General features: G+C 37.9%; 1 protein-coding gene and 1 long non-coding RNA gene across 3 annotated transcripts; both read right to left on the bottom strand.

The window, feature by feature from the left end:
• Positions 1-826: 826 nt before the first annotated feature.
• On the bottom strand, positions 827-20,059 carry LOC106828366 (uncharacterized). Its single transcript, XR_001397382.3, has 3 exons — positions 19,932-20,059; positions 18,818-18,896; positions 827-960 (listed from the first exon to the last, which is right to left on the bottom strand). It is a non-coding gene; the product is annotated as an uncharacterized lncRNA (long non-coding RNA).
• A 15,065-nt stretch (positions 20,060-35,124) lies between these two features.
• PELI1 (pellino E3 ubiquitin protein ligase 1) lies at positions 35,125-90,635 on the bottom strand. 2 transcript variants are annotated; one of them, XM_044772561.2, is made up of 7 exons: positions 90,287-90,635; positions 48,770-48,909; positions 45,887-46,016; positions 42,801-42,902; positions 38,404-38,601; positions 38,119-38,307; positions 35,125-37,554 (listed from the first exon to the last, which is right to left on the bottom strand). In XM_044772561.2, the coding sequence occupies exons 2-7, from the start codon at positions 48,838-48,840 to the stop codon at positions 36,988-36,990; spliced, it is 1,257 nt and encodes a 418-aa protein (XP_044628496.1). In that variant the 5' UTR covers positions 48,841-48,909; positions 90,287-90,635; the 3' UTR covers positions 35,125-36,987. The 2 variants fall into 2 exon arrangements, with proteins under 2 accessions (XP_044628496.1, XP_070368817.1); XM_070512716.1 differs by lacking the exon at positions 42,801-42,902 and having other exon boundaries at positions 90,287-90,633.
• Positions 90,636-121,896: the final 31,261 nt, after the last annotated feature.

Below are 121,896 nucleotides of genomic sequence, written 5' to 3'. Positions count from 1 at the left end.
GGATGACTTAATGGTGGTAGTTGTGCCTTCTTGGTATACCACCCATTTCCCTCACTGTCTAGGTCTTAGGACTGTGTGTATCATTGTTAAGTCTGCCCTCATATCCTATATCCTCCTCATATCCCATACTATGTGTTCTCTCTTGATACTCAAAGTGATCTTATGCATTCGGAATTACCAGCTATTAAATTGGGAAACTGAAGTATAGAAGGGGCTTTTGATAACTGTTAACAACATGGCATGGTTTCACAAATAGTTTGAAGATGTGGCTTTGTGAATAATATTTTTTAGTTTAGAAGGACTAGTGACTACGAGAAGAAAAATAAAAGAATTTATTCTGGTTGTTTCTAGAGATGAGGTAATTTGGTCTGCTCACAGTAAAACCTCAAATTAACCAGAACTCAATTAACTGGCACCTCCAATTACACAGACACATAAAGCAGAGAGAAAGAGAGGATTTGCCCTTAGTAGAAAGAGACAAATGACGACAGAACAAAATGTTATCAGGGGTGCATTAAAATCAGCAACTAGCAGCATGTGTCCTCTTCTAAATAACAGCATCATTTCCAGAAATGAAGCAACTCAAAATTCCAAATTATGCAACGAGACAGAAAGATAAAAGGGTTTAACCAGAGAATTCATTTAATCTGCTTTATGTCATTTCCCACAAATTGTAGTCAAGCAGTGTTATATCAAAAGACTATAGTGAGCTGCTTTGGAGTTGTGCGTAAGTATAATATTCCTTAAAAAACAACAACTTTGTAAACTTGTTTAAGGAAAGAATTATAGCAACTAAACTAACTAGAAACGTAAGGTCATTTTCAAAAAGAGACCAGAATCCTCAATGTGCAGCTGGAGCAGAAGATCCTGGTGTGCCTTGTTTTCTGCCATATTGCAGGCTTCTTCAATGATCAGGTTTCGGGTTTCACAGCAGCAACTGACTCAAAGTGATTATTTAGCCTGCAAAAGAGAAAAGAGTAAAGGGACATGATTGCGGTACTGAAAACTGCAATTACAGGGGGCACATGAAAATTGATCTGTTCCTCTTTTTAATCTGGTTGAACAATACAGGAACAAGAAAATTTAAAATAAAGTTTTAATATGAATGGAAATACCAGAGAAGTATGATTTTAGGTGGCATTTGTAAAGAAGTACTATTCACAATGGCAAAGTGGGGCATGGAGAAAAAGGCTGAAATAAGATATGTATTTTTAACTGAGCAGTCACACATAGCATTTAATGAAAACTCAACAAACTCAACTTTCAGGTGATTAGAACCCAAACTTGTGGTAACACTGAAGATTCTGCTGGAAGAATACAACAGATAGCTATTATAATAAATAGGGTTGGAAGAAAATTAGCATGTTGAGCAAAGGGTCAATATGTCAAATCTGTTCACATGATGATGACGATGATAGCTGGTGTCTTCACAGCTACTTCCCCGTTATTTATTGTTAAAAAAATTCTCTGAGTTTCTTTTTGTTTTGTTTTGGTTTTCTCCATTTCCTGGATTACCTTCCCTGAGCCCCTTCCCACCCCCAACTCTGAACATCCAAATTCTCTCTCTTCATCAAAGAGCCTTTTAAAAATGCAGTTTAATCCAGGAAGTGATCTCTGACCTCACTACTAAGAAAAAGCAAGCGTCTACTCTATCCCTCCTCCGTACCTCTTGTGAGGCAGTAGTCGTTTTCTGCCTTGTAATATGGATATATATTATGTGGCTCATTTCCCCACTAGACCTTAAGCATGATTTATTTCTATATTCTCTACATTATCATTTTTTATATATAGTAAGCAACCAACAAATATTTGTAAATAATTATAAATATGTGTTTAATGAGTGACATAGAGATGAAGTTGCATTGATGTAACTTTCTTTTATCCAGATTCCTTTGACTAATGTGTCATTTTTTCAAAGGCTAAAAATGCAGTTCTTATGACTTCATGGGCTAAGCACTGCCGGTATTCAGCATACAATAGATATGTTCCAGAATCTATATGTGAATTAATCCTATAAATTTAATTATATTTTAATGCCAGAGGGGTCTTGCTATTTAGAGAAACTATGTATAGGATCCTTTTGAAATACTTAGCTCCTCCTAATTTAAATATTTTGTTGTGATTTTAACACACAGGGATGGTTTGATTTTTAAAAAAATACTTATTTACATACAATAAAAGCCACTCTTTTTGGTGCATAATTCTATAAGTTTTGACAAATGCATACAGTCACATAATCAAGAAACAGAACAGTGCCATCACTCAAAAAATTCTCTCTTGCTGCCCCTTTGTTAGCCCAGCCCCTCACCACAGACCCCTGGAAACCATCCGTCTGTTCTCTGTCCCTATAGTTTTGCCTTTTCCAGAATGTCATATAAGTGGAACCAGATAACACATATAGCCTTTTGAGTTTGGCATCTTTCACTTAGCATAATGCATTTGAAATTCATCCATATTGTTGATGTATCAATAGTTCATTTCTTTTAATTGCTGAGTTATATTCCATTGTATAGAGATATTATAGTTAAAGAATATTTGGATTATTTCCAGGTTTTGGCTATTATAAATGACTGTGTTATAAATATTCAAATACAGGTTTTTGTGTGAACACCTTATACTTTCATTTCTCTTGGGTAAATACCTAGGAATGGGATTACTTGGTCATATGGTAAATATGATCTGTAACATTTTGCATCCCCATCAACAATGCATGAGATTGCTCTGCATCCTAACCAGCACTTGGTATTATAAATTTTGTTTTTAAAAGCCATTCTAGTGAGTATGTAGTGGTATCTCGTGATTTTAATCTGTGTTTCCTGAATGACCAAAGATGTTGTACACCTTTCTATGTACTTATTTGCTATCCACATATCTTCTTTGATGGAATATCTGTTGAAATCTTTTGTCCATTTTTTAAAAATTAGGTTGTTTATTTCTTCTGGTTTGTTTTACTTAATTTTAAAAATCACATAATTTTGTAGAAAAAGAAGAAAATTAAAATCACCCATGAATCCACACTAAGAGAACTATATTAAAATTTTGGTATATGTACATCCAGACTATTGTTTTGTGTAGGTTAACATGTTACAGTCAGCCCTGGTAGTCTAGTGGTTAAGATTAAGTGCCTTCACTGACACACCCACCTGTGTTCTTTCCCAGTCAGGGAACCATACTACCCATCTGTCGGTTGTCATACTAAGGAGACTGTGTGTTTGCTGTGATGTTAAAAAGCTATGCCACTGGTATTTCAAATACTATCAGGGTCACCTGTGGTGGACAGGTTTCAGCAAAGCTTCCAGACTGAGACAGACCAGGAAGAAGAACCTGGCCACTCACTTCTGAAAAAATTGTCCATGTAAACCCTATGAATATCAGCAGAGCGTTGTCTGATATAGTGCCAGAATGTGAGAGGATGGTGCAAAAGACCAGGCAAGATTCTGCTCTGCTGTCCACAGGGTCCAATGTTACAGATATGTAAACTGAACTTCCTTGTTTGCACCAGCCTAAATATGCAAACAAGGTCAGTAAGTAGTGACAACTCAGATGTTACTCACGTTCATTTCTACACCTTGCTCACAAAATGCTAAAGATAGGAGAATGGAGGATTCTTCAATGGAGAAACTAAACAGCCTCAGAAAAAAAATATTTTCATATACTAGCATTTGGTAATCTGCCGATAAAAAGGCTAGTGCACTAACTGATCACCCTAAGAGAACCCCACCATTTAACCTGTCCTCCTCACCCCAGTAAGGGTTTCAATTTACTTTTTTAGTTGATTTTCTCACTTAAAAAAAGAACAGAGACCCAAGAGTCACAAGACAATTAAGAAAAGCCGACAGCATCAGAGGTAACAAACAAAAAAGGAACTCAGGAAACAAAGATGATGCAGGAAGCAGAAAAAAAAAAACTTTTTAAGAAAGCTTTTGAAAATTAAAAAGATGATCACTTAAAAAAAAGTCCAAAAGATCAGGAGGAGGACATTGAAGACACCTCCTAGAAAGTCAAACGAGACAAAGAGATGGAAAATAGGAGAAAAAAACGTAAGAGACTTAAAAAAATCAAACAGAAATTCCATCATTCAGCAAGTTAGAGTTCCAGAGAGTACACAACAAATGTGAAGGAGAAAAAATAAATGAAATCCAAGAAAATTTATCTGATCTGAAGAACATGAATCTCCAGGTCAAAATATCCAGCCCAATGAATGAAAAAAGGCCAAAACAGGATATGATGATGAAATATCAGAGCACTGAGAATAAAGATCATAAAAGCTTCCACAGAGGGGGAAAAAATGATTGTATCCAAAGGAAGGGGAAACAACCACCTCAGGCTTCTCAGCAGCATCACTCAATTCTAGACGACAATGGAATATTATCTTCAAAATTCTGAAGTGAAATTATGTTTAGCTAAGAATTTTATATCCAACCACCAATACTGGGTGAGCGTAGAATAAAGACATTTTTAGAGATTTAAGTTATCAAAAATTTATATCTTATGTACTCTTTCTTAGGAAATTATTATTTCAGTGATATAAGAGATTCAAGAAAGAAGAAGACAGAGAGTCAGGAAATGGGCAAGCTAACCTAGAGAATGTCCTAGGGTGACAGCCATGCCTCAAGCCTAGGGCGCAGTCAGTCCTTATTAGATCTAGGGGACAGAGGGATTTTTTTTTTTGAAGAAAAAATGGAACTGATAGATTGTTTGATGGTTTTGTGTTTGGAGGTTTGGAAAAAAATACTGCTAGCCATTTGACATTTGAAAATCTTTATGTAGTCATAATTATGTAAATACTGAGTGCTGAATTAATCAAAATATTTTTGCCTTATGATATTTTTGCCAAACAGTCCTGCCATGTGACATTTAAAGAATATGATAAAGCCACAGAGGGAGGAGGTGGGGAAGGGAAGTGGAGGTGGAGGTTGAGAACAGAGCTAAATCTTCAGTTATCATAACAGGATGTCAATAGACAATGTCTTAAGTTGATAAATCAAGAAACGCCTGAATGAACAAATTATTTAAACAGAAAGAGGTCAATAATAGATAAAACAACTAGAAGTTCAAAGTGGTGGCCTCTCAAGAGCAGTATGGGTAAGAGATGGAGCAGACGTCCCACTGTATCCCCATGTAAGTCTTTTAGAATAACTTATTTTTTCAGTACCATGTGTATATATTACTTTGATGGAAAAAAACACAAAAATTAAATAAAAAATATTTGCAGACACTTTTCAGATGGAATTAGAATTGATGGCTCAAAATGCCTAACATTCTTTGGGTTTTTGCTATATACCGTAAAATTGTCTTCCAGAAGTTATCACTTTTACTACCACCAGCATATATGACAAGAATCCATTTCCCTACATCTTCGCCAACCTAGGTTATGTTTTTAAATCTTTGTCAGTTGGATAGGGAAGAAAAAGTTTCTATTATTTGAAGTATGTTTTCTTTAAGTAAGTCCTACTTATAGTGGAGGCTAAATGGCGTTCTCTCAGTTTCCTTCTTGTTGAGTTCCTGGATTAACATTTGATAAAATTATTAATCTTCTATGTGAGCATATGTCTTAAGATCTAGACTCTAGATCTAGAGGAACTGCAAGAATTGCCTTTATTGTGAAGTAACAGAAAATATATCCCAAACTGAATTATTTATCTGCTTGCCCAAACAAGGGCCTCTTCCTGACTTCCCTATTTCTATTAATGTCCCTAGTAATTTTGGACCCTTCCCTCCATATTTAGTCAGCCATCTAACAAATCAACTTTGTCTCTACGTAGACTCTTATACCCGTTGCTTCCTTTCTGTTCCCTCTCTTAATGCTCAAATGTTGCTTTTGCTTTCATGAGAATTTTGATAGATATATCCAAATTACCCTTCCAAGAGATTTTATGTGAATTTATATTTCCACCAATAGTGTAGGAGAACAACTGCATCCTCAAGCTGTCAACAATACTTATTATCCACAAGCTTTTTGATCTTTATCAATCTAGTGAGTGAAAAATAGATTACACTTTGTTGTTATTTTGATTTGTCTTGTTTATGTAAGTGGGTATAATGTGATATTTCTGCCTACAGCTCAGTAACCAGCATTAGGTCACATAGATAGACTCAGTGCCAGAGCATTAGCAATGCTTTCCAGCCTCTACAATGGCAGGCAAGGAGGAAGAGGGCTGGAATGGATGTTGAAGCCATTATCAATTTTTTCATTTATGACTTTTGGGTTTTATGTCCTTCTCCATCATAAGATTAAAATTCCAACCATGATTTTTTTTCACTTTTTATTACAAAAGCATTCAAATACATAAAATATAGAGACTAAAGAACTTTCATGTATCTGTCACATGAAGTTATGTTAAATATTAAAAAATTACTAACAGTCTATATTTTTGTTTCATCTATCCCACACCTAATTATTTTTCTCGTTCCCCCCCCAAAAAATCTCAGATATATTATTTCACTCTTGAATACTTTAGTATGTTTCTCTAACAAGTAAGGACTTTTTATTGATGTATAATATATATACATTAAAATTCATGGCTCGATTAACTTTCACAAAATGAAAACACTCATGTAACCACATCTCACATCAAGAAATGGAACATTACTGATCCAGGTACTCCAGAAGACCCCTTTTTGTCCTCTCCAGGTTACTACTATAGGGGAGGAGAAAGTTTTCCCCATCACTCTTAGGGTCCCTGGCTAGGTCTAAAAATTAAACTGACAAAAACAGATTAACAGGAGAAAAGAATACAAATTTATTTAATATATAAGTTTTACATGAGCATAGGAGACTTCATAAGGAAGTGAAGACCCAAAGAAACAGACCGGTGTATTTTTATGTTAGGTTTGGTAAAGAGTGGACAAGTCATAGAGGAACATGATAAGTTAAGAAGCATGAGGTAATTGTAGTAAGTTGGGGGAAGTTTAGCAAGGCCTGTTTGTTAGGATTCTTCTTGGCGTCCCTTTGTCTTCCAAGATAAGGATGCTCCTTTTCTCCAGGTATAGGGAGGGTACCTCTCACATGAGAAGTTTATGACCTGTTTCAGAGGGTGGGATGGGGGAGCGATGGAGGGAAGGTCAGAGTCACCTTCCTGCTTTGCCATTTTCTCAAACTCCTTCAGCTTAAAATATTCAATATACCAAGGTGTCATATTTTGTGGTAGTGTATCCTGAACCCCGTCACTACCCTACCCCCAAAGTTAAGCACTATTAGCTTCAATTAGTTTTGCCTGTTTTTGAACTTTATATACATAGAATTGCATTACAAACTCTACATATATAAATGGTAGCATATTGTTTGGTGTCTGGCTTACTTCACTCGACATTATGCTTATAAGATTCATCCATGTCATGTATAGCAATAGTTTCTTTGTTCTCATCACTCTAGAGTATTTCATTGTATAAAAATTCCATAAGTTTTTAACCATTCTATTGAAGGATATTTGGGTGTTTCCAATTTTTGGCTATTGCAAGTAGTGCTGTTATGATAATTCTTACACGAGTCTTTTACTGCACATATGTCTGCATTTCTCTTGTGTATGTACCTACGAGTAGCATTACAGAATGATAGGGTATGCTTATGTTCAGTTTTAGTAGATTCTTTCAGTTTTCTAAAATGTTTGTACCAAGTTACACTCCCACAAGTAGTGTATGAGAATTACAATTGTTCTACACTGTCATCAACACCTGGCATTGTCACTTGTTACAAGTTGAGTTCCCTGGGAAGTAGACTATGAGAAGGAGATTATCACGCAGGAAATTTGTTAGGAGGTGCTCTTGGGATCAACACCTATGGAAGGGAAAGGGCATAGGCAGGATTGGACAGAAGGAGAACTTGGGCTGTGATGCAGCTTCAACTAGTGCTTCAGCTGACCCCACAGAGAGCCCCTGCCTTTGGGCCCTGGCACAGCCTCCATCCTGCCACCATGGCTACTCTGTTTATATGTCTATTACATTAGCACTAGAAGCTGATGATGGAGGCTGACTGAAGTCAACCAGCCTAGTCATTTTGTCTCCTGCTTGTTTAGTGCCTCTTCTGTGGTAGATGCTCTCTGCTGGGTGTTAACATGCAATCTTCATACCCACTTTATACCCACTCCCATATGGCCATCCCACCTCAGAGCTTCTTGTCCCTGATCTTCCAACCCTCCTTCTTCCAGACCCTGACCAGTTAGCCAAGCCTTTTGCCACTGCTCATGACTCTGTGTATATTCTAACCTCTAGCCACTTCTCTTTCCACACAAAGTGGATGACAAGTACAATGAGATTAGTATTTATTAAAGCACCCAGTCAGTGGTTGTCAATGCCCAGACTATATACCCCAGGCCAATTAAATAAAAATCTTGGTGGAGCCAGCCCCATGGCCTTGTGGTTAAGTTCACGTGCTCCACTTTGGTGGCCCAGGGTTTTGCCAGTTCAGATCCTGGGCAAGGACATGGCACTGCTCATCAAACCATGCTGAGGTGGCATCCTACATAGCAGAAGTAGAGGGACCTACAAATAGAATATACAACAATGTACTGGGGGGCTTTGGGCAGAAGAAGAAGGAAAAAAAAAGATTGGCAATAGATGTTAGTTCAGGTGCCAATCTTTAAAAAAAAAAAAATCTTGGCAATTGGGACTCAGACATCCGTATTTCTTTAAAGTTTTCCAGGTGATTCCGTTGTTCATCCAAGGTTAAGAACCACTGCTCATGTGTTCAGCTTTCTGCTAAAGCTTGAAAGACAGTGGTTCTCAAACTTTGATGTGCATTAGAATCAACTGGTCAGCTTATTTAAAATGTAGATTCTAAAGCCCCAAACCCAGAGATTCTGATTCAGAGGACTGAATTAAGGCCAAAATCTTTGTACTTTTTAACAGGCACTCAAGGATAGGCGATTCTGATGTAAGTGGATCAAAGATGTAACTATGACAATCTCTGATATAAGTAAACAAAGTTCCTTGGTTTCCAGGAACTTAAATCTCATAGAGAAGCAAGTTATTTTCATTGGTGGCAAAAGGAATTTTAGGAAAGAGTGTTGAAAGCTCATCTCTAGAGGATTTTAGAAATCAGATAATCCATTATCTGCCAGGATGATTTAAGTAAAATCTGTACTTGAAAAACGGAGGGGTCTGAGTTGCTGTGAAACACTATATAAGCTTATATTTAAAGCTCTCCATTAATATTCATGGTGGGCTCTCTTTTCTGCTAAAGCCCTTAGACAACTGGCAGTGCAATTTTCACTGTCAAGAGCACTGCTTCTCCAACTTAATGTGCATAACAATCACCTGGAACTTGTTAAAATGCAGATACAGATTCAGTAGTTCTGGGCTTCTGCACTTCTAACAAGTGGTGGCGTTTCTAATATCCCAGGTCATGCAGCTGGTTTGGCGACCACATTCTGAATAACCAAGATGTATGGCCTCTTGTCCTTCCCCTCCAGCCCACACTTCACCTTATAACAAAGTCTGACCCTCTTTAGCCCTTTGGGTTAAAGCCATAAATCCAAACTGCCTAAGATGTTCAAATCTGGGAGGTTAACTGATCCCATTACATATTCTGCCCTGCAAGTTTGAATGGGGACTTAAATGAGAAATTAAACTAAAATCAAGTACAGATGTTAAAAACAATTAAAAATGTGACCCACACTCTCCACATCTTTTGATTTCAGCAGTTTTATTGTCATGACTTGAGCTCTTATTAACAAGATTTAAAAAGATGTTTTGATAGAAATGATATGCTAAACAACTTATCTGATGACATTGCAAATAAGTAAAATTCTTTTGGAAAGCTATTTAGTAATCTATACCAAGAGACATTAAGTTTGCTTACACCAGAATTGTTTTCATATTTGACTTTATATTCTAATTTCTGATAATTGATCATAAATATTTACTTATACAACAAATATTTGCTAAGTATTTACTACATGTCCTTCACTCTAATGGATGACGAATTAACTAGAAGAAGGAAAAAAGCGTTTTCCATAAATATATTTATTTCAGTATTAACTAAAATGAGAAACTTGGAAACTAAATCTTCAACACCTGGGGAATAATTATGTAAGTTTTGTTAGAACAACTCAGAGGAGTAGTTCAAGACATTAAAAATGCTGTGTCGATTACAAAACTGTATGTGAAAGCAATACAGATGCCAAAAACTGTAGAAGCAGAAAAATGAAATAAAACCTAGAGAGGTAGAATTTAAAACAGTATTGTTATAATATTACAATAAACAAAACATTGCCTTAAAAAACGTATTCAAAAAACCACACACACACAAATGTGAAGCAGCTTGGATACTGTAAGGGTTCATTTCTTTGCCTATTGATGCAATTTTTTTAAACCTTCTCTTACGTCAACGAAAACATTTCTGTCCCTTCCTTCCTCCATAGCCTGCTTTTTCCTGCCCGTAAATGTAGGCAGGAGATATTGGTGTGGTAATCTAGAGCTCTCCAGTGACTTACAGCGAGAAAAATAACACAGTTTCCTGAAGAGGTTGGCAAATATTATGCAGATATTTTATATCTGTTATCAGCTGTGTCAATGCCATGGACTCTACAAAGCTAAAACCAGGCAGCGAGATATTCTTTCAGCTATTTTTCTTAGGCGTTATTGGTTCTTGTATATATTTTCCTCATATTGCAAACTTTTTGAATATTGGATTTTTTTAGTTGTAAATGTCAGTTTGTTTATACTCAAGTTTACTCAGAGTTGGAATCCCTAAGTAATTCTTTAAGTTTGATAAGTTTCCAGATATAAAGACATAATTTAGGGAGAGAGGGTGGGAGTGGTAAGACTTTTTGCTGGGAAGATAATGGAGAGCAAAACTTCTCAAAGGTGTGTGTGTGTGTGTGTGTAAACTACAGCAGCCGGTGGGTAATTAATGGTGTCAGGGTGAGAGTGGAGAAGAGGGGAAAGGAGTTTGGGATTTTTGCAGAAAGTTAGAGTGCAAGGTTCAGGGATGCTGCCCTGAAAACTGTTAATTTTTATTCTCCTCTCATCCTTTCACCTACCAAAGACTTGCCAGGACTGTGAAGAATAGATAAAGATACACAGAACTACACAGAAGGATCGAGGAAGTAATAAGCCTATTAACGGCAGAGATTTTCTCATGGTTACTGTGAGCTAATTTGAAAAACAGTGCTGCTGAGTGGTGAAGAAAGGATTCTCTTATATTCAGACTTAGGGTGATACCTATTCCTTCTAGGCACCATTCATATGGATGAGTTTGTTTCTCTGCCCTATGTCAAAAAATTAAGAGGAATGACTCCCGGTTTGCCCTCCTCCTTACGCTCCTGACACACAGTGGTGAAGGCAGGTAGCTTGGGCATACATTAATTTTGTATGGAGGAAGTTTTTGCTCAGTGACCTTGGAAAAGCCCAATGCTAATGTATTACAGCAGGTGGCAGCCTTTCCCTGGGAGAGAAGAGCTCATCTTACCTAATGCAAAATTGTTTTAGTTTTACAGCTTTTCTTTGATATAAGTGTTAGGTGAATTACCTAGTTAAGATTGGCTTTACAACAGAGGGAAGAGGAGCAGGGACCCTAGAACCTGGAAAAAGTGGGTGTGGGCTCACTTCCAGGACCCAGCCCTGAAGCCACTGGCTCTCAGTTAACTCAGTGGCTGCCCTCAGGGAACCTGGTCAAGTTCAGACTCAGAACCAACAGGTGTTGTGGATGAAGGCATCTGCTTGAAGCTCAGAAGGGGGCTTTGAGCAAGAGTCCACAGGGAGGTACAGAACGGACCCAAAGACACAGAATCGGAGCAGATCAAGAATTACCTTCTTGTATATTGTAAGGGAGGGCATTTGATAACAAAAGTGCCCCTTTTTCATTCCAGATCTGTAAAGCAACCTTTTCAACTAATCTGCCAAATGTTTTGAAAAAGTTATTAAAGTTTGCAAAATTCCTAGTGGAAAGCCAGACTGGGTGGAGAAGCTTGACACTAGAAATATATCCAGTTTGTTTCTGCTTTGTTAATGGTAGGATTATATTTTATCATTTATCAAGAAGGTACTGCGTAGAAAGCGAAGTTATTCAAAACTTAACATGAATGAAGAGACATTTACTAAAGTCCCTACAGATGGATTTGCTTTGTGCCTAAAGGCAATTGGGTGATGAGACAGGAGTAGGAGCAGACAGAAATCAATGTGCTAACTTTGACTATTAAAATTAAAATTAAATAAAGTTAAAACTAAAAATTCAATTGCTCAGTTGTGCTAGCCGTATTTCAAGAGTTCAATAGACACATTTGGCTAGTGGCTACCATATTGGACAGAGGAGATTATTGACTATTTTCATGATCACAGAAAGTTCTACTGAATAGCACTGGACTAGAGGGAAAAACCAGGGAGTGATGCCAAGTGAAAAAGTAGATAGTTAAGAACAAACCTTCCATGTAATACTAAGTATTGTTACAATAATTCCTAAGTGTGTCAGGAGTTCAAATAGAGTATTCCATATAATCCTCATGGCAATCCACGACTATAACAACAATGCTGCAGACATTTGTTGAAACCTTACAGCAGGCCAGGCACTAAGGGCTCTGTTGTAATAACTCAGTCTTTGCAAGAATGCAATGAGGTCAATACTATTACTGTCCCTATTTAACAGATGAGGAAACTGTGGCAAAGAGAGAGTTAGCAATTTACCCATAGTTACCTGGCTTGTAAGAACAGCTGGGATTCAAACCCATGTTTTTCTGGGTTGTAGTAATTAGAGAGAAGACATGGAAATTGACTAGGACACTCTGTATGTGAGTAAAATTGGCTTTTAAGCCCCTTTTTCCTAAGACAGACCCAACTCTGGGAGTCTCTGTCACATGATTGTCTTTGGCTGGAGAAGGCTTTATGCCAATTCTGATAAAGTAACAATGATCCCCTGTTAACCAGGATGTGAGCCACTTCCTTCCCCGCAAAGCAGAATCTGCTGTTTGCACAAAGGAAGTTGGTTTCTCAGAAGCTCACCTTTGCAGAAACAGGTCTGTTTGGGTGAAAATTTTGAAGTAAAATATTCTTGTTTAAGACTAGAAGTATATGTGGGAAAATGCTATTTTCTCTAGGCGGCGAGATTATGAAAAATTGTTTTATGTTCAGCTATAGTGGTAACTTTTACATAAATATGTGTAATAAAATTTTAGAAATCAAAGCCAGACACTGCATCATAAAAATTGTTAATTGATTATAATATCTTAGGCTTTTGATAATACATCAAATGTTTTTTATCTAATAGCCAATAAAAAACTTTGAGTGCTAAATACTTTAATCAATAGCAGAGGAAGTGTGTAATTTAATTATAAGCTTACAAAGGGCATTAAACAATGTGCAGGTACTCAGTGCTTCTCTGCAGATGGGGACTCAGTTGCTTCGTGTCCATGGCCCTACAGACGGCTGCCTTATGTCATCCAGTTAAAGCTGAAGCACAGTTTGGCTGATAAAACAGAGATTCTGTGAATCACACATGAATTTTATCATCAGCACCAAATGGTCTCTAAAAACTGGTAAACTTGATGTGGGGAAAACAAAAGGGATCTTTTCAAACTACAGCATAGGTGTTTATCTTTCCCAGGTGAGCCTCATTATGTAGGAGAGCCGTTACTGAGTATGTTGCAGTGGAGTCAGAAAAAAAATAAAGAGGTCAGTCAGTAATTGCTAAGGTTTTTTTCTCCTGTAAAATTATGTCTTTGTGATGGTTTTACTTTAGTAGTATTTCTTTATATACTTTTTAAAAGTTATATTCTTTTAAATTTATACACATTTTAAAGTTAATTTTCTTTAATTAAATTTGGTGTGCTGCTAAAGGATTTCTTGGTATACTTTTAGTCAAACCTATAGGTGAGTCTACTATGAAATGAGAGCCAAATGAAATTGTAGCCAAAAACGTTTTCAAATATCTAAGTATCCGGATTGAGTGCAGCTTACAGCATCATTGACTTTAATGGTCAAATAAAGGGATTTTTAGGTACAAAAGATAACTCCGAGGAAGGATCAAGTGATAATGTAGCACCAAAGAACCAAGAATTCACTCCTCATTTCCTCACTTCCCCACCTCTCAGGCTTCCATTTAAAAGCAGTACCTGCTAACTTTAGAGGGTAATTTAAGTGAGTTGGCTAGAGTCTTAAAGCTAAGGAAAAACAAAAGATGTGAATTCCCAGCAATCGTCTGTCTAGGCAGGCAGTTGGAGATGAGAAAGAATGAACTGAAAAAGGGCAACAGGTTTATTCCACAGGTGGTGTATGCAGCTGCAAGGACTCTGGCGAGACAAGCCCTTCTCAGAAACACAGAGAAATATTCAGCCTTGTTCGCTCTCATTCCCTGTAAGAGGACAAACCTGGCAACCTTAAAAAGAAAGAGTCCTGGAATCACACCAGGCTCCTTTGTGTGTCCTGTTTGACTGAAGGCAATTTGAAGCAAACAGAAACCTGAGATCAATTCACTTTTTAAAAAAATCTATATATACACACACATAGGTCTATGTATTTTTTTTTTGCCTGATGATACAAATCCACCTTTGCCAATTAAATTTTCTTTGCAGATGACTTAGAGCTACCTATTTGTCTGCTCTGTTCTGCTTTTCATAGTTAGATAATATTTCAAATAATTTTTCTTTTTGCTTGAGGGAAATAACCAAGCTAGGGTCACTGATCTGACACCCGAACATGTTCATTCTTGGTTTCACACTGCACATCTAGTTTCGTAAAGCTGCGTTTAGGCTTTGGTTTATAGCGTTCAGTTTGCAAGTGTATGCTCTACTCTATTTTATTCTCACCCTCTGGCTTTTCACGGGTATGTGCTTTGCTCAAGTGTCCCCAGAGACCTGGAAGGACTGGCTAGATGGATGAGCTACTCACACAGCTGTTTACATGGATTATCTTAAAAAGTGGGTATTGCTTCTCATTTGTGGAATGAGAAAACTTCAAGGAAGATAGGATTTAGATCTTTCTTTTCTTTCTTTGGACTTTAAGTGCAAAGACTTGAGTTAATCTCCCTCCTCAGTTCATGATCATCCTTGTGAGCCCTTTTCTTGTTTTATTTTACTTTATCATTTTTTTCTGTTAATTGATTGTTTTCCCCCTTCATCTCCAGCATTGGCAGCCACTCAAATGTATTTACTATGTGCTTGGATATGCACATATCCCCGAGTTGGTTTTTATATAATGTTCTATGAATGTATGTGTTTTAATTCTGTATTGTTCAATGGTTCTTATTCTGTTTCTTGCTTTTTTACACAATGCTGTTTTTAAGTTCTTTCCATGTTCCTTTATGCACATCTAGCTAATTTCTTTGAACCACTGTTAAGGTTCCATATTACGTGTGTGATACTTTTAACATTTCCATTCCACTAGTGATAGATACCCAGACTACCTCTAACTCAACAACCCTGTGATGAACATCTTTGTACATGTCTCCTTGTGTGACTATGTGGAGAGGGGTTCCTGAGTCATTGATTGCACGTGTATATGCATGCGAGTGCATGTGCACAGACACACACACACGATTAAACACTGCCAAAGTGCTCTCTAGAATACTGTGTCTAATTACAGTCGTACCAGCAGCACATGAGAGTTCTTGCTCCCCTACATCTTTGCCAAGACTACCAAATCATTGTCCAACTTTCTAATTTTTACAAATCTATTGGGTGTAAGATAGTATCGCAAATAGTCTTAATATGCATTCCTCTGTTTACTAGTAACATCGAATTTCTCTTCAACTCTTCTTAGTCATTTGGGTTTCCACTTCTGAGAACTGGCTATTCATACTCTTTGTCAATGTTTTGACAAAGATTCTTTGCTTGACCAAACTTTACTGAGGCTCCTGAAACTTCTCCTAGGCGCATCTGTGCACTTCTCCATAAAATCCAGTTTTAGCGAGGACCCTGGTAAGTCAGTTTAACAAGAACCCCTGACCCTTGATATCTGATCAGTTTCTTCATCCTCCACCATCCCCAGGGGATGTCTGATCACCCTGGCCTACCTCCAGCAAGAATCCTGTTAGGTCAGTTTAGTTAGAATCCTCCTTACCCCTGATGTTTCCTCTTAATAATTTTCCATCCACTGACCCCTACCCTACTCCTTGGTTATAAATTGCCACTTGCCTATGGTGTATTCGGAGTTGAGCCCAATCTCCGCTATTGTAAAAATCTCATTGCAGTGGTCCCTATACGTATCGCGATGGTCCTGAATAAAGCCTGCCTTATCATCTTTAACAAGTGGCACTGAGTATTTTTTCCTTTAAGAGTTTCTGTTGGGTGCTTTATTTGATTTGCCGGATCTCCTTTGTATGCCAGGTTTTAATTCTTTGTTGATTTGAAATATCTTCTCAATATTTTATTTTGATCTGTCTTCTGTCTGCATAAGCTTGTCTATGATGACCATTGAATAGAAATCCTTAATTTTGGTATGGTCAAATCTGTCAAAATTTTGTCTTGTGGTTTTTTGGGTCTGATTTACAAAGTTCTTCCCCGTCTCAGTCTCAAATATATATTCTACCTGTTCTTCTAATAGCATTATCATTTTATAACTTTAAAGGGGTCATAAGGTACTCAAAAATGTGTGGTTATTATTATTGAGTGCACTTAACATTGGGTAACACAGTACTGGCCACATTGTGGGAACTTAACAAATAAATAAAAAATTCTATTTCCACTTCTAGTCCTGTTTCTCTGGTAGTGAATCGAATGATTGCTCTGGTGCAGATTGTTTGGTGGCTGAAGAGGCTAGGGAGCCCTTTCTGATCTGGTATCATTAAGTCAACAGCATGCCCTCTATCTCCCTGCTATCACCTTAGTCCAAGCCACTGTCATCTTATGCCTGGACTTCTGCAGTAGTCTCCAAACTAGCCTCCTTGCTTGTACTCTTGGCTTTTTCCTATCCATTCTCAGTCCTCTTGTCAGAGTGACAGAGCTTAGAACAGTGATGGCACATAATTCAGTGCCCCCAATATGTTAGTTATTATTATTATAGTCATCATTATTATCTCAAAGCTTAGCACTTAATAAAATAGTTATAAATGAAAAATGTGTTCAGTATCTAAAGTATGCATTGACTATTTTAAGGCTATCCAGAAAACTTGCGTTGTTTCAACCTTAATTTTTATCCATCTTTTGCTTTCCTAAGTTAGACTAACAACCTGTCTTTGGTCATTTGGCATCTGTCATGGTCTCAAGATCATCATTCTGAGCATATATCCTCACTGTTCAAGATGTTACGTGGCTGGAGATTGATCTCTACAGGCTCTAGGAAATGTCCTGGAATTTTTTTTTTTAACTCAGCCTCTAATTTTAGTATATTTTCAATTGTTATTTGCCTTTCTTTCAAAGAAGTCAAGTGTGTTGTGTCAGTCAAGGCACATTTAGAAGACAGAAACCACACAGTAATTTGAACAGGGAAAGCTTAATAAGTATGTTAACTAAAATTGGGATTAACTAATGAGTAAAGAGAACTCTAAAGAATACAGGAGTGGTGAATGTGGGGAGCAGCTAAACTCTAAGGGCAGTGTTACTCAACTTTCTTTTCTATTATTGCTCTCCTAAGGAGAATTTTCCAACATTTTTTCCCCTATTGCCTCCCTTCCATGAAATTTTAATACTGCAGACACACTGTATATCTGTTTATGTACTGTGGCCCTTTGGAAGACCACAAACCGTTGTAATACTTAAGATTATCTCACCTCCTCAGGGACCAGTTTTCACCGCCACTGAGAATGCTTGTCTTAGGTGGTAAGGCTGAGTACCCAAGGAAGGAACACATTTCAAAATGCCCTTCCTCTCTCAAAGCTGAGATTCTGACCTCACTGGAGAGGCTGTAGCTGTCACCCATTGGATAGTAGAGAAATTCACTGAGGTGCTGCAAGTTGGGGCTGGAAAACAAAAAATCACCTCCTAGGGTACCTGGGAGAGTCTCTGGGCAGTTGAGTGCAGTTGGGATTCCAGCACTCACTTCCTGCCACACACCACAGGAGCAGGAAAACCACATCAGAATAAAGAAGAGAAGACCTTTCCTCTTGCAGTGGCTCTCCAGCATTCTACTGACAAAGCATCATGCTAGCTGCAAAGGAGAAATTTTCTCAGGGTCCAGCTCCAGCATCACAAAGCAAGGCAGTGAAGGGTTGATTTTGAGCTGAGAAGAAATAAATTGACAACTGAAACATGTATCAAAAGAAATTCTTTTAAATTAAGGGTTCTAGTTAAGTTCTGGCTAATCAAAGTTTTATGATGCCAAGGTTTTACCACACTGTGGTATATATACAGCAAAAGCACCAAGGAATTTGTAAAATGCAGGGCATATAGTCAGCAAAGAAATTTATTAATATTATATGTTGTCATTTTCATGTAAAGTTTATGCTTTTGACCCTCTGTCAGATGGATTTACACTTTGAACTATTTTCTTGAGAGTGAAAGTGAATGTCTGATTTGTCTATATTCTTTCTCCAAACAATTCAGGCATAGAATCTTGAACGGCTGATATCAGTCTTGTCTTTTTGACAATAACATTTCTCAGGGTAATTCAATGGACATTTTGATTTACCAGTAAATCTGTTATGAGGTTGACAAATACATAATTCATCAGGGCTTGATTTTTCTTGGGTGAACAGAGGAAATTGAGCTTCTGAATTACACAGCTAAGGTCCAAACCTCAGAGTAGAGGTACAAGTCACCGTACCAAGGAAGCTTGCCCTGGCCATTGAGGCTCCCCCACTCACCCTACACCACCTAAGGGTAATGTGTGCAGCCAAGGGACAGAGCAAAGATAGCCAACCAGTGTCTTTGACCTTGTTTGGAATTTGCCCCAGTGCTAACCGCTTGTGTAAGCCTGTAGCTGCATATCCTATAGATGTCTCAATTCATACCTTTAGTTTGGATTTGGATGTGAAATGGCTTGCTGAATCAGGGCATGTGTTCAAGCTCTCTGGAATTCAGTTTCATTACCTGTAAAGAGAGATAGTTGGAAAAGATTATGTAGGTCATATGTTGAATGAGCACAATCCTTTAACATGACCAAAATTCAACTTTATTTATTTATTTTTGTCCCCATTCCTTCTTTACATATATATAAAGTGCGGGGGTCATCTTTTTCTGCACCAGGATGAAAATTCTGGCAGGTCCTTAAATTTTCTGGCCACTCTCATGTCATAGAGTGTCAAATATCAGTTATAGACACAGACTTGCAGAAATTGGAATGTCCAGTCTAAGATATTGATCAAAACTCCACATTGATCTTACAGACACATCCTTTCCTCTTCTCCAGCCCCAAAGGGCTTCAGTCTGAAAGCTTGCAGTGGGAAGAGGGAGGGATTTTGGGTGGGTCTTCCCCAGAACTTCCTGTCAAGTGAATGAAGTATCATTATGCTGGATATCTTCCATTTGCTCCTGAGATCTACTCTCCACCCTTTTCTACTGTCCTCTCTGTCCATAGAAGCTGACCTGGTATGGATGTATTCCCTTTCCCTTTAGCTTCCAGTTGGGTTTGGCCAGTAAGGAGCCCTGGCAGAGGACCAGAGGAAGAGAGAAGAGTGAGGTCAAGGTATTTAACCCTTGGCTTTTTCCCAGTGAGTCTGCCTCTGGCTGTGTCAAGGTCATTGCTCCTTTTATGGTGGTCTCTCCAAATAACACTCCCTTTCCAGGTTCTGATAATCACTCCCTTAGGGCCTAAGGGCGTCAACCACACTGCTGCTTCTAACCCCTAGTTCCTAGACTATCCCTTGGGTTTCCATTACACCCCACTAACCCCTTTGTAAATAGTCTCTTTGAAAGGAAACTCTCTTCAAGTTGTCCTAATTTAAGTGTGCCATCTGTTTCCCTTTGGGACCCTAACTGGAAAAAATTCATCAAAATTCATATTGCATAGCAACACAAAGTTTAAAAAATCCATTTTCTCAGATTAAGGAACTCATATCACAAAATTCACTCTTAAATCATTTGCCCCTCAATATTATTATGCAAAGTTGTTCAACATCTACCTACTGTATTGGGTCCAGACTAGGTTCAGAAAAGCCAGAGTTGGTGCTTCCAGTCTCCCCGATGCATCTTTCTCTCTCTTTCAGGGCTCTCTTACTGGTAATCTCTCCCACTGGAAGGAACATGGATCAATTAGTTTGAATATCTTCATGAATTTGTCTAATATATTTCTAGGAATATATCCATTTTAAAAGAGAACTCCAGGATAAAAAATGAAGCTCGATGGCAGAAATTTCAGATTCTGTGACACCAAGAATGGGGAAGTTTGTTTGACTTCATCTACTCTGACCAAAATGAGGCCTAATTTTCCTGCATCTTTGTTCTAAAACATGTCACCCAGAGCAGAGTTTTAATGTTCTTGCTTCAGTGATTATGTAGCTGTTCAGGATTTTCTGGTATATCAGTTATTCAAATATTTTTAGCACATATCAAGGAGAGCTTAGTTTTCAGTTTTGAAAGTACAAGAGATACCTGAAGATTGTTGGCAATTGTTTTATAGCGTGCCTGAAAAATCATTGACGTTGGCTTTCTTTTTACATTTGCCTCTCATCAGCCCTGCCTTTTCAGCTATACTTAAAATGAAAGAAATCAAGTAAACAACGTTTAGCAATCAAGGGACCCCAAAATAGCAGGCGATCTACAGCAAGTTAAGCATACAGCAACACATATGCAATCATTCCAATTTGGTACCTGGCAAATAAGGCTAAAAATTTATACCTTGATCTGTCTTGATTATTTGAAAAAGCTGCTTTTCTGTGGCATAAATATAGATGCTAGTTCTATCTTGCAGCCAAGTTTCTCACTAGAAAGCCACATTAATCTCATGATTCCCTTACATAGAAACTAGTAGAATTGGCTGATTTCTTCTAAATGGTAACTAATAAAAAGTTATCCACCAGTCTTATGGAATTAAAAAAATATTCTCTGACTCCTTTTCCCCTCTGGTTGGAATTAGTTGATTTCAGTCCACAAATATTTACTGAGTATTTACTATGTGCCAGGAACTGTTTAATGCAAAAAATACAGTCTCTGTCCAGGGTGGTTGCATTCTGAGTGAGGGGGAGACAGGTAATAACATGTAAACAAACAAATAAATAAAACAATTTCAGGAACTCAGGGCTATGAAGAAGATAAAATAGGATAATATGGCAAATTGTACCTGGGGTGTGGTGTGGCTACTTGGTGACATCTGAATTGAGACCTGAAGGCTAAAAAGGAGGCAGCAGTGTGACAATCTAGGGAAGAGCTCTCCTAGCAAAGAAACAGTAAGTGCAAAGGACCTGGGGATAGAAATGAACCTGGTGTATTTGAAGGCAGAAAGATGCATGTATGGCTGGAGCAGAGTAAGAGGGAGGTCTTGGAAGGAGATGAGGAGATGAGGTGGAAGAGGGAGGCAGAGATGGGAAAGAATGATGGTCAAAGAATGATGGGAAGCTACTGGAAGGTTGAAAACAGGGAAGCTGGGAAGTGATGTGATCTAATTTATATTTTAAGAAGATGAGTCTGACTGCTTTGTGGAGAATGGATTGTAGGAGGTCAAACACAGAAGTGGGGAGATCAGGGAGGAGACAGTGGCAGAAGTCCAGTGACACATGCTGGTGGCTTGGCCTAGGATTTCAGCAACGAGGCCACTGCTGGCCTGTACAGCACTGTTGGGAAAATTAGAAAAAGTCTCCCCTTCCCTTTAGTGGCCCTGAATAGCAGACAGATTAAATGTGGGGTGTGAAGAAAAGAGAAGAATCCATAACGACTCAGGTTTGCACCTGACTAATTGGGTGGATAGTGGTGGAATCAATAGTTCAGTTTTAATCATGTTCACTTTGAGGCATGAGTTTTCACATGAAGTGGGTATACCCATGTCACAAGGTGAAAACAAAGTAACATTTACCACACTGACTTTGGCTCCCCTCATCCTGCACTGAAATCCTTATGCTGATGTAATGGAGATAACATTTGTGAGATATTCAACCAATGTATTTGCCTTCCCAGTAAACCCTTGTCCCCCTGGTTCTGCCACCCATTGAGTCAATGGCATGCATTGAGTCACAGGGAGAAAAAAACCCCAGCCAAGAATGGGTAAGTCATAATTTAGCTTTGAGTTTCAAAATAGAATTTTAAAAAATTCATGGCAAGACAATAGTTTGAAATCAAGTGCTTTTGATTAACAAAAGCCAGTCTTTGTTGAAAGAAAAAAATGTATTTGTATACGCCCAAGAAGCGGAGCTTGGAGGACTGCCCCTGAACAGATCATAGATAGTGCCAGGAACAACACAGGATATGATGTCAGAGCTATTTTCTCATGGTCGTAAAGGAAGATAAAAGTTTAAGTAGCAGACAGGAAGTTGGGCGATTCAGAGGGTATAAGCACAGAGTTGTCCCGGGTGAGTGGTGGGGGAATCCTCAGGCAGAGGAAGTGTGTACCCTGCTTTCCATTTGGAACTAGGCCAACTACAGAGCAGTGGAAATGCTATGGTTAGGCAACGAGAGGCCTTGAGACAGTGCTTCCGTTCCCAGGGGCCTGTGCATGGTCTGTAGGAGATCCAGTGGGAGATTGACAAAGGCTGACAGGATGAATGGGCTAGAAGAGGCCTGGCCTTGGGCCAAGAAGGTACAAGGCATGTGGCCTTTACCACTGAGGGACTGTGGCTGTCAGTAGCAGGAATCAGTGTAGGCCCAAAAGCCAGAGAGAACAATTTCCTCACCAAGAGAGGCCAGGAAGGCCTGGAGGTTGGCAGACTTTCCCTGCACCTCCCCTGTAGATTCCCCTCCACCTGGGTGACATTTTGGGAAAGGGAGAGGGGAGAGGAGAACCCTGGGATGAGGGAGAAACTCTGAAAGCCAGCCTGATTTCCCAAGGGAGACTGTTTTAAGCCTAAAGAGGCTGAGATATCTTTAATCAGCAAGATCAAGTGTTTTCTACCTACATCAGGAACGGGGATTCTCTTAGCAAGAAGTCATTATAGACAATAGAGTTACTATATATGTATTTTTGTATATTTGATTTTTTTTAGCGTGTACATTTCAAGGCTGCTACATTAGGGAGGTCTGTATCATTACTGAATGAAGAGAGCCCAGCTCAACGTACCTCAGCCTATAATAGAGAGGGGGAAGGAAAGGAGGGGAGGGCAGGGATCGATGCTGTCAACATTGGTTGCTTCCAGAGAGGCTAACGGGGGAGACAGTGGAGAGAGAAAGACATACTTTTCACTGTATACCTTTTGTACCTCTTGCCTTTGTATCACATGTAAGCATTACCTACTCAAAAAATTAAAATGGGAAAAATGAAAGTTTCTGTAATGAGAAAGAATGCAGATGCATAGAATCTGATATTCAATGCTTGACAATTAATATTAAATACTTTTCATCTCACCAGGAATCTTCAAACCACTTCTCTTCCTCAGTGCACCCTGTAGTTAATCCTTTCATTTGTGCTGATGTTGGTTTCATAAGGGGTCTGTCTTGCCTCTCCAGCTAACCCATGACCCATCTGTTCTTTGCACCCCAAACACAGGACCGCACAACTTGTAGGTCTTGTAGGTAGGTCATCCCTTTCTATAGGGGAAAACAATCCTCTTGACCCAGTCAGTCTTGCCTGCTGTCCTAGATTGAGGCATGGAAAGGATTGATGAGGGGTATTTGTCCCCACTGTGGTTATTTCCAACTCTTTGGCATCAAGTAGCACTGGGGAAGTAGTGGAAAGAACTTGCGCACTGGAGTCAAACTCACTGGGATTAATATCTGCCAGCTATTAGCTTTGGGTCCTTGGGTGAGTCTTGAGTTTCTTCTTCTACACATTGGCGTTAATACAAACCTCACTGGGCTATCCTAGCACAATGTTGAACTGTTCTGATTTCCCTCAATCCTCAGCCCAAGAAAACAGAGATTAATTTTTGTAAAATCTTGCATCCGGCCAAACTCAGCATACCTCTTCTCCATGTTTTCCTTGGCTTCTGCCCAAGACATAAGCCCCTCCATTCATCTATCACATCCTTTACTCTCATTTACATCCTTCCTTATACTTTCACTCCCTTGACCAAACCTTCCTCTGCTTCCCTCTTTTATTAATGTTTTCATTTGTAAGTAACAGGCAGCTCAAGTCTAACTGGTTTAAACATTAAGGGCATTTACTGATTCAAGTAACTGAAAATTAAACAGTGGCAAGGGCCTTGGGGTAGGTTGCAGTTCAGAGTTACTGAGGACTCTCTTTCTGTCTGTCTCTCCACTCTGCCACCCTCAGTGTCAGCTTCATTCTGGGACTGGCACCCCTGGTGGTTCTAGGCTGTATGTCAGCAGCAATTGGGCCCACATGCTTCCTGATTATGCCCAGAGGGACTAAGAGGGAGTGAGTCTATAACCATCAAATAAAAATTTTGACCTTCCATTAATTGGAACAGAATGAACCAATCATGGTTACTAGGAGATTGTCATGTGTTAATTCACTCAGCCCTAAATTGTCCACCAGTGAGCCAATTACAGTGCAAAGGGAGATGGGACTACCATGATTAATTTAGACCAGTGGTTTTCAACTGTGAGAAGTAATCCTTAGGAGTATTTAGAAATATTATGAGTAGGGGTGCCACTGGCATTTAGTAGGTGGGAGATAGGAGCTTCTAATGTCTTGCAACGTACAGGACAGTTCTGTTCAATGAAGAATTTGCCTGCCTCAAATGCCAATAGTGCCCCTGCCGGGAAATACTCGTTTAGACTATCAGGGCACACACACCTCTGAAGCTGAGGGTTCACTTTCCCCTGAAGTATATAAGTCACACTGGGGTGGATAGATACCTAAACAAAAATGAATAGATCACTCAACTCATCCCTAATCTTTATTGGCTCCCTTCTGTCTTTACTTAAGTTCCACTTGACAATAACATTTACTTCCTAGCCCCATTCTCTTGTACTTATCCAGACAAACCCTATTGTGGCAGTGACTCTTAGTATCTCCCAAGGTCTGGGCTCAAAATTTTAATTTAGGCTATAATTGAACACATGGTCATCCATAATGAACTTTGTCAACCTCCTTTGCAGCTAGATGTGCCATGGGACCAAGCTATAGTAAATGGATTTAAAAGGAAGTGGCATATGCCCTTCTCCTGGTTCTTCCTTTTTCCTGCCAACTAGAATGCAAACAAAATAGATGGAGCTGGAGAAACTGTATTGGACCATGACATGGAAGCCAAATTCTAAGGATAGCAAAGCAAGGAGCTAGAGAGAATCTCGATTTCTGACACCTTGGTTCTCTGTTCTAGCCTTATTAGTCTGCCTGAATTTTATGTAAGAGAGCAATCAACTTCTTTCATGTGTAAGCAAGTGTTATTTGGGCTCTTCGGTCACTTGCAACCAAATCTAACTATACAACAATATTGGATCAATCCAACTGCTTCCCCACACCAGTATTGGGGATTCTAAATGCTGGTGGTCAAATTACATGACTAAGCAGATCAATGCCAATATCTAGTACATTCTCCAATCTCGCCTGGGCCCCCTCGGTGCTGGCCAGCAGTGTCTCTAATTCTCTCCAGTAGCCACTTCAAACCTCCTTCATGCCTCTCAAACTTTTCACTCCTTCTTCTCCCATTTTTCTCTCAGCAGTTGATCTCTGCTTATTTCAGAGGGAAAATATAAGGAACCATTAGATAAGAACTTCCGCCCTCAATTGCCCACCTCCAAAATTACTCAAATTCACATCCTTTTTTTTTTCTTTCCTGCTAGTTACACCAAAATTAGCTTGCCTAAGGCTAATTCCTTCCTTGTGCTATGAATCCAATCTCCTCCATCCTACTCAGGGACTACCCTCTATCTATTATCTTCCTCCCCTATGCCACTGGTTCTTCCCTTTCAGCTTTCAAGCATCCTCAAGTAGCCCTAATCTGCAAAAAAACACACAAAAAAACTTTCCTTCAGCCTTGCATCCCTGACTGGTTTTTTTCCTTCATTTCCCCTTCCCTTCCCTTCCCACCCCTCCCCTCCCTTCCTCTCCTCTTCCCTCTCTACTCCCTTCCCTTCCTTCTCTCACTTTCTTCTCCTTCTCCATCTCCTCCCCTCCATGGCCAAACTACTTGACTTTTCTGGTTCTCCACTTCTTCATTCCTCAGGATCTTCTGAAACCTTTGGAGTATGGCTTCTGCTCCTATCACCCCATGAAAATGCTGTTGTCAAGGTCACCAACACTTTTTCTCAGTCCTCAACTTACTTTGCTCTTCATTAACGTGACACTGTAGAGCACATCTCCTTAATGCATTCTCTTCCCTTGGCTTCCATGCCATTGATCTCTTTTGGTTTTCTGTCTTTTTTCCTCTGACATCTCTTTCTCAGTCTTTGTTATGGGTTTCTTTTCTCCCACCCAACCCCTTAAATATTAATGTTGATGTCTGTCTTGGTCACAGCTTCCTTGGAGATCTCACTCACTTTTAGGACTTCAGGCTGATAATCCTGAAATCTGTTGTCTTCAAGGTGGATCTCATTCTGGGGCTTCAGACTCATACATTCAACTGCCAACAGAACAGCATCATAGATATAGTGATCTCAAACTACGTTCCTTCTCTGCCGCCAGTCTTGCACACCATTCTCCACAGTGCAGCCAGAGTGATCTTTTAGAAGTGCAGATCTGATCTTGTCATTCCCTGATTCCCTATGTGCTCTCAGAGGATCTTTATTTCTGTCATACCACTTACACAGCATATTGTAACTGCTTATTTACCCGTTTCCTTCTAGATTTTCAGCAGTGTGAGGGTAGGGATCATGTCAATTTTATTTGTCTTTATATCTCCAGTGCCTCTCACCTAGTAGATGCCCAATATCTTTTTATTGAATAAATGGACTCAAATCAGGTATTTGGTATTCAATACATGCTTCTCTTTCTCATTGGATAAACATGTCTGACTAGTCAGGCAATTAAGAGATATTCAGTGGAACAACCATTCTCATGGTGAGTGAAAAGAAAGATTCCCTCTCTCCAGACATCTTTAAATTTTTTTTAAAAAAATCACTGTTTAACAGAGCACTGTAAATTATGATGCTCGTGTAGAGAAAAAGATCAAATTAAAATCAGCTCTTGCTTTCCAATTTAAGTTGTCAACAGGCTTTCTTCTTTGAGGTTTCCCCAGGAGTCCCACAGGACAAGGAGAGAGAAAAGTATATCACAACTGTCAGCAAAGACTCTCATTACTTACCTACTCAAGAGTGGAGTTCCTTTCCCCTATCTTGTGATCTCAAGGTTGCTAGAAAATTAAAAATAGCTCTTCATCCTTCATAAAGGATGAAGGATCTAGTTCTGCTCAAATATTCAATGAATATTTAACTGAAGGCTGACTATATACAAGACATCCTCTTATTTTTCACAATCTCATCAGGTTTTATGAAGGATCAAACCTGTCTCCTGCAAGTATTCTATTCTGTCGCATAGACCTCCCTTCAAGAGGGGGGCCCTTACTCTATTGCCAAAGGCCCCTTGGTCTTTAAGAAGCAGAATGAAATCAGATAGTAAATAGTTTCAGTTCCAGCCATACAGGTCAAATCACATTACTGACTTAAGATACCAAAAAGAATTTTGCTCTGAGCTGTTTTTCTAATCATATTAATCAAGTGCATTGCACTATTTATACTTTTATCCATTCATTCCAGTATATATTAGCCCCTGGTATGTTTGCTGGTCATAGAATAGTTTTTCTCCATGAGAAAATAATTGCTCCAGAAAGGGGATCAAATTTTAGATTTATTAAGAAGCCAATTCCATTATCTCCAACTTCAGGTAGGGAACTGATCTCTTGGAATTCTACAAAAATATGGCATTACTTTGTTAGCACCCATGTAAGTTTAGTTTGCTGAGACACAACACCAGGAAACAAAAAGCAAGTGCTGGCATTTCAGAAATGCTGTGTTAGCTGGAAATGAACCATGTAAACAGAAGAAAATGAAAGGGCCTTAAAAGTTGATGTGTTCTTGTGAGCCAGGAAAATGATGTTGTCACTGCATTAGATTGTATTTTGTTGAATTATACCCAGTTTTACAAATAAATAAAGACTTCTATCACCTTTCCACATAAAGAGAAACTTCAAAGAAACAAAGTCACAAAATAGATTTTCTGGAAATGTTCTCACTTAATGAGATGTGAGCTTCTTGTGTGTATGTAAATCTTCTCTAGTGAATGCTGGGTCCTGTGGTTATAGGTGTACTTATAAATCAGACCAAGGGTATTTGGGAATCCAGAAGGTTAACTGATAGCTCAAAGTGTTAGCCATAATGAGCAACGACAAAAAAATTAATATAACATTCTCAGGGTAAAAATTTAAACTACTACATCTTACATCAATTCTTTCACTCATGTCTCTTCCATTTTGTAGTATATTTCACTGGTAAGCAATCATAATTCATCATAATGAAAGAATGTGTGAAAAGGTTAAGATCAACTTTCTATTTGAAATCCCATTAAAAGCAAACATTTTGCAGATCAAAAAGATGTTCAAATTGATGTCACAGGTCAATATATAATTAAATTCCAATACAGGCTAATTGGGACAGTTCCTTGGGATTTTCTTTTAGGGAATTTGAAATATTGGGTCATCGCTCTGAACTCTGTCCCCTCAACAATACCCTTTCAGAAATGTTTCAGCTACGAATAATTGGGAATATCCTTTCCATTAGCCAATGAATGATTAAAAATGCCCTTAGAATGAAGATAACTTGATAATTCATTTAAGGTTCTCTAACTTAGTTGCATTTCAAAGAGGCTACTGAGCTCCCCAACTGAAGAGGCCATAAATTTAACAGTCTGGGACCATCTGCTCTTACAAGTCTCGTTCCACACATAGCACCAAAGTCCTAAAGAACTAAGATGAGGTAGAACGAGTATTAATTCATTGATGCCAAAGGGTTGGATTATCTTGTTCCCATAGGACATCAGGTAAAGAGATTCATGAACACGGATAGAGCCAAGGAGTTAAACATAAAAGTATGTTGCAAAATTACAGGAAATGCTGGTTTCAGTATAACTGGATCTTCTCCAAAGCAGTACTGCTTATCTTGATATTTTCTAATGCCCTTCACTCAGTCTCTAGTTTATTTACAGTGAATAACTGCCCATTGTTACCTATTCTGATAAAGGAACATCTAAGGCCTAGTATCTGAGGCCAGACTGGATTAAGGCTTGGACTCGTGCCTTGTCTGAAGAATTTCTTGTTTGTGAAATTCCACCCAGACAACATTTTCAATGGTCCTTTTGTATTTAAAGAGGAATTAAAACACTTTGGTAAATAAATATGGCCACATTTGAAGTCAGTAGCAATAATGAAACCATAAAAGCACCTTCAAACTCTTGATTGTTAACTCTCAAACTTTAAAAATCCTATAGCATATACAAAAGCAGTAAACATTCTTTTAGTGCTTCTCTGCAAAAGGCCACATCCCAAGAGTAGTATGTTTGACTTTCATTTCATCACATCACAAGTATCACTTCACAGTTACATTATGTTCCCTCTGCAACTAGACACCAACTTTGCATAGTACACCTGATACAGGGATTCTTGCCACGGCTGAGTTCCTTGAATAAAATCAATCAAAATATTATTAACATTTGCATTCATGCAGTGTGATTAAGATAGAAATTACACTAACAAACTTGTTAGAATTTACACACTCAAATGAACACTGTTTCCTTCAAAAAGTCATCTTGAGAAGCTATAGTTATTCCAAAATTGGGAGCAGCTGTTTGGGGGGGGTGTGTGTGTGTGTGTGTGTGTGTGAGAGAGAGAGAGGGCGCCAAGAAACCGCATGTCTCTTGACGTTATGATTCTTTCCTATAATTTCCACGCCTGGACATTTGGACAATTACTACAGTTTCTCTGATGGGGGCCACAATAAATTTTCTAAAATCCTAACGCTACTCCCAATCCCTGTGCACACTGAACTTGGAAGTGATTACTTTAGGGATCCTAACACGTTACTAAGACCCACAGTGGTGAATTCCTCCCATTACCCCTCCTCAGCTGCCACCTGAGCCCATCCCTGCTGTGGGAGCTCTCCTACCTGCTATAGATCTCTGACAGCCATTCTGTGGGAAATTCCTTCTCTTGTCCCTGTACACTTAGCCCAATTCAACTCCTGTCTCTCCACCTAGGGATCTGCCCCTCATGATGCAAGACTGAGACAACTTTATGGGCACTTGGGCTTCTGGTTACTGTTATTATTCCATTATATTGTGGATTAAGAAAGATTTAGAGTTGCTTGACAATACAGTAATTTTAACATTTTAATGAGACATTACAATCACCATTTCATATAACTCATTTTCCAAAGGTCTTTTGACAAAAGAGCCAATTCAATGTGATGAGTATCTGAATGTGCTGCATTCCTCCAGAGGTGTGGTATGCAAAACAACTGTGCTAATTTCACAATAAACAGAAAAGTAAAATAAGAGCCTTGTGACTGAGTGAGCACTCATGTTGGCTGAATCATTCACGTAGAGTACCAAAGGGCTGTAAGTGAAACTACTGGAAAATTCTTGAGTCTCAATTCCTACTCTTGTCTTTCAATTCCAAACTAGGCAGCCTTTTAGTTAAAAGAATTCTGTAGCAGGGCCATCCCTGGTGGCCTAGTGGTTAAGTTCAGCACACTCTGCTTCGGCAGCCTGGGTTTGGTTCCCCGGGCACAGACCTACACTGCTGTTACCAGTCATGCTGTGCTGGTGGCCCACATACTAAAAAATAGAGGAAGATTGGCACTGATCTTAGCTCGTAAAAAAAATCAGACCATCCCCTACATTTGGGAACCATTGTTTATATGACAATGAGATTTGATGTTTTGACTCTGCTGACACTTTTAATTTAGAAATAAAAACCATTAAAGTGCAGTGTACTTATCTCTGCTTCAACAAATAAAACATGGGGATATAAGTGAATCTTGGTGACTCAAGTTCATGGTAATCAAGAATATTAGGATAGATATAGGTGACCGAGGTTCTAGTACCAGTTTTATCAATCAGTAGCCACCTTACCTGACGATGCCTTGGTTTCTCGCCTGTGCCTTGATTGCCAACATCCCTTCTAGTTTATATTCTATATTTTTATTAGTAATTATACAGTAATATGATATAGTACAACTTCAGGAAATGCTAAGGTCGGTAGATCTTAGTTTTCCCTTTCAATCTTGGCTGCCTTCTCTGCCTTTCCTAAACAATAATAGGCTCTCAAAAACGTGAATGTCTGGATGCCATATTTTTTGGCTATAACAGGTTATTTCCTCTTTTTTCTCCAGGATAACCCTTTCTGTTCTCTTCTGGCACCATCCGTGGGTTTTCTTCTTATTGCCCTGTCAATCTCCCAGTTATTGTCACTTTTCCCAGTATCTCTACCTTTTCCATTTTTGTCTTTTCAGCAGATGAAAACACATCTTCTGATCAAATCACTTCTGTAACCTTCATTCTTCTGACTGGTTTTGTTCATGCTCCTGCTCAGAGACTGTTTTGGTTGTTTAATGGTTCAGAGTTCTAACAGTTTTCTACAACTATCTAAGAAATAGTTTTTGAGCATCTACCATTGCCAGGTACCATGATAGTCCTTTAACAACTTGGGAAAGAATTCCTTCAATGTATTCCATCATTAAAGTGGGGAAGCAGCAGATATGACAGCAAAAGCACATGGAACAAAAACAAACAAATGGTAATACTTTAAACTAAAAAGCTTCTGTACAGCAAAGGAAGCAATCAACAGAGTGAAAAGGCAACCTAAGAAATGGGAGAAAATATTTGCAAGCCATGTATTTGGCAAGGGATTAAGCTCTAAAATATTTAAGCAATTCCTGTAACTCAATAGTAAAAAAAAAAACCTAATAACTTGACTAAAAAATGGGCTAAGGACTTGACTCGCTATTTCTCTTAAAGACATACAAATGGCCAAGTATATGAAAAAATGCTTAACGTCATTAATCATCAGGGAAATGCAAATCAAAACCACAATGAGATATCACTTCACACCTGTCAGGTTGGCCATTATCAAAAACCAAAACACAACAAAGTACTGGCAAGGATGTAGAGAAATTGGAAGCCTTCCACACTATTGGTTGGAACGCAAAAATGGTGCAGTCACTAAGGAAAACAGTATGGAGGTTCCTCAAAGAATTAAAAACAGAACCACCACATGATCCAGCAATCCCATTTCTGGGTATTTATCCATAATAATTGAGATCAGGATCTTGAAGAGAGATTAGTACTTCTATGTTCATTGCAGCACTGTTCACAAGAGCCAAGATGTGGAAACAACCTAAACATCTGACAGTTGAATGAATAAAGGAAACATGGTACATTCATAAACTAGATACTGTTCAACCTTAAAAAGGAAGGAAATTCTGCAATATGCAACAACATGGATGAACCTTGAGGACATTATGCTAAGTGAAATAAGCCAGTCACAGAAAGACAAATACTGCATGAATTCGCTATTATACAAAGGCATGGCACAACTTCCTGGATGTGAATTTCTCTGGTTGCTGGACCAGAAATGATTCTAAGGTCCTGCAGCAGTGGATTTATTGTTATCTTCCAGGCAGCTGCATGGATCTTGCAAGTGATCATGCTTCCCTTACTAAATAACCTCCTAAATAGCTTTGCACTAAATTGATTTGACTCACCTTTAGCAAGTTTACAGGCCTTCATTAAATCCCTTCGTGTACTCATGCCACTTCCGGTTCTCTTATTTTGTTATAATGCCAAACTATTTTTCTTTTGTTCTTTTAAAAAGCTTTTGCTATTGATGTTTAATCTTAATTAGAATTTTTGTAAGCCACCCTAAATCACTTTTAAAAAACTGTGATAAATAGACTTCAAATTCCACTCAAAGGGAAAAAAAAGAAGGAAGCAGCAAAATGTGGTGCCTGTGTACACAGGTATGGAGTAAGACTTCCAAAATTGAAATTCTTACTCCTCCAGTTACGAGCTAAGTGAACCTCGGGCAAGTCACTAGACATTACTGTGCCTGGTTTCTATTGTAAAATGGAGACAATCGTTCCTATCTCATAGGGTTGTTTTAAGTTTTAAATAATATCAGTAAATATACTTAGAATGGTGCATTTAGAACAGTGCTTGAACATGCAAATGTTGCCTGTGAGAAATTTATTTTATGCTGTGGTTTAACTTTAACATACATAGCTGGGTTTACAATCTAATGAACAAACCAGGATTCTCATCATAGCCTCTAACAGACTGTGTGGACACGATATTTTACAACTAGGAAAACTCTTTTGATCTTATTTACTCCATTTTCTGCTGACAAAAATTATCAAATACAGGCATATTTCCTTAAGGGAAGCTGGATATTAAAATCTGGACTTATAAAATGGGTTCAAGAATTGTTTTCCATAAACATTTCGATGTTTAAAAAAAAACTTTTTAAACAAAACACAACTTGTACTCTGCCACTGCCAGGAAGGATTTGAAGCAGCAAAATATTAAGATACAATAAAGTGGAGGGCTTTTTTTTTTAAAAAAGGCAAGAGCCAAGGAAAAAGGTGTACATGAGTGAGAAGGGAGAAAAACTATATCAGAACACATTGGCTAAAGGAAGTTACTACAGTTGAAAACAGAACTTCATTTCCTTAGAGGGCAGCCAAAGCAAAGAGAGAAACATGAGAGGTGTCCCAACTCTCTATTTCAATGAAAGGAAGTTCGCCATTAATCAGGAGCAATACTTTTATTTGTTTCTAAGCTAGCATAGGGTGTATGGAGAACCCTGATTATAATGGGTAAGAACTTTGACAGCAGTTACAAAAAAACAGCAGAGACAGTTCACCTTTGGCAAATATCTTGTCTATTAGGGGTCTCGATCTAAAGTCCAAGACTGAGCTCCTGATTCCACAACCAGTGCGGCCTCCCCACACATTCTTCTTCTCCTAGTCTTCTCCACTTCAATAAGTGGCAATTCTATCCTTCCAGTTGCTCAGGCTAATTGAGCCAAGTCACCCTTGTCTCCTCTTCCTTTTTTCACACCCGTGTCTGATCTGCCAGCAAATATTGTCAGTTCTGCCTTCAAAACATATCCAGATTCTGGTCACTTTTCAAACCAGCTCCACAGCCACCACTTGATCCAAGTCACCATCATTTCTCTCCAGGATTACTACAATTATCTCCTGCCTGGTTCCCCTGCTCCCACTTCCGTCTATCTGCATCCAAATAAAATACAAGTCAGAACATTTTACTCCCCTGCTCAAAATCCTCCTCGGGCCCCCATCTCACTTGGAATGAAAGCCAAGGCTCAGGAGGCCCTCCGTGATCTAGTTTCATCTCCACGCCCCACTTCACCTGCATAGCTTTACCTACTACTCTTCCCCCTTTTCATACCACAGCCACACTGGCCTCTTCGCTATTACAGAAATATTTGAAACAGACTTCTACTTAAGGACGCTTGCAACTGCTGTTCCCTCTGCCTAAATGCTCTTCTCCTAAGAAGCTACTCCCTTCAGCTCCTTCAGATCTTTATCTAGACACCAGCTTTCCCTGGGGCTTTCCCTTGCCCTCCCCTTTAATAGTACAAACACTCCATACACACACATTGCACATGACATTTTGTATCTCCTTTTTCTGCTTTATGTGTCCCTTCAGCAGTGTTCAGTATCTACCATACTGTATCTTTTCTTTTGCTTGTTCATATCTATCTTCCCCACCAGAATATAAACCCCATGAACGCAGGGATTGACACTTTAGGAAGAACATGAACCTTTTTTTTTTTTTGTGAGGAAGATTGGCCCTGAGCTAACATCTGTGACAATTTTCCTTTATTTTGTATGTGGGACACCACAACAGCTTGGATTGATAAGCGTTGTGTAGGTCTGCATCTGGGATCCGAACCCAAGAACTGCAGGCAGTTGGAGCGCGCAAACTTAACCACTACACCACAGGGCCAGCCTCAGAACATGAACCTTTTATGGTCATGGAGGCACTATTTAAACAGTGACTTGCAAAGAGCCACCTCTCTAGCAGGGCTTAACTTAGAAAAAGGTCTTAATTATTCAACCACTAAACAAAGTTCCTTTATTAATAAGTAAGAGATGCTTTCCTAAGAGAACTAAAGATTTAAAATGTTACGCTAAATGCAAACTCCTCTATTTCAAATGGATATTTTTGGAGTGTAGGGTACATTTGTCCACAAGTTTTCACTTCTGGTTTCTCATTCTGAGTTATGCAAAAACGAACGCACAGAGACAAATTCAAATGTCTATTTTGAAAAGTATTTACTTAGTTTGAATAAATTAATTGCAAATAAAAATTAGCTACAATATATAGCCTGAATAGAAATGACTAGAACAAATACAATAACAGGACTTGATTTCCTTGCATTAGTCACAAAGCATGTGACAATCTAGAAAACTTCAAAATCAATTATATTTCTTTGAAAAAGGGGTAACAGCAGTTACTGATACATCACAACTAGTAAACTTATAATACAAGTTTCCTGACATGCATTTCCTGAGTGAACCCAAATGATCATTTTTAAAAACAAGGAAATTTTGACAAGTTGAAGTGAAATAAAATAGTTCATGGCTTCTAAGCAACAGGTTTTGTTTTTTTGTTTTTTTAAACCAAAAGAAAATTCAGAACAGCATTGTAATAGGATAAATTAAAGCTATGCTACCACATATAAAAATCTGCTAGGGTCAAGTATTATACAACTTTTTGAACTAAAGGAAAACAAATCAAAAGATTAAAAAAATTCTGTCTAATCTAAAAGTGTATTGATTTTTACAAGTGTCACAAAGGGTTTCATGTAGTGCAACTGTCTATACTTTCCTTGTGGTGCATTAAAAAAAAGGATGGAGGGAAGGCGGGAGAAGAAACTTTTTCTTGCTTCTGAGAGCAAAAGATGTTACTGGAATTAGAGACTGAACAGACCATGCAAGTATGTCCCTCCACTCTGCTGTCACTGGTGCTCATCTGCCAACCAAACATTTCCTTGAGTCACGCTATGGCAACTCTCCTTAGGATTACAGCCCATAGTTAAGGCTGGTCTGCTAGGTTAAAAAAAGGGGACACTACTGTCACTCAACCCTTTATATCTCTCTGGATTTCTTAAAGCCTTGATAAGGCCAAATACAGAGTAGTTAATTAATCAAGCATTTCTTTTTCTAAAAGTAAATCAAGTCATTCTCCTTTCTTGTTGATTTATGCTTTTTCTCATGGGAATGATTTTTTTCTAGAAACAGTGAACAGATGAACCACAGTCTACATCTGAAAAATAAACTTGCCAAATGTTGCTGATACTAAAAACAGATTAGTTAACATGGGAGAAAAATAGATAATCTAGATTAAATTGCATATTCAAAGGAGCATATAAAATGTTTCTTAGCATTAAGTTTTTGTTATAGTACTACACTCGAGAGAAAATTAAGGGAAAAAATCTTTCCTGATTATCTTCAATGTGGTTAAAAACAAACACCTCTTATACAATGGTAATTAATATGAATTTGGCTTTAAAAAGCATTCTAATTTAGCAAATTCCATATTTAGATGGGGTAGGGAGAGAGGCTCTCTTGTCCTTCTTCCTAACCTTGCAAATCCTTGAGCTACGTTTGCTAAACTACCACTCACACCAGGAGTGTGACACCATCATTACCATGCTACTCTATCAAGAACATTCTAAGACATTTTCTATAATAAAGATAAATAGAAAAGAAGTTAATATACATGTTGCTGTATTTTACAATGTTTGCAACAAACTGTAAACTAACATAGTTTGAACCAACAGTACCCTCAGTTATACAAAACAACTTTTCAACACTGAGGATGGGTGATTCAAAAACACTAAAATGAAGGCATCATCAAATTAGACTATGTCTTTTTCTCCTCAAAATATATTTTCAAAATTCAGTATTCAGAAGTCTGGTACTTTCGGAAATTCCTTTGCTCGAGTTTCCCAGATTTTAGCTCAGAAATTGCTACTATTTATTATAAAGGTTTAAAAAAATTCTTCATCTTAATGCAAATGACCAGAGCAGAGAAACTGTGACGTGGACAACAGGTTGGAAAATCAACTCACTTAGCTTATAAATTTATAATGTAGTCCTGGAGGACAACTGTTTATTAGTCTAGAGGTCCTTGGAAAATAAGTCTGATGTAGCCTTGTTCACCAGCCAACTGATGTGCACAGAAGGGACAGGCTGCATGAAAAGTATGAGTACCATGAGGAAGAGGGATCTGGGACCAATAGGCAGTCGTCTTTTCTGAACACACATGCCCACACGGGCTAAACGCATGGGTTGGAGGGCCGGCGTCCACATAAAATCCAGCTTCACATCCAAGCCACAGAGGGACATAGGGACCAACAGACCTACACATAGGACATTCACGATCTTTTCCATCACGTTCTTCTTTGTTTCCCCAGTTATGATAGCCATGCACATGGCCACAGTTTAGGTATACCCAGGGTTGTTTTTCATCGACAACATCTTTCCTCTTCATACTAGGAAATGCTAGTGTGTTGAACCCTACAGGGCACTGAGGTCGTGCTGCATTGATTTCCTGTCTTAAAGCTTCTAAATGCTTTACTGTAGGAGTGTGGGAAAGGCCTTCTGCAGTACGCCACAGCAACGTTGCACCACAGAGGTCAATTAATGAGCCATCTTGCAACTGATTGGTTTCAATTTCCACCTAGGGGAAACAAGAAACAAAAAATACATTCATTACTGTCTTGAATTTTTACATAAGAGTTATGTTTTTACATGCTCCTTACTGAAGAATTGAGGTTTCCTATTATTGTTACTAAATATGTAAGAAACTCCAATGATAGTCATGAAAAACATAAGTTTGAAAATCAAGGATAAAATATTGAGGAGTAACATATTTCTTTTCAGCCTTAAAGACAATTTATGATTAAAACATCTGGTTAGTCAGTAAGTCTAATATTTCCAATAAATATCATGGTCAAAGATATACAGATATAAGTAGAAAACAGAGTTCTGTTTAATTTAGGAAAGCTTAGGTTTTAAAATATATTAACATAATACGAAAAAATAAATTTTTAGTGTCTGAATAGAAAGATTAAGATATTATCCTCTCGTATAGTATTTAGTAGTCAGTGTTTGATAGTCAGACTTAGTACTCTGTGTCAGCAAGAGATTTAATTAAGAGTTTTGGGTAATATGTAACGCATGTAGTCCAAATCACCCTATGTGTTTATTGTAGCTAAATAAGAAGCTACACCTCAGTACTTACCATTTTTCCTCTCTGCTGAGCTGATCTGGTTTCACGCAGGCTGAATACATTTCCACACACTGATATTTCTCTCCATATTCCAGGCTTCGAGTCTTCTGTGAACCCATTGCGTGGATGCATAACAAGAACACCGTTAGTAGTCAAGCCGTCCATCTGCCCATCTGATGTCTTCCATTTGGCAGCCTTCTCCTAGTAGGAATAAGAATAGTGAGCTTCCATTTATTTGTAATTTGGAAATAGAAGTGGTTATAAAATAATGCATCACTTAGGAAAAAAGCTTTTTACCCCAAGAAAGATGTTTTTTGATGAGTCAAATCCTGCAGCATAAATCCGTGCTGTAAAGGGAGGATTCCGTTCACATATGATTCTACAGGCAAATCTTGATATAGTGCTTTGCACTGACTGTGTATCAGAATTACTTTGACTTCCAGGAACTGTGTCAGTTACCACAAAATCAATGGGACTTTCAGTCGACCGACCAATCTAAGGGAAAAAGAAATATCTATAAACCCATTCAAAGGAACACAGTGGAGAATCCATTCAAGCAAGGCACAATAAGGTGAAATCATTAAGCCTCTGAAATTTCTAAAGCTCAAACTTAACCATATTTAACTCTGGGGCATCTATACCCTTGAAAACTAATCTGTCAGACTTGCTCTGATGTAGTAATCACTAAGAGCATAGAATTAAGTGGGAATTTACAACCGAGAATATATGAAACCTTTAGGGAATGAAGAGCGTAGGATGGCTGAGATTTCTAGATGGCTGCAGATTTTATTTTTAACCCCTTTGGATGGAAATATGTCTACCATGTATTACTACTACCTTCTTTCACAGAATGTAGTGAACATGTAAGTAAATCTTTTATGATGACTCCAGGGCATTATACTATGGACACCATTTACATTAAACTGAAATGCAGTGATGTCTTCAGATGCTATAAAGTGTACAAGAACACTGATCCTTACATTAAGGGCTTACACAGTCTTGCTTTGAGGTCTCATGTATACTTCACAGATTTTCTTGTCTCTTTTCTGTCAGGTTGTCAGCTATCATTTCTGGCTGCTGGGCATACTTGTCTCTAGCAGCATACCCTTCCTCTAACCAGCTACTCTTATTCTGCTATGGGTTGAGAAATCAAATAACCAAACTTCAAAGAATAGTATTTCACAAGGGTCTTGGTGAGAGCCTAAGGGATTCTCCAGGGAGCAGAGAAAAGGAATTTCAGTGCATGCATGGCCTATGTGGCATTTATTTTATATGCCTAGATGTACTTTTTATTTTTTTCCTAGTTCTTGGCCATATTTCAGAGTGAAGCTTCCCATATAAGAGTTCTGGTGGGTGAGGTGTCAGTGAATTAAAAACATCTTCAAAGGTGCTAGCTAGTAAATAAATTTCATTTTGAAAGATGAAAGTTGAAAAGAAAAAAGGAAATCAGTGGAATAGATGACAGAACTGACAAGTGTCACAGGGTTTTAAACATTTAAAATGATCAGTTTATTAACGTATTTGTTATAAAGTAATATCATAAAATTGAACAATGTGGGTACTGACAAAAAATAGTGACTCTCTACAAAGATGATGACTTAACAGTCATTCTTTGCATGGCTGAGCCTCAAAAACTCCTCCTATCGGCACACTTTCAGATAAAATTCTTTAGTGTTTTGTCCTATCATCAAGTCTAAAGTCTTTATTTAGTTTGGATAGTTTTAGGGGGAAATTGGTTGGTTAACAAGTTTAAGACTGGATGTCCCTTTTCCTTATTTTTGAGATAATGATATCCAAAGAAAATGTTCTCAGACCTTTGAAACTAAAAATATTTCCAAAAATAAAAGGCTCTTTTGGAGCCAAAAGGTGTAGGCCAGGGGTTGGATTGAGGATTGATAGTCAGAGTCAAGGTATTCAGAAGCGGCACTTATTTGGGAAGAGAGATTGTTCCAGAAGAATTAATATTTGATCTGGGCCTTAGAGGAGAAGAGTGAAGATGTCAAAGCAATACTGGTAATGACAGGTAAGAAGGAAGAAATCTTACTATCTATAAAGAGGAAAAATCTACATGATTGTGATCAGATGTGCGTCACTAGGATATAAAACTGTTAGGATAAACTTTAGTAATTCCTCCTCTTTCTAATTGCTACTATTAAGCTTTAAAATACAGATCTTATCATGTCATTCTCTCCCAGCCCCATTAAAAACCTCAATGGTTCCTTAGAACCTATCTAAACTTAGTTTCTTATTTCTGATAATAACTAGAAACTGATTTCACAATTTGCCTCCCACCTACCAATCCAACCTAAATTCATGTTATTTCTGTTCACCCAAAAAGTATTTTCTGGTGACAAGTAGCTTATTCATCAATCTTCTACCACACTGTGTACTTCTCTGCCATCTCTATTGTCAGAAGGCCTTTCTACTGGTTGGACTGGCAAAATTCTACTCAACTTGATAAAGAAAGGATCAGCTAACAAGGCACTACTATAAAGTCTTTTCCTCACCCTTCTTCAACCCATTCAGTAGCCTGCACTTCACATTTAGACCACAAGTGTAGCACCTATGCATGTAATCAACTTGTAATGTCTCCTTTATTTACTTCATAGTGTCCAGCAATGCATACATTAAGAGTTTGAAGATCTGATGGCGCGAGTAAGAAATGTTCTTGTTCAGTTTAGAACGTAGGCAATCTTATGATGCTTATAAAACCAGTTCCTCAAAGACTGGCTAATATATCGGAGTAGTTTCTGATGTATCTCAGGTTTTTTAAATGTATAAATGTTTGGATTTTCCGTAGGTATAATGCTTGTAGACAGGGTATAGTCAGTTTACCATATTGGGAAATACTCTCTATTCCCTATGAAAAGGAGAAAACCAAAAGTGTTACAACTTTTTAAGGACCTTCATAAAGTGATGAAGACACTGTTCCATAATTCACAATGCCTGGTTTAATACCAATTTTGCTCCCAACTAATTTTGCAATCTTTAACTCACAAGATTTCAGTAAGTTTATCAATAAAAGATAAGGGATAAACAAATAAATACAAGGTACCTTCTGCAACTAAAATTCCAGTCTATAATCACATATCTAGGTAGCAACCTGATTTTTAAAAAAGCTAACTAATCACATTCATTTTAACTGGTTGTCAGTAAAATAAAATGTGGAAAATCATCTTAAAGCTTGTGTTAGGTTCTAATTAAAATCTAAAACTTCATCTTCTTTAAGGATGTTATTTACTTTTATTTTTTTGGTAAAAACAAAGGAAGAGATAAACAAACATCTATACTCTAATATTAACTATATAGACACTATTCTAAAAAACTTGGTATAGTCAAGTTTCCCGTAATGATGAAGATACGTTCTAAGAAATGTGTCCTTAGACGATTTCATCATTGTGCGAACATCATAAGAGTGTACCTACAGAAACCTAGATGATATAGCCTACTACACACCTAGGCTATGTGGTACTAATCTTATGGGACCACTGTCACTCATGCGGTCCATCATTGACCAAAACAGTGTTATGTGGTGGATGACTGTATTCCATTAAAAGGGCTGGGAGAAAGCAGATGACTTCAAAGTTTTTTTGTTTTGTTTTTTAGGAAGATTAGCCCTGAACTAACATCCGCCACTAATCCTCCTCTTTTGCTGAGGAAGACTGGCCCTGAGCTAACATCCCTGCCCATCCTCCTCCACTTTATATGTGGGACGCCTACCACAGCATGGCGTGCCAAGCGGTGCATATGTCCACATCTGGGATCTGAACTGGCGAACCCCAGGCCGCTGAAATGGAATGTGCGAACTTAACAGATGCACCACCAGGCCGGCCCCTCAAAGAAATATTTTGACATTGGTTATTACTAAAGACATCTCTAGGCCTTTTCACATTCATTTAATCTTGTAAATAAAGAAAACGGAAAAGTAATTTGGATAAGTGTAACAGCAACATTATCAGGTACTTTATGTCCTATTTAAGTTTATTTAAAAAAAAATCCCAGGGCTTTACTAAACCCAATTATTAAGGGAAAAGATATCATGAATTTTGCTTACATCTTTGGGTTTGGTTGTTCTATCATCTATCAATTTATAAAAATATCAGCAATGGATTAGTACAAAGAATGAGAGAAAAAAAATGTTGTACTGCACCAATAGCTTTGACCAAATAAATATGTGCCGAGAAACAAGTTTGATTTCACATATGTGATGTGAACAGTTAGAAACTGCCTGTACTTTTTGTTGCCTAAGAAGGAAGGTGGGAAGCAGTTGCAAAAAAAAGTCATAAATGTATGCAGAATATTTCTTGGTTCCTTTTTGGGATAATAATAGCTAACAGAGCTATTATCATAGCTACTATTATTAATAGCTAAGTGTTTACCAGCTACCTGGCACAGCTCTGAGCACTTTACATGTTCTAACACAGTTAAGCTTCCTAACAGTCATTCGAGGGAAGTTCTGTTATCTGCACTTCACAGGAGGAAACTCAGGCATAGAGTGGCTAAGCGATGTTTATCAGGAATTCTGATTTCAGAGCCCATCTCTTAACCATGCTATGCTGACTTCTAAATACGGGGTTTAGAAATCAACATATATTTTAATGAAATACATTATTAAAATATGATGACAGCAAAAGTTACTGACAGGTTTTTAATTTTTGTGTTTTTTAAGAAAAAAAATTCAGATGTTATAATACCTGAAACATATCAGTGTTGCTGTCATAAGTATATTCAACCACCACTGTCTGGGCCCGAGATAAGGTATATGATATGCTATGCTGGTCCTTGTTGCTTATTGCCTAAGAAAGAAAAGATTAATAGCAAAAATTAGCTGGCAGGTCAATCAAATCAGATAATCTTTTCACTAAAAAAAGAGAAAGGTAATCTATTTATCACATACATGACATATTTTCCCCTTGAAATTTAGGGTAAAGATTAATAACTCTTGCATAACCTCAGCTGTGACAGTAGTTTCTTAGGTTCACTGGGTGTAGAAAAATACTTTGAAGCAGTTATAGAGTTAAGAACATAATTTCATAGTATAAAAACAGTATAAAATCTGGATCTCTCTTGTAAGTATTTTAAATTATAAAGTAATCAAAACTAAATCACATCCAGAAAGTGAAAACAGTCCTCAGTACTGCTTTGATCAGGAAAAAATATAAAAAGCTGCAGGATAAGAGGAATCTTACTTTTAAAGTAACTCAAAGAGTTATACTTAACCAATAAGCAGAGTTTACTGTTTTCCTAACCATTGTGTGAGTCTATAGATGACAAATATTTGCCACATGCTGGGCTAGATACATACAAATTCATAGAGTGATTAAACATTACCAAAGGAAGTGAATAGAATGCTTATGACTGTACTTCTGACCTATCCCAAACTAAAAATATTGCTAAAAAGAACTTTTCAGTTTTGTTTTCAGGCGTTTTCTATGTACATGAGTTGAAGATAACATCAGAGGGGGGAAAACCTACACAAAGGAAGTGGAAACAGGTTGCGTAAAAGGAAAACAGATACAAAGACACAAAAGAATGATTATACACAGTAAAGAGGCTAAATGAAAAAAAGTTTCTTAATTAGAACTTTGGCATATAAAATTTTACTTGCTTTCAATTTGTAGGTAGTCTGTTATAGATAAAAGTTTTAAAACAACAGCTTTAAGATTGTGAAAATTTCAAATATACAAAGAGAATAAACACATACCTGGGTGCTAACTACCTGGCTTTATGAAAGCTTAAAAATGCCATTTTTGCTTCTCATTTTTAATAAGAATCTAAACTCTACAGATACAATCAAGGCTGCTCACATATCCCTCCCTAACCCCCTTTCTTCACAGAGGTAAACAACCTCAAGAACGCAGTCTAGATCATTCCCATGCATGGTAAGATTTTTTTTACTACTCATTCATGTATTCATAAACATTATATAATTGTTTTATAGGCTTTATAACCTACAATTACTTTAATTCAGTATTAAGCAACTGATTTTTCAATTAAATAATTGCTCAGTATTTTGGAAGTTAATTCTTAGTGGCTAAAGAGATTTAAAAACACAGTTTTTTGTGTACTGTGAGACTGTAATCCTTGGTTTTTTTTTTTTACTGTTAAACCTACTCTTAGATTGAGAATAAGAACTATGTCAAGTTAAGTTCCCACTGGACTGGAAGGCAGGGATTAACCACTCATCCCAAATGACCGCCAGACTAAACAATGAGCTTTCTTCATGACCTCACTACTACATTCCTCCAAAATTGAAAGAGGAAAGAATCAATCTTTGATCCCTAAGATTCCTGTTGCCTAGTAAAGATGAAAAGGAGCTAACAATAAAAACACCAGAAGTATGACGGTAAAAATGCGAGCCACAGAGAGGATATTATAGAGGTAGAGATTAGAGATATTTTCTCTATGACAGTGGTTCTCAACCAGAGGTTGTATTAGCTGTGTAAGGGGCATTTGGAAACATACGGTGCATTTTTTTGGCTGTCACAGTGATTTGAGGGTTTAAATGGCATTTAGTGGGTAGGGATCAAGAATATTCAATGTCCTGCAATATATGGGACAGTCCTGCACAAAGAAGAGTTGGCACATCCAAAATGTCAAGAGCACTCCTGTGGAGAGATACTGGAAAGAAGCTCCTCAGATTGGATCCATAAGCTGTTCACTTCCACCACCTGCTTAGCATATCCTTTCTCTGCAAAGCAGTAAAAAGAAACACCTAAAAGAAACTGTCCCTTTTCTACATTCACTGGCTTCCAAATAGTAATAGAGGAGGCCTAGTCAAGGCATAAGGACTCTGTTTTAGACACCACACTGGATATAAAACAAAGCCAAAAATCCAATTAACTTCAGGGACTGGAGCTATGACCTAAAACAAGGCATCAGATGCTAATTTCTCTGTCTCTCATTTATTCAACTTACAAAGATATACCTCATATGGTACAGTATTAATGCACATCCTGGGGCTGCTTAGCTAAAAATACAGGTACTTCCAGAAGTCAAGGAACTCTAAGTTTTATTCACCCATTACACATCAAATTCAGTCTGTGTTATAAAATTTGAAGTAGAGAGATTCATAAGAAATGTAAAGATCTGAAATTCCCCCTAATTGTCTATCACTCTGGGAAAAGCCCAAGTGTGCTGAAACGGTGGCCCGGCTTCTGGAGATTTTGGTACAGAAAGAAAAAGGGGCTTTAGAAGCATTAAACAGACCAGGAGATCGAGAAGTTATATTGTAGATACAACTGGATATTTGCTTTCATAGCTTTGATTAATAATTATTTAGGTCTACTTCATTCAAGCTATGCTAAATGCTGAGTCTTAACAAAAAATAAAAACAAGAGCATCCATAGAATCTTTGATAAAGACCCTTAGTTAAAAAAATGACCTCATCCAAACATGCTTCTAGCAGCGGAATACCCTTATTAGATAAAACTGCATCCCTTGCCCAGCCAGGCGAGGCCCCCCAGCTAACAGGGAGAACTCCCTACTTCTCAGGGTAGACAGCCACACAACTCTTAATACCAGGTAAAGTCCTTTTTTAATAAGAAAAGGGAATGTCTTCTAATTTTCACCCATTGATCCTGGTTTGTCAAAAACAAATGTCCAATACCCTTCTCTATGGCAGCCCTTCGAACATCGTGTCTCCGAAGTGTCTTCTCCCATCCAAACAAAAGGAAACTTCTGGTAGCGAATGTGAAGAGAATGCTAGAGAATATAAACAACATGTAAAGGGTTTCAATTTCTCCAAGTTTATTGATTTAGTTTAGGGTTTTTTTTTTACCTTTGCAGCCTGAGGAGTACAAGCAATATGCACAGTGCTGGGCTTCACCCCATTTGCCTTGGGTCTTTTAAATAGAGCAAACCTACTTTTCCTCCTTCCTCTATCGCCATTTGGGAGAGACCCATTATACCTGATGGGGAAAAAAAATGCAGGTGATCTCTTGTAAGAACCAGACAATTCTAGAAACAAATGCTTTACTTTGCCTTATAGGATCAATCCCCAACTAAAGATCTATGAGCACATTATAAGTATCTCAAATTCCTTTGAGTAATCGCTGATCCCCAGACCAGCTGCCTGAGTGTGAAACAAAATGAGATTCTTTCGGGCTACATTCCAAGTCACAGAAAAGTACCTTTTGGATTATACACAGCTGTGAGTTATCTATATTTTTCTTCCCTCTTTTATTCAAGATAATCAAGAGCTGATTAACAGCATATCTGACTCCATATGACTCATTCAATTTTTTTTTAAAGGTGAATGTTTGCATGTGCTAATACAACCTTTAAAAGTACAGTATGAATTATTTAAAATTGAATCTCCTTTAATTGTGAACCAAACGGTTTAAACAGCTGAACTTTCAAAATAAGAATTTTTTAGACTTGTTAAGTCTCAACAATTTGAATGTACACATACGCATTCACATCATGTTGGCAAAACCTGTCTGACTGAGATGCCTGCTAAGTAGTAGTTAAAAGTAGTTTTGGTGTTGACATCTTATGACCATTTCTCCATGACCACATATAGATATGTCCTGAAGGTAAGCAAGTAAGCAAGGACTGATCTAATAGGAAAAAAGTTCAAAACAAAACCTTTGAACGTTTACTATGTACTAGGCACTACTGGGTTCTATCCCATACATTACCTCACTTAATCTATCCTCATAAGAACCCTTTGAGGTTGGCATCACTTTCCACTTTTACAGGTTAGGAATTAAGTTATTCTGCAGAGGAATTTAAGTTATTTTCTGAAGGTCACACAAGTGACACTGGCAAAGCTAGAATTTGAATCCAGGTGTTTATCACGCTTTTTTGCATTTTTTACTGCTTCATTATGGCATGAGCAGTAGTTTAACAATAATCTCTCCTCATTCATGCCCCCCCCTGCACCCTGGAAAAAACCTTTGGTTTGATGGTTTCTCATGTATAGTTGGCCAATCTAGGGGAAATGAAGCAGGAAATAGTGACAATTTTTAGGCTGGAGGTGAATGTGATGGTAAAATGGCCTACATTCGTGGCTGACAAGGAAGAGAAGGGAGTTTACTCAAAGACCACCATATATGGAAATTATACTGATCCTTTATGGAAAATAAAACACTCTGATTTCTATTGGAGAATGCCCTTGCTAATCTTGCTAGGCTTGCTGAAAGTTCAGAGTAGCGCCCCTTAGCTATCACATTGATTTTGCTATTCTAGGCTGTGTGTTGCCATCAGTGTCATGGTGGGTTTCTCACTGCCCCTCACTACTGTCCACTGGGTTGCGTGACTAGTTCCTCTTCCGGAGATATGCTCTCTATTCCCACAGTGTGTTTCTGTACCTCAAAGCTCTTCTGTAAGCAGCAACAGCACGAAACTGACAACCTTATCCAGCTTTACTCCTCCTTCTGGAGGACTGGGAAGAAGCATTATTTGCATTTTAAGACACCAAGCCCCAGATACAGAGACAGCTGCAATTGCTAAGGATTAACTGAGAAACTGCTGGGCTAAGGGAGGCAACTGAAACCATACACTAAACTTTAAATTCTAGTTGTCAAACGACTCAAATTTCTTGCTAGAAGAATTTAACTTGGAACAGTTTTTTGGTAGTTAAAAGCTGTTTGTCATTAATATATTAAAATCTATGTGATTTGAAGTTGTAATAGGGTAGTTACTATATTAAGTCTATGATCTTTTAAATTCTGTTTTTGAAAGAAAAATTTTAAGTCTCAAAGAGTCTAGATGATCTTGTCTAATTGTCATTTTACAGAGGAGGAAGCTAAGGCCCAGAGTGGTTAAGTGACGTTCCCAAGGTCACACAGCTAGCAGAGCTGGAATAAGCACTGGAATCCAGGATTCCTGACTTCCAGCCAAGCTCAATAACTCCATATTATCTTCACAATTTCTCTTACTCTCTCATCTGAAATAACGGATACATTCTCACTTAAACAAGAACTTATCCCAACCTGATTCTAAAACATATGTTAATGTTTAGAGCTGCTTTTTAGGCAGAAGAAGGGAAACAGTAGGGGGGAAGTAAATTCTACAATTTCTAGTTTCTGAGATCTCTAGTTAGACTAATACTGTGCTTCTGTTTTGACAGTTATGGCAAGTTTAGATTAAAGAACAGATGATTCCATTATTTCAATTGATTTAGACTGTGTCTGTGTGAGCTGTATGGATGAGATGACTTTTGAAGCAAACAAGTAGTGAGGTCCTGGGCTTCAAAGTCATCATATTGTTACGCCTATACAACTCCTTTCATCAAGGACCACAGCACAAAGCAACTATACTTCAGAGGGGCAAAGGAACAAACAAATCCTAACCTACATGAAATGACCTAAAGGGGGAGTCAGCTGAGGCAAATTTTTCTAAAAGATAGGAGAGGGAAGACAAATGATGTGATTATGTGACTGTAGACAAATACATTTTTCATTTCATCCTGAAGAAGCTTTGTCCTTTCAGGGGGTGAGGGCGAGGCAAAGCTTGTGCAGTATTTCAGCACTTATAAGAGATGGCATAAAAATGAGAATTCAAAGAGTTTCCTGATTTAGTAATATTACCCTGTAGCTGTAAATCCTTTTTGGAAATAGGTAGGATATAAATTCTAAAAAAAAAGTACTTTTAACCTAGATGTCAGAGTTACTCTATCTGATTAAGTTTTATGTGTCATCAGAGGGAGAAACCTTACCCTAAGACAATGAGTTCACCATATTTTACGGGTGCCTTGGATGGATGATTTTCTTGATCAGGAGAAAACATGAGCTTGGCTGTCTTTCTCAAATCTTTGTTCACTGGTCAGGAGCCTTGGGACACCTTTTGCATTATTTCCTAGAGGGGAAAAGTTTTCATTAATAATGTGAACAAAAAAATTTCAGTTTAAATAAAGATGTTATTTTCCAGTAATCCTCGTGAGTACAATATTATGCAAAATATCACATACTATAGAAAGTATTAACGTTTTCCCAAATAATGTTATATATTTGATACAACTGTTTAAACAGATTAAAAATGTAAATGTAGGGACTTCCACTTCCAGGAAGATGGAGTAGATGTATTTTCCCCTATTATTTCCACTAAGTACAACTAAAAACTGTGGCCATTATATATAAAACACAAGAACTCTGAAAAGTAGAGATAAGCCAGACCAGCTAGGGACCTCAGGGCCTAATTTCTGCCTAAGATATCCCAGATTTGGAGCTGAAGAATCCAGCAACTTGGAAATGCCAACTGGCAGAGACCAAAAGAAACCCCAACAAACGCTTGCTCTCTCTAGTCAAAGGAACAAGAAAGGGCAGCCTTAGCAGGACAGCAAGCTTTTGACAATAACTGCTCTACTGCAGCCAAACACCACAGGAAACACTGTGGCCCCACCACCACCCACACCAGCAAGAGCCAAGTTGGGAGCCTAGACTTACTTCTACTTCATGTGGGCATAATGAGGAGGCCAACCCCTCAACCACAGTAGTGTCATGGCCTTCTACCCTGCTGGCTGATAACATGCCCACCACACCTCTATTCTAGTGGTATCAGTGGAGACCACACGGGGAGCTTTGACTTTCACCTTCACCCGGCAGTAATAAGGATCTCCTTTCCTCGGGTGTCAATGGAGGCTGAGTAGGAAATCTGGGCTTCTGTGTCTCCCTGGCAGTAACAAGAAGGCACCCCCTTTTCCTGTGCCAAAGCAGTGTCAGCAAAACCACTGGGAACATAAGGTTTAGATAATATCCAGAGTCTCAGAACAGGTTTCGATAGAAAACCATTCATCATATCAAGAACTAGAAAGATTTAAAACAATGCAAAAAAGATAATCAACAGATGCCAAAACTGAGATGACAGAGATGAGAGAATTACCTGACAAAGATTTTAAACGAGCCATGATAAAAATGCTTCAATTACAAACATGTTTGGGACAAAAAAAAAAATTTTGGCAAAGAAATAGAAGGTATAAAAAGCTCACTGGATGGGCATGACAACAGAATGGAAGGAACATAGTAAAGAATCAGTGAACTGGAAGATAGAAATTACCCAATCTGAACAACAGAGAGAAAATGGGATTAAAACAACAACAACAACAACAAAAAAAAAACAGAGCCTCATGGCCTGGACCTGGTAGACTACAGCAAAACAGCTAATATTTGTATCACTAGAACTGAGAAAGAGAGGAGAGAGGAGAGCTGAAAAATTACTCGAAGAAATAGTGGCTGACAACTTACCAAATTTAGAAAGAGAAAACCACAGATCCAAGAACCTTAACAAATTCCACACAGGATAAACCTGAAGAAACCCATCCCAGATACACTATAATTAAATTTCTGAAAGCTAAAGGCCAAGAAAATATCTTGAAAGCAGTCAGAGAGAATGTACACCTTACCTATGAGGGGAAAAGCAATTAGAATGACAGTGGATTTCTCACTAGAAACTATGGAAGCCAGAAGAAAGTGGCATATTTTTTTCAGGTGCTGAAAGAAAAGAACTGTCAACCTAGAATCCTATAACCAGCAAAAATGGAGGGGAAATCAAGACATTCTCAGATGAAGGAAAATTAAGAAAAGTTGTCACCAACAGATCTACCCTAATAGAATGGCTAGAGGAAATTCTCTAAGCAGAAAAGAAATGATGAAAGAAGAGAACCTTGAAACATCAGAAAAGAAGAAAGAAGATGGTAAGTCAAAATACGGGTAAATACAATAAGCTTTCCTTTTCTTGAATTTTATACATTATGTCTGAATGTCAAAGTGAAAATTATAACACTGTCTGACGTTGTTCCAAACGTATGTAAAGGAAATATTTAAGAAAATTATATACTGCACTCCTGGGCATTTATTCTAGAGAAATGAAGTCTTACGGTCATACAAAACCTGTACACAAAATGGTTATACAGAAGTTTTATTTGTAACAGCCCCAAACTGGAAACATCCATACTGTGCAAGAGCACTGTATGTGTGCAAGAGCACTGTGCAAGAAGGAAAAAAGCTGCTGGTACATGAAACAACAGGCATAAATCTCCAGAGAATTATGCTGCACAGAAAAAGCTAACCTCAAAAGGTTACATAAATGATTCCATTTATATAACATTCTCAAAACGACAAAATTAGAGAAATGGAAAACAGATTAGTGGTTGCCAGGGGTTAAGGAGCGGGTAGGAGTAGGAGGGAAGTAGGTGTACGTAGAAAAGGACAACAGGAAGAACCCCTGTGGTGATGAAAATGTTCTGTATCTTTATCAACGTCAGTATTCTGGTCATGGCATTTTATGACACTATTGCAAGTTATTACCACTGGGGGAAACTGGGGAAAGGGTACACGGGGTCTCTCTCCGTATGATTTCTTACAACTGCATGGGAATCTACACTTATTTCAAAATAAAAAGTTTAACTAAAAAATATAAATTTGACACAAGTATAAAAATTGAAAGACTTACACTTCTGATAAGCCAGAAAATTACTACAATAAACAATCCCCACAATACTATCATGTCTATTCATCAGCAGTTTAATGGGACCCGGTCTTTCCTATATCTAGTCTCTCCCTGGTCTTCCTGTTAGACCTGTTACAAAGGTTTCACAACAAAACTCTTACGAGCTAACCCATAAAAGTCTCCTGGTTTTATACTTCCACCAAAAGGTTTCATAGGAAACTCCAGAACGAAAAATGCCTCCTTGTCTTTTCCTTCAGTAGAGTGAAATACAGCCTGTGTAGCAGCACGTCTGGAGAGAGAGGCAACACAGAATATTTGTAGCCCAATGAATAAAAATAAGGAAAAGGAGAAGGCCCCCACTTTGACCCCCTTTTCTCCCTTGTAACTGATGTACACATTCAGACCAGCAATTCAGACAGACGACACACTAAATTTCATTGTTGGTAAATTAAAAAAATGCTTACTAAATTATTTTAAAGAAATGACACATGCTTAAGAACTATTTTAAGAAAAACATTTCCTCCATTTGAATACACTATAAAATCCTCTCATCCTCCCAGATGAATTTGCTTTTGATAACCAGATTTTAATTAATTAAATTGTTCAAAGGTTACAGAAACCAATAATAGCTATCTCACAATAATTGAGAGGCATTAGGTTTGTGCAGAAATGTTTTACTTAAGTAAAATAAACTATACTGATCAAATCCCCCATTTAGAAAAAGAAACTGATGTGAAGGTAACTAAAACCTTCAATGTAAAAATTTAAGAGTTTTAAGAAAAATTAGCTCAAATTAACCAAGGAACAATTTTGGTTCCACATAACAAGATCTTCTGATCTACATTAAATCATACTGTAATTTAGGGACAGGTATCCATGGCCTCTCCTTTTCCCCCTAAAGAAGCATCCCATTTTAAAAAGAAACAATTAGAGGCGTTAACTGTGCTTTTCCTTTTAGACAATTAAGGTACTGCCATTGAACATGAAAACACTGTTGTGACACATTTCTGACCAAGAATAGCAAGAATTAAAAACTTAGTAAGAAGAATTAATTAAATTTGAAATTTAAATCAAATTTTAATAATGTTTCTTTGCCTTGATTTGGATTCTTATTTAGAGTTACTTTCTATTTTTAGGAAGTGACGGTTTTCCATTTATAGTAGCAAAAAATTTCTTTTAAAAAACATTATTTAAAGAACCAAGTCAAATAGTATGAGTAAGTACACAGATATGGAAAAATCTGAAAGTGGTATGTGAATGCCCATATCTGGCTGACACTAGTACACAGCGTGGTTAGCAAGTATTAGTCTATGTTCTAGTTCCAGCTCTCTTTGAACAAAGAAATCTGTTTCCTCATCTCTAAAAATCAAGGAACTAAAGTAGAAGGAAGAGAATTTTGGAGCTGGAAAAAAACGTAAGAGACCATCTGGTCCTAACATAAGAATTTATAAGTAATGTGCATATAACACTCACTATACATTTAGTCCTATTGCCTCTATAGCAAAAGTGACAAATTTTAGCTTTGACAAGGAATGAGAGTTGGCATATACCCACTATTCTATACTTTCTAGAACCTTTGGCCAAATTAGCCAAGAAAAACAATATATTTCCAAATATACTTATTCTTACTCTACTTAGGTCCCTTAGAAGGCCTGATCTTGGGATGTTTCATCAGTGATATCAAAGGTACAATCACAGAAACACACTCAAACTTGGCTTCTATTTCTGTATTTAATAATCTAAAACCTATAATAAAATGCTTTAATAGTATTGGTTATTTATACATTGAGATGACCCAAAATAAACAGTTTTCTTAAATCTAAAACAGCATATAATCAATAGATATATAACTGGCATTCTTAAACAATGAATAAAATGTGCCACGACAGCTGCTGCTCCTGGAAGCTTTCACTGCAATTCTAATACATGTCGACAGGTGATTGCTGGAATCTTTATGTGTTCTCAAGATTCTTTAACAAAAGTTCACTATCTAGAAAGTGCTCTCATGCTCACTTTCTCTCTCCCTTCTCTATATTTTAAAATCTGAATAAGATACAGAATTCTTCAAAATCAATTCCTGAAGTCATGCACTTGAGAACGTGAAATGGGTATGTACCTAAAGTATATTCGAATGCCTCAATTACTGGCCCCACCTGTTGGCATTCAATTAAGCTAGCCAGTCTGATCCTATCCCAATGTGATTCAGCAAAGAACATGAAACAGTACCATTAATTATAGAGAAAATCTTGCTAAGATAATAAAGCTGTGTTCTATAATATCGATTATTTTGAAGCTATGCTTGATCCTTGAAAATTATGCATGTTGTTTTCATCAGCAGGGACCTTCCCAAGTTATACAAATTAAAAAATATATATATATTCTAGAATAGTAGTATTTTCTGTGTGGGCTGGGAAAACATGAAAAATTAGCCATAAAATATGTATTTCTTAGAACTAGTCTCATTAATTTGACTGGCACAACATTCTAATCATTTATTCTTTAAAAGACAATGAAGTACAATTGTTTTCATATCAAGTCTTCCCAAAGGATTTTCTATAATACATAATTGTCAGTTTCACCTACAGAAGGAAAACTGGGAAATCAATCTTTGTCCAAATTGCTCCCCCAACATAACACATTTTTTCTTTTATTATTTACACTCACACAGCCTTTTGCTTACTACCTACTAAACACAAGTGCAAAATTCCTGGCCTGAAAAATGAAAAGAAGCAACATAAATACTAAGCGAGGGACATGAAAGATCTACCTAGATGTTTACTTAATCTTTTGAACATTCTTATTTTGGTGGGCAAGTAGGCACAAAGGGGTGCTGAGGAAAAGAAAGGAAAATGTTTTAAAACATGAAAATGTTATAATGCTTCTTTATGGTGAAAAATATAATGTGGATTGCATATATTATCTCTGATAAAACAGATTTCCATCTACACTAGAGCTCCCCTGTGGTTGATTTCAAAAGGGTGACTCAAACAGAAAAAACTGTTTTGGTATATTTGTGGTGGAGCCATTTTATGAAACCAAGTTAGGTGATGATTGAAGGGAGCAGTTTCCTGATGACAGCGAAATTTAATCACCTTCTTCCTTCTTTCATAATGAGCAGGATTAATAAGCAGCATTTTTCCATGAAAGGAGAGAAGGGATAGGAGAAACAATGGTGCAGCAGTAGGAATATCAGGTCACTACTTTCTGTCAGTGTCTTTTAGCTTCTTCAAATACAGCAGTGCAGGAAGTGAAGTCCATGTTTCCCTTCCCAAGATACAGGGCATCCCCTGGGCAAACTCCCAGCCTCTCCTTTAGGGGAGCCAAATGACATGCTGATCTTCCACCGCCCACAGGGATAAAATATTTCATCCTGATAGGAAAGCAATGAACATCTTTCCCATGGACCATTTGTTCCTCTACACTAGGGTTTCTCAACCTTGGTACCACTGACACTTTCACATTGTGGGGAGGCTGGCCACGGCATGGAGGTTCAGCAACACCCTTGGCCTTTACACTCTCCAGATGCCAGTAGCACCTCTAGTTATGATAAAAAATGTCTCACCTTTCCACCCTGTAACCCAACATCCTTCCCATCCTCACCCCATGAGAACCACTGCTCTAATCTCCAATTGGGGATGACAATTTGTTTTTAGGAGGAGAATTTCCCCTATTTTGGCACAGTACTTGGCACATAGTAAGGTATTTCATAAATGTTTGCTTACTAACATCATCATACTGATGTCTTAAAGGGTTATTATTACTAAGCCTTGTGTTAGTGAAGACAATGGCTGGGAGTGAGAATGGGAGAACTATCATCTTACCTTGATGGTGATTAATTATTAATCTTTCTGTGCATTTAAAATATTTTAATATTGTAGCAACCTCTCTCAAGCAGTTGAAGGAAAGAGACTGGAGCTGGGGTGCCCATAGAAGCAGCTACAAGGCCAGTGCTGGGCAGCCTGATGTTTAGAGAAAGGCTAATCTGTAGAGGCCAGATAAGGAAATATCTTCTGGACCGAGGGGACCCATACCTAGAAAAATTAAAAGAGTGCTTTGGAGAGAATGAGGGAATCCTTTTAAATCAAAAGGGGTGTCAATTTGAATCAACCTTGGATCAAGGTCTATTTTATGCTTGCATAGAATGTTAATCAGCAAAGTGCTTTCACATAAGATTATTTGACCCTCACAAAAGTCCTGTGAATCAGGTAGGAAAAAATCTTATTAACTCCATTTTCCAGATAAGGGAACTGAGTGTGTCAGTAAGAAAGGCCAGTGACTGGTTCAAGGCCAAAGGGTAATATCTGGCAGAGCTAGAACTGAAATCCACATATTAATTCAACATACATTAACTCATTTCATTTCCATCAGAACTATATCAAGTATAAACATTTATCTCCTTTTTATAAATGGGGAAACTGAGGCTCCTGGAAGTTAAGTAGTCCAGGTTTTCTGATACCACTGATCATACCTCAGACAAGGCTGGGTGGTGCTGATTCCTAAATAAGAATAAGACACTATTATGGGATTATTTAGGAGAGACCAAAAAGTATACCTGTGTAAAATAAATTCTCAACAAGTTACACTCCAGCACAGACTAGCGACAACTATGCAACTATGACTAGTGCCTTTTGAAATTATTTGAACCTTTGTCACTTCCTCAATGCTCACTGTGTTTGTCAACCCTGTTTCCTGGTAGTGACCAACAATAAAAACTTCAGTAAACGAAGTGGGCTTTGCATCTTGTTTAAAAAATGGGGAGAGGAGAAAGGAACCCAAGGGAAAAAGCAGGGTGTCACACTAAAGCAAACTGCTGGTACCATCAGGAAGAAAACCATGTATCAGAGGTGCGTCCAGACAGCCTAGCGACAGAAGGCTTCACGTACTCCCTGAAAAGTGACAGCCGAGAAGAAACTGCAGGGCAGTATTCCTGGCTGGGGAATGGGGTTTAAATACAACCTCGTCACCACCCCCAGAATGATCACTTAATTCCCCACATCTAGAAAATGTCTTTTAAAAGACACAACTCAGGATTCCAACATTCTTACTGTCCCTGCCCATGCTTGGCCTGTATTCAACTCTTAGATTACCAAAGTTCCTAAAATGATAATACACTTCTCAGAAAGCAAGACTAGAAATTCCCTAGGTTTAACCACTGAAGTCCCGAACAAAATTCTGCAGGAAGCAGCAAATTCAGTGGGATTACATAGCTCTTTGGAACAAAAACATCGGATAGAAGTATATTCATGGGAAATTCTATCATTTTCTAAAGTCAGCATCCAACAACGGCAGTCAGCTCATGCTTAGGCTATGCTCTTTCCATAGTGGCTGATATTTACTAGGTTCTGTCTCTGTGCCAAGCACTGTTCTAAGCACTTTACATGTATTAACTGATTTGATCCCCAGAACACCCTCATGACGTAGGAACTATTATAACCCTCATTTTATAGGTAAGAAAATTAACCTTACAACTCAAACTGTAGCCAGCACTCTGGAACTGCTGAGTTTAAAAAAAAGTACACGGAGGGTGGGGTGGAGAGAACTACAATGGGAAACTAAATTAAACAACAAACAAGAAAATCCCCCAACTCTTTTCCTTTAATAAAGTACTAAAGAGTGAGAGTTTACATAAATGCTACTGCCCTAACATGGGAATAAACTTCTATAATACTGACTAGCCATTTAAATTTTCTCAGTAATTCAGTCAATTGTTTAAAGCTGAGTTTAGAAGTCCCTTGGATAAAATTTATACTTGGAAAAAACAAATAAAATAGATTTTTTCCCAACTACTTAAAATCTATAGTACCAATCTAAGAAATAAAAAAATGGAAGACTAAGTCCATGGTCACCTTTTTATGTTCTGCAAGTAAACCATACGCAGTTTATGGGCCCTTCCAAAAAAAGTATTGTATAATGATTATTCTGAACAGTTAAATTACTCCTGGAAATAGAATAATCTGAGTTTTCTCTAGTCTTTATTTTTATTAAAACACTGACCAAGTTACATGCACTTAAAAAAAGGCAAGAACAACAGTCTCAAAGTATCTCCTCCAAGATATTTATTAATCATATACAGGAAAATAGTGACTTCACAGTGGGAGAAACCTGGCAGATCTTAACCAAGTGACTGAGGCTAACGTGATCTTTAATAAGACAATTTGATATCATGTATCCCTGATTATGATACACTGAGGACACATCATTTCTGTAGTATGTTGCCAAAAAACGTTTAACCTCAATCTAATCACGAGAAAACATCAGACCAACCCAAAGTGACAGACATTATACAAAATAACTATCAGTACTCATTAAAAGTGTCGAGGTTGTGAAAGACAGGGAAAGGCCAAGAAACTCCCAGATTGGAGGAGGTTAAGGAGATGTAACAACTACATGGCATATAGAATCATGAATTGGATCCTGGAACAGAAAAAGGTCATTCATGAAAAACTGGTTAAATTTGAGTATGGTCTAGTTTAATTAATACTGTAGTATTGTACTAATGTTAATTTCCTGTTTTTTTTTTTTTTTTCTTGAGGAAGATTAGCCCTGAGGTAACATCTGCGGCCAATCCTCCTCTTTTTGCTGAGGAAGACTGGCCCTGCGCTAACATCCGTGCCCATCTTCCTCTACTTCACATGTGGGACACCTGCCACAGCATGGCTTGACAAGCAGTGAGTAGGTCCGCACCTGGGATCTGAACTGCTGAACCCCAGGCCACCAAAGTAGAATGTACGAACTTAACTGCCATGCCACCAGGTCAGCCCTTAATTTCCCGGTTTTGACAAATATACACTGGTTATATAAACTGTTAACAGTATAGGAGGCTGAGTAAAGGGTTTATGCAAACTCGTTGCATTATTTTTCCAATTTTTCTGTAAGGCTAAAATTATTTCAAAATAAAAAGTGAAAAAAAGAATTAAAATAGAAAACAAACAAAACAGCTCTTTAAATTTAATAAAAGGTATTAAAAAATGAACTCAAGGGGCTGGCCCCATGGCCGAGTGGTTAAGTTCGCGCGCTCCGCTGCAGGCGGCCCAGTGTTTCATTGGTTCGAATCCTGGGCGCGGACATGGCACTGCTCATCAAACCACGCTGAGGCAGCGTCCCACATGCCACAACTAGAAGGACCCACAACGAACATACAACTGTGTACTGGGGGCTTTGAGGAGAAAAAGGAAAAAATAAAATCTTTAAAAAAAAAAAAATGAACTCAAGATTCAAAGTTTGCCTTCTCTCAGCCTTCTCACAACCTATAGGTGCAGGATTTCCAAGATGTGCTGGTCCTGTTGAATCACAGTGCCTGCCAGGTCTCATGCTCTTTCTCTGACGCGAAACTGCCCACCCATAGCTCCCTTGGTTAGCAAAGTTGTTACTACACAAGTGTGGCCACTCATTGGACTAAGCGATACCTAAACCAAAGTGATCCATCTACACACTGACCAGAATTTGGCAGAACCATTCCTCATGAGTCTTTCTTTAAAAGAAGGCAAAAAAAAGTTATGATGTATGAGGGCAATTTTACTATCGAAGGTCTAGGTGGTTTTATTGGAAAATACTCTGTATATACAATTATATCACAGCTTTTGAATTAACCCTGTACACTGAAATCTTTAACAGTATTTGAATTTATTTGAGTTCTGTTTACCTACACACATGAATTCTGGTCTTAAAGACTTTACGAAAGGGAACAGAAAAGAGAGCTGAGAGGAAGAAGAGTTAGGAAGAAGTAGCCCTGGGTAATTTTGATACATTTCCTTAAAAAAGAATCTTGAAAAGTGAGAAAGTCAAATACTTTCTTGAATTATTCACTAATTATTTCATTATGATAATGTTTTCTTCAAACTAGAAGAGACACTTGTGAAGGATGAAGCTACGACTGTGCCTAGGGCCAACCCTGAGTACTCTGGCCCTTGACAGTCATGAGGGCTATATCCGGGTCCTTCATGAATTCTCGATCTACAAAACCTGTTCTGTAGGACATGATTTTCTCATGCTATAAAACAGTGACAATATTTTCCACACCTCTTAGGATGTGTCACCAGGACTGAATGAGAACAACAAAGCTGCACTGCGATTTGGATGTTGGGCCATCTACTTGGTTCACTCACTAGATATACAAGTCATAGACTTTTGAGTCTCTTGAAATTATTCAAACTGTGAGAGTTAAACCAGTGATTTTCAGGGATCTAACATAATGTTAAAAAAAAATCAAGTATTTCTTAAATACGTGATATGTACTTAGACATACAAAGTAGGTCTTAATAATACTTGGTTAATTTATGGTGATGCTGCCCCATCACTTAAGGCTTAACTGTTTTCTCAGAGATTCATCTTTATTTCTCAGTAAACAAATGTTTATAATCTGTTCTTTGCAGATAACTTTGGTACCATGCAGAAAGTTCTAGTTTCCCACTGCTTGTAATATAACAGGACCTGAAATATAATCAAAGGCCTCAAAAATCACTGCAATTAATTTCAAGGTTGAATGCTATATATGTTTGATTCTCAATAGGGGAAATAAATAATACATCTAAATCAAATAAGATTTCATGTATGTATTCCCTGCTCTTACTCAGAAGTTAACTTTAATTCTTTTATAGTTTCACAATTCCATTATGAGCTCTATTAAAAAGGAATGAGAAAAGAAAAATGTAGTTGGAAATTCAAATTACAAATGAATCTCCAATACTGTTCGTAACAGTAAAGCTACCTACCTAAAGAGAAAAACCTTATTAAAAGATGACAACTATTACTAATCTCACTAATGAACAAATGTTTCATCTTATGAGTTTTAGTTTTCTCTTTGGTTCATGGAAAGTTCTCAAAAGTAGCAGCTAATCTTTCTTTGACCAAATCATAATGTTTTCCTCATAAATTTTTGTAGCAGTAATTTAGAGACATTATGTGTGGGAAGTTAAGAACATCTATTTTTTAGCACAGTGAATATTTTAAATCACTCAGTATGTTATTTCTATTTAACTCTTCTCATTAGGAAAACGATACATACATATAGCTGGGTTGTTTGTACAAATTTCCTCTCTCCACTCTGATTATTGGCATATTATCACATTACAAATACCCCAATTAAGTATTATTATAAATTTTTCCTCCTAATCTGCAACTTTTCTCTTGTCACTGACAACTTCCATGTTATATATACACGAGAGACTGAATACTTCCTCCTCACAAATAGATTAGAAAATGTGATAAAAAATGAACACACATTAGTGGGCAGCATGTCAGTATCCTAGCAAACAGATTCAGTTTTTCATGAATTTCCTATAAAAAGAAAAAAATCTTAATTATGACTTTTCTTTCAATGAAAAAATGCTTCAGAAAAGCACACTGCTGGGAACTTGACTGTTGATTTTTAACAGAAAAAGCTCCCCCCATCAATTATCAGATCTACAATTATTAATCCTTTCCCATCATAACTGAGGAAGAACATTACTTAAAATCCTTATAAAGCAAGACTCTCAATATTAAAGAAAAATTCTTTATAATATTTCCCTACCTTGTGAAAATGTTTAATAGTAAACTGTAGTTATCTCAAAGGCCTAGATCTCTTTGAGAGCACCTCAGGAGATAATTTATGGTCAAAAAACTAGATTCAGAATACACTGTCAACAGCTAACCAAAGTACAATGACAGCATCATCATTCTGGCTACCAAACGATTTCCTTCAGAGAGCAATATAATTCTCAAATTTCATCATTCAAAAGAAAACAAAGGACAACATTAAGTTCTAAAGCATGTAAAAAACTAAATATTGTAGCTTGGACTGGAAAAATACTACAAATAAAGAGTTTTCAGTTTTCTGTTGACCAATAGTCAAGAGGCAATAAACACCAGCAGTTATTTTTCTTATGCTTTAGGCCTAATGGGAGGTGAGATTACCAGTGTAAAGCCTCCCTAAAAACATAAAAGCCTTGGAGCTTGAGATTTATTTAACTCTTTCCCTAAGATGGAAGGAAATGTAATTCATACATAACACACTTCTAAAGCTCAATGTGAAAAAATTAAACAATCTGATTAATTTTAATTGAAATCATCCCTTTTAGAACCCTACCTTTAACCTGAAGCACTGACAATGTGACACTTAAAATCAAGCCACAGAACACCTACCTCTTTATTCCATCGCTATCATACAAGCTAGATAAACAATCTTCTCACCAGAGGATAAAATCCAGATAGTATTAAAGCATCTTCTAATTACACTTGGAATCACACACTGAATAGCTGCTCAGTGTTCTTTCACTTAAGCACCTCATAATGTGTGTGGGTGGGCCCGTGTTATGCAAAATAGGTAAACACTATATAATTCTAGATTCTATTGGCTGAAGTGAGAATTCACTTCTCCCTTACCTCCTCCCTGAAGAAGTCTGTGGCCCAAAAGGGAAGAAACGGAAGTAAGAGGGAAGCACAGAACAGTTTTTAACACAGGCTTAATTTCAAGTTATGGAATTAGGTACTTCAAAAGGGAGTATTCTATTTCTTAAAACGCTGACTGAATTAACTATAAAAATGCTCTATAAATGTCAGAAGTATAACAGATACTGAACTACCTTTTCATGATAGTGCAATAGCCTATTTTAACAGAGTAGTATAATTCTCAATCTGTTAAGAAACACTCCATTTAAAAAAGCAGAATCAATACAATTCATATGTAAAGAAAGAGTGCCCTTTTAGCACTATCAAATGAATCCGTTTTTTGATCTTGTTATATAAAACACTGCATTATCCCAGGCATAATAAGAACAGGTGAACATTCAATCACATTTTCAATTGATCATGCTTGCTTATTTCCAGCTTTATACTTTAAAATAAAATAAATTAGGTTCATCTGGTGCTCATGAATGGGGAAATGATCACAAGACCCAGAGGTGAGTTGGGACTGTACAAGCTTCATCAAACAGCTACTGAAGGCACCCTGCTTATTGACTTCAGCTGTTCTTAGACTGTCCTACTTGTAAGCTTCATTTGAGAGGTTACTGCCTGCTACTTCAAATTCCCCCATACCTCTTCTTGAAAAAGAAATGTTTTCGTCTGGTGAAGGGTTGTGCATGGGACTAGTCTACTCCTCTACACAGCCAAAGGTGAACTTGCTTTGTGCTTAATTACATTTAAGATTTTTTTTAAGCATGCTAAATTAAGTTACAAGAGTAAATGCTCGGTCACACCTTTTCAATAAGCTACATATACAAACCATTCATACTCTTCACCCATTAAATTGTTGTTCAACTTGAATCTGGGGGCCGATATCCTCTTACATAAAAATACTTTTAGTGGCCCTAAGTCTAATGATACCCTGTCACCTAATGCACTGGCACAAAATGAACCCCCCTCTATCACACAGCTGCAAGTTTACTTCTGTTGCTTCCCACCATTCCATAGCTGTGTCACATCCCGAGAAGAGGTTCTTCTGTAAATCTGCATAACGTGCCTTTTGCTCATTCTGCTGGCAGCAGGCCCACTTAGTTTACTGTGAAGTAAATGGGCTCAGGTACCTTGCTTTTGTCCAGTGTATATACACGTCCAGTCCAGGAAACATATCTGTAAAAATGATCTGGGCATACTCTAAGATTTGGCTCTTTAGTGATCCTGCCTTGTCATGTGATTCTAGGCTGATGAAATTGCTCAAGAAGCCGGACATGACAGGGCCAACACTCATGTTGAACAGAACGTAGCTGTGACTGACTATGCTTTAAACTTGACTCCACAACAAAACCTGAGGACTTGCTATTCTTTAGATCAACATACTGACTCTCTTAATTCTGGAAGTGTATTTTTTGCTCAACTGCTATGCAAAATATCAATGGCTCATATGCTATCACCATGAACTACCTTAATGATTTAAAATAGAGCATTAAGAGTATAAGAATTTCAAGCTCTGTTTACACCAAGTAATCTCAAGTTCTGTGTATTTCACGCTCTGTGTTTGTAACAATAACCTCCTAAGGGAATATATTTTTCTTAAAGAGCTCTAAGAAGACATTAAAGACAAAAATCTTCATATTTTCTGAGATTTACCAGCTATTTTTATAATGTGACAAAGACCCATATTCATAAGGGAGAGAAGAGCTAGAATTAAACTTCTAAGCTTTTCTTTCCCAGTCTGAATTCTGAATACTTGTTTTTTTAACTTTCTTTTTGCTTTGTACATGTGCTTTATTTACAATAATGTCTAATTAATAACATCACGGAGACCAGTCAAATAGAAAAACAAAATTTTAAGAAGTTTTCTTGGCTGGTGGGAATCAAAGTAACCAAACTTTGGCAAATGGACCTGAATCTCAATGACCTTTCCCCTAATTAACTCTTCTTCCATATCTGGCTGGGCTTAGAGGTGTCTTAAACTTCCTTGTCTTCATCTACTGTGTCTGAACTTATATAGGCAATGATCTCAGTTGAGTTCAGGGACCAATGATAAAGTTTCATTATCTTGAAAATTTTTAACTATCATTCCAGAAAAAAACTAAACAAAACAAAGTACACTTACCTCACAATTTCTAGGCCTTTTCAGATGTTTCTTTTCTTATCGCCCTATTTTTCTTTTTATTAGTCGTAGTCTAGGTTTTGATTTCACCTTTGGACACAACTGATCTCTGAGAGCTTCTTCTATAATGATCTCTGAATACTTCCAAGGATGCAATCAAGGACTCATTCCTCAGTCTCTAGCCACACCCACAGCAGGTGTGTAAATTATTTCCGTTCTTTAGTTCCACGTCACTGGTGACGCTTAGGTCATGTTCCTCTAATCCATAAGGAAATTCACAGGGATGGCTTTGGCTATTTGATAATAAGTCTTTACTGAATATTTACATATGCCCAATTTTTTACTTACCAAATCCATGTAACTCCAATCCTTTTGAGGAAAAGGTACATTGGAGCCTATAATTTTTCAACAAGGCATAATTCTTCTTTGTTGGGGAAGGAAGAAGAAAAAAATTGCTGGTATTACGGTAGCATATAATCTTATTTTAAAGCTGGAAAGAACCTTAAAGAATATCCTACTTAACTTGCTCAATTTTCCTTTCAATTCACTCATTTTATGGATGAGAAAAATCTATTTCCAGAGAGGGTAAGTTATTTGGTGAAGTCATAGGGCTAAGGAGTGGAGCTAACTAACAGATTTTTTGACTTCTATGTTAGAGTTTGTTTCATTAGTTTTGGAGGCAATACCACAAGCACTAAAGAACACAGTAGTCAGCCAACAAGGAACTCATACCTTGTACTGTGTGAGTATTACCACATGAGATGGCCAAGTATTATACCTTGAGCTCTGTTCATTCCTGTGTGTAGTCATAATTTTATACCATAAAGAGAAAGCTGAAAATTAGACAAAAGAAGTTTGATGATAGACATACTAAGGAGATTTGTTTCTTTTTGTTCACCAGATGAACCATGCCTCCTCGAATTAGCTGATCACACTCCCACTTTGTGGGCCTTGCAAACCTGGAAATCTCCTTAAACAAATCAAAGAAATCTAAATGTCAAAAGTACTGCCATAGATAACCCAGAGAATGGGAAAAAAATTTGCATATCACATATCTGATGTAGATATATCTATATCTAGATAAGATATATAAAGAACTCTTGCAATTAAACAGTAAAAATATAAATAACTCAAATAAAAATGGTAAAGGATCTGAATAGACATTTCTCCAAAGAAGATATACAAATGCAATGATGTACATGAAAAAATGTTCAACATCATTAGCCATTAAGAAAATGTAAATCAAAAACCACAAGATACCACTTCACATCCACTAGGATAGTGTATAGGATAGGAATAATCAAACAGACAGATAATGACAAGTACTGGCAAAAATGTGGAAGAGCTGCAATCCTCAATCACTGCTGGCAGAAAGTAAAACGGTGCAGTTACTTTGGAAAACAGTCTGGTGGTTCCTCAAAAGATTAAACATAAAGTTATCATATGACCCAGGACTTCCGCTCCTAGGTATATATCCAAGAGAAATGAAAATATATGTCCACACAAAGACTTATGCATGAATGTTCACAGTAGCATTGTATTCATAATAGCCAAAAAGTGGAAACAACCCAGATGTCTATCAACTGAAGAATGGATGACCAAAATGTGGTATATCTAATATAATGGAATATTATTTGGCAATAACAAGGAATAAAGTACTTATAGATGCTACGACATGGATAAACTTTGAAAACATTATGCTAAGTAAAAGAAGCCAGTCACAAAGGACTACATACTGTATGATTCCATTTATACGAAATGTCCAAAATTTTGCAAATTCAGGGACAGAAAGTAAGATTAGTAGTTGCCTAGGGTTGGGGTGCAGGGTGGGGAACAGGGGATTGAGGGGCGGGTGATGGCTAAAGGCTATGGGGCTTCTTTTTCAGGTGATGAAAATGTTCTAAAACTGATTGTGATGATGGTTGCCCGACTCTGACTATACTAAAAACCACTAAGTGTCCACTTTAAGTGGGTACACTAAGGTGTATAAACTAAAGCTTAACAAAGCTGTTATACTACATAACAAAGCATTACCAACTTAAAAAAAAAACCTGCCATAGACTCAAGATCACTGGATGCTGGCATCCAACTGGAATTCAAATACTGATCCTCTGAAGAACAAAAGATCAGAACTTAGGCAACTTTAGAACTTGCATAAGTTTAAAAATTCTAGATATTGTAACTCCTACTTCTTCTTGAACCAGAGAAACTGAGGGAAATAATAATTTGAACACTGTACAAGATACATGTTTTCACAAACAGAGCTGAAGACCTTCCCAAACCAACTGCTTTTTGTACCAGAAATTAGAAATTCCAAGCCTGCGAATTTCATAATCTCATATTCTGTTTCAATCTAGTTTTAATTGCAGACCTGGGTTCTTTGGTCTATGTTTTGCTGACATCTTATATCACCTTCAATGAATGTAACTGAGGGGTGTCTTCTTCTAACAACAACCAATTCATCAATTCTCTGACGCCATCTTGTTGTCCAACAATTCAATTCTGACACTACCTACCTGGAGTTAGCTTAGATCCCACAAGTTAAAGGGCTCAGTCCCACAAGGTTGCCCCACTTCAGATGCCAGTTGAAAGTCCCAGGCTGCTCTTACTTCTGACCAACAGGCTATAAATCAGGTATTCCCATGTCCCTCTCCTCATGTTCCATAATTCACTAGTATGGCTCACACAACTCAGGAAAACACTTTACTTCTGTTTACCAGTTATTATAAAGGGAAACATTAGCTAGAAATATTATCTTATAGTCCTGTCTGGTTAAATAGCTAAAAATAGTTTAAAAAACTGGTGTTTCTAGGTTACCAGATGATAGTATCTCTCAACAACAGGATTATAAAGAGCCACTCTTCTTCCAATATTCTAGACTAGTGCTTTCTATTAAATGCTTATTAATGATTTTTCTACTAACAATAGCAATGTGGGCTTCTCTGCAGTTTAATTAACTTAGATGTTTGAGCAGTTTTCAAACTGAGGGCTGTGATCTCTCTACTTTTACTTTTGTGCACCTAGTGTCACTAATAATGCAATTACCAATCAAACAAATACCACTGAGCACTCGCTCAATGCCAGAAGCTTTGGGAGTATTCAAACTAACGCAAAGGTATGATTCCCTACACTACCACTCAACTTACAGTTATGAAAAAAGGGAATAAATCAATTAGTCCAACCCAAATCAGTATAGGACAGGTACCATTTTATAGCAAAAGACCATATACTATACGACGTCAAAGTAAAGTGTTACCACCACGTTGGTGGAAGAGGATCCGAGGAAAGTTTCACAGAAGCAGGTGTATTTGAGTTGGACCTTGGGAGACAGACTAGATTTGCCAAGTGGAGACAAGGCATTTCAGGTGGAAGAAACACCACACATCAAGATTAAAAAAAGGCAAGGGGAAAAAACCATACTGTGTGCTCAAGAAAGGGTGAGTTAGCAGGTTCCCTGGAGTAAAAGGTTTGGTTAGGAGACCAATAAACAGCGAGTCTGTGGATATCAAGGACCACGTCTCTACAAGCTCAGACACTATCAGCAAGCACTGAACAAATGTTTAATAACTGAATGAGATGCAGTTGAAAGATAAAGAAGTAGAGACAGTGGGCCTTAAGAGTCAGGGTAAAGAGACTGAACTTTACTCTGGAGTTAATCAAAAGCCTTTAAGCAAGGTTTCAAAAAGGGGAAGAAAACACACATGCATTATCTACTATGTAGCAAGTACCAAAAACTTTACATTTGTTAAACTCAGTCTTTACAATTGTCTAATGACTGATCAGGAAATCAGGCTAAATAATTTGCTCAAGGTTATTTAGAAACTAAGTGGCAAAAGTTGAGATGTGATTTTAAGCACATGTCCTTTCTACTGTTCTACACAGCAAAAGACAATCAATCAATCACATCAGGGTCAGAAGATGTCTGGCAACAATGTCTAGGATAAAAATAAATTAAGTCAAATCTAAACTTTTATTCTGTTTATTACTGCATTATGGTAAAATGAGTTTTTGCCAAATTTGGGCGGAAAGCTGGGATAGTCTAACCCAAAATATAGGCTGCAGTAGATACACAAAATTACTTCGGGGGACCAGCCCTGTGGCCTAGTGGTTAAGTCTGAGCCCTCCACTTTGGGGTCCCAGGGTTTCGCTGGTTCGGATCCTGGGTGCAGACGTGACACGACTAATCAGGCCATGCTGAGGCAGAGTCCCAAATGCCACAACTAGAAGGACCACAACTACAATATACAACTATGTACTGGGGGGCTTCCGGGAGGAGAAGAAAAAGAAGAAAAAAAATATTGGCAACAGACGTTAGCTCAGGTGCCAATCTTTAAAAAAGAAAAAAAATTCACTTTGGGCATTCTTGGGAAATCATCTCTGAGAAAGAGGTATCTTTCCAAACAGATTAAACTGACAGAAGTTAATCTGAAGATGGAGAGGCGAATATATGCCAAATGCATTAAGACAAAATGGATGATGTAAACCAAAGAAAGCCACAAAAGACACAGGCAGTATGGTTCATTTTCCTAGTTACTAATTCACGTCTTGGTAATTTTTTACTGTTTATTTATGAAAGTCTCTATTGATGGATATAGAAGGCTGCTGTGGGCTCCCTCAGCATTTGTGAATCTTACTGTTCAATTTCTCCTAGAGAGAAGGCTCTTTGTCTAAGGAAGGCTGAAGACCCTTGGGGTCACCAGACAGAAAGGGGTTTGTACCTTTCCTCTTTCTCAGGTTGAATGGCTCAAGAATGACCAATAATGTGGCTCTCTCCTCGAGTGAGATCAGTTGCACACATTTTTCTCGAAGGCAAGTTTGTAAAAGAAATAAGAAACTGTACATAAAGCTGAAGGATGCTTATTAAACTAGTGGCTACCAGGGGAAAGGTGGGGGGGGGGGGTGGGCACAAAGGGTGAAATGGTGCACCTACAACACGAATGACAAACATTAATGCACAACTGAAATCACACAAGATTGTAACCTATCATTAACTCAATAAAAAAAAAAGAGGGGACAGATGAAATGAATAAGGCGAACTGATGGAAGTGGTCGAAGCTGGGTTTGTCGTACTCCTTTCTACTCTGGCGTGTGTTTGGAAATGTTCATAATAAAAGTTAATTTTCCAAGTGTAAAATAAAAAACTAGCCAGGACAAAACTGAGCAAAAGGAATGTTTGATGTTGGCTACGGTTTTCATATTTTTTTTTCTGCTTTATCTCCCCAAATCCCCCTGGTACATAGTTGCATATCTTAGTTGCAGGTCCTTCTAGTTGTGGCATGTGGGACGCGACCTCAACGTGGCCTGATAAGTGGTACCATGTCCACGCCCAGGATCTGAACCGGTGAAACCCTGGGCTGCCACAGCAGAGCACACAAACTTACCACTCAGCCACGGGGCCGGCCCTGGTTTTCATATTTTCAAGTATTGAGAATCAGGACAAATCTGACTAAGGATGAGTTTACCTATAGGGATGAGGAGCTGGGTGGAGTGAGTTGAAAGGATACTAAAGAAATCACTCATCAATTATGATTTTTGATATTTGTACACCAAAATATAAAACCTCACTTAAAAAATATTCTGTTCTGTGTAAACAAAAAGTAGGACAATTACTGATTCTCCTTTATATCTTGACAATAGAGAAAATCTCCTTATACCATATTTTTCCAACAATGGATAGACTACCAAGACCAGAAAAAACATTCCCTTAAAGCATATTATTCTGCAAAAGCCCAGGTTGTTACATAACCCTTTTGTTGATATTTATTAAACAACAACAACACAAGGGAGAATGGAAGCACAAAACCCACCAAATTCCAAGCCATTAAGAGTTGATATGAAGACGTTTCAAAGAGGCATGATTCTATATAAACTTGGTGGCAAACTATGCTTTAGCAGATTATGACATCACAGCAACGTTTCCTTCCTAAACAATGGTAAATGAGTCAGGTTGTTAACACTGATGAATATGGCTTGAATTGGAAGGGGATGCCTTCTAGAACTTTGTTGTGTTAAAAATATATACATTTAATGCTGTTTTAACCATTTTTCTAGAAGTCTATTTCCAATGAGACCTTGACTGCAACACCTGCAATTTTGCTAACCATCGTTTTTTTCCTTATTGTCAACGGATTACTGTAGATGAAACTGGAACTAACCTGGAAAATCTATGTTGTTGCCGCCTAGAAGTCAGAATTTAGCTTCCCTCTAACTACATTTGTTAGGACTGACCACTAGACAGGAAAAGGTCCTTTTTTCACATTGATTCTCCACCTTAGTTTATTGACTTTTTCTCAATCAACCATTTCAGATAAAAACAGACTCCTCCCATTCACATCATTTAAAATCTATATTCTAGGGGCCGGCCTGGTGGCATAGGGGTTGAGTCTCTGTACTCCACTTTGGTGGGCAGCCCCGGGTTTGTGGGTTCGGATCCCCAGTTCAGACCTATACACCGCTCATCAAGCCATGCTGTGGGGGTGTCCCACATGCAAATTAGAGGAAGACTGGCACAGATGTTAGCTTAGGGACAATCTTCCTCACACACACACACAAAATCTATATTCTATATTCCAGACACCTGAAAAGAAGGAATGCTGTTAAATTGAGTTCACTTTTAAGTAATTTCAGCTCAGGCTAATACTGAGTAGATGAAAAATATCAACCAGCTTTCTTCACACTCAAACCTGAGAACCTATTTGTATCAAAATTGAGATACAAAGGTGTGTGTGTGTTGTGCGGGGGGGGACACACAGGGGAGTGTAATTTTTAAAACCCAGAAAATTAATACCATCTTATCCTGAAATTTCTAAAATTGAGGTTAGTTCAGTAAACATTTATGGAGTGCCTACTACAGGTCAGGTTCTGTGCTAGGAGTCATAGATACAAAGATTAAATGAGAAATATTCCTGTCTTAAAGGAGTTATTAAAATTAGAAAAAATACTTTTTTCCCCTAGAAATTTTCTGAGATTTCCTATTTTTAATCATTTAATAATCTTATAAATAACATTACACACGATACATTTCTAATGCTTTTAAAACTAAGTGATCAGATGGACAAATGTACTTTTTATTTAAAGGACTGTATACATTTTACTTGTCACCAATATTTCTTTCTCTTTTTTCCTCTCCCAGTGAAGAAAATTCTGGGGTTTTTTTTTAACAGGACCTCAAAAATTTCCTAAAATTTTAGATTTTAACCAGACTTACAGACTGAGTTGAACTACTGTGACATCTATAAAAAGTTTTTTTTAAAGTCTTAATTTGCTTCTATAGTTATCTTTAATTATTTGTCCTAATTATGCCTCCTGCCTTTACTGGCATTTTATTGTAGGGTATATGATAGTATGTCTAAATTTCTACATATATTTTTGAATTTCATTCATAGATCCAAAGCTTACAAGTCTCAGCAAGGAACTCATCTATTAGTATTTTTACATATTAACATTTGTCAAAGCATTGGGTTTTATGTAAGATAACATATGATTATTTTTCATTATAGAAATAAACAAGATTATAACTAACATATTGTTCTTCCTCTTCAAAAGCTCAGACATAGAAATAAAATTGCTGCTATCTGGATCCATAAGTTTCGTGTTTTGTTTTTACCTTTGACTACAGAGTATTTGGTCTATCACTGTGTTTACCGAGCCAAATATCTAAAGGACAAATAGCAAAGCTTCCTATTCATTCCAGCTAAATCAAGTAGGTTATTCACACATTTACTGAACACTTGCCAAAAGCGCTTTTTTTGGTATCAATAAAAAGCAATCTTATAATAAAGGTTTATTTTGTTTTGATAAAAAGCCAGGGTTCTCAAATTCACTGCTACTTTGCAACTCTTGCTTCACTTGCCTTCAACACTGTGTAGGTGGAGGAAAGAAACCAAGACATTCAGAACAAAATGTGAAGTCAAGGGAAATTTTTAGACAGCAATAAATTGTAAAAATGACTTAAACTTACTGTCAGAACAATCTTTTGTAGAGAAACATAAATATAGGCACTTTAATATACCCCTGACATTCAATGAAAAAATACTAGGCTGAGAATACCATAAATTCAGATCTTATTTGTTTAAACTAATTTGGGTTCTTTTTCAAATAACTCAACATATTGCAATTAAAATCATATTCAAAAAGGTTTGGTCTAATTGCTATTAATACTTTTTCTAAAAAGGCAAAATCTTAACTCATGAAATATATTATTCCCTTTTTTGTGATTATGAAAATGTTTTTCCGAGTCAATACCGAGACTATTTATAAATTTTCCAAGACCACTCATTTAAAGTCACACTGTACTTTGGAAAGTCCACTTTAAATGAACCATCTTATATCTGTAAAACGCACTGATAGCTATATAAAAACCAAGCAAATAAATACATTGCTGATTCTACAATATGTAGAATACAGTCTGTAATTGCTAATATTGCTGATCCAAATACAGTCACAGGAATTTCTTTAATGACTCTAAAGTTAGAAGATTAATTTAGCACGTTCTAAGGTAATGTATGTACTACTAAGTTTTTATTCAATATCACTGATTACCTCCTGAGAAACAATTTAATTTTTGTTAGAAATGATTCTCAACTCTTATTTATACTAGGAAAAATTATGTGGTGGCTGAGATAAAAAGCTCCCCATTTGATGTGTCCCAATGGGCTCCATTACTTTTGAGTTTTAAGTTTTAAACCATGTGTCTTTTGGATCCACTGTAATTCAAATTCCTTCCAACTTTTCCCTAAATTTGAAGTGACATGGTTATCCCTCTCTGTAAGACACTCATCACACATTTTGACAAAAATGAAACTGAATATGTAAGTGCTCGGTAAACAATAATTGTTTTAACATTATCACTATTTACCTGTAAACAGTTCTGATAATGTTTCAAGACCCACTTGATATGTCTTTCCAATCAGGAAGTCTTTCCTTATCCCTAAACTCACCCTTATATACAGCTTTGCATTACAGTTATGGATGACCTTGTGCTCCCATTAAAGCTGAAAACTCCTCCAAAGGAAAAATTGTTTTGCTCACTTTGCAGCACTTAATAAAGGAAAAGAAGATGTTAAATACACGTTTAAGTTAGGTCTTATGGAGTCGACATTTTAATTTGGTGGATAAAGCACAAATATTTCTATGGTGTCAAGAAATTTAAAAGAAAAAAACTAAAATTTCCTAAAGACTACAGGACGTTAAAGCCTTATGGGGATGGATGTACTCATTCATATATATCCTAATGTAACGTAAGAAATAGAAGGAACTATCTAAATGATTATATTAGAGACTGAAATGTAAATATTATTTTCCACTTCAATACATATTTCTGGTATTAAAAAGGAACAGTAACCCTACAATGGATATCTCATTTTCCTTTTCACTAAGAACTGAGTTTTCATTTTCAGACTACCATCAGTCATAGAAATCGATACATAAAGCCTTTGCTAGTGTCCCTCATCACCCTTACTCTTCCTCGTCTCCCCAAGGCTCTGAGTGTCTATGAGAGAACCTTAGATTTTATGGTTCTTCATGCATTTCTTGGTCCAAAAGCCCAGTCTGCCTTAAGGTATTAAAGAAGCGTCAACCTAGAAAAACATGTTGATACATAAAGACACTGCCCTATATCACAAGCACTGGCTATCAACTAGATTATTAAAGTTAACAGGAAAATTAATAGTATGATATTTGTTAAAGCAGTGCCAAATTTTGAGTTTTGATACACTCTCAAAGCTCTTCAGAGGTGAAAAGTCCTAGCAATTTCCATTTATATATTACTTAAAATGGTAATTTGGAAGTGAAATCATACAAATTCGAAATTAGCACTAAATATTAAATTTAAAAAAAAATCAGGGGCTGGCCCGGTCGCACAGTGGTTAGGTTTAGTGTCCTCAGCTTTGGTGGCCCAGGGTTTACAGGTTGGGATTCTGGACACAGACCTACACCACTCATCAAGCCATGCTGTGGAAGCAACCCACATACAAAATGGAGGAAGATGAGCACAAGATATTAGTTCAGGACCAATCTTTCTCGCCAAAAAGCAAACAAAACAAAACCCCAATCAAACTGGTCTTCCCTAGTTGAGTGCTAACTTTTAAAATGGAAAAGGTACTATTAAGTGTTAAGGACCTCTACTTTCTGCTGCCCAGAAAACATTTACCCCTCCATGGTACAATTCTTCCTTTTTGCAAATACACACAGTTTATGTGTAACTGGTGGTGTTGACTGCGCCCTCAAACTCGACAGCTAGGCATATGGCTCAGTCCCAGAAAATTCGAGCTTCACAGTCCCCTGGCTAAAAAGGGCGTGGACCAGTACCAGCCAATGAGATGCAATAAGACTTCTGCTGGTGCTTCTAGGAAAAAGATTGACACTCTTTCCAGATACACATGCACTCTGAGGATTTAGGGGCTGAAGGGACTGAAGCTATCTTTTGCTCATGTAGGGCTGGAGAATAAAGCCAACACCGAGGAAGCAGTGCTAAGAAATGTACAGAAATTGAGTCTTGGTGCCATTATCTGAGCTTTGGATGGAGCCATTCTTGAAGCCACATCTCTCCTGGACCAGTTTCATAAACCAAGGAATCTTTTCCCCCCTTAAGCCAGTCTGAGTGGAGTTTTCTGTCACATAGAAAGAGTCTTAACTGATATGACAACTATTTTCAGAGTGTTTGTCTCCCCGAGAGTACATACACTAAGTCATAGAATCCAGTTCCAAAAACAAGGTAAAAACAGAGTCTTTCTCATAGATAATTCTGGTTTTTCAAAGTCTATTCTCCTCCTCAAGACCATCTCCCTGCTAAGTTCAACGGCTACAAAAGACTTTATATCTCTGCCTTTATTTATTGTCTTAACACAAAGAAATTTTTTTTTTTTTTTTTGCCACAAAGGAGTAAGAATAAAAAACCAATGGAAAAAAGAAATAACAAATAATGGTGGGAGAGCCAATCATCTATAGAAACTGTAAATAATAACCAGATGGGCTTTTTTTTCTAAAGGCCTAAATGAGAGTCAGAGACTAAAGCTTACAAAATTAATCAGATTCAACTATAATCAGAATCTAACATAAAAACATCAAAATACTTAAAGTTCCTATTCAAAAAGCAGCTGATAAAATCAAAATTCAAGTGAAAACTCTTTGGGAAATTGAAATGACTTAAACTTTTAAAAGTAGGCAAATCACTACAAAATTTCAAAAGAGGTAATAGTTAATCATAATCATAAAAATTAATTGATTTTAAGCACACTATGTGCATATGACATGCTCTTGAGCCCTCAAGTCTTTCTGAAAATGTTTAGTGAAAGAAGATTTAAAAGAGTAAAAGTAAATCACAACAACTAAAGTCACTTAAGAGTAATATAAAATGAGTGCTTCCACTTTCAAGGGATTTTGGTGACTTTACTAACAAGAGAAGAAGAAAAACAATGTACGTGGAATAAAACAGAATTAAGACGTACATCTTGTGCTTCTCAGATCACACTGAAGTGAATTTTCTACCTGCAAATTTTAGATCTTCTACAGTTTAAACACCAGGTGTAAGCACTGGAATAAATTACAACACTATTATAAGACCATTAATATGGAGTCTGTGCACAAGAGGATGAGATAAATTATTATTAGTTGAGATGAAGTAAAACAGAGTGATTACGGAAGTTCTGGAGTCAGACTGTCTATGGTGACTCTTGGTACTGTCATTTAATAGCCTTGAGACTTGGACCAACTTCCCTGAGGCTCAGTCTCCTCATCTGTAAACCTAAGATAATAATAAGCAATAATATTAACATAAATGCAGTGCTTCTCATAAGTGCCAGGCATTTTTCAAAGAGCTTCACATATTAATTGTTTAACTCCTAATAATGTTCTTAGAGATTAATACTAATATCATCTCTGTTTTATAGATGAGAAAACTGAGGCCCAGATCAGTAAATTACATGAGGTCATACAGCTAATAAGTGGTAGGATGGCATCTGGAATGGAACCCGAGAAATCCTGGTTAAGAGTCTACACTTATAAACATTACAGTCTATTACCTTTCAACAATCTAATATTACCTACCTCAAAGGATTGTTACAAGAATTAAACAAAGTGCCTAGCACATAGCAGTAGCTCAATGAAGGTTTATTGTTACAATTGTTCTGATAGTCAATTTCTATTTACTTCAAGATTTATATTTTGATTATTTAAAAACGATTGCTTTAGTGTGGAAACTATTTCCTGCTAAAGAGAATTTTGGGGGTAAGGGGACAATGCTGGAAAAGAATTTTTATGAAGGGTAATAAGTCACGCTTCAAAAACTTCTGTAGTCTGGTACCCTTGAAGCTCCCATGAGTTTGATCTCAAGCATGGGAATTTGAGGTACATTTGAGACATCCATGGGAGAGGTAGAAACATTATATATACAGGTCTGGAGCATGGATTGGAAATATAAACCTGGAAATCTTCAACACACAGATGAAATTACCTAGGGAAAGAGTATGGAGTAAAAGTAGAGAGCCTAAGACTAAGCCTTGAGGAATTAAAAAATTTAGGAATCTGAAGGAACAGCAGCAGCTCCTGAAAGATAAAAAAGCAACAGCATCAAGGTGTTGGTGTATGGTGTCCTGAAAGTGAAGAAGAATGTTACAAAAAGTAGGAAGTGGTCACAATGTCAAATTCTGCTGAGAGGTCAGGTAAAATGAATACTAAAGAAGTGTCACTGGATTTAGCAATATAGAGATAATAAATGATCTCCACAGCTATTTCAAAGGAATAGTGGGATATTATTTTATTTTGAGCATACTTCTATATCTTTTTATCAGGAATAGCAAGCAAGCATTTGACATATGTTGATAATTATACTGGCACTCCCTTCTTCCTACCTCCAGGCCCCATAATGCCCACCATCCACCGAAGGCTCTACTAGGGAGGTATCCTATGATGAAACTATGGTCTAATGGAATTTTCCTGATTGTAAGTGAAGTACTGTATTAGGCACTATGGAGCCAAGGAAAGCCAAGACTTGGTTCCTGTCCTTAAGAAACTTATGTAAAACAATTTAATGTCAACGTAATATGGTAAAAGTAGTGTCTGGGCCCCATGGAAGCCAAGAACATTCATCTCAGTTCAGGGGGTGGGGGGGGTAGACTGCTTATATAAGAACAACATCCACTCAGTCATTTTCTGAGCAGCTCCTATGTGCCCTGTATGTCAGATCCTGGAAATATAAAAACAATAATCTTAGATCTCTGTACCCACATAGCTCATGGTTTAGTGAAATGTGTCTAGGTAAGCTAAAGAGAAATTCTAATACACTGTGATAAGTGCTATAAGAGAGTTTATTAACCAAATGACAGTAAGAAGGCCTGAGACCCTATCCCAAACATGGAGACGCTGGAGAAGGTTCCATAGAAGAATAATATACAAGATGGGCTTTGAAGGATGAAAAGGCCTCAGCTAGAGATGTTTATTCCAGACAAAGGGAATAATATATGCTAAGGTTCAAAACTGTTTTGAGAACAGTGAGGATTTCATTATGGCTTAAACACAGTAATGAAGGGAAGCTGAGGGAGAAGCTAGGGAGGTAGGTTAGGGTCAACTATTTGACGACTTTGTAAGCCAAGACAGAACTTGGAAAAGATCTTACAGGAAATGAGGAACCAGAGAGGGGACTGAGAACTACATTTAGTTTTTTCAGATTCTCAAACTTGACAAACTAAACTCATGATTTCACGCCCTACTCCAACCCGTCCTACCCTAATGTTTCTGTTTCAGCAAATGGCACCACTATGAACCCAGTAATTGCTCATACTAGAAACCTGGACGTCCTTAATAACTCCTTTTCTGTCATCCTCCATATCCTCTCCATTACCATGTTCTATCATTTCACTCCTAAAACATACTCAACTCCTCACCTCAGAGTCTTTGCTCATGGCATACCCTCAGCCTGGAACAATACCGTCCTGCTCTTTGCCTAGCTGCCTCCTTCTCATTCTTGAGACAGCAGCTTAATTGTTAATTCCTTAGAAAGCTTTCTTTCCAGCATAACACAGGTTCCCTCCTGTTATTCTCTCTTACAGCACCTTGTTCTATATTTACTTGTTTTTAATATCTATCTCCCTCCTTAGTCTGTAATTTTCATTAGGAAGGAATTGTCTCAATTTTGTTCTCTCACTCTCTACTCAATGCCTGCACAGTGCCTTCTACATAGTCGGCATTTAAGAAACAATGGTTTAAAAAAACAAAGAATTTTTAGGAAAATAACTGTGAAAGCAATATGGAGGATGTGAGGAGGAGGAGGATGTGAGAAACTTGAGGATCTTAGAACTAGCGAGATCAGACAAAAACAGCCCAGGTGAAAGAGAGCTTACCTAAGATGGTGAAGTGAGGACAGAGAAAACCAGTACTTAAACCAAGGCAGAACCCACAGGTTCCTGGCTAGGGCATACAGAGTGAAACATTGACTTCCATCAGGACTGAGGGAGGCAGAACAGATATGGAAAGAAAAATAAAGAGATCTGTTTGACTATGGTAAGTTTGAAGAATTTGGATTAATATGTCTAGCAGGCAGTTGAAATTTTAAATGTGGCACAAGTGAGGGAGGTCCTGGGCTGGGACAGATCTTTCCCTCTTTTTTTTCTCCTCTACACAACCAAATCAGGATGCCAATAAGAATAATGAAAATAGCTTCCGATTTTTGAGCACCTACCTCATGCTTGACACTGTGCTGAGGGCTTTATATATTATTTCTCTTCCTTTCAACAACTCTACTAGGAAGGTAGTCAAAGCTCTGAGAGGTTAAGTAAACTGAGTCTACTGCCCAAGGCATCAGAGCTGCTAATCAGTGGGAGATCTGCTAATCTGAGTCCAGTTTTCTTCAAATCAATGCCTCTTTCTCTTATACTACTTTACCTCTAACTTGAATGACCACCTATGAAGTTGGTTTTAGAAAGGGAAAAACAGCAAAATGAAAGGAGGTGTCAGACTGAGAAAATCGGGAATGAATCTATGAAAAAGAGGCTTCCAAAACAAGTTTAATGAAACTTGATGTGAAAGAGTTGGAGAGAAAGAAGTGGCGTTAAGATGTAAAGACCCAGCCAGAAGGAGCCTCATGCCATCACAGTACTTTTATAACGTAAAGCGTAGTCCATGGCACACAGCAGTAGCACACCTGGGAGCTTGTTAAAAATGCAGAATCTCAAGGCCCACCTAGACTTACCGAAACAGAATACTCATCTTAATATGATCACCAGATAACTGGCATAATAGATTAATGTTTAAAAAGCACTGGTCTGATACCTTTACATAGACGAAGACACTAACCAGGTTAAAAACAGTTTGCAGAGCTAGACTCAGGCCTCTTGTCTCTCAATCTAGTACTCATTCTGCTTCACTATGGCCCCTCCAAGCAGATATCACTTTGAACTTCTCCAACCTAAGGTTTTTGCCATAGAAACATTTAGGAGCTGAAATGAGTTTAAATCAAGTTATCACTGAGCATTTTGATTTGTTTTCACTCCATTTGAAATTTTAAGTGTCCCCACAAATTTTCTCCAATCATTTGTTTTTAACATCACAGTATGTCTTAGTCCATTCTGGCTGCTCTAAGAGAATACCATAGACTAGATGGCTTATAAACAAGAGATTTTTCTCACAGTTCTGGAGACTAGGAAGTCCAAGATCAAGACACTGGCAGATTTGCTGTCAGGTGAGGGCCTGCTTCCTGGTTCACAGCCAGCCATCTTTTTGCTGTGTCCTCACGTGACACAAGGAGCGAGGGATTTCTCTGGGGTCTTTTATAAGGTCACTAATCTCATTCATGAGGGCTCTGTTCTCATGACCTAATCATCTCCCAAAGGCCCTACCTCCAAATACCATTATATGGAGGATTAGGTTTCAACATATGAATTTTAGGGGGACACAAACATTCAGTCTATAGTACTCTATGAAACATAAACATGCTATCCCTGACTAAAAAGAAATCTTAAATTTACACAGTAAGTTTCAACCCTGAGTGCTCAATGTGAAGAGACAGTTCGTTGTTAATTCTGTGGAGTGGATTGCGACTCCTCAAGACCCTGTGTACAGCACAGCAGAACCCTGCCCTGTCTTTCTGCGCCATCCTCTCACCTTCCGGTGCTACATGAGGCAATGTTCCGCTGTTACCCCTAGGGCTTTCACGGCCAATTGTTTGAGAAGTGGGTGGCCAGGTCTTTCTTCTTGAAGAGACAGCAACAAGTGAAAGAAGAAAGAGACTTTCTACAGGCCAATCATTTAAAGTCATGGAATCGTGGAGTGGGAAGAGACTTTATAAGGTTAAGATGACAGATTTCATCTAGAAAGCCAACCATATAACTACTGACAACGCTGTATCAAAAAGTAGTCTGAAGCTGGTGTGGGGTCAGCTATTAGCAATATCTGCCATGGGTTGGTTCCAAAGAGTGCTCTCATATTGTTGCTGATCTTCTTGTGAAGATAAGGAAACTAAGGCCCAGAGAGGTAAAGTGAAATATCTGAGGCACATACTAAATAAACAGACCAGAACTCTGTATCTTCTGACTTCTGGCATAGTGGTTTTTATCCTGAATCATCCTGCTTCTCCTCTCTGATACATTTATTCACTAAAAAAATATAAAATCTTTTTCATATAATAGATAAAAATCAAACCCATTAATGTTTACCTGGGAATAAACAAGTCCTCAAAATTCACAAGTTCTATAATAAAGACTTACATGTAAGTACATTCAAAGATTTAAATGAAGCCCACAACCTCTAGGTTGTATCACTGTGATCAATGAATGATCTCTGACTCACGTGGTTTTCTGACAATTTTACTTCATGGTGAGTTTTTCCATGTTCCAATTCTTCTTTATAGAGTTTAGCCATGATGACTCAGGGCACCTAGACGCTAGGAAGGAGCTTTCAATTTAAGAAGGAGGAGGAGAATGAGGGGGCATACTGAATCATTAACAGCCTACTCAGGTCTGAAACCTAGCAAATCCTTTTTGGAAGCCATTTTAAAAACAGCTTCAGGAGGCAAATTCTGGCTAAAGCCTTAAAAGTCTGGTCTTTAAGAGCTAAATTATCTGCAAATAAACTGGCATGTCATTTCTAAAAAAGACACAAGCAAGAAGCTTTAGCAAAATGTGATTTTTTTTGTTGAGTAAGTGTCAGTGATAAACTGACAAAAGGTCTGGTATCACTGAAATCATAGATCTGCTGTATGTTGAACAGTTTAAGAGACCACCTCAAATTCTTTGTTCCTTCAGTGAACTGACAGAACAGTTCAGACTGAACCATCCTATTTTTAATAAAAATTACAGTAAAGCAGTAAGTAAATTTAAAAAGCTTTCAGATATATGACATCTGTCTATAGGACTGTGGCTTCTAATTAGAAGCAGTCAGTACTTTACAAAAGACATACATTTAACACATTTTCACATGAATGATAAACTTTTATAATTTGGACGTTTTGGTCCTTTGGTAAATTTAAAGTATGGTAGTGAGAAATAATTCAAGGAAAAATCCATTATGTTAACTATAGTTTAAAATTAAAGAAAATCAGAATTTAGTGCTTCTAGTACATGCAGTTCATTAAATCTGGAGTAAACCCAGAGGAACATGAAGTACCGTGGATAGTACCTGCCCAGAACAAGGGATACAACACTAAGGTTTTGAAGAACCAATAAAGCACCTCCAACTGCTTTCAGTTGTTAAAAAATAAAATCAGGGACCAGCCTGGTGGCCTAGTGGTTAAGTTTACATGCTCTGCTTCGGTAGCCTGGGGTTCACTGGTTTGGATCCTGGGCATGGACCTACATACTGCTCATTAAACCATGCTGTGCTGGCATCCCACATACATACAAAATAGAGGAAGACTGGCACAGATGTTAGCTCAGGGACGATCTTCCTCACCAAAAAACAATAAATAAATAAATAAAATTAAACTTCATTTTGCCTTCTAAAAACTAAGCCAACTGATACATTTAACACTACAATGAGCATTACCAACTAGCAAAAAATCAGAGCCAGTCACTCAAAATTCATTCCATTGAAGAAAGGAGAAGTTATAAACTTCACCACATTGCTGATCTTTTTACCCTTTCCTCTTGACTGTCACAAAGAAGCTTAACAGAAGTCCAGACACCCCAAGACTATTTATGATTGATTATTATTACAGTGATGAAGTCCCTGATGGTTTGACATTTTTGGAAAAGACAACAACATACACAAGAGCTGAAAATAGCTTTTGAAATTCCACTAGGCTGTTAATTCTTCTACCAAATTTTACTAGTTTAGATATATGTTCTCGATGGATGCAGGATTAACTCATGAGATGAGCTTTCAAATCAATGAGATTATTACTGTTTCCTACATTATTCAGATCAAAACATATTGCATCCTGTAGGTCACAGTCCTCTGTTAGTGTCTAGCTGATGGAATACAACATCTCTCCACCAGAACACACATACCAAAAAAGGGGCAAGAAAAGATAAAAAGAAGCAAAGTAAGTAAGACACAAATAGGAAAAGCGTTGTACTTGCCATCTACATGTTACTTCTTTAAGGCCCTTAATTCATTCCAAGCCCACTCCGTAAGTATGAAAAGTGGCAGACAAATGTAGAAAACACAGCGGAAGAGTAATGAGCACTAACCAAAGCTGGAAAAGGAAGATAAACTGAGCCAGTGGCAGAGTGATGAAGAGATGAAAGGGAGAGAGAGAGAAAGGGATGTGGAATACGAGAATCTACAATGCACAAGCTGAAAAGAATAACCTGGAACCTGAGGCTGCAAAAATCTACAGAACTTAAGTAATAGACTAAATTTTCAAATAATTCTTAATTACTATGAATCATCATCCTTAATAATTCCTAAATTAAGTATAGGCTTTATCATGGTTATAATGTTTAAGTCAACATGTAATATAAGATCTCCCTTTTGCAAAGCAACATTTTTTCTTGAGTGGAAGCTGTAATATTATTAGTATTCTTTACTTAATTTATAAATTTGAGTCTTAGTTCATTAGGTCATGGACATTTAAGTAGATCCAAGTTACAAGAATTAACATGGTCACATTTACTATTTTGTGACAGCCAATTTTTTCTTTCCCTCCTTATCTTGCTCCTACTCCTCCCCTCCCTTTCTCTTCCTCCTCCATTTCAAATTATTTATTTATTCCACAAAAATGGAAATGAAAAACAGATTCATAATCTTACCACTAAATCAACAGACTGAAAGTTATTCCTAAAATGAGCCACACATCAGTATGGTCACCATCATAGAATTTCAAAGTCCTTTATGAAAATTACCGCCACTTTTATTTTACAGATGAATCAAAGACAGCTTGTTAAAGACTTTCAGAGTTAATGGAAAGCCCAGGAATTAAACATGGACTCTGTATTCCATGCTAATAAGTTAGTGTTTAAAACACATTCCAGCCTTGCTAGCAGCTCAATCCTGATAGTAAGTGCCGTATATGAAGAAAGAGTCTGGCTATCTATTTATCCATACATACAAACACATACACACGTATAAATATATATACACAAACACCAAAGGGAAAAAACTGTGTGAATTAAAGAACTAGATTCCTAACAATTTTCTGAAAAGTGTTTAAAATAGGAAGCTTTGCTAAAGTATTCCTTATACAGTTACATACTTATATTCTTAGTGGTCATTTTACGCAATTTATTATAAGTAAAATTTCACAAATTCTACTCAATTCCATTAAATTCTATATATTATTGGTTAAACATACAAAAGAAAACATTGTGCTATCCCATTAAGCATAATTAACTAGAAAAAGAATGGTCTTCTTTATTCAATGTTATCAGTAAAGATCAGTAAAAATAAGTTTAGTTTCTCAAGTTGGAAAACTTACTCCTATAAAAACTGTACTAGAATAAAATCATTCAAAACTCATAATCTCTACATGTATATCATTCTATGAGTAGAAGATTTCAAAAATCCATTATGGAGGGTTTTTTATTGCGGGGGGGCTTTCAAACATTTGGATGACAAGATCCAATTTTCTGACAATTTTAACAATAAAGATTTAAAAACACTTCTTTATGGGAAATCAGCATGTTCTTGAAACAATTACTAATCTGAGAATTGAAGCATGAATACAAGACTTGACAGCCAGATTCATCTCTAACACACTAAACGTGCGCTAGTCTTTCAGTTCCTCAAGCATATGCCATAGCAACAAGTTATACAATTTCATTACATCATAAATGCCATCTCTCCAGTCTTGAATGCACGACACAAATGCAACTCATCTGCAATGACTGCCTTGAGTACTTAACTTGGGTATTAAGAAATATGCATGGTCTTGTGTGTATGTGTATGTGTTCTAATGTAACAGACAGAACTTAAATTCAAAATGAGCATAGTCTTTTCCATATTGGTCACTCTCAGAGGTTATATCCTTCTTCCAAATGATGCTACAACTGTCCAGAACATTATTAAAACTCCTATTTAGTCTAAGGGTGGATCTCATTTTTAGAAACAGTAATTGCCTTCTCAGGTGGATCTGATTTTTGGAAATAGCCTGAAGTTATTTCCTATTTTCTTTCTGTCAAAATCCTTTGAGTCCTATCTGATAAATAAAATGAGATATCATCTGGCTAATACCCCCTTTTTCCTTAAAAATAAGGAGCAAATAATAAAGTAATGAGCTAATTTCACATGTGGCTCTTAAAGTCTTATTAAAAAAAAATTCCAAAAATATTCTGAGTAACTCTAGTATTGCTAAAATAAGTGCACAACTTCCAGAGAAACTAAAGCAGAATAAGTGTATAAAATAAACATCCTTAGTTTAAAGCAAGGATGGGCAACCGGGTCCTAGAGAATCTGGTCTCCTCTACCCTCCCTTTATGTTTCAGACTTTATCTCCTGCTGCTCTCTCTCACTTGAATGCAGCCACACTGGTCTTCTTGGAGCTTCTTGCATTCTAGTTAGGTTCCTATCTCAGGGCCATTGTACTTGCTGTTCCCCCTGCCTGGAATGTATTGCCCCAGGATTACCTGTGAGGCTTACTCCTTCATCTCCTTCAGGTATTTACTCAAGTATCTATCACCTTCTCAATGAGGTCTTTTCCATATCCTCCTCCCATCCCATACTCACATGCCACATATTCCCTCTTCTCCTTCTCTGCTTTATTTTCATATGTATGTGCATGAGTGCGTGCGTCTGTGTGTGTGTGTAAACTGCTCATTATGGAAATTTTCCCCCACACACAAAAGTAGAGAGAGAATATAAGAAATCTCATGTATCCATCATCTACCTTCAACAATTTTCAATATATCACCAATCTTGTTTATCTATGCTCCTCTCCCCTCCAAATTATTATAAAGCAAAAATCCAGACATCATATTTTAGTTCATAAGTACATTATATCTCTAAAAGGTCAGGACTCTTGTTCAAAAACCATAATACATTATCACACCTAGAAAAATTAATAATTCCTTTTTATCAAATATCCAATGTCCAAATTTTCCCAATTTTTCATAAACTGTCTTTTTACAGTTAGTTTGCTCAAAGCAGGATCTAACTAAGGTCCATACATTGCATTTGGGGGATATGCCTCTTAAGTCTCTCTTTCAATCTTATAATCCCCCCGCCTTATTTCTTGCTATTTATTTATTGAAGAAGCCAGGTCATTTGTCCCTAAAACATGAAATATTTTACTTATTTACTTTATTGTCTTTGTCTTGTTATTAAACATAAAGACCATAAGGCAGAGATTTTAATTGTGTGAGATCAGCATCTAGACATGTAAAAGGCATCCAGTAAATTGAATATTTGGCATTCATGCCAAAAGTCCACTGCCACCAAGTGCTATACACTTATTTCAACAAACTAGCATTACTCAAAACATTTTTGGAACTTTTTTTTTGAATTGCCTTCTAAGCCAGTTAAAGAGCCACACATGAACATAGTTCATTACTTTATTATTTTGCTCCTTATTTTTAAGGAAAAAGGGGGCATTAGCCAGATGATTTAGGGTATCACCAAGCAGAAATTGGTAATCACAGCACTCTTTTCTGATGAATCTGAACTGGGACTCCCAGTTTTCTAAACATAACACCCCAGGCAGCCACCACCAAGCAATCAGATTTGGTACCCAAGGTGAAATCTATCTGCTATTCCTACTTGAGTCCACTTCAAATCCGTGTACTTCTATCTCCTAAACAGATTCAACGCACCCCGTGTGTTGAAATTTAGCTGAAATTTAGCATAATAAATTACCGACTATATTTCTCGTCAAGTATTTTTAAACATTTCTTAGCTTATTTTAGACAACTTAGGGGGAAAAGCAAATTGTAGCCAAAAAAATAATAGAAAAAGAAACTGTGAAAGATGGTAGGAAACTGAGGGTACTCCATATTTTTAGAATTAGCAACATCCAAAGAGGTTAATTATAAAATAAAAATCAGCAATAAATTCTTTGAAAAGGAAGTAAGTTACATGTGTATTGAATTAAAAACTTTTTCTTTAAACTACATGAAGGGTCAAGATTAACAGGGAGATGACAAATGTCAGGATTTTCCCATTTACAGGCACCAGCAACATATTCTATTTTTCTGAAAATGGTATTTTGAGGTATATAAAAGTATTACAGGGGGTATTACAGGAGTGATAAAAGGAGTACTATGTAGAACTCTATTTCTCTGAAATGGAGTTTACTGTGGCAAAAAAAATCTAAAATATCTTGTACAGCATTCTGAAAAAATAATCAGGTCTTCTTAGACTCATTTACAATTCACTTCTCTTAAATTACCTGATGAACCTCTTTTCCTCTAAATTTATTTCCGAAGGAAGCTATGCTAATTGAAAGGCTCTAATCAGATGTTCCTGTGTTTCAATGACTTATTTCTATTTAAAAAGAAAAAAAAAATCAGAAATTTCCTGACAGTCACTCAGGAAATCTTGTGCTTTCTCTTTATTAATTGCAAATTCATTCAGCAACAACAGCAAATATTATGTAGGACCTACTAAATGTAATAGGTTAGGCAATTATTTTCAACCTTCGGAAGAAAAAATTATTAGAAGTGGTCTTCCAAGATAACAGAAAAAGCTAGTGATATAACTTGAAATTATATCTAGTTCTTTCAGTGACCAATATTTCTTGTTTTGAGGTTCCCACACATTAGTCTGGGACAAATGTTCTCCGGCAGGGGTCAAACTCAAAGAAAACAACAATAACACCCACTACCACATGTGTAAAAAAAATCTCCAACAAACCAAATCCTCTGAAAGAATGATTTCTATTTACTTTTCCGCATGATATAATTAGAGGGAATCTGGAAAAGATGGCTAGAAATCTATAAACAGAAAGTGCTAAATGGAATTCACTGTTTATAGGCTTTAGCTAGAATTCTGTCCCTTGTATAATTATGTTGCCAGGAATCTTTAACATTGTACTCCTTAAAAACATCTTCATCGGGCTTCCTTCATTCTGTTGATTTTCTTCCTTTTTCCACTGGCTCTTAAATTTGTTTTATTCTCAATTAAAAGACATATAAATGTAAATTTTGGAATAAGATGCTTTTTCCAAAGAAACTCCTAGAACTGTCTCAGTGCCATCATATCCTTGTCGTTATGAAATTTTAATATACAGTACTATATATACTCAAAATATATGCAATAAAATAATCCATATAAGCCTTTCTGATATAATAAATACTAGGATAGGTCTATATTGATGTGTCATGGTAAGATGTATGTATGCGAGAATGTTAGACAGTTTCCAATTCTAAGTCTTTTGGCTTAAAATCTTTATCAGCTACAAAAGCTTCAGTCTGAAAATAGTTGTTCACAAAGCAGGACTATTATAGTCCTTATCACTTGACCTACTGGACAACCACAATAAGGCATATTCTAAAATGACACAACTCTTAATATATGTGACATTTTGACAACCTGAAAGGAAGCTGAAACCAAGTCAAATGGAAGCATACTTAGGCTTCCCCCTGAAACTTGCCTCAGCAGCGGTCAGCAGTACTAGACTCAGCCCCCTGCCCTGTACTTTTCAGTCATTTCCTTTTCCCCAAGAAGTTAGGAAACGTGCAATGCCAGCCTTCGCCAGTCAACACTAACTTCTGCCTTTGGCCTCCAGTGATTGAGCAAAGACATTGTGTTCGCAGCTTCCTTAAAGTACAAATGCCTCTGGTAAATCACGTTTCTAATTGCTACAGAAAAAGTTCCACATCACCAACTGTAAGGTCACTTAACTGACAATTTTAAAGAGAGCACAGATTTTGCTCCCTCCCCTCCAAATCTACCACTAAGGCACAATTTTCAGCTCACTTTTGTTTAAGTCAGTAAATACTACTATTATTACGTTACAGCCCTCCTATAACACTAACAAAAACCTAGGTGACAGTTTTCTCTTTGAAAGTTGTAAATTTATTAGATGAGGCATTATAACCACTGCACTACACGCAACTTTCCACACACTTAATAGTTCTATTTTCCAATTGTGTGTTTTAAATGCAAGATCTCTTTTAACATACAACAGAAAGGGGATAGTTAGAGGACTGGGGGGAAAAATCAAAATAAATGTCTCACTTTCCTTTTCTGATGGAACCACAAGAATCTAAAATATGGGGGCAACTATATAATATAAAATTCAAGAGAATTTCGAATAAGAAAGCACTCATTGTTAGTTACAGTTCTGATCATTATTCAACTCAGGAAACAACTAGTAGAAATGATGCTTGATTTAAATTTTTCGTGCCTTCCAGTTTGGTTCAACTACCAAAATAAACAAACTTATTCTCAAAGTATTTTCTTCCAGAAGAGGTTGTTGGCGTGAATAAAAAACATCAGGAATTCATATGCTGTATCTGTACAACATAAGGACAATGTTTTGAAAGATGTAAATCTGATCACTTTGAGAAAACATTTTCTGTTAAAAAGAAAATATCATAAACTGCAACAGAAGAACTGAAGAAATGGAACCTTCTCCACAATTCAAAAATTTAAATTCACACTATTATGCAAACTAAATTAAAAAAAACAAAAACCCTCACGTTCCTCCTCAATTATTAAAAGTAATACATATTCAACGTAGAAAAAGACAAAGCCAGTTCTGAAACAAAAGATCAGCTGCTATGAAAAAAAAATAACATCTTGCAGAGTAAGAAAAGTACCGAGCCTTTGGACCAAAACAAATTGATGACCTTTTCATACACTTGAAGCTTCAGTCCTTAGCACAACCAGAACTTTATGGATAAAGTGCACGCTCAATTATTTGTGGACTTGCTGTTTGATGAGTAAACAATGGGAAGGTTGTTGGTGCTGTTCAAACCAAGACACATTTCCTTGTGTGTACTGATTAAAATCTGTTAAATCTACATGAAAAAATCTCTGCCCCCCCCCCACGCACCATCATTGCTCTCTTGCCTCGTAAGAGACCTGCATATACACAAATAAAAGTAGATGTTGAGGTGAGTTTATGATTTACAGTATTTTCCCCACTCGAAGCATTTTTCAAGAGTCCTTTGAGGTTTTACGACTCAAACACTAAGAAGAATTAGTGTTTAAACAACCTAACAGTTACTCAGACTTCTTTTAGACTTCAGCTAACCTGTAAGTAAAATGAACATCTTCAACTTTTCCACGGGACATTGGAGAACGAGTTCTTACTCATAAATGCTTTCAGGTCCTCAGACAGCAGGCGCGGTGGAAGATCAAGCCTATCCATCAATCAGAGAGCTCTTCCGGGCCTCGGTTTACCCACTTAGGGAAAAGAGCGTATTAACTTGTTTCGTAGGGGCCCCCGAGGTGTAATTAATTAATGTTTTTAAATGCTCTGAGACCCAGAGATGAAAGGAAATGCGAGACACACGCAGAGATGATGACAATAATCATAACAATAAAAAGAATGACTAACTTGGAAGTCTGCGTTATGTAAGGAAGGAGAAAGAAGTTACCAGATTCGCACAAACAAAAGAAAAGCCCACTGCCCCCTTTGTTTCTCTTTCATTTCTCTCCCCCTCCCCGCCCCCGCGGAGCTGCCCTCCCGGCGGCCGGGCGCGGGGCTCGGGGCGCGGGGCTCGGACTTGGCCGCCGCGCTCGCTCCCAGGCGGAGGGGGGAGGGCTCGCCCGGCCGCCTCCTGACAAAGGCGCTTCCTCCTGCGAGGGCGCGGGATGCAGGCGCCGCAAACTCCGCTCCCGGCCGCCTCCGGCGCGGGGGCGCGCAGGCGGGCGGGGAGAGCCGGCTGGCCGCCCGGGGAAGCTGCCGAGGAAGTTGCGCGCCCGCCTCGCTCGCACCCCTCGCCGGCCCCGCCGCGATCCCTCCCGCGCGGCGGCCACACTCACCGGACAATTGCTGGTGGCCGGAATCCCAGCACGGCCCCGAGACCCGGAGCGAGGGGGTGAAGTGTGCGTGCGCGGGGAGCGCGAGCAGACAGCCGGGCGTACCGCCGCCGCCTTCCTCGCCAGCCGGCCGAGCCCGGCGAGGGGAAGTTGGCCGCGGAACCGAGCGCTGAGGAGCCGCGGGGAGAGGCAGAGGCGCAGGGCCCGCTTTGTGGTGCGCTCCCGGAGGGCTCGAGGCAAATCCGATCGCGCGGCACGGCTGGTGCTGCTGGTGGAGGTGGAGGCGGCGGCGGCGGCGCCCCCCGACGGTCCCTCCGCCTCACACCGCCTCTGGGTCACTGACACACAGCGGGAGGGAGAGGAGGGGACTAGCAGGAAGGCGGGGCTGGAGGGAGGGGACGGGGCAGGGCCACAGAGGGAGGCGGGGACGGGGCGCCGAGTGGTCTCTTGGGAGTTGTAGTTCTCCGGCTGAAGAAAAAAGGGATGCATTGTAGTTGAGGACGCGTCCCACGAGCTCTGCACTGCGCATGCTCAGGGGGAGAAGTTCCTCCCCCCCCCCCCCCCCCCCGGCCCCGTTACTACGGTCACCGACGCACTAAGGAAGAGGGCTTGTTCAGCGCTCTGCACCCTACTGAACAAGACCCTTCTTGTATTATGGTGCTGTTAGGGATCTCACCCTTAGCTAGTCCGTCTTCGCTCCACCCCCAATTCCTAGCTTCACCGCTCACGAGTGCCCAGTGATAGCTGACTTCCTCCCAATATTTCGGTCTTCCCTGCTGCTGAATTTTCTTCCACAAATCCAGAATCACAAATACCCATTTCTCTCTCTTCCCGCAAGCGAATCCTCTTTGCCTTAAATTCAAGGTTTCTTTTTACCTAAGACTTGTAGAAATGTACTTTCTTCTAGTAACTTAACAATCAGATTATAAAACTGTTAGGAACATCACCATTATCGGAATCCCATAGTTAATTTCTTCACTCAGTTGGTCACATCTAACTTTAAGACCAGCAAAGGTAAAGTTCAGGATTAAGATCGCTATATTTTACTTGATAAGTGTAAAATAGTCCAGATTTATTTATTTTAAAGCCTACAATTCTGAAGAAATACAAATTTCATAAAGTATAAGCTCAAAAGATAAGTGGAAAGTTGAAAATTGTTTACTGGGTATATTTTGGCAGACTTTCATTTGGCAAAAGGAGAAGTCTGAACCAAGGTCTGAGTATGCTGTCGGGCTGGTCAGCTAAGTCTACACCCATACTGGGTACCCAGGTATGAATAGGTGGTGGAGGAGGGTGGTGAAAGGCAGGACACGTTTACTGGATCTCCAGAGGACTAAAGGCAACCTGTCCCAAGCTCTTTAGTTTTCTTTCCCTGCCTCCTTAGAACCCCATACTCTAGAAGAAAAAGTTTAATGCCTAGAAATCAGAAACACATTTAGAGCAGGAAAAGTTGAGGTTTTCAAAGAGAGAGTTCCAAGATCAGAAATCCTTATCCTTGCAGACCACATAAGTATTCATTGAGAAAACATTTATTGAGTATGCTATGTCTCAAGCACTTTATTAGGTCCCAGAAATAGAGATGCAAGAATGTAAAAGAAACATTCCTTGTTTTCAAAGTGCTCACTGTGTGGAGAAGACAGGTAAATAAACAGACTCAGTGTGATAAATACTATAATAGGAAAGTACACCAGGTGCATTGATAAACAGCTACCCCAGATTTGAGCAAGCTCAGGACAAGCTTCAAAGAACATTTGAACTTGAGGATGACTGGGAGTTAGTGTGTTTGTGTATTTTGGTGGAGGAAGGGGAAGAGAGAAGTGGGTGAGAGTATTGGGAGTGGATGAGGAGGACAGCAAGAGCAAAGTGCTAGAGGCACGAGACAGAGTATTTTGGTTCAGCGAAGAGTTCAGCATTGCTGGTGATAGAATGGGGTTGGGGGGAGTGGCAAGAGGAGACAGCTTAGAACATGAACAATCTTGTACAATATGCTAAGGAATGTGGACTGTTTTCTGAAAGCAATGGAAAGCCATGCCAGAACTGTAAGCAGATGAAGTTTTGATAAGATAATGCATCTTAGAGGCCGGCCTGTGGCGGAGTGGTTAGCTTTGCAGGCTCTGCTTCAGCAGCCCAGAGTCTCACCCATTCGGATCTTGGGGGCAGACATAGCACTGCTCATCAAGCCATGCTGAGGCAGCATCCCACATAGCAGAACTAGAAGGACCTACAACTAGAATATACAACTACGTACTGGGGGGGCTTTGGGGAGAAGAAAAAAAAGGAAGATTGGCAACAGACGTTAGCTCAGGTGCCAACCTTTAAAAAAAAATATGCATCTTAGAAATGCATTTAAAAAAAGATGAGAGCCTGAACTAAGGCCCTGGCAGTGACAGGAGACAGAACTGAGAGTAATCAGCCACTATGTAAGGGACAGAATTAATAGAACCTAGTGAGTAATCGCCTGTGTTTGGGGATGAAGGGTGAAGGAAAGTTATCAATTATGATGCTTTTGTTTGCAAGCAGCAAAAAACCCAACTCTGCCTTAACCAATAAACCAATATTGATCTGTCTAGATAGAAAGTCCAGTGAAAAGGCAAGCTACAGGGCTGAATGATTCGACAGCTCAGTGATGTCATTAAGAACACATTTCTTTCTTGTTCATTGTTCTTCCTTAGTATTAGCTTTATGGTCAAGTGACAGTTGCCAACAATTCTGGTGGCTGTAAGTTTCACTATCTAGGTCCAAGAAGGGACAAGAAGAGGGACTCATTTTTGAAAACTCTTTCAGAAAGGAGAGAAAACTCCTTTCCCAGGAGCCTCAAGAATTGATTTATATGTCTATACATAAACTAATAATGGTGGCCAGGGGATGGCAATGAGGCTAATTATCTCAGGATAAAGACATATGCCCTGCCTCTACACTGAAAGAGTCAGCTTCCCCCAAATCTATGATGAGGAGATGTGGACATGCCAATGAAAATTGAGGTGATTACCCAGAAAAAGAAGAATTGAGGCTGAGAAGAGGGGAACCACAATATCTACTACAAGGAAGGAGAAGGATGACTCTCAGATTTTTGGCTTGTATGATTGAGGTAGGGATGCCATTCACTGAGTTAGGGAAGACCAGAGATTGAACAGCTTGTGAGGGAGAATTTGATGGGTTCACTTTGGATATGTTGAGTTTGAGATGACTCTGGACATCTAGGTGGAGAAGTGGAGTGGGGAGTTAGATATATATATATATAGAGAGAGAGAGAGAGAGAGAGAGTCATATATATATATATATGACTCTAGTGCTCTGAAGAGAGATCTGAATAGCAGAAGACATAATTGGAATTTGCCATCATATAGAAGGTAGTTGAAACTATGGGAATGGATGAGATCACCCAGGGAGAGTATGCACAGCAGTAAAGGAGGAGTCACTAATAGCACCCTGGGGAACACCAGCACTTAAGGAGTAGGCAGGAAGATCATGAAAATGCTTGGAAACTAGCAAGAGAACTAGGACATATAAAGAAGTAGAAAAATGTAATCTATAACCAGGAGAATTCAGTCAACATAAAGCCAGAAATTACAGAGATGATAGAATTAGCAGTCAACAACATTAAAACAGTTATTATAAATGTGCTTTGTATGCTGAAAGAGGGAAATTAAAGATATTAAAAATGGAATTTCTAGAGATTAAAACTGCAACTTCCAAAATAAAAATTTCACTGTATGGAATTAACACTCAGAGGCAGATTAGATACTCAGAGGAAAAGATTAGTAAACTTGAAGACATAGCAGAAGAATGTAACCAAAATAAAGCATACGAAGAAAAAAACGTAAAAAAATGAAAACAAATACGAAAAGAGAAAAACAGAGCCTCAGTAATATGTGGGAAAATACCAAGCATTCTAATATATGTATAACTGGAGTTCCAGACAAGAGAAGGGTGAGAAGGGTGACGGAAAAAATATTTGAAGTAATACAACTGAAAATATTTTCATATTTGATGAAAATTATATACCCAGAGACTCAGAAGCTCAGTGGGCCCTAAGCAGGGTAAACATGCACATTCACACACACTCACAAAAACCACTGCAAAAGACAGCATCATTAAATTGTTGAATATTAGTAATAAGAAGAAAATATTAAAAGCAGTCAATGGAAAAAAGGTACATTGTGTATAGAGAAACAAGGACAAAATTTGAGTACACTTCTAATCAGAAACTATACAAGTCAGAAGACAATGAAAGGGCATTTTTAAAATGCTGAAAGGAATACAAATCTGTCACATAGAATCCTATCTTTAGAGAAAACATCTTTAAAAATGAAGGCTGAAGAAAACAAAAGCTCAGAGAATGTTGCCAGCAGAACTGCACTACAAGAAATGTGAAAGCAACTTCTTCAGCATAAAAAAAGCAATAGCGTGTGGAAACTTGGATTTAGACTTCAGGATGAAGAGAGCCAGAAATGGTAACTATATGAGTAAATATAAAAGACTTTCCCCCTCATTTAAAACATTTTTTTAAAAAGATAATTGACTACTTATAGCAAAAATTCTAACACTGTACCATAGGTTTCATGACATGTAGAAGTAAAATGCTGGACAACGACAGTTCAAAGGGTAGAAGAGGGAAATGGAATTGTCTTATCAGAATTTACATTATATGCGAAGCGTTATACTATTATTTGAGGGTAAATTGTGATCAATTAAAAATGCATATTCTAAACCTTAGAACAGCTATCAAAAATGAAACAGTTATAGCTAATAAGTTAATAGTGGAGATAAAATGAAATCCTAAAAAAGTTATACTTGAATGGAGAAAAAGAAATATGGAAGAAATGTGTGTCCCTAATGACCGTGGAGCAACATCCAGCTCTGGACTTTCCACCTCCTGACTTCTGTTAAGTGAGAGAGAAAGAAACTTCTACCTTGTTTAAAGGCATTGTTATTTTGTATTCCATGTTATGTACAGCTGAACCTAATCAGAACAGCCACAAGCCTATAGCAGTTTCATGAAATAAAGAATATTCCCCAGAATCAGGTAGACCCACATATTGCCCAGAATTTGGCCACAACAGTGCCAGCAACATCAACATAGTTCTGGAGTTCATATATTTGTCACTAAAATTCCAGGGATAGGTCCTCATTGGTATGACCATCACTTACTCTTAGTTCAATCAGTTTTCCTTGAAGGAGAAAATGCATGTAAAGTGCTTAGTGTAGTCCTTGGAAAATAGCAAATGCTCAGTCAATATATGTTACTTTGAAACACAGCCACAGTAATAAGGTGGATACACTACAATTTAGACATGTGGTGGAGTTTGTACTCCAAAGTCAGGTGTCGAAAATCAAGGTGGCATTCGTTTATATATCAAAATCTGTGAATCCCTTTTTGAAATGGTGTCCACCATACAGTTCTGACTACAAAGTCCTTCAAAATCTGCAGTCCTCTGAATTCAGGACAGTTCAGGCATGAAAAATGAGTATACCTCCAATTTCCATCTACTTGGTATACGTATCTAGTTTAATACCCACATTTCTTTGACCAAAACAGCTATCCTTTTGTTGTTTATCTGCACTTTCAAATTTTGGTATCTTCAGATATCTAGTCATTTCAGTAAGAAAGTGAATTCTGGGGGACTAAGAAGTTAGGTTCTTTAGATTTCTTAAATTCTAAAAAGTTTTTGATCTTGGGAAGTTGCTCAGTAAATTTCAATGTTTCTTCCACCAAGTGACTATATAAAAATCAATTAAAACTATGTTTCAACTCTCCCCCCAAACATACGTGAAAATGGGGTTTAGGATGTGAACATAAGGAAGAATCACAATATTGACACCTTTCTCCAAAACATCATGCAGTAAATCTAATTTGCTGGTAAATGATGCAGAGGTAATTGGATATGCCAATCGTCTGTTATGACTTGAAAAAACTGTTGCAAACTTATTTTTCTCCTTTTATTGCAAATGTTTCATCTGCTACAAATGGACATATCTTTTCATTTTTAGTCCAAATTTTTCATATTTTATACTGACAAATGATTATATCCTATTAGTTCATAGATGCTAAAAGTTGTTTTTTTTAGTAAAAATGCAGGCCAACTTCCCTTTGGGATCAGGAAGACTCTAGACTGCATGTTGGACTCTCACTGAGATTCTCTGATTTGAGAGTAATGAAGGGGTGTGTGTGTGTGTGTGTGTGTGCTAATTTTAATATTCATATAATAAGTAGGTTAGCTCTCAGAACCCCTACCTTGCAACATTCCTCCTAGAAATAAAATTATTCTCTTCTAATGTCCTCAAAGTCTCCAAATAGCTCGTAGTCAACATAGAACATGTTCCTATTTTAAACCTGTGAATGGCACACAATTTGAAGGCTGGGCTTTCACTCAAAAGATTTGTAGGCCCCAAATGCTGGCTCTGACATTTTAGATATATTTGGAAAATGTCAAAGACAAGCTAATTAAGATTTTAATGTTTTAAAGGAGTATGCTTGTACACCAAAGAATGCAGCCTATATATTCTCAGTATTAATCCAACCAAAATGTATGCAAGCAGTTATTTTGGAACTTTAAAAAATACTGAATAATGAGAGAAGTGCAAAACTCAGGAACAGAAGATTTAGATTGTGTTTCTATCCCTGTTGATCTATTTGCTTTTTTTCCTGGCAACAAAGATTTCTCTTTGTTTCTCTCAAGCTCAGCGACATATTTCGTTGTTGTTTCAGTTGTTATATTTACCCAGCGTGTCTACGAATTGTATCAGAAAAGGTGGCTCCAATGAGCTCAGTCTGCCATGAGGTAGGAACCTTTTTTCCTTCATTTTTGAAAACTATTTCAAACACTTTGCCCTAATTACCTATATTCTTCTTTTCTAAAACTTTTTACTCATACTTTTAAGAAGACATTTGACTTTCTAAAATACTATATTAGCATTCAAGTAAAGAAGAAACATACTAACTGTTAAGTATTGCCATCTTTGGAGTGTTAGTATAGAAACTCTTGTTACATGGTTAGGGAATACTGGGCAGCCAGGGTAGGATGGGGAGAGGGTTTAGGGGAAACACCCTTAGTCAAACCTGGTAAGTTAATGGGACTATAAGCTCTTGGTACTCACTTTAATTCTCCCTATTTCATCCTCCCAGCTAGGTTGGTGCCACAGAACCCAATCTTTCCTTGTCAGTTTCCTCTTGTTCTCTGAGTTACTTTACTAAGTAAAGTAGCGAGTTACTCCCTAAACTCCTCAGTTTTGGAGTTTTTCTTTTTTTTCAGTCTCTTTGTAGATTCAGTACAGGAATCCTGGACTTTGCCAATAGAATTTTCCTATTTGAGTTCTGCCTTTCCGAGGACTGAATCCTCGCAACTAGCTCTCCTGAACTAGTACTGCGTTAATATTTTCTCAAATAATCCCCCATACAGTTTCACATCCTGCCTTAATCATCTGTGTCTCCTTCTGCTTGTCCTGCCTCCAGTCACCTCTCAGAGATCAGTTTCTTCACAACCCCACCTCACTGCATCACTGTACAAAGCTCCCAGCCTCCCAACCTGAGTCACCACACACCCCCTCTCGTGTTACCAGCCCAGTCTTCTGCCCCCAGCCTGTCTTTTCTCAGATAAAATCAGCATTGCACATTAGCAGAGGTACAGTTCCATCCGTATGACTAGACTCAGCCAGCCTGGAGTTTTTCAATTTATGGTAGTATTTTTGTAATGCATTATTTAAAAATCTTTTTATTATAGAAAGTTTCAAAATATACAGAAGAACAGAGAACAGTGTAGTAAACCGCATGTACCCATCATCTAGCGTCAACAATTTTCAACTCCTAGTCAATCTTGTTTTATCTCTACCTCCACCAAACCCACTGGTTTATTTCAAAACAAATCCCAAATGCAATATAATTTCATCTGTATTTCCATGTGTGTCTTGTAAAAAGTGTGTATCTTTATTTTAAAAACGTAACTATAATGCAATTATCACACTTAAAAATAAAGCCACCAAATATTTCCTTAATGTTCTCAAATTTCCAGTTTTTATGAATTGAATTCCAAAGAGGAATATACGTGCTATTGGTTGTCATAGCTCTTAAATCTCTCTCTTTTTCAAAAAACCTTGTATCATGGAAAATTTCAAACATATGCAAAGTAAGTAGATTAATATATATACTCAACACTCAGCTTCAACAGTGACAAAAGGTCTATCATTCTTGCATCATCTATATCTCCACTCACTCTTCAATTTCCATTCTGTTATTTTGTTTACAGTCTATTGAGATAAAATGTACATGTATTTAAATATACAAATCTTAGCTGTAAAATTTTGACAAGTGGATATATCAATGTAACCCACACCCCTATCATCACATAGGACATTCACATCTCCCTAGATGGTTCCTTTGTGCCTCTTACCCCCTCACCAGAGAGCGGTAGAGGCAACTGCTTCTTTTTTTTTTTAGATTGGCACCTGAGCTAACATCTGTTGCCAATCTTCATTTTTTTCCTTTATTCTTCCCAAAGCCCCCCAGTACTTATTTGTATATTCTAGTTGTAGATTCTTCTGGCTCTGCTATGTGGGACACCACCTCAGCACGGCCTGATGAGTGGTGCCATGGCTGCACCCAGGATCCTAACCAGTGAAACCCTGGGCTGCCCAAGCAGAGCGCGTGAACCCAACCACTCGGCCACAGGGCTGGCCTCAGCAACCACTTCTTTGATTTTTTTTCCCTTGGATTAGTGCCTCTTCTAGAACTTTATACTCTTTTATGTCTGGCTTCTTCTCAGTATAATGTCTGTGGGATTCATCCAGGTTGTTGGATTAGTCTGTTCCTTATAATTGCTATCACTACTACAATATGTTTATCCTTTCTCCTGTTGATAGACATTTGGTTAATGCAAGTTTTTGGTTTTTGAGAATAAAGCTACTGTGAACATTCTTATGTAAGACTACCAGCGCTTAAGTCTCTTTTAAGCTCCATGTCATGTGTGTGAGTGTGTGTTTGTGTGTAGGGGGTTGTTGGTTGTTGAAGAATCTAAGTCATTTGTCTGGTAGAATTTCTGTTCTGGATTCTGCCGGTTGCATCCACATATGTTTTACATATTCCTCTGTCCCTTGAATTTTCTGTAAATTGATAGATCTAGTGGCATAATAAAACTCAAGTTCAATTCTGTTAAGACTGTTTCAAAGGTGGTGGTGTGCACTTCCAGTAGAAGATTCATGGTGACTGGTGTTCTTTTATTTGCCACTATAACTTTTGGATAGATTTCAAGACATACAATCATTGGATCAAATGGTAAATGTATATATAATTTTGCCAGATTTAACTTATAGAATTTTCAGGTATTTATTATAAACTGTAATATGCTGTTTAGTGAGGTACTAGCCAGTTGCAGTAACTTTACTATATGGAAATACACACACGAACATGCACAGTCAAATCTCATTATTTATAATAGTTATGTTCTATAAAGTTGCTGCCACACTGAATTAGTGAATACTGAACCATTGCTCCTAGAGGAAATACAGGGTTAAGTTCCTGTGAGTGTCTGGTCACAATTTAGTCAACTGATCAATACATAACTTTGTGTGTACTTCTGTTTAAAGACACCTTATTTAATATATATTATTGATTCATTAACACTGAACTCACAGTCAGCAACATTATAACTCATGCCTGAATGAAGCTTATCTAACACACATATTTTCTCTGAAGCCAACATCACAGCCTTCTTGTGCTTAGGAACACTAGACAGCACCTCAGCACTAAGTTTGTGGGCCATTTAAAATAACAAAATTGTCAACAAAAAGCACAAAAATGTGAAAAACGTGGCATTAAATGGACCACATAAAAGACACTTGTTTACGGTATGAGAGCTTAAACAAGAAGGCAGAGCATTGTCTTGTTCAGCCTCAACTAGGAATACAAGTGCCAGACGACTCAAATTTTTGGCCATTCTTTCCATGTCCATGAATGACCTTCAAAAGCACTGTGAGTATTGATTTGGGCTTTAAAAATAAATTTTAGTGAGTAGACAAATTGACAAATACATACTTCATGAATAATGAAGATCAACTGTATACATAAAACAGGGTTCTCATCATCTCTTCCCAATTCCCAGAAATTAGGCAACTAAAAAGAAGAATGAATTTCCTCCTTTCAGGAAGCTTGATGGGACTATATTCCCATGAGACTTGGGCTTGATGGGGTATCCTGCCTCAAAATATGTATAGATTTAAGGGTAACCATGACTCGTTGTGATAGGAGAAGATGTAAGTAAATTGGGTTTTAGATATACTAACATTTTTACTAGGAAAGAACCCTGCTGAGATGAGAAACACAGTATCATATGTAGAGGTGGAAATGGCATGAGGTGTAGAAAGATAAATATAAAAGTGTTTAAAGAAACTAGCTAAAAATCTGACTTGAAAGAAAAAGAAGACTGAGGGTTGAGTACTTAATAAAAGCAAAGAATCCAGTTCTAAGATATTTCAGCGAAGGGGAAATGAGAGACATACTAACTAATGAGGATGTCTGGTGATTGGAAGAATCAATTTACGTTTACCTGGGAGCCGAGAACAAAAGTGGGGCGCAAAAAGAAAAGACTTTGCCTCACCAATGAAAAGGAATAGTCCTGACTTGGGCTTGAGGGTACATGTATGGGAAGCCATAGTAAGAATAGACCAAGTGATTCCAGAATATGGATAAAGGAAATTGTCTCAACCTGGGTTGTGAACCTTAGAGAACAATTTGTTAAGAGTCTGATTAATTTAGCATCATCAAATTAGCATAATAAATAACACTGAGTGCTTGAGATTTACATATTGAGATAGATTTTATGTCACCCAAGAGCTCTGTAAATTGTAGTCATATGCTGTGTTCTCTACTTCATGTACTAAGCAAATGGTAGAGTGAAGAACATTATCAGGGACAGTAGAGGGGAACATAAGATAAAGGCCATATTCTCCAAATATTACCATAACAATTATCCTTTCCCACTTCTAACCCCTGGTACTATTTTCCTGGGAGATGACAACAGAAAATATACCACTAGACTTTTGCTTCAGACTTACCTTAAAATTTTTCTCTAGGGCAGATATCCAGCCTAAGATACTTCTTCGAGTCAAGTCACAGAGACATTCTAGTGATATCTTGCTACCCTTGACCACAACATTTGTGTCTCTATGCTGAGACTCCAGCCTCCTTCCCAATCCTAACCAGGATTCCTGTAAAATTCTCCAATGATTCCCTCTCCTAAGACACTCATAATTGCAAGTCTAAATCATGGATTGCTAGCCTGGGTCTCCTTTTGTTTATTGGACATCTCACTTCACTCACCAGTTTCCCTCTGAATTTAAGAATTTCAAAGGCTAGATCTAGGAAGTGAAAAAAAAATCCCTTGATATAGAGCGAAAAATGGTGCTTAAAAACCCACTAGTGTTATATACTTTTAAAGAAAGTTACTTGGCCAGTAAGAAGATTTTCATTACTGTGACGGATACCTACATTTTAGTTTCTAACTGACAGACTTAACAATATTTAGGAAAATTGTGAGAAGTAATTCTTATCCCCTAGAAGACTAGAATTCAAGAAACTTCCGTTACTCATAAGTAGTTTTATTGACTGAGAAGAATAAAAAGGTATTCAGTAAAAACTAGTCCTGTACATATAAAGCAGTAGGATTAATATAAAATATGAAAGTAAGCCCTTTCATAATTGTAAGCTTGGTTTGAACTTTTGTTTATTCAATTTCTAAATATCATTGTTCAGTTAGAACCATATAATAACACTTAATGAGATTATTTTGCCATCCAAAGTAATTTGTTGCTATTCACTCCTCAAGCACAGCTCTCTACCCTCATTTTTACTCTCCAATTCCAAATTCCAACAGATAATTCAACTGGATGGTTAGACTGGGCTAGGGGTGACAGACAACTAGGTGATATGTAATAAAAAATCAGAACAGGTCAAATTACTCAGAAGATATATCCCCATGTAAAGCTTCAAAAGGTAACAAAGAGCCTGATTAGTGATTGTGTGTAATGTTAAATTTAGAGTCAGATCTAAGATTTGGGAATGGTCTTTAGCAGGCAGTTATTGTTGCCTCGCACCCTCCCCTCTTGGAAAAATGTCTGCTATGTTGCAATCGCTGAGCAAATGCCAAATGCCTTCTGGGATATTCTGATCCTGCCAAGAATACCCCCCTCCCTCAAGCTCTCATCTTCTCTGTGGGAAAGCTTTTGAATTTCCAGTCTCTAGCATGCCACACCTAAATCCTGGCCAACCAAACCTAACAAGTGTGTGGTTCAAGTGGTCCCTTAGATGGCTTGGGTAACGAAAAATGTGCAGGGAACAGAAGAGAATTAGAGCACTGATGATATCACATGCCTGTTTAGAGCTTATGTGTGACTGCTAACACAAATAGAGGGAAGAAATTGCCATTAAAATTCTACTGATGTTGGGATCAATAGTCATTTTATGTCATGATTGATAAGCATGGAAAGGAACAGAGTAAAAACCTTGTTCTATTGGTATGATGAGATTGATACAAAGTAAGAAAATAAGCCCTTTCATAACTTGAGTTTCAGTTAAAACTTGCGTTTATTCAATTTCTAGATGTAATTGAACCATGAATATGTACCACGTAAGAGATGATTTTGCTATCCTAAACAATTTGTTGCTATTCACTCCTCAAGAATAGCCATCTATCCTCATTTTTTACTCTCCAGTTCCAAATTCCAACAGATTATTCAACTGGAGGATTAGACTGAGCTAGGAGTTGGAGACAAATAGGTGATACTTAAACACAAAGAAATGGAATACATAATGTAAATATTTGACAGTTCTACTCGATTATGAAATGAGTTAGGTGTTAAGATTTAGAAGTATAACTCTTGTGAATTTTTACTGATGAAATGCTGAATTGTGACCTTGGCTATTGATATGGTTGGTCACATGTGAATAAAAGGCAAACATTTGTACGTGAGAACACAGGCAAACTGGTTAGCTTAGAAGAAACTTCAAATCTATTTTTATAAATGGAACAGAAAAAGTGGAGTCAAATAACATAGCAAGAAAAAAGAAAAAAAGAAAGATAAGTTTACCTCACGGTCCTGTATGGTAAAAATCCCGATGATCTTGAGATCATTTATCCTGCAATCAGAATAGGACCCACTAGCCCAGAGGTAAAAGTAAAACTTCTGAGCTGCTAAAAAAAGGAAAGAAAGAAAAAAGCTTAAAAAGCTATATACTAAAGCTCACAGACTTTATCAGTAGAAAATTTTCTAACATTTAAACATTTAAGTAAACTTGATTATTTATTCCCCTGGCCACAGGAGATTACAAGCAATAAGTTGTTTTTTCCCCCTAGTCATTATAAACCTCAGGATTTGTTGTGTGTCTACTGTGTGTGAGGGATAGTTACATAAATAGCTAATTTTCTTCTCTCCAAAGCCCCAGTACACAGTTGTATATCCTAGTTGTAAGTCCGTCTACTTCTATGTGGGACGCTGCCACAGCATGGCTTGATGAGCAGTGTGTAGGTCTGTGCCCAGGATCCGAACCAGCGAACCCCAGGCCGCCAAAGTGGAGCATGGGAACTTAACCACTATGCCACCAGGCCAGCCCCTAAATAGCTAATTTAATCCTGTGAGCTATGTATTCTGCTTCTTTTCATTTCACAGACAAGGAAACTGAAGTCGAGAGAGGTTGATAAATTTGCCCAAAATCACACAGTAGAAACTGGTAGATCAGGATTCAAACACAAGTGTTTCATTAGAGAGCACATTTTCAGGTATTAATGGCAGACCTCAGGGGCTGTGCATACAGTGATGAGCAGGTCAGAGGATGTTCCTGCTGTCACAGTCTACCAGGGACGAGGAACTGTAAGAGAAGAGAGAGCTGGCAGGAGCAGGAACTGATGCTGACAGTGAACAACAAGGAAAGACGCTGAGGGTTGGGAAGCACCAAGCTCTTTACAGTTATTATTTAATTTACTCTTTACAACGATCCTGCAAGTCAGCATCAGCACTTTTCAGATGAAAAAATTGAGGGTGTAGAGTTAAGTAAATGTTCCCAAATTGCATAACTAGTAAATAGTAGACCTGGGGTTTGAATCCAAGTCTGTCTGACGTGAAAGCTTAATTTCTTTCTCCCACACCTCACTACTCTAACAAAACCCCACAAAACAGGAACTTAAAAAGCATTTCAGTCTAGGCCACTCTGTATAAAAGGAAACAGCCCTGGATACACTACACTAGCCTGTGAGGACTTTGTTGAATTCATAAAATGGTTGAATGTAAAAATGGTACAATAATGAACTTGTAAAATTAAGACCCTAATATTCAAAAACTGGTTCCACTAGGTTGATTACTCTCTGTTTAAGAAAACAGGGGAATGTATAGCATATTTTTAAAAGTCTAAAAATAGATACAGTTAGAATAAAACTAATTTGTGGATTTAAAGGGATGAGCTTCAAATATCTGGAAAATTCCCCTACGTGGAATATGTCTTTTCTAATGATACTTGATAAATAAAATTTTCTGTGTTGAAAATAATACAAATAGACATATTAAAAAGAGGTTAACACTATTTTGTGTCACAGGGCCCAACAAAAATCGTCTCAACACTTTAATACCAACTTGGGTTACGTGTTAATACTAGGTTATACAGTATCTGAAAAATGTTTCTATGAGTTATAAGAAATTATAATTTATCAGGAATTCAAGCTATTAGATAGGTAAAATAATTGGATTTCTTCCCATACTATACCTTTCTGAGAAAAAAAAGACACTAGATGTTCTCAAAAAACCTCTGAACTTAAAATTCAGTTATAACAGCAAGTAAACAAAGGGTTGACTTTAAGGAATAATGTATAAGTTATGTCTTAAATGCAATATTTAACTGTATTTCCTGCACTTTTCCCATCTACAGTGCTATATTGATGATTGGGCTCATTATGATAATCATGATCCACAATGTGCCCTCTGATCTATAAAAAGACAAAAAGCTAAGAAATACATTCAATATAATTTGAATAATATATTTGATTTCTATCTTTTAAAAAATTAGCCAACTATTGCTTATCTAGTAGTTTTCAAATAACTCAAATATTAATTAGAAAACTTCATTCTCCAGTCTATTCATGGGAACACTTGAAAAAAATATTTATGGAAAGTATTTCTAGAAATATAAGAAAATCATATTTTTGTTTATTGTGCATTATTTTTTTTGATTTGTGTGTTCTTTTAAAGTCCCATGTCCTGCTTAGGTGTTTGATGTACTTTTTTTTTTTTTTTTTTGCTGAGTAAGATTCACTCTGAGCTAACATCCGTGCCAATCTTTCTGTATTTTTTAGTATGCAGGCCACCAGCACAGGATGGCCACTAACAGAGAGGTGTAGGTCTGCGCCTGGGAACCAAACCTGGGCTGCCCAAGCACAGTGCGCTGAACTTAACCACCAGGCCACTGGGGCTGGCCCATATTTGAAGTATTCTTTTTTTTTTTAAAGATTGGCACCTGAGCTAACATCTGTTGCCAAACTTCTTTTTCTTTCTTTTTCTTCCCCCCAAATCTCCCCAGTACCTAGTTGTTTACTCTAGTTGGGAGTGCCTCTGGTTGTGCTATGTGAGATGCCGCCTCAGCATGGCTTGATGAGTAGTGCCATGTCCACACCCAGGATCTGAACCGGCGAAACCCCAGGCCTCCGAAGCAGAGCACGTGGACCCAACCACTTGGCCAGGGGGCTGGCCTCTGAAGTATTTTTAACGAAAAATTTTAATAATTTAAAAATAGCTCCTAAGAATTTTTCACTTGGTCAGTGGACATAGACAACATCCAAACAAACAAAAAAATACCATTCTTTACTTAATAGCTTTAATGTTTTACTTGTGTTGCAAGAAAACTGTGTGGGAGATAATTACTTAATTTAGACCTATGTATTTGTATACTCAAAAGTGGTGCTTTATGTCAATGACAAAAACTTAATTGTGCATAAATGTTAGTTTTGTCCAAGCCCTTTTGCTAATTGTGGGGAATTTTTTAAAAATCAAGGAAATGGATGTAGTTTAAAGTACAAGAGAAAGGGAAACATTTTCTTCCTGGGTATTTACATGGGGGATGGAGGATGTATAGTCACAACTACTTTTTCTAGATTTTCCAAGACAGTTCCAATTTTAATATTCCATTTTGAAACCATGTTGAACCATTCACTTTGGTTTTTGTTTCAAAATGTTTGGACACCATAGAGGGTAATGCTCTAATATTTTTAAGAAAATCTTACTTTTACTTTGATTCCAAATGATATCTAGGAACATCAGAGAATTTCTAAAGGTGAGTCTCACACTTATAAAAACTTAGAGCATTTTATTCATAAAGAGTAACTGATTTTGAGCGGGTCTTCTGATGGGCTTCAGAAATTTTATGAAATATGATGTGAGTTTATAACAATATACAGAGATCTATTTATGAAGCTAGAGATTCTCTGAAATTCTTTCTTCTAGCTTAAGGCTTCATACAGCACATGCATAGTGATTAATCTGCAGGTTAGAAAGAGTCCGTCGTCTATTATTAGGACAGCATTTCAACCATGTAAAAGAAGGTATTTCTCCTTTTAAAAACATGTACAATAATTATATTTTTTAAGAAATCGCTTAAATATTGAATCAGTATGACAGGCTTGTCAAAGCCACAATTGAGTAATTGGCCTACAATCGTACTTTGCACACCTAGATGAGGCTCAGATAGTAGACTCGTTAAAGGAACATAACGTCCTGTTTTCTTCCCTTTTGAAGGAAAGGAAACATTTTAGTGGTAGAAGTGTAAAGACAGAACATACCTATTTCTTGCTTATAAAAGAATATGTTGAAAGGGAACCTTATCTCCACCTGCTTGACATCTTCTCAGAAAAGACTAATCTTTTAATTTCCTTTCTTTTTTCTCCTTACAACTTTTAATTGGTTCACGTGTTCCAGACCTCAGGGGACAATGTCATCTTTCAACTTTAATGTGGCGTATTCTCAATATTCTAATGCCTATGCACATACAACGGGTGTGATTTTGATAACTCCTAAGACATACTTGTTTTTGTGTCCTACTTGTGTCACCTATCTTTTGTGACAGTTATGACATACTTCTTACATATCAAATAAAGATTTTAAATTTACTTCTTTTCTGAGATTAATTGCACAGAAAGTTATATATCAGGGTCATTATTACTGACTCATTATGACCCTGAAGGTATGTTTTAATAACGAGATCATACACATGTACCAAACAGGAGAGCTCGTCTAACCATCTACCCATTCATATAGATTGGATCTAAAAGCTGCCACAGAAAGCCCAAAACTCAATTCACGTTAGAGGACTGGAAATGAGAGAGCATTTCTGTTTGTATTTGATTTCCTGGTTCTGTGTCTTTATATAACTAAATGATGTGAATTCACATAATCGTGGCCAACAGCCAAATCTTCCACAAGTGCTTGTGAGTGTATATGTTCATGAGCAGACATAGCAAAGATTCCTCTCTTTGTAATTCATAAACTTTTATATCTAGACAGAAGCAAACACAGTGCAATGTGGGAGCATTATTTCTGATGTGTGTTGTAATAATTTGCAGAGACCATTTAGACAACTGAAAATACATGAATTAAATGTGGTGCTTCTAAAGAGAATTTTTCTTTTTTTTCCACTCTGGAGAAAATAATTTGCTCTTTTACTTAATTATTTTTTTCCTTATAACTCAAGGAAACCTATGACATTTTTTCTTGTAGGTTTCTTAAATAACATACTATAAAAATAACATATAGTAAATTCAAATTTAATTAAATAGGGAAATATTTAAGAGTGCAGCTTTTACACAACACTCTTCCTTGAAATTTCGATAATGCCCTTACCTGAAATTTTACTGAGCTTCAAAATTCATAAATGTTTTTCCCCTTTCTTAAATAAAACATCGTCCAACATGTGATTGGAAAATAAAAACTTACATATCAGAATATTATCATTATGTCTATTCATTGTATATGACATACTGCTTTATGTGATTGACCAATTTAATCTGTAAGCGACGTGTGTGGTCACTATTAGCAGCTTAAAATAGTCACAATGAACTAGATGTTGATTTTCTTTTCTTCTCCCTAAAGCCCCCCAGTACATAGTTGTAGGCCCTTCTAGTTCTGCTATGTGGGGTGGCACCTCAGCATGGCTTGATGAGCAGTGCTAGGTTTGCGCCCAGGATCCGAACCAGTGAAACCCTGGGCCACCAAAGTCGCGTGCGAACTTAACCACTCGGCCATGGGGCCAGCCTCCTAGATGTTGATTTTTAAACCAAGAGAGCATTAGTGGTTTACTACATTTTCTCAGTTTGAGTGCATCATCTGGGAAGAGCAAGACCTTTTGCCATCCTTTATGGTCAAAATTCATTCTTTTAAGTCATTCTACCCCCCTCAGTGTTCACCAGAATGAGATTCAACAGCAGCTCTCAAAGCCCATATTTCACGATCATTCCATCTCATTCAGCTCACAGCACTGCTTCTCTTTGCTGTGCCTTTGATATCTCCAGAGAGCCTCTCTATTGACTCCTAAAAATGCCCCCCTCCACCCTCCATCCTGCTTTAGCTATCACCCTGTCTCTCTCCTCTTCCTCCTGAGAGAGGGCTACATTCAGTCCCTCCTTTTTCTTGTCTCTCGTTCACTCCTATATTCTCTCTCTTTTTTCTTTTTCTTTTAGTAAAATATATATAACATGAAATTCTCCATTTTAACCATTTTCAAGTGTACCGTTGTGTGGCATTAAGTACCTTCGCATTGCTGTGCAGCCATCACCACTATCCACCTCCAGAACTTCTTCATCTTCCCAAATGGAAACTCGATACCCATTAAACAGTTAGCTATTGCTCCTCTCCCACCATGAGCCCCTGGAACCACTATTCTACTCTCTGTCTCTATGAGCTTGACTTTCTGTCTCTACTGCTCTATGTCACATAAGTGGAATCATACAGTATTTGTCCTTTGGCAACTGACATTTCATTTAGCGTAACGTCTTCAAGGTTCAGCATGTTTCTTTAATTCTCTTTGTTCTGACCCTGTCTTCTCCATGTCATTGAAACGTTCCTTGCCAAGGTCACCAGTGACTCCCTACTTACTCAATACTCTGGAAAATTGTCTTTCTTTATTTTTCAGTGGTCAACTACGGTGGCTTTGGAACTTTTTAATACTCTCCTCTCTTCTCATTTCTAAGACATCCCTCTCTCCTGATTTTCCTCCTCCATTTCTAGCACTTCTTTGTGGGCTCCTCTCCACCTTAAATACTATTTTTCTTCTTTCTCTATGTACATTTTAGAGCACGCCCCTTGGGTGATCTTGTCCATTCCCATGGCTTCTACTATCATCCATGTGTAAAAACCATAAAGACTCAGACTCTTTATCTCCAACTTAGCTTTCTTTCCTGAGCTCCAGAGGATGGCGAACATCTGTAGCTGGAGATCTCCACATGAATACTCCACAGATAATATGTTCAAAACTGAACTTACTATATTTCTCTGCAGATTTATATCAACAAATGGATGGAACCATCCTCTGAGTCACTCTTGACTTTTTAATTTTCCCTACCCATAACATTTAATTGATTTCTTAAGTTTCCTCAGTTTTTGCCCACTTAATATCTCTGGAATATCGTGTTCTCTTCTATTCATTCTTGCTGCTACTGCTACTTGTCAATTCAAGTATTATTCTTCTCTTTGGGATCACTGTCACAGCGTCCTAACGAGTCTGCTTCTCTTCCTTCAGTTTCATCCCCAGCTAATATATTCTCCACCTGCTGCCAGCATGATCTTTCTACAAAGCAAATCTGATTGTATCGCTCTCTGAATAAAATTTTTGAATGCCTTTTCATTGCCTTCGGGAAGAATTCCAAACTCCTTTGCATAGCATGCCATGTTCTGCAGGATCTGGCCTCTACATCTAAACCTCAGCACTTGCTGCTTTCCCTTATGCATTATCAGTTTCTACAGGCATGATAGACTGCCCTCAATGCACTCTTCTCGGGCCATCGTGTCTTTGTAGGTGCCATTCCCCTGGATAACTCCTACTTGTCCTTTAGGACTCAGCTCCAGGGCTACCATCTCCAGGAAACCTTTAGGTGGGTATGTAGTGGATATGATGATGTGCCGCTTGGGTTCGTCTACCTCCTCAGGACTGAAACACTTATTAACCCAACTGCTGGTGTGTTGGTGACAGATAGATCTCAGCTAAATTTTAATTTGGATATTGCCCTTGGTTGAAGAAAGCCACTTGCTTAAGGGCATGCCCTCCATCCTAGGGGTAGGCCATACACAATGACTAGTTGATACTGAAGTATAAAGACCTGATCCCATTGCCCCAACTGGGACAACTCTGCAGCTCATCCTAGCTCCATAATTCTCCCAAGGGATGGCTGAGGACTTTGTATGCTAAGTTGGGTATCACAGCTCAACTTCGTCTTCTGCCCAATCCAGCTTCTTTCACTTTCCTCTATAGGTTTTGATTCTGAAAGCAAGCCTCCTGCACACAAATCTTCATCTTAGAGTCTGTTTCTGGGAACTAAATAGCAACACTGGGTTAGGACCCTTGACACCACTTGCTTATTCCTATCATATCTCTTATCCCTCTAAATCATAATTGTCTGTTTACTTGTGGGGCTATGCCTAAATATAGTGAGCAACTTGAGAACAGGGATTTTCAATCTTGTCTTTTTATCTTCACTTCCTTTTTATCCTCACTCATTAAATCTTTCTAAATAAATGAATGTGTAAATGAATGCATGAGATCACCATCTTCAACAGCCTTGGGGGCTTTCCTAAAATCAATTCAATCCTTCCTGAACCTTATTTCTTTTAGGAATAGCCCCAGAAAATCTGGATTGTCTCTCCTAGGATGTATTTTAGGTTTGCTGCTGCTCATGCTTCATGAAACTGTGAGAAGCATAGATTTGGAGATCTGGATTTAGAAGCCTAGATTGAATTCTCAGTCATCAAAGCTGTGTAACTTTTAGCAAATCATATGACCTCTTCACGTCTTGGTTTTATCAGCTGGAAAATAGTAATATCTAGCCCATAAATACTGTTTGGCAGTAAATAAATGAGATAATGTCTGTGTGAAGTGATGGCACGTAGTAGATACTCCCTTTTTTTTTTTCTGTTTAGATTTAACTTACTCTTCTTATAACAATTTGCAAAGAAATAAGTTATAGTAGTGTGGTCTTACCGAGATGATCTCATTAGCTCTCATTATCTTCTCCTGCCCACCACCTGGCAAAAATCCATCATTCTCTGCTACTGTTCTTATTTTAGAAGGGAAAAAAGGGGCTGCTGAAAGCGTCTACTCAACAATGCAAGTCCCTGCTTGCTACAAGTTTTGTTATTTATCATGAGCCATCAAATTTGCTAGTGGCAAGAGGTGTGGCTAGGCGTGTCTGAGAGTGAATCAAAGGTGAGTACATGACATGAATGTAACACTACCTGATGGGTTTCAGTGAAGCGTAGGAGGGACTAAAATGATTAACAGAAGGCAAGGAAAGGTTAAAGGTATGGTAGCAAGGTATCCCATATTTAGGTACCTGACTCACCCATATTTCCAGTTTTCTTCTTCCCAGTACTTGGAAAATTACATTTCTCAGCTTCTTTGCAGTTGACTGGGCCATGTGGTAAGCTCTGGCCAATGACTGGGAGTAAAAGTAATAAATCACATGTAGGGAAAAGTATTTAAGAGCCGGTGATCAGATCTCAGCTAGAAGAAGTGTGGAATATTGAAGGACGTATGCCCTGGACACTTTCCCAGACCTGGAGCAGATTCTGCAAAAAGTTGAAACAACCTTTTATTGTGTTAAACTGCTGAGATGTTCCTGTTATTTGTTACCACCACAAAACTTAGCCATTTCTGACTAATGCACTGGGGCTCAGGAAAATTCAGGATAAATATGAATAAACAAAACATTTCAGGAAAAACAGGAACCATGGGCAGCTGTCTCTGGAAACAGAACGGGGAGGTTGTTCAGGACCCCTGTTGTCAATCTCTACTCTACTGTTCCACCACTAAAGTAACTTTGCTTCTCCCTTTGAATCTGCTCCTTTCTATGTCTATCTACTTCTGCTCCCACTTCTAATTGCTAGTTGTCTTTCTCTGCATCGTTGAATCTCTGTGTCATTCATCTTTCAAAGAGACAGAACTCAGTTGGTCCAATTTGGACAACCATCAGGAAGGGCTCTTGAACCAGGCTACTTCATAGGCTGCTGGGTAGTCTACAAATTGGCTTTTCTTGAGTCAAATGCCCAACCCTGCTCCAATTATGGGGTTAGGTCACGAGATACAAAACATGGCCACTGATGCTTAAGGAAAAGCTTGAGGCCTCTCCCCACTGTCAGGAACTGTGGATTAGTGTCCTGTTAGATAGGTGCTGCAGATATGGTAGGCACCATGTTGGCCTGTTCAGTAAACTGAGATACACACCTCGAAGGTCAGGCTATTCCTCCATTGTTGTGCCCACTGGGCATAGAACTGGTTGCACAAATGCCTTGACTTTGACCTAGAAATTGACCTGTGCTTTCTGGGTTGGGAAAAAATTTGGGTTGAACTGACTAGTCTTCCTAGATGAGACAGGAAAAGTAGATCTAATGACCCTGGGTCAAATGCAGGAGATTTCTGGCCTCTTAGACACTTGTTGATCAAGAACTAGATATTTGATTTTGAGAATTTTTTTTGGTTGATAATAAGCACAAAAGACAATAGTTATTTTAGGGCAGTATAAAAATCAGTGATTTAAATATGGTTTTAATGTTAAAATATAAATTAGGGACTATTTCATTTTATCCTGGGCATTTGGTTAACTTATTCATAAATGTGAAATAAGAGCTTCCGTTTTCTCTTAACGTTACCTTCTTACCTGCCATAGTCTCTTATGAATATTTTTTTTTTAAAGATTGGTACCTGAGCTAACAACCGTTGCCAATCTTTTTTTTTTTTTTTTCTGCTTTATCTTCCCAAACCCCCCATACATAGTTGTATATCTTAGTTGCAGGTCCTTCTAGTTGTGGGTTGTGGGACACCGCCTCAACGTGGCCTGACGAGCGGTGCCATGTCAGCCCCCAGGATCCAAACCCTGGGCCACCGCAGCGGAGTGCGGCAACTTAACCACTCGGCCGCGGAGCCAGCCCCCTCTTAGGAATATTCTTTTTAATGCATGGTAGTCTTTGCTTGGGGTGTATTTATTTACCTTCTTGAAATGCTTATTCTATTTTAAACTCTATTTCTTAACCCTGCCCCTATTGTTTAACCTTTCCCTGAGGCACCTTCTTCTCTTTCCCAAAGTAACCCACTGCCCTCTCAAACGGCCTCAACTCCCTAACCACCCTCCATTCCACTCCCAATCAAAACTCCCATTGCCTCTGAGGGGATCTCAGTTGGGCTTAAGAGGACCTAAGCCAATTAAATACTATAAACTAAGCTAAGAATTTCTGGTAATTAATTGATAAAATAAAAATGCAGAACAATTTTTTTGCTCAGAGATGTCTTTCCACTGTTCTTTAAATTATTGCAGTTAGGTTCTTTCAGCTTTCTTTTGACACTACAAACAGAATAGGGGTCTCACTAACACTAACTTTTGGTTAGAGGTAAGGATACAGGACAGAGAAGGTGGATTTAATACTTTTTGAGAAACTATTACCACAATACAAGTAATTTAAGAGGCTATCATTTATAAAACATATTCTTATTTCAGGGATGTTAAGCTGTGAAAAAGTGTGCCATAAATTCTACCGAAACATAGTAAGTGGTAGACATTGGGTTGGCACACTGTGGGGAAGTAGGAGTGAGGGAGTGGAGTGGGTGCTAGAACTTTTGTTGAGACCAGGTTCAGCTTCCAAACCTGTCCCTTACTAGCCATGTGACTTTGGGCAAAGCATTTATCTTCTTTGAGCCTAAGCATCTTCATCTGAAAAATGGGGATAATAATAGCTATAGGATTATTAGATATTTTATGTAAGATATGGTACACGAAAAATTCTAACACAGCAGGTTCTCAGTGGGTATTAGCTAAATTTGAATCTGCCTTTTAAGTAACCTGTAGACTTGAGGGAAGAGGCTCCTGTCCTATCAAGGAAATTGATAGAGAACTGGAAAAACTCTCTGGCTGGGAGAGAAAAGGTCTCAGCCTTGGATGTCCAACCTCTTTGCACTATTGTTAACTTGTTAATAATTTGCTTGTGGTTCCTTCCTTCCTTCATTCCTTCATTCAATCATTAATCTTTGAGTCTCTACTTTTTGTCAGGCACTAGGGATAAAAAGGTGAATAAGACATGGTGGTCTCCAGGGATCACAGAACCCATTTGGGAAAGAAAGACATGGTAAGCAGATAAGTAAGAAGCATTAAACTATTCTTTTAAAAATGGCAAGTCTTTCCATTAAAGAAACAATTTAAAAAAACAAGGTGGATTCCCAATATCTTCTACGATTTGTAAAATGTAGAAGTGTGGGTGATCTAAACTAAACTCTATCACAAAGAAAATTACCTTCTTCAACTTTCTCTTCTTGTTGGAGTTAATTTTGACTTTGAGATCAGGACATATTTTGTTTTTCTTCTGCTCTCACACTCTGCATCTGTTATCTTCTCTGTCAGGCAAGTATAGAAAGTAAACCGGCAGGCAAGAAACAATAAGCACACATCTAGAATCTAAAACAAAAGTGGTAGGTAGAATTTTAGCTCTACCTGCTTGCATAGTGCTTTGCATATGGAATAATGTATCAATAGAACTTTTAGGTTTTTTGTTGAGGCAGCATGGCACAGTGGGGAAAATATAGGCATAGCACAGAATAAGTTTAATTGTTGGCTTTACTACCGACTAGTTGTGTGGGCAAGTCATTTCACCTCACTGTCTGTCAGTTTCCTCATTTGTAAAAATGAGTGATAATGATACTTAAGGGATTATAGTAATAAACATATATGCCTTACACATAGTAGGCCTTTAATAAATGTAAGTTATTATTCAAACCATAGGACACAAAAGAAAATATTTTCTCAGCCCTTGGATAACTGTTCAGAATACTCAGAAGCAAGATCTGGGTGCTAGGTGTGCTCAAACATTTTCTGAGCATTTTCTATGGGCCTGGAACTGTTCTAGGCACTGGAGATACAACAGCAAATGTCTCTGACCTCATGGAATTTACATTCTATTGGATCATGAGGATTAAAGGCGATAATTTGAACAAAGTGTCTAGAACTGCATTTTGCTTATAAGAGCTGCTCAATAAGTGCTAGTAACTCCTTCCCTCTCTCCTTCATGATACTCACTCTACAATGCATCAAATCCTTTTCTTGAGACTTGGAGTCAATTGGGCTCAGCTGAGCCCTACATTCACATACAAGAGTAGGGACTGTTGCTGGTGTTGGGCTACATAGCACTTGTGTTCCATAAACATGTTTGAAGTGTCCCTAAGAAGACAGATCAGAGTCTGCAATAGAGGATCAGCATCTATCCCCAACCCAAGGAATACAACTTAAACTATTGCCGGGAGACAAGGTAAAAGCTTAGAATGTCAGTTAACCAAAACCAAGTGTGGAAGCAGATTACAAGTTGAACCGAGCGAAAAGGTCCTGAGTGAAGGCTACGAGTGAGGCAGCAGAGCTGGCTTTCTTGGAGTGCTGCCTGCCTGGTATAGGAGTGCTTTTCCCACTTATAAGCCCAGGCAAGGCAAACGTGCTTGATCTTTGAATGTCTCTCTCTCCGTTTTGCATCACCCCCACATTCCAGGTCTGCCGCTCTCCAACAGCCCTGGGTGTATTTCAGGGTTCAGATAAAGAGCTCACAGTCATCTGGAGGAAATCTTAGTGCAAGCATAACGTTGACACCGTGATGGCCACACTATTACCCAGAGTCACAATACAGGGACTAGAGAATAAGCTGTCAATAACCACCCTCAGAACTGAAGCTTGCTTAAGGGAACACCATGTCTCTCAGCTTTTTACTTTCATGTTCAAGGCCCCTTTGGTGCTGGATGGATTGGGAAGTTGCTGCCTGGGAGGGTCTGTATGGTCTCACAGGGTATCCCAATCGTGAACAGAGGGAGGGGCAGAGGTTAGCACCAGGGGGGTGATACACAGAGTCATGCCTGAGGCTACAGACAGAAAAACAACCCAGGAGGCCAGAATCTGGGAGGATTGAGAACTGGTAGGGAAAAGAGCTGTGAGAGGGGGTGTACAAAGAGGTACAGAACAAACACTGGAGGTGTTAGACTCGGCATGCTCACTTCCTTGTGATGACGGCTGCTGAGGGGTTGGGTTTGATGAGTTAAAGGTGGTTTTCCAGTCCTGGCCCCAGAAGCACTAGGGGACTAACATTGTCCCTTCTTATTCACAGAAGTGATAGTATATAACAAACAATTATTTATTGTAATATAATTATAATTAATTATAACATAATTAGTAGTGCTATAATTATTTATAATAATAAATAAATAATAATCAATCAAAAATTTGCCTTTTAGTACCATTCTGAGGCTGTGGTAACCTCTTAGGCAAAACTCACTGAAATCTACTGTAATGAATTCAGAAGAGAGTAGTCGTCTAAAATAATTGCACTTTAAACGATATATTAAGCCATGCCTACCCTTCTCAACCCTGTCTTGGGAGAGGAAGAAGACAACCAGTTGTAAAAACAAGTTTGGTGTCCCTTTGTCCCTTTATAGGCTGATCCCTTGAGGGACTGTGACATCATGGACCTGAGAAGAAGGACAGGGCCTACGGAGAGCAGGGATGGTTTGGGGCAAGATTATCACATTTTCTATCACTGTCCTCTCATAAAGCCTGGTCTCCTGGCATAGTCTCGCCAAAAGCATACTGACCAAGGCTTAAAATGCAAGTCAGGAGCAGTGCATGGGCAGTCATGCGGGATGATGGTGGGGGTGAGATGGCGGGGGTGAGATGGGGTGTCCTTAAAGTCAGGCAGAATGTCCTCTCGCCTCCACGTACATCAGGACATTTGGAGAGCACTTTCTGCACTGTAGACAGGATATTTTTAGTCTTAACTGCCTCAAAGTGGAAAATAAAACCCAACAAGATTTTTAACTAATTTCTGTGCCTCCTTGGCAGCTGTAATATTATACATAGTAAATATCTAGGGTAAACCAAGTAGTCACATGGGAAAATTTCACACCTCTATTTTGGAATTATGTGCAAAGTTTGCCACATCCCTCATGTTGAATTTCACATAGTTAGATTGATAATCACCCCAGTTGAACATGATGATCTGTAATTAAATATCAGTCATCTTTCTGTTGCATAAAAATATTTGATTTCTCAACTCATGGACAAAGTCTGAAAAAAGGTTGCTGGCTTGCAAGGTTGTAAAAGTTGATTAACAAAGGCTAGAAAAAGAGTGAATAATTTGAGAAATTATTAGGTCCTCTGTTAAAGAAAAAAACAAAAAACATTAATGAAACTTTAGACTCAGTTTCTAACAGAAGAGTAAAACTCAAAGGGCATTAGCTTGTGCAAAAATTGAGCATTAGAACTCTGCAGTCCTCTGGCGTGTACATATTAGCCATGCTTAAAATTCCCCCTTTGTGCTAAAAAGGAAGTATTAGCAGAGCAGTAGAGCTGGGAATGCTACTATCCCATCCCCTTTTATCTTTTATTCCTCTTCATTTTTCTCCCCTTCTCTCCCTTGCTTGCCGTCTACTTCTCATCGTTTCCTCCCTGTTTCCTTCTGCCTTCTCCTAGATTGTTAATCTCTTGTTTCGTCCCTTCTTATTTACAATCCTGAAGCCCTACCTCTCTCCTTTCTTCCCTATCTCCTTCTTCCTCATCTCTCTCTTCAAGGCAATGCCGTATAGTGGTTATTAAGAGCATGGGCTCTGGAAGCAGATTAAGGCTTCCACTTCCGGCTCCACCATGCACTGAGTGATCTTGGGTAAACTAGTTAATCTCACCGTGATGCCACTATCTCCTATCAGTCAAGGTTCAGTTAGGGAAGCAGAACCGCTACTGCAGGAGGCACTGGGGAAGCGGAGGTCTGAAGGGGGAGTTGGAAGATCAGAGGGGTCACCCATCAGTCCATCTGAGAAGGCAGGCATGTCCACCTGCCAAAATGGGACTGTAAGTAGGGAGCTGGGGGAGAAATCTAGGGGAGCTGTTGCCTTGGAAGGTATGCAGTCAGCATCTGATGATGCTGTGTTTGATCAGCAGGGCCAGAGGTCCCAAAAAAGAGCAGGACATGGAGTGGAGGAATGAGGATAGCAGGAACCTACTGGTGCCTCTATGTCTGCCCATTACTGCAACTAACCATGATGACCTTCAGAGAGTAAGGGCCGCTGCTTTACTTCCGTCTTTTAAATCTCATGCAAATTCCACTTTTGGTCAAATCAAACCCAGAAGGATACAGGGAAGAGGATTCTGGGGAACCTAGGCCTAGCTTAACCAGGTTTTCACAGTACAAACCACCAGGTGAGTCATTTTCAAGATGCAGTTATTAATAATTCATAACTCATGGGGATGTTGTGAAAAGTAAATGAGACAATATGTGTAAAGAAAGCACTTATCACACTGTCTGACACATTGTAAGCACCCAATAAATGTTAATTGTCATTTCCCCTTTGTTTTTAAGCCATTTCCTCTTACTTTGCACTCTTCTACCTAAGCACAATTACCACATTTCTCAGTGTCATTATCATTGTATTATCAATGTCCAGGAAAACTAGCAAATGATATGGGAAGTGTAACAATTAAATAGATATTATTTATCGAGTACCTACTAGGTGACATACACTGTACCTTTATAAGCGTCAACACTTAGAATGCTTATAACAATCCTATGAGCTAGGTACTATCATGATTCACATTAAAAGATGAGAAAATTGGGCTGTGCTGGTGGCGCAGCGGTTAAGTGCGCACGTTCCACTTTGGTGGCTCGGGGTTCGCCAATTCGGATCCTGGGTGCAGACATGGCACCGCTTGGCAAGCAGTGCTGTGGTAGATGTCTCACATATAAAGTAGAGGAAGATGGGCACGGATGTTAGCTCAGGGCCAGTCATCCTCAGCAAAAAGAGGAGGATTGGCAGCAGATGTTAGCTCAGGGCAAATCTTCCTCAAAAAAAAAAAAAAAAGATGAGAAAATTGAAACAGAGAGATTATTTACTTGCCCCAAATTGCACCGGATTTAAACACAGTACCAGTTTACAGTAGAGTAATGTTAGCCCAGCCATTTTAAATACCCTGTTTCCATTAAGAGTAGGAATACCACAACTAGAAGGACCGGCAACTAAGATATACAACTGTGGAAGGCGGTGGGGGGGTGGGGGGGGGCGGTTGGGGAGATAAAGCAGAAAAAAAACCCAAAAAAAAAAAGATTGGCAACAGTTGTTAACCCAGGTGCCAATCCTTAAAAAAAAAAGAGTAGGAATACCATCTGGAGGAAGACCATCTTCAAAGATACAGAACTTCAAAATTTGCGAGAGATCTCAGAATTCCTTTTCCATTGTTGTTGTTTCACACAAAAAACTGGGACAAATAATAAACCTGCCCTGCGTGGTTTGGACTATGATACCAGTGGTCAGAAAGAACTTGAGGTACTTGTGAAGGAGATGGAGAAAAGCTGAAGAAAGGTTAAAGTTAGTTCATAATTAGATAAAATTTTACAAACTGAAACTTGAAAAACTTGCTCCGGATGGACTGCCTGGCCCTTTGTAAAGCATGGCCTTGTGACTTTTACTGGAACGCAAAGTTCCTTCAGTGGTTCCAGTCGCTAACTCTCTTGCCCCTGTCCCAAGCTCAAGCTGTTCCCTCAAGCAGAAACTCCATCCTAGCAACTCCACAGATTGTACTCAGTGGGCTTGTGCAGGCTTTTAAATACTTTTTAAAAAAATTTAAAAGTTTGCAGATGGGGCTTATCACAGTTTCCACCCATCTCTCCTTATTGCCTGTCACCCAGACTTACTGAACTCATCAATGTTAACATGCCTCAAGATAGAAGGCATCGGAGCTTCCAACTTCTGCAAAGTAACAATTTCGAGAAGCAAGATCTGAATGGCTCAAAAGCCAAGCGGTGGAACCACACAGTTTCACCTTTGCCAAATGTGATACGCATTTTGTAAATGAAAAATCCTGAGACATAAATGCTGACTAAATAGGGAGAGAGTGAAGCAGAAAACCTAAGATTGCTCCTGAGTAGGCACAGCTGTAATCCCTGCAAATGCACTTGAAAAAGGGTTAATTGTGTACTTTTCAGTTTGTAGGGCTTGAAGTTTTAAAGTGTGCTATTAGGGAAGTATTGATGTCCAATGACTTGGAACACCTGTGGTATGAAAACTTGAAGGTACTAGAATATGATAAACGATAATGTTTCAGCTATGTTGACAAGCGTGTTTAGAATTGGCGTGGTTAATAGTGCTGGTACTCGTTGTTTTTATTAACTGTCACTGAAACCTGGGACATGAAAATGATGGCGCTGTAAAATGAATTTGGTTCAAAAGCTGATTTTGTTGTTTTATGACACAGATTGACAAAAGTTTGTGACATAAAGTTTAAAACATGTGGGTGCAGTTAAGGTAACCATAGTATTTACTGGATAGAATCTTTTTTCATATAGATATGGAGAAAAATGGGATTATACATAGAGCCTAGCTTGCTAAGAAGAGACATAGGACCTTGCTTTTATTACAAGAGACAAAGCTCCCTGGGGATTTGCATTTGCAAATTTCTCCTGCTGAGTTCAGTTTCCCGGTTTATGTACCTGAATCTTGGCATCATATTATCTTCACCACTCTCTTATCCTCTTTCTAGCACTTATATCACTAAAGATGCTTTTGTTTGTATGGGTATTTAAATCAAATTATTATTTTAATTTAGTATAAATGCTATAGTTTTGTTCTCCCAACCCCTGGCAACTTTTAGTCTCTGCTCTCAAAAACAAAATGTTTGTTTATAATGCATAGACCAAGATGGCTGTAAACAAGATTTTTAAAAATGTGTAATTGTTGAAATAAAAGAATCTCAATAAATGTGTTGACTACTATTCATTTGGAAGACTATGCAGTTTAGCACAGAATTTCAGAATGTGTGCAATCATGCATTTAATGTAAATAAGTAAATTAATACAAATCCAAATTCCTCATACACTAATGACGACATCTAGAACACATTATATCTTTCTCATTTTTATTCTGAGCATAGCACTTTGAGGCCTGACCTGTGTAATAAATGCACTTTTAGGACAGTAGACTTTCTCAGTTTCAAGGACTCTTTTGAGTGCTCAGGAAAGTATACAGAACTATAAGTTCTTGCAAACTTACAAATCAAAGCAGCCAAATTTTTTGGAAGAAAAAGAGGTGAAATATTCAGATTATGCTCAATCATTGAGTGGGGAATAGTTTTATAGGAGAGGTGTGTAAGTCACACAGTTAATATTAACAATAGCAGCAATAATAATGAGCTGGTGAAGCCTGGAAAACTACTACTCTCATTGGGCTAGAATTTTAGAATTATTCGAACTGCGCTGTCCAATAGAAGTTTCTACAATGATGGAAATGCTCTATAATCTGGGCTGTCAACGGTGGTAGCCACTAGTGATCTGTGACTATTGAGCACTGGAAATGTGACTAGTGCAACCAAGGAAGTGGA

This window comes from Equus asinus, chromosome 6 (genome assembly GCF_041296235.1).
Source record: "Equus asinus isolate D_3611 breed Donkey chromosome 6, EquAss-T2T_v2, whole genome shotgun sequence".
Lineage (NCBI taxonomy): Eukaryota > Metazoa > Chordata > Mammalia > Perissodactyla > Equidae > Equus > Equus asinus.
The sequence above is the reverse complement of the archived record's forward strand: the minus strand, read 5'-3'. Positions and strand labels throughout refer to the sequence as shown.

Excerpts from the sequence above, each read along its gene's own strand:
- PELI1 (XM_044772561.2), bottom strand. The coding sequence starts at position 48,840 with ATGTTTTCTCCTGATCAAGAAAATCATCCATCCAAGGCACCCGTAAAA. Across the intron at positions 42,903-45,886 it reads GTACTCCTCAGGCTGCAAAG|GCAATAAGCAACAAGGACCA; the intron begins GTAAAAAAAAAA and ends TTTCTTTCTTAG. Across the intron at positions 37,555-38,118 it reads CTCAGCAGAGAGGAAAAATG|GTGGAAATTGAAACCAATCA; the intron begins GTAAGTACTGAG and ends TGTTTCCCCTAG.